Source organism: Salmo salar, chromosome ssa05 (assembly GCF_905237065.1).
Source record: "Salmo salar chromosome ssa05, Ssal_v3.1, whole genome shotgun sequence".
Taxonomy (NCBI): Eukaryota; Metazoa; Chordata; class Actinopteri; order Salmoniformes; family Salmonidae; genus Salmo; species Salmo salar.
The window spans coordinates 8495198-8607720 of NC_059446.1; the positions used below are offsets into that span (position 1 = coordinate 8495198).

General features: G+C 42.4%; 6 protein-coding genes and 1 long non-coding RNA gene across 12 annotated transcripts; 5 read left to right on the plus strand and 2 right to left on the minus strand.

The window, feature by feature from the left end:
- Nucleotides 1–7931: 7931 nt before the first annotated feature.
- Nucleotides 7932–23544, minus strand: LOC106604140 (matrin-3). Of its 2 annotated transcripts, none has more exons than XM_014198544.2 (19): nt 21512–23544; nt 21069–21130; nt 20791–20829; nt 18955–19064; nt 18408–18472; nt 18130–18246; nt 13914–14039; nt 13538–13720; nt 13245–13369; nt 12472–13138; nt 10875–11001; nt 10570–10712; nt 10336–10464; nt 10134–10256; nt 9871–10001; nt 9373–9685; nt 8975–9134; nt 8646–8761; nt 7932–8297 (listed from the first exon to the last, which is right to left on the minus strand). In XM_014198544.2, exons 1-19 carry the CDS (start codon nt 22301–22303, stop codon nt 8235–8237), a joined length of 3591 nt encoding a protein of 1196 aa, XP_014054019.1. In that variant the 5' UTR covers nt 22304–23544; the 3' UTR covers nt 7932–8234. The 2 variants fall into 2 exon arrangements, with proteins under 2 accessions (XP_014054019.1, XP_014054018.1); XM_014198543.2 differs by having other exon boundaries at nt 13245–13384.
- An 82-nt stretch (nt 23545–23626) lies between these two features.
- Nucleotides 23627–26056, plus strand: LOC106604141 (polyadenylate-binding protein-interacting protein 2). 2 transcript variants are annotated; one of them, XM_014198545.2, is made up of 4 exons: nt 23627–23739; nt 24011–24179; nt 24358–24534; nt 25272–26056. In XM_014198545.2, exons 2-4 carry the CDS (start codon nt 24042–24044, stop codon nt 25326–25328), a joined length of 372 nt encoding a protein of 123 aa, XP_014054020.1. In that variant the 5' UTR covers nt 23627–23739; nt 24011–24041; the 3' UTR covers nt 25329–26056. The 2 variants fall into 2 exon arrangements, with proteins under 2 accessions (XP_014054020.1, XP_014054021.1); XM_014198546.2 differs by having other exon boundaries at nt 23633–23739; nt 24037–24179.
- A 57-nt stretch (nt 26057–26113) lies between these two features.
- On the plus strand, nt 26114–38060 carry LOC106604139 (matrin-3). Of its 4 annotated transcripts, XM_045717855.1 has the most exons (19): nt 26114–26198; nt 26742–27759; nt 27985–28046; nt 28281–28319; nt 28407–28483; nt 30743–30801; nt 30891–31007; nt 31248–31373; nt 31515–31640; nt 31725–31849; nt 32059–32853; nt 32920–33610; nt 35262–35337; nt 35458–35501; nt 35764–35907; nt 36024–36154; nt 36368–36792; nt 37206–37327; nt 37623–38060. In XM_045717855.1, the coding sequence occupies exons 2-19, from the start codon at nt 26767–26769 to the stop codon at nt 37653–37655; spliced, it is 4185 nt and encodes a 1394-aa protein (XP_045573811.1). In that variant the 5' UTR covers nt 26114–26198; nt 26742–26766; the 3' UTR covers nt 37656–38060. The 4 variants fall into 4 exon arrangements, with proteins under 4 accessions (XP_045573811.1, XP_014054017.2, XP_045573812.1 ...); XM_014198542.2 differs by having other exon boundaries at nt 32059–33610; XM_045717854.1 differs by lacking the exon at nt 26114–26198 and adding an exon at nt 26236–26290 and having other exon boundaries at nt 32059–33610.
- A 4710-nt stretch (nt 38061–42770) lies between these two features.
- On the plus strand, nt 42771–48985 carry LOC106604173 (transmembrane protein 216). Its single transcript, XM_014198592.2, has 6 exons — nt 42771–42869; nt 43234–43247; nt 45874–45967; nt 46110–46202; nt 46456–46657; nt 48606–48985. Exons 1-6 carry the CDS (start codon nt 42857–42859, stop codon nt 48619–48621), a joined length of 432 nt encoding a protein of 143 aa, XP_014054067.1. The 5' UTR covers nt 42771–42856; the 3' UTR covers nt 48622–48985.
- Nucleotides 48986–49352: 367 nt separating this feature from the next.
- On the plus strand, nt 49353–86106 carry LOC106604134 (shootin-1). The gene is given in 19 exon segments (XM_045717858.1): nt 49353–49655; nt 60930–60990; nt 69232–69326; nt 70089–70251; nt 71694–71791; nt 73677–73758; nt 75119–75213; nt 78548–78694; nt 79162–79315; nt 79498–79584; nt 79587–79604; nt 79607–79655; nt 79765–79838; nt 80009–80121; nt 80291–80305; nt 80822–80887; nt 81028–81160; nt 83875–84190; nt 84611–86106. Coding segments are annotated over 19 exon segments (2019 nt in total). The 5' UTR covers nt 49353–49577; the 3' UTR covers nt 84786–86106.
- Nucleotides 79925–87160, minus strand: LOC123743074 (uncharacterized). The gene is made up of 4 exons (XR_006769814.1): nt 87062–87160; nt 85117–85167; nt 84590–84839; nt 79925–80098 (listed from the first exon to the last, which is right to left on the minus strand). It is a non-coding gene; the product is annotated as an uncharacterized lncRNA (long non-coding RNA).
- LOC106604138 (THO complex subunit 3) lies at nt 86747–91004 on the plus strand. The gene is made up of 6 exons (XM_014198541.2): nt 86747–87164; nt 87504–87660; nt 87858–88062; nt 88363–88524; nt 88725–88825; nt 89040–91004. Exons 1-6 carry the CDS (start codon nt 86985–86987, stop codon nt 89201–89203), a joined length of 969 nt encoding a protein of 322 aa, XP_014054016.1. The 5' UTR covers nt 86747–86984; the 3' UTR covers nt 89204–91004.
- Nucleotides 91005–112523: the final 21519 nt, after the last annotated feature.

A 112523-nucleotide genomic window follows, 5' to 3' on the forward strand; every position in this document is an offset into this window, starting at 1 on the left:
CTCATCAATACAGCCAGAGAGCCCTCAGAGCTGCTGCCTCATCAATAGACTGAGACACTGGATCCTTCTCTCTGCACTAATCTGGAGGTGTCTTCGCCTTCTCAAGCACATCTCTCCCAAGAGAGACACCTCTCATCGGACCAGCTAGACAGACACCTCTCAAGTGTGAGACACTACTAAACTGGATTCAAAGGGATGTAAGGCTGTGAGGTCCCCATCCAACTCAAAGTACTCAGTGACAACAACATCAATGAAGAGACCAAGGCCAGCTCAGTTCACAGAGCCTCTCTGGTCCCTACAGCTTTCTATGGTCTTAATTAATCCTTGTGGGATCCTTTCACAGAGCCACTCTCCTAGTCAGTCAGATTTAACAAGCCCTGTGTCTCTGTTTACTCACCAGGGAGGTTCCCAAAGTTCCAAAGGCCTGTATTTTAGTTCAGGAGGTCCTGTATTTTAGCTCAGGAGGTCCTGTATTTTAGCTCTGGAGGTCCTGTATTTTAGCTCAGGAGGTCCTGTATTTTAGTTCAGGAGGTCCTGTATTTTAGCTCAGGAGGTCCTGTATTTTAGTTCAGGAGGTCCTGTATTTTAGCTCAGGAGGTCCTGTATTTTAGTTCAGGAGGTCCTGTATTTTAGCTCAAGAGGTCCTGTATTTTAGCTCAGGAGGTCCTGTATTTTAGTTCAGGAGGTCCTGTATTTTAGTTCAGGAGGTCCTGTATTTTAGTTCAGGAGGTCCTGTATTTTAGTTCTGGAGGTCCTGTATTTTAGTTCAGGAGGTCCTGTATTTTAGTTCAGGAGGTCCTGCATTTTAGTTCAGGAGGTCCTGTATCTTAGTTCTGGAGGTCCTGTATTTTAGTTCAGGAGGTCCTGTATTTTAGTTCAGGAGGTCCTGTATTTTAGCTCAGGAGGTCCTGTATTTTAGTTCAAGAGGTCCTGTATTTTAGCTCTGGAGGTCCTGTATTTTAGTTCAGGAGGTCCTGTATTTTAGTTCAGGAGGTCCTGTATTTTAGCTCAGGAGGTCCTGTATTTTAGTTCAAGAGGTCCTGTATTTTAGCTCTGGAGGTCCTGTATTTTAGTTCAGGAGGTCCTGTATTTTAGTTCTGGAGGTCCTGTATTTTAGTTCAAGAGGTCCTGTATTTTAGTTCTGGAAGTCCTGTATTTTAGTTCTGGAGGTCCTGTATTGTAGTTCTGAAGGTCCTGTATTGTAGTTCTGGAGGTCCTGTATTGTATTTCTGGAGGTCCTGTGTTGTAGTTCTGGGGGTCCTGTATTGTAGTTCTGAAGGTCCTGTATTGTATTTCTGGAGGTCCGGTATTGTAGTTCTGAAGGTCCTGTATTGTAGTTCTGGAGGTCCTGTATTTTAGTTCTGGTGGTCCTGTATTATATTTCTGGTGGTCCTGTATTGTAGTTCTGGAGGTCCTGTATTGTATTTCTGGTTGTCCTGTATTGTAGTTCTGGAGGTCCTGTATTGTATTTCTGGTGGTCCTGTATTGTAGTTCTGGAGGTCCGGTATTGTATTTCTGGTGGTCCTGTATTGTAGTTCTGGAGGTCCTGTATTGTATTTCTGGTGGTCCTGTATTGTAGTTCTGGAGGTCCGGTATTGTATTTCTGGTGGTCCTGTATTTTAGTTCTGGAAGTCCTGTATTTTAGTTCAGGAGGTCCTGTATTTTAGTTCTGGAGGTCCTGTATTTTAGTTCAAGAGGTCCTGTATTTTAGTTCTGGAAGTCCTGTATTTTAGTTCTGGAGGTCCTGTATTGTAGTTCTGAAGGTCCTGTATTGTAGTTCTGGAGGTCCTGTATTGTAGTTCTGGAGGTCCTGTGTTGTAGTTCTGGGGGTCCTGTATTGTAGTTCTGAAGGTCCTGTATTGTATTTCTGGAGGTCCGGTATTGTAGTTCTGAAGGTCCTGTATTGTAGTTCTGGAGGTCCTGTATTTTAGTTCTGGTGGTCCTGTATTATATTTCTGGTGGTCCTGTATTGTAGTTCTGGAGGTCCTGTATTGTATTTCTGGTTGTCCTGTATTGTAGTTCTGGAGGTCCTGTATTGTATTTCTGGTGGTCCTGTATTGTAGTTCTGGAGGTCCGGTATTGTATTTCTGGTGGTCCTGTATTGTAGTTCTGGAGGTCCTGTATTGTATTTCTGGAGGTACGGTGTTGTTGTTCTGGAAGTCCTGTATTCTGCCCTACCAATCAAAAAGTCAGTAACTGCTCATAGCGTAGAACTGAGAAAAATGGCTTTTATTTACATTAGTTTCACAGTGACTTTATGCAGTTACTGCTAACATGACCCCCATTTCCTCCAAAATACAATACAATAGAGGCAGGATACTTGTCCACATGATTAAGCATGTATTTAGTGTAGCAAAAATGACATTAACAAATTTTCGACCAAATAAGCAGTTACTGCCATTTTTCTTGGTAGGGCCGTATTGTAGTTCAGGAGGTCCTGTGTTGTAGTTCAGGAGGTCCTGTATTGTAGTTCAGAAGGCCTGCATTGTAGTTCAGAAGGCCTGCATTGTAGTTCTGGAGGTATTGTATTTTAGTTCTGGAGGTCCTGTATTGTAGTTGTAGTTCTGGCGGTCTTGCATTGTAGTTCTGGAGGTAATTGTAGTTCTGGCGGTCTTGTATTGTAGTTCTGGAGGTATTGTAGTTCTGGAGGTTCTGTATTGTAGTTCTGAGCACCCTCTGTTGTAATTCTGGAGGCCCTGTATTGTGGATCCTGAGACCCTGTATTGTAGTTCTGGAGGTCCTGTATTGTAGTTCTGGAGGCCCTGTATTCTAGTTCTGGAGGTCCTGTATTGTGGATTCAGAAGCCTTAGTTGTAGTTCTGGAGGCCCTGTATTCTAGTTCTGGAGGCCCTGTATTGTAGTTCTGGAGGTCCTGTATTGTAGTTCTGGAGTGTATTGTGGATTCAGAGGCCCTAGTTTTTAGTTCTGGAGGCCCTGTATTGTAGTTCTGGAGGTCCTGTAGTGTGGATTCAGGGGCCCTAGTTGTATTGTGTATCATCAACCAACCACTGACCATCTCAACATGGACCTCTGAGGAGATAATACGAAGGACAAACACGGGAAAGAAGAGCTTGATTTGAAATGAAGAACTCTTAACAAGATCAGGCTACTCCATAGAGCTTGGATGTATCACAAGTACCCGGTGTTAAAAAAAAAGGGAGTCTGAACAACGACTTTAGGAACAAAGATAGACTTGATGACCGAAGAGTTTGAACAGTTACAGTGTATAAGAGCAACTTGCTCACTGATTTAACACTTGAATGGGCTGATCTTAGACCAATGTTTTTTAAATCTTCTATAAAAGTCTCCTATACAGGTCATAGACATTTCAGATTGTCAAATGTTCAGTCTAGGATGGATGTCTGACATCAACCAGAACATTTCCTTGGTTGCTAATCCATACTTGTCCATGCAAGACTCTTAGAATCAAGCAATGGTTGTGAGAAAATGTAACATAACATCGCATATGCCACCTATGTCGGCCACCAAGTGCATCTATGTGGGAACAAGGCCTGTGCAACTTGAACTAAGTTTGAATAGGAAGCTACTCCTAGCCTGGGGATATTTTCTCTGGAGTCACTGATCCTTCTTATTATTGTTCAGTGGACTGGATCGGCCAATCACAAAACACGGTAGCACATTGAGAAGGCTGCATGGTGGAGGGCATCGGTTAGGTGACGAACGGACTGGCAGTGAGAATGAACTTAATCCCTTAAGCCTCGTGTTGGGGCTTGTCTGTTCTCTCTCTCCCTCCCTTCCTCCATCCATCGACAGAGCAGAACACAGACAGAAAGCAACAAGAGCACCTCAATCTACTTGTTCCCAAGAAATAAATTTTTTCACACTTTTCATAAATGCATTTCACAAACTTGCTCATGCAGATTTTTATTGCGAGTATAAAACATTGCCTTCAGAACTTTTTTAAATGTTTATTATGACATTTTTTTTGGACCTCAAAGTGTATTTGAGGGTGCCTACAGTAATATCTAAACAGAAGCCTTTAAATGGTAATCATAAACAAGATAATGATTTATTTGGAAGAGTATTTTTTGTCAGTCATTGCATTGGAATTTGAAAATAAAGGAAGATCTCTCTTCATTAGCCACGGGATCACATTCAGATTTATGTCTGGCAGGTGACACCTGGAGATAAAGTGTCACTTAAGGGATAGAGGCAACATCACTTTACGGTGATCACTTTACCTTGAAAAGGTATCCTGCTAAAAGCTAGGATAATACGATTATTACTTAAAGGTGATTTAGTGGCCAGGATGGTTTGGAGTGACTGATTTCAGGAGGATTTGGGGGGCAAATGCTTTTAATCTACCGTCTTTGTTTCCAAGGACCTTATGATAGTTTACAGGAAGGTCAGCAAGAGTCTAATTCTACTGTAACTTCTCTCTCTGTCACACAACATGTCCATTAACGAATGAATAACCTTTTTTTCCTTGATTTTTCCTTGTTTTTTACTTACAACCAATATTCTGTAGATTCTGTAAACCTGCAAAACCCATGAACAGCCACTGAACATGCATTATAATGCTGGTACCACTACGCTGCAGTCCCAACAGGTCAATCAAGAAAGAAGCATTAGATTTGGGCAACAGTACACACGTAGGTCCTATACTAATATCACACAGGGTTGTAGCCAAAGCCTGATAATGAGATGCAACAAGGGTGTGCCTGCAACACACCAGGGTCATGAACTTGTGACTCTGCTGGGACATCTGTACACATTCTCCCACTGCGACTCCAGCACTCTCCTTGATATCAAGCCTAATGGTATAAAACCTTGCTTGGTCCTCTCCTCTGAAAGAATTTGGCACCCAGACAGAATAGGAAGTCCCCAAGGAGAGGAACCTCCTCGGGTTAGGCACGGACAACCCTTTTTGTTCGGGGACTCCCCGCAACAAACCCCAAAAATATTTGTGGACATCTGCCCTGGGCTCATCTACATGCATAGTCCCAGCCTGGGGGTTGGTGACCTGCCCGGGAGACAATGGTGCTGCAGTCTGATCTATCACCACTACTGATACTGCTTTTCTATCCCAGCTCAAAGAACAGACTCTAAAAACTGGAAAGAGAGAAAAGAGTAAGTGAATGTCAGGACCTCTTTTCAGGGAGGATAGATACAACTTACACTTTGGTTTCTCCTCCCTTCAAGCCTCCCACGAATTATAATTTTTCACTGTGCAGGCAACCAGACCTTTGTCCATAGGCTGCCATTCAAAGGGAAATTGGTGTAATAAAGGGAACTGGATGAAAAAAATAGGATGTATCCATCCGGATGAAAGGTGGATTTGGTGGTCCCTAAATTGTCCTCCAAATAGCTATGCAAGTAGATTTTTTGATACCACTTAAATGAATGTCAAATAAAAAGTTGATAGATTTACACATATATTGGTTTGTTTTTGTGAAATGCAGCATTTCAATTAACATTGCTTTGTGAAGTCACTGGGAAAAGTAATAATCACAAGTAAATCCTTAGAAAAACAATCATCCTTAGGCCTGTTGAACAATACCACCATCTCCTGGTCACAACATGAACTGTATGTATAAAGTGCATGCTTACCAATAGAGGGGGCTCTCAACATTCCTTTGTACCCATTCTCCTCCAGTAACATGGTGCAAACATAAACTGGAAAAATAAATAAACGCACATTTCTAAAAACCTTTTTTTGCTTTGTCATTATGGGGTATTTTACTGAGTTACCGTTTAAATACAGTGCATTTGGAAAGTATGCAGACCCATTCACTTTGTCACATTACAGCCTTATTCTAAACACAATACTGTATAATTACAAAGCAAAAAGAGGTTTTTAGAAATGTTTGCTAATGTATAAAATAAAATATGAAATATCACATTTACATAAGTATTCAGACCCTTTACTCAGTACTTTGTTAAAGCACCTTTGGCAGCGATTACAGCCTCAAGTCTTCTTGGGTATGACGCTACAAGCTTGGCACACCTGTATTTGCGGAGTTTCTCCCATTCTTCTCTGCATATCCTCTCAAGCTCTGTCAGGTTGGATGGGGAGCCTCAATGCACAGCTATTTTCAAGTCTCACCAGAGATGTTCACTTGGGTTCAGGTCTGGGTTCTGGCTGGGCCACTCAAGGACATTCAGAGACTTGTCCCGAAGCCACTCCTGCGTTGTCTTGGCTATGTGCTTAGTGTCGTTGTCCTGTTGGATCCTTCAACCCAGTCTGAGGACCTGAGTGCTCTGGAGTAGGTTTTGATCTATATCTCTCTATACTATCATCAAGGATCTCTTTGTACTTTGCTCTGTTCATCTTTCCCTTGATACTGACTAGTCTCCCAGTCCCTGCCGCTGAAAAACATCCCCACAGCATGATGCTGCCACCACCGTGCTTCACCGTAGCGATGGTATTGGCCAGGTGATGAGCGGTGCCTGGATTCCTCCAGACGTGAAGCATGGCATTCAGGCCAAAGAGATCCTTCTTGGTTTCATCAAACCAGAGAATCTTGTTTCTCATGGTCGGAGTCCTTTTGGTACCTTTTGGCAAACTCCCAAGTACGCTGTCATGTGTCTTTTACTGAAGAGTGGCTTCTGTCTGGCCACTCTACCATAAAGGCCTGATTGGTGGAGTGCTGCAGAGATGGTTGTCATTCTGGAAGGTTCTCCCATCTCCACAGATGAACTCCGGAGCTCTGTCAGAGTGACCATCGGGTTCTTGGTCACCTCCAAGGCCCTTCTCCCGCGATTGGTCAGTTTGGCCGGGCTGCCAGCTCTAGGAAGTCTTGGTGGCTCCAAACTTCTTCCATTTAAGAATGATGGAGGCCACTGTGTTCTTGGGGACCTTCAATGACGCAGACAATTTTTGGTACGCTTCCCCAGATCTGTGCCTCGACACAATCCTGTCTCTGAGCTCTACGGACAATTCCTTCAACCTCATGGCTTGGTTTTTGCTCTGACATTCACTGTCAACTGTGGGACCTTATTTAGACAGCTGTGTGCCTTTCCAAATCATGTCCAATCAATTGAATTTACTGGATGCACCTGAGCTCAAATTCAAAGCTCATAGCAAACGGTCTGAATACTTATTTAAATAAGCTATGTTTTTTATTTTTAATCAATTTGCAAACATTTCTTAAAACCTGAAGTCTGTTACAACGCCAAACTGCAGTCAGGTCAAGACCCTGGTGATGCAGATGAGCTTCCCTGAGACGGTTTCTGCAGAATTTCTTCAGTTGTGCAAACCCAGTTTTATCAGCTGTTCGAGTTCATCCCGCAGGTTAAGAAGCCAGATATGGAGTTTCTGGGCTGGCGTGGTTACACGCGGTCTGCGGTTGTGAGGCCGGTTGGACGTAATGCCAAATTCTCTGAAATGACGTTGGAGGTGGCTTATGGTAGAGAAATTAACATTCAATTCTCTGGCAACAGTTCTGGTGGACTTTCATGCCAATTTCACACTCCCTCAAAACTTGAGACATCTGTGGCATTGTGTTGTGTGACAAAACTGCACATTTTAGAGTGGCCTTTTATTGTCCACAGCACAAGATGCACCTGTGTAATGATCATGCCGTTTAATCAGCTTTTTGATATGACACACCTGTCAGCTGGATGGATTATCTTGGCAAAGGAGAAATGCTCACTAACAGGGATGTAAACAAATTTGTGCACAACATTTGAGAGAAATAAGCTTTTTGTGGGTATGGAAAATGTCTGGGATCTTTTATTTCAGCTCATGAAACATGGGACCAACACTTTACATGTTACGTTTATATTTTTGATCAGTATACTTCCTCAACCAAGCAATGCAATTATCTGAACGTCTGCATGGGAGGCATCTATAAGTTCAAATGATCAACCAAGCTCCTTTTTTTTTAGACTCTAACCCTAAAATAACTGGTTACATTGTTTCTCATCTCTGCATCACAACAGTTGGTGAACATTCAAAAGACCAGCATCTGAGAGGGATGTAGTCCTACGACTTTAATATAAATCAAAAAATGCATCTTGCACTTACATTTATAGCAAGATGAGTTGTCAGAAAACATTAAACAAAACCAGGCATACAAAACTCAATACATTCTCCAGATCGCTTCATAGTTGGTTCCTCCTGGTACAGCGCATTGGTTAAAATTAAAACTTAAAGCTCTATAGCTAAACATGAAAGCCTAAAAAAAAACTGCCGAAACATCCACTCTAGGGTTACAAACTAACTCTATCCATGCATGAACACTTGATCAACAGTTCGACACGTGTAATATCCTACACAGGAGTCTTCATCCCTGTGCTACTTTGAGCTTTGGCCTTCTCTTTTTCCAGATGTTTCTGAAAAAAAAAAAAAAAAGGAATTCATTCAGGTTTCAGAGGATATAATTGTTCTTAAGCTGAACACTGTTTGATACCAAGTGAGAGACGTATTGGTGTGTTCTGTGTCAGAGCTTTAAATGACTGCTTAGATATTTTTGGTATATCTGATAATTGACTAAAACATTGTATATCCCGTGTGGCTCAGTTGGTAGAGCATGGTGTTTGCAACGCCAGGGTTGTGGGTTCGATTCCCACGAGGGACCAGTACGGAGAAAAAAAATGTATGAAATGTATGCATTCACTACTGTAAGTCGCTCTGGATAAGAGCGTCTGCTAAATGACTAAAATGTAAATGTATACGTTTACCTTGAGTTTTTGGTAGTGAGATTGACTGCTGCAGTGAACCTTCTTGGCTGTCTCCTCATTGGAATAGAACAGGAAACAGACTCTACAGTAGTACCCCATCTTCACATATTCAACACCTGCAATCAGACATCAGAGTCACTATGATGTTAGGATGTAACGTGTGAAATATACAGTACATATATATATAGTTCTAATGTTTACGTTTTAGACAAGATAAGAAGTTGCCTCACAGAAAAAGATGGTTATTCTATATGTTATTAAAAAAGGTCGTACTAAACACACAGAAATCCCTTTCCCTCTAAAGAGTATTAATCTCAGCATGTCCTTACCCACTGGGTTGTTAGGCTCATAAGGCCCCAGAGGAACCGGGCTGGTTGATGAAAGCTTCCCCTCGGCCTGGGATGGTGTGCTAGCAGTCTCTCCATTCTCCTCAACGCTTCTCACACTCACTATGGAAATGGGCGCCTCGTTTTCCTCCGTTTTTATGTTCTACAGCGTAGAGCAATAGATCGTCAGTTCCTTAAGTTACTACTTTTGGTTGACAAACTAAAACTGCCTCGGGTTACATCCCAAAATGGTGTCAACTTCCCCATCAGATCATCATTGAGGGATTGCTGATGATAACAGCAAACTACGTTTGACCAAAGCCCCATAGGACTGTGAGCCGTATTAACACACTATGTGAATATGGTGCCATTTCAGAACAACCTACACCAGATAAACTTACCATGTCAGTGTCTATTTCGTGTACAGCTGAGTTCTCAGAGGGTTGACCGTATTCCCCCTGGACCACCTCCTCCTCCTTCCTAACCTCTACCTCACTCTGCTCAGTGGGCGCCTCCACCATCTTCTCCTTGTCAGGCTCGTCTGCTGATGAAGATGCCGTCTCCTCTCTGGACTTCTTGACTGGAGGTTCTTCATCCTGTTTGGCTGAGCTTTTGGCTGCTGAGCTCCTATGGGAGCTTGTTTCACTGCCTGATCGCTCCCTCTTCGACGGCCTCTTCTCCTTCTCCTCGGAGTCAGGAGCTGGTGGTCGGTGTCTAGTGTGGGAAAGAGCATTTCATTTCAATTCAACTTTATTGTCCCAGAAGGGCAATTTGGTTTAAGCACATTACATATGTTACATTACATACAGTACAAAGAGAAGTATTTAGTAGTGACAAAAATAACAAGATGAAGTGTACAACGCTCACAGCAAATACACCAACTGTTTAGTTTGACTCACCCGTATTTGAGTTGTTTGTACTTCCTGCTCACGTACACCGTTAGCCGCTTGCCTTCCAATTTAGGGGGCGTGTCCTTGTAGGTTTCAGCCATTCTCTCAGCGTCCTCTCCACGTTCCATCTCAATGAAACACTAGAAATTAAAGAATCAACATACAAAATAAACATGTGATTTATACCGTATCCCACTCATTCACCCCTGAGGCATTCCAAAAAAGCTCTGTAGCTGAAGAGAAAACAAAATATTGAATTAATATTCAATTACCTCGTTGCGAGATCTGTTCAGAAAATAGCGTCTGACTTTGCCGAACGGTTCAGCAATTTTCAGGAGGGAGGCATCAGAGGATTTGAAGTGTGGAATCTGTCCCACGTATACCACTCTCCCACTCTGCAAGAAGAACAGGAACATTACAAAGAAGTTCTACAGTAGAAGGCTGGCAAACGGAATCTTCATGTACGGAGCTCACCTGAATGGTAGCGTATGTCTGTGAATGGTAGATTTTCACAGATTTCCCACACACAGTTGGTGTTACATTCCCACTGTAGAAATTGACCATTGCTTTCGCCTCTTCTTCCGAAGTGAGTTGCAGAAAGGCCTAGATTCACCAACAAAAAACGATGGTTAGATGTTGACGTCCATCATTCTGTTTTTGCTTCACTGTCAAATAAATTAACTAATCAAATCAACCAACTAACTTTACCTCAGGTCTCACGTCAAGCACCAGGTGCTGAACTACTGTACCGAAGGGTTTGGCCAGGGCCAAGATCTCGTTCAGAAAACCATAGGCTCGTTTAAATCCCACAACGTTGACCACTCTCAATCCCCCAATTTTCTTAGAGCTTCCTGCAAAGAGAGAATTACACAACTGTTTACTTTTCCTACAATAGTCGCTGTAGCCTATTTTATGTGGGCCGACACTGTACCAATGGTTTTCAATTCCACAGACGCTGTCATCAATCATCCTAAATTAAATATCATGCTAGAGGTGAAGTTAATGTTGTTTACCTGAAGATGAGTATTTTTCTTTGGATGAGGAGTCCTGTCTCTCCAAGTCCTCGTCCTCTGCCAGCTCATCCAGAGTCACAAAGTCATCCATGTTCTCTGGGAAATCCTGCTCCATGCTGCCCTCCTCCTGTCGGAAAGGAACAACATGTCAACATATAAGTTACATATTCACTACCATTCAAAAGTTTGGGGTCACTTAGAAATGTTCTTGTTTTTGAAAGAAAAGCACATTTTTTACCCATTTAAAATAACATCAAATTGATCAGAAATACAGTGTAGACATTGTTAATGTTGTAAATGACTATCCTAGCTGGAAACGGCTGATTTTTTATGGATTATGTACATAGGCGTACAGAGGCCCATCATTAGCAACCATCACTCCTGTGTTCCAATGGCATGTTGTGTTAGCTAATCCATGTTTATCATTATAAAAGGCTAATTGATCATTAGAAAACCCTTTTGCAATTATGTTAGCACAGCTGAAAACTGTTGTTCTGATTAAAGAAGCAATAAAACTGTCCTTCTTTAGACTAGTTGAGTATCTGGAGCATCAGCATTTGTGGGTTCGATTACAGGCTCAAAATGGCCAGAAACAAAGACCTTTCTTCTGAAACTCGTCAGTCTATTCTTGTTCTGAGAAATGAAGGCTATTCCATGCGAGAAATTGCCAAATTGGCCAGCCTGAGATATGGCTTTTTCTTTGCAACTCTGCCTAGAAGGCCAGCATCCCGGAGTCGCCTCTCCACTGTTGACTTTGAGACTGGTGTTTTGCAGGTACTATTTAATAAAGCTGCACGTTGAGGACTTGTGAGGCGTCTGTTTCTCAAACTAGACATGAATGTACTTGTCCTCTTGCTCAGTTGTGCACCGGGGCCTCCCACTCCTCTTTCTATTCTGGTTAGAGCCAGTTTGCGCTGTTCTGTGAAAGGAGTAGTACACAGCGTTGTACGAGATCTTCAGTTTCTTGGCCAGTTTTATTGCTTCTTTAATCAGCATAACAGTTTTCAGCTGGGCTGACATAATTGCAAAAGGGTTTTCTAATGCTCAATTAGCCTTTTAAAATGCTAAACTTGGATTAGCTAACACAACGTGCCATTGGAACACAGGCGTGATGGTTGCTGATAATGGGCCTCTGTACGCCTATGTAGATATTCCATAAAAAATCTGCTGTTTCCAGCTACAATCGTCATTTACAACATTAACAATGTCTACACTGTATTTCTGATCAATTTGATGTTATTTTAAATGGACCAAAAATGTGCTTTTCTTTCAAAAACAAGGACATTTCTAAGTGACCCCAAACTTTTAAACGGTAGTGTATATCAACATATTAGTTACATATACAACATATATGTCAACATATTAGTTACAGATTCTATATATATCTTGAGAAATTGGTTACATATTCTAAATATATGTGGACATATTAGTTAAATATATGTTTACAATATGGACAACAATCAGAAAAGGCAGATAAGTAATTGTGCTCAACAGAACTTAGTCTCAAACTGAACAAAACACAAGAGTAGCGCCAACTTGTAAGAAAGACAAATATAATATTTTCTTGAACTATAAAAGTTTTCTGTTGTTGACCTACCTGATCTGCAGGTAACTGTTCTTCATGCATCTCTGAGCTCTCTGCTGGCCCTGCCGACGGCGAGTCATCCTTGTCCTCGGTCTCTGGCTCATCTGTAGTGGCTTCAGTTTCCATCTGTTCACTCTCAGGCTCTCCCTCTGCTTTCTCCTCTGGACCAGGCACAGTCCCTTCCTCCGAGACCTCTGACCCCTCAGCCTTCTCTGTGACATCACTACTGCTCAGAACCTTGGCAGTGCTCGGAACGTCATCCGAGTCCGGAGCAGGTTCCTTATCCTCCTGCGATTCCAGACTGGTGTTGGCAGCAGTTTCTGGGTCTTCCGTCACGGCTTCAGCATTGTCCGCTGACGGCCCAACATCATGTGAACCCTGGTCTCCCTCCCCTTCGTACTCCTCAGCTTTATCTCCCTCTATCACACCAGCCACCACATCCCCTGATCCCACTCCCTCACCCTCTCTCCCTGACCCCTCTCCCTGTCTCCCTGACCCCTCTCTCCCTGCACCGCCATCCTCTCCTTTTGGTGGTTCCTTCTTGTCCTCTTTGGCTTTGCTGCTAGAAGAAGAGGACGATTTGGTGCTCTTGGAGGAGGAAGATTTGTCTTTGGGCCCAGTACTACTGCTCCTTCTCCTTCTCTTGTCATCCATCATTTTGTTGGAGCGATTACTCACACTGTTACAGACAGACAACAATCAGTCCAGAAAGCTCTGTGAAAAAAAAGGACAACTAAGTCCTCTAACATGATAATGAAGTACTGAATCAATCTTGGAATTCTTACTTTAAGGTCTTGTACTTGGTACAGATGTTTAAGCGGACACTCTTTCCCTGGATGGTCAGCGGATTCAGAGTGTAGTACTTCACCAACATCTCAGCATCCTCTGCAGACCCCAGCTGAACAAAAGCCTTGGAAGACGAATACTAACGATACATTTTAAGCATTCATGACACATCCAGAAATAAATTTAAAAAATACTGAGACTAATATAATACAATTAACATGTGCAATTTAGCAGACGCTTTCATCCATACATTAGTATGATTTTTATACAAACAGAAGAGTAAGACTTTTACCTCTTCAGTTAGAAACAAGTGTTTCTTCACGATGCCGAAGCGCCGCGCGATGGTGAGGAGTTCCTGCTTCTTCTCATTCTCACGCGGCAAGTTGGAGAAGAAGACAACCTGCGATTGGTTCGCTGCCGCTGGCTCTTTGCCTTGTTTCGCCTCCCGGTTGATTCTCTCAGTTCTGCTGTCTTTCTGTATTAAGAAAGAGGACAATATTACGTCTACTGATCTGCATGCATGATCACTGCTTGAATTGAATGGGGGTAGTTAACGGTCAGCGAAGTTAGAAACGCAGCTGAGTGATTTGAAGTATTTCAAATCTACACAGCAGATAGATACAGGCAAAACTAATGAAAATAGATGAATAACGGCATTCCAATATTACCTGAATCACCATGAGTTCTTTGGACAGATAAAAGGTGATTTGTTTCCCATTCAACACCGCTGGGTTCTGCTGGTAGTAGCTCACCACATCCCTAGCTTCCTTATGAGTCTCCATTTCTAAAAAGGCCTGTGGAGTAGGAATTGACACCATGAACCCTACAGGACCAGTCAGCAGGTGCTCTAATACAATGCCATGTGTTTACTTCTGTTAAATGAGGCAATAAGTACAAGTCAAGTTTTAGGTTATTATTTCTTTTAAACCTAAATCTTCACAGACAGTTACTCTGTTATTCAAAGTAGAGTTCACGTTGATTTCCGTTGTACTGCAATACGTTACTGGTTTATTCCCACCAGGGATGCACGATATATCGGTGAACATATCGGAATCGGCCGGTATTAGATAAAAATGCAAACACCAGTATCGGCCCGATGTCTAGTTTAACGACGATGTGAAAAAACGTTATTAAAGCTGACGTGCATACCTATATAACGTAGGTACATGATGTAATGACGCCACATAAAATTTTGCGCTGTACGTGCAACACAGCATTCCTAACCTAGCCCACAATGTCTGCTGTGTGGATCGAGCAGTCAACACGTCGAACAGTCATTTGAAAGAGTAAGAACATTTCAGCGAGACAACTCAAAGGGGAAATCCATTAACGCCAAGATAATGGAATTCATTGCCCTTGACAATCAACCATTCTCTGTCGTGGTTGATGTTGGCTTTCGCTACTGGTCGAGCACCGGTACACAGTAACGTTACCAAGTGCGTTATTGTTCAGATGTTTCCCTACCGGAGTTAAACAGTAATAGCGTCACTGCTATTAGCTTCACGACATACTATGGAACGCCGGTTGGGTCTTTGCGTGTCAAAAAAGATACGTCAAATAACACTATTTGACAATAACACTATTTGACACGTTAAATAAGCTTTTAATTTGACACGTCAAATAACACAGTTCTATTATAGAATGTTGTGTGTTCTGAATTTGCACGTGCAAGCCAAGTGCCACCACTACTATCAGTAGCACTGACAAAGCTGTACAAAAAAGTCTGCAAACAAGCAAACACCGGCCACGAACGATGTGTTTACAATACCGCGTTAGTAATAAAGCATTATTTTTTTCGACCGCAACTTTTGGGGTAGCTAGCTAGCACCAATACAACCAGCCTGAAAACAATGACCAGTAGAAACTGCAGTCATTTTCCCAATTCTTAGCAATGATTTAGGAATCCTTGTGAGGAAGTTTTAGCTAGGTAGCCACTTGTTGTTTGCCTATTGAAATTGAACTTCAGTTCATGAAAATAAATAGCTAGCCAGCTACATAACCATGCTGCCCAAAGCTAACAATATAGACAGCCAGCGAGCTTCATCTGGCTAGTGAGGCTCGACCGGACCGGGTTCTGTGTTGTGAAGCTAGCCACAATAAGGATTAGGCACAATAGTGGAATTTGCGGTTTGCCTTCAAAAGAAAAGTACCTCTTTGAAAGTGATGCAGAAGGTTACATTTGGTGGAATCATGTCATATTTAGACTAGATAATGTTAAGGTTGGAATGTGAAGCAATGAAATGGGGTATCAGTATACTCTGTGACACCCACAGAACACAATGGTGAAGAGTTTATGCAAATATTAGCGTTGTAGCTCTTATCTCGGGACTGAGACTGTGTGAAATCACCTCCCCAGTCAGCCTATTGTGTGTATTGACATTCATATTGCACTGTATAGCTTTACCTAAGGATTGGGGATCAATAAAATGGGGGTAACAGTCTATTTAATACCCAATATATATTTTCCCAACGTCCTCCTCAGAGTTATCAGACTCCAAAACATCCAAGCAGTGTTGTTTTTCCTCGGGAATAGTGTTCAATACACATAGGTTGACAATAAATGTGGCTCAATTCACAGTTGTTTCAGAGTCCCACAATAAGAGCTACGATGCTAATGTTCTCTGGTTGTCACTGAGTAGACTGATACCCCATGTCATTGATCCGCAATCCATAGGTAAGGCTGTACAGTGAAATAAGTATGTCCCCAATGCAATTCTAAAGTATAATACATCCAGTGTGATTTCAACAGATTTTTGTCAAATTAACAAATTAATGTATTTTGTTGATTTTATATAACATTCCAACCTCGTTTAGCATGATCTATTAAATTATGGCATAATTCTACTATTTGTATTCCCTTGCATCACTGTCAATTACATTATTTTGAAGTCCACTACTGTGGCTAATCCTTATTGTGGCTAGCTTCACATAGATCCGACCACCATTAATCAAATAAGAACTGTCTTATAAATTAGGGTTATTTAAGATGACACCTAGCTATATTGTTAGCTAGCTAACTATATAGCTACTGAAACAGATGTCATTTTGCTATGTTTTTGGGGAAGAACATCCATGAGCTAGCTAGCTTTTTTTTTTACGACCAGCACTGTAGATGCGCCAGACAACTTTACCAGCATCATAGCACATGTATCGATGAATCATTATGACATGAAATACGAGTGATAGTGTAATTAATGTGTAATAACTACATAAAAAAATGAATGAACGAGTTAAATTATTATTGTGACGTACAGTTATTCAGGTCCTGATTGGTCAACGAGCTTATTTGACACGCTATTTGACGTGTATCTGTTTTGATACACAAAGACCCAAACGGCGTTTCATAGAAATCCTGGTTGAGAATGAAACGACTGAACAAATGAACAACCAAACAGCACAGCAAGTAAGTTAAATAAATAGGTTTTGATGATGTTTTACTGGTAAGGGGGACATACGTAAATGCCAGTGTGGTGTGTGTAACCTTTAACTAGGCAAGTCAGTTAAGAACAAATTGTTATTTGCAATGATAGCCTACCCCGGGTAAACACGGGTGGGTCAATTGTGCGCCGCCCTATGGGACTCCCAATCACGGCCGGATGTGATACAGCCAGGATTCGAACCAGGGACTGTAGTGATGCCACTTGCACTGAGATGCAGTGCCTTAGACCGCTGCGTCCATGTGTGTGTTAACTATTTAACTAGAATGATTAAAAGGCCGCTAAAATGTTAAATATGGGTTATCGATATCGTTTTTTTGTTGGCAAGGAAAATATCAGGTATCAGTATCAGCCAAAAATGTCATATCGGTGCATCACTAATTCCGGCTACACAATAAATATTAGGCTACCATTTAGCCATCGCTCATTCAATAGCCAACCATGCTACCATTTAGCCATCGCTCATTCAATAGCCAACCATGCTACCATTTAGCCATCGCTCATTCAATAGCCAACCATGCTACCATTTAGCCATCGCTCATTCAATAGCCAACCATGCTACCATTTAGCCATCGCTCATTCAATAGCCAACCATGCTACCATTTAGCCATCGCTCATTCAATAGCCAACCATGCTCTTAAGTAAATAGACGGGTAGGCTACAGTATTGCTGTGCGATAGGTGTGACATCGTCAAGGCAGGAGACAGAAAAACAACGTATTGATAAAGTAAATATTGAACAACAATTCATATTTTTGTATAGAAGTGTTGGCTGTAGCATTTACTTTAAAATTGTTCAATAGGCCAATAACTCTTACAGAATGCGCAGCCAGTGTTTGGCACCCTCTATAGGCAGCATGCATTTAAGTTTCAAAGCCACTGCAAAACATTCTAAACATTCTGCCCACACCTCTACAGAAATGTGATAATTTGCTATTGCGCTTTAGAAACTGTCATGGTCTTGTTCCAAATTATAGAGCAAACGAGGGCGTTTTTGGTTACCATTAAAAGGTGAATGGAGGTCGTTTTTGTTACCATTAAAAGGAGAATGGAGGGTGTTTTTGTTACCATTAAAAGGTGAATGGAGGGCGTTTCTAGGCAAGGTTGTAACGCTTGATCACGAGTGCAGAACTATAGTATGGCTCTGACATATCAATGGAAAACATGTGTATATGTTGAAATATAGTATGGCTCTGATATATCAATGGAAAACATGTGTATATGTTGAAATATAGTATGGCTCTGATATATCAATGGAAAACATGTGTATATGTTGAAATATAGTATGTCTCTGACATATCAATGGAAAGCATATGTATATGTTGCGTGCGACAGTTTGATAAATCGCAATAATTTGTTGCGCACGCAAATCCTAGAATCTCCACGTACGCCAGAATTTAGTGAGAAATGTATAAATGAGACCTCAGGCACAAAGTGTCGTGCTTTACCTTGTTCTTCAGAACCAGGTGTTCACAGAGAGTTCCAAAGGGTTCGGCCAGGGCTAACAAGGCTTTGTTAGACAGAGGACTCTTCTCATATTTGGCCACCACTACTTTGCTTCTGATCTGATGAGGAGAACAGTTACAAAACAGGTTGAATCCATCACTTTCACACCAAAGACACACCAGTAAATACATTTTGATTTGTGGAGGAGTTACTTGGTCACTGCATTACAGTAAAGAGAATTGTATTTTATCAAGATAATATGACAAATTAAACACATTACCTGCTTAGGTGCCATAGAGTGTTGATGTGGCTTGCCTGATCCAATGTTAGATCCAGCACCACCGCCTAAACGAAATGATAATAACACAGGGCTTTTATATATACGGCTTTTCAAGGACACACAGTCACTTAAATTACAACAGTGGCCAGCTAAACAAAAGCAAACATGGATTGCTAGCTTATTTGGTCTATAGAGTGATTACAGGGTCAGGAAGCCAATATATAATTTGGGTGAACTAGGCCTAGCCCTTCAATGATAATGATAACATGGTAATGAATACAAAAAAAATCACCAGTAAGTGAAAGCAATAAGCATACCTTGGTTGCGTGTGAAAATGCACCCTATTCCCTATATAGTGCACTACTTTTGGCCAGAACCCATTAATAAGGAAGTAGTGCACTACTTTTGGCCAGAACCCATTAATAAGGAAGTAGAGCACTACTTTTGGCCAGAGCCCTATGGGACCCTAATCAAAAGTAGTGCACTAAAAAGGAATAGGGTGCCATTTCAGACACAGACGTAATCTTTCACACAAACACAGCATTACCCCAGCCGGAGCTCATGCGGCCTCCTCCAGCCTGCTGCCCACCGCCCATGGGGATTGGCCCCAGGAGACCGGCTGATTGATTGGTGGTCTCCAGTAGATGAGACCCACCGCTGAAAAGGGACAAACATGAGATTCAGTCTACTATTATTATACAAGACTGATTCATCCACGTATTTAAACGTGCAACTGCACTTCCTGATTTAGCCTCATTTTAGATTTGGTTAATTAAGAAATGGTAGTGGCCATTACTGAATTCAAACGCTAGTTGGTTTCAGGGTGTGGTTTGATGTGGGTGTCTCGTGTGTGTGTGTGTGTGTGTGTGTGTGTGTGTGTGTGTGTGTGTGTGTGTGTGTGTGTGTGTGTGTGTGTGTGTGTGTGTGTTCACAGATGGGAAGAGTTAGACAAATTATTTCCACAATTAACTTTAGCAGTCTGGTGTGCGACCGTGGTAAATTTGCTTTGACTTTGGATAGCCTATCTCCATGGCTAGTTATAGACCGTCAATAAATGACACAATGTAAATGAGACAATACTTTCATGTTGCATACCTTTTAGTTCTCATTAAATGCTTTCAATATTTGAGGTTTTTAAGTCATTGAAATTTGGATTTTAACATATAGTCCCATGTACATTGTGTAATTTACTGATGGTCCCCAACTAGCCCATAGGGATATCCAAAGTCAACCCTGATTTACCACAGGCATTAATGATCAGGTGGCGTGCAGCTGCACTCCGAATTGATGATTACTAGTGTGCTGCCAGCTGTGGGCAGGATTAAAACAAAGCCAACTTTCATTTATGTTGTGATGCAGTCACGACTGCAAGTCTCACAAAACTCTGTTTTGGACAAGACTGACTTAATGACCAAAATTATTCTATTTACACTTTGTAGTAAATTTTGACATTCGAATAAATGTTTCACAGTCATATTGATGCCACACAGCCTGTTTTCAAAATGAGAAGTCGTTTTTTTAGGGTAGTTGCTCTTTAACATCAAACCACCTGAAAGGTTCTGGTTTACTGTGTTCTTATGTTCTTTAACCACCTGAAAGGTTCTGGTTTACTGTGTTCTTATGTTCTTTAACCACCTGAAAGGTTCTGGTTTACTGTGTTCTTATGTTCTTTAACCACCTGAAAGGTTCTGGTTTACTGTGTTCTTATGTTCTTTAACCACCTGAAAGGTTCTGGTTTACTGTGTTCTTATGTTCTTTAACCACCTGAAAGGTTCTGGTTTACTGTGTTCTTATGTTCTTTAACCACCTGAAAGGTTCTGGTTTACTGTGTTCTTATGTTCTTTAACCACCTGAAAGGTTCTGGTTTACTGTGTTCTTATGTTCTTTAACCACCTGAAAGGTTCTGGCTTACTGTGTTCTTATGTTCTTTAACCACCTGAAAGGTTCTGGTTTACTGTGTTCTTATGTTCTTTAACCACCTGAAAGGTTCTCGTTTACTGTGTTCTTATGTTCTTTAGAAACTGTTGGGACTAATATTTGCAAACATGTTATAACAACCGGCGTGTGTGTGTGTGAGAATTTTTTATTTAACTAGGCAAGTCAGTTAAGCACAAATTCTTATCTAGAATGACGGCCTACACCGGCCAAACCAGGACGAAGCTGGGCCAATTGTGCGTCGCCCTATAGGACTCCCAATCACGGCCGGTTGTGATACAGCCTGGATTCGAACCAGGGTGTATGTAGTGACGCCTCTAGCACTGAGATGCAGTGCCTTAGACCGCTGCGCCACTCGGGAGCCCAAGAAAGAGAAAGTCAGAAAGAGAGAGCGAGAGTCTGTGTGTGTGTGTGTGTGTGTGTGTGCGCGTGCGGGAGACACACATACCCTCTGCTTGTGGCCATGTGTGGATCCCATTCTGGGTACCTAAAGATCATGGCAGAATATTGGTTAAAAAAAATGGCTGGTGGTAGCACACATTTTTATTATAAGACAAAACTCCAAAAAAGTTCCTTTCTTTTTACAACAGGCACGGGAAAAGATGTACACAGACGTTTCAGTGTGTATCACCTTCTTCGGTGTTTATCTGAACATTAGTGAAAATAACCTCATTGCTAAAAGGCCTATACATAACATAGTGTGTTTGAATAGAACGAGTAACTTACATTTGCAGGAGGAGCCTCTGGTTTTCTGCATGGCGTAATCCATCCGTGTGCTGGTTCCACTCCTGCAGACCAAGACAACCACTGGATGAGTGACTGATTTACTGAATACATACACTGTATACATGAATTGGCTCCCACACCAATTAGAAAGCAAAGGGTGATTAAACTATGGCTCTTCAAAAGGAGAAAGAAGCTGAATAAGTGGAGATATGATGCTAATATAAACTTGTTGAACCATTACTTTTTGTGTACAGTAGGATTGGCTTTCGTCACTTGATAATAAAAAGATAAAATATTTGATCATAAATTCTGGTCTTGAATTGAAAAAGTGTCCGTGTGTGCATGACAGCAGCAATCAAACTGAGATCAGAGTAGACAGTGTGTGTGTGTGGATGGATGAAACAGACAGGTAAAGTGGAAAAGGAATTGGAGTTACTACTCACCATGGTAGAATGCACGTCAAAATCACAAAGCGAGCACACATGGGGAAACATGTGAGGTATAACTCCTAAGAAGTCCTGCACTTTGCCTTGGGACGGGGAACCCATTCGCCTGGTCAAAAAGACACTGTCTGCCGCTGAGGTGGGACCCATGCCCATACCGCTGTAGCGATCATGGGAAAGATCTGAATACCAGCCTGGATCTCTTCCACCACTGCCGTGGCCATAGTCAAGTTCATACCTTCCAGCTGGAGTGTCTTGAATGGAATTGTAGCCCAAGTCTCCTTGCTGAGCGTGGGCCGAAGCTTGGCCCATGGAACCACCCAGTCTTCCAACACGCATGTCATCCCAGTTGTCTCTGCTGGCTCTGTATGGGGGCTCAGAGGAGAGCCCGGACAGGTCCCCTCTAGAGTTGCCTGCCATGCGTCTGTCAGAATCCACCTTCCGGTTCTTAAGCTGCATTATAAGCTGAGGCAAGGACTCCACACTAATGTTTTCTTCTGGGATCTGTGCCAGCACGTCTAGGTCAGCGGGCGACAGGCCCAAGCTGGCAAACAGCTTCATGGAGTTGCCAATGTGGCTGCCACCACGACGGGACAGCTGCGGGTCATGGTCGCCCTCACCACCACCCATACCTGAGGACATGCTGTGCAACTGTCTGGAGGTTGAGCCATGATGGAGGCTGTCTGAACGCTGTTCATTCATGCTGAAGTTGAGGGTCTCAGCAGCAGCCAGGAGCCCGCGTCCCACAGCAAAGCCTTTCTGAGAGGTATCAGATGGAATCTTCTGGGACATGGCCACTCTCAAAATGGCTGACGTGCTCTAAACTAACTCAACGTGAGACTTCACGGTACAAGAACAGAATAAGGAAGCAGTTAAGGGAGGGCCAATTTAAGTCTTTGATCGAAGGGAAGATTCAGTCAATTCAAAAAGAGACAACGACGTGGCAACAAGTCAATGTGGATGAGGAAAAGGAAAACTCTCCTCTTCATCTGATGGAATATTTCTGCAGAAACATAATGGTGAAAGTGTAGGGTGTAAGTTCTTGTCTGCCACCCTACTCCACAGTTAGCATGGGGACATGGAGGTGCAAACAACACTGTCCGCAGCCAGGTTCAGTTAGCCTACAATGTACAGATAGCAAGTGTAGAGAGGAGGGCCCAATTCAAATAGTAGTCAATTGAACTGTGTTCAGAATCAGACTGTTAGGTTTATATGAAAGAAACAGGAAGAATCATTTACAAAGCATTGAAGAGAGACAACTCACAGAAAAGGAGGGAAAAGTACAGCAAAGATTCAGACGTGAATTGACCTCATACGAAAGTAGAGGAAGATACTGTATATCATGAACTGTATGTCATAGCCAGAAGAGAAGATTGATTAACCCAAGTATGATCTTCATAAAACAAGGACAATGCTCACACTTTATCAGATGGCCAACAATAGGCCGAATAGGCCGAGTGGACACAACTTCACATGAATTGAAGAGCTAAAATTTGTAGCTACTAGGTTACAATGAGCAGTGGGGGTTGTGATAAAAAATGAATTTGGATCCAGTCTCTGATCAGGAAAGACTTGGATCAAGCTATAGCAAAGACAAGAGTATAGAGAATGTATCGCAACATTTGCTATCCATCTTAAAAAAACAAGTTGCTAGCTAACACGAGATGCAGCTAACCGCAACAGCTTTCGTCTGTACTGCAGCTGTGCAGCCAAAAACATCTGCACTCAGTGTGTGAATATTTGCTGAATTCTGTCCGTATTAGATATAAAAACGTTGTTTTGAAGATGATAGCAACTAACTAAATGTTAATATGCAACAACAGAACCAACATATTTGATCTGAAAGGCCTCTGGCCTAGTTAGCTTGCTAAGCTAATTTAATGGCGGCATTTAGCTGCATGTTTTCACGATGAGATGTACATTATATGCTACAACAACAACAAAAATTGGAGTTCTATGAAAACAATATATAGTTGTAATTTTGTAACGTTTGTTATTTTCTATTGAAAATGACGTTTTTTCCGTAGTTAAGGAGCTCAGTGTTTATTGTCCTTACCTGCGCGGGGGGGGGGGGGTGGTGACGCTGTAGCGAGCCAGGGAGTCTGCGCACTAATCACGTGGGAGGGTCACATGATACCTTCAGCATGTAAACAAACATCCCCAGCAGCCATTCTTTACACGATCTGAGGACAGTTCAACTTACACCTCCAGCTTTGAAACTTCACCGGGTAATTTCACCGTTGTGAAATATCGTAGAGATATATGACATTGCTGTGGTCCGTATAAAACAGAAATGAGTGTCCCTACTTGCTGCTTTTAGACTTTATATCGAGTCGTCTTAATAACAAAGGCAGACAACACGTGTCTATAGATAGCTACGCTGTGGTCATACTTAGCATTTTGAACTGTACTGTGTGTTTTCCCCTAGTCGTTGGTTGTTTATTTCTGTGTCTTATTATTACTATGTTCTGAAATATTGTCTTATTCCTGTTTTTGCAGATATAACTAACTTGTCTTGGTTACAGCCAAAATGAAAGACCCAAGTCGCATCAACAACACACCAAGCCTCAGCAACATAGAATTGATCCTACATGGACAGTTCATCAATGATGACAATCCCTTTGCTGAATACATGTGGATGGAGAACGAGGAGGAATTCAACAGACAGGTCCTCTACTTATTCTGTCTATTGATGATGTACTAGATTAGGTAGCTAGTTGATGTAATTTCTCATGCCTACACCACACACAAAGAAATACCTATTTTTGTAATGTATCGTTATTTATTTAATTGATAGTGTTACGAAGAGTTGGGTGTCTAAAGTATTTTGAATGCTTTTTCCACAGATTGAGGAGGAACTGTGGGAGGAGGAGTTTATTGAGCAGTGTTTCCAGGAGATGTTGGAGGAAGAGGAGAACGAATGGTTCATCCCAGCCAGAGATCTCCCTCCAACCCTCGGTCAGCTCCAGGACCAACTAAACCTACTGGTCCTCAGTGACACAGGCATCGCCGACGACCTGGCGGTAAATGTTTCAGAGTTGTTTTGTTTGTCCAGGTTTTATGAAGGTTAAGTCTGTGGAAAGTAGCCATTTTAGTTGGCCTAGTCCCAGTTTCGTGTTAGCCTCGTAAATACCAGACTGATTACCACTGCGTGTATGGAACCATTCATGTAAACGTGCAAGATCAGGTGGCTTGCTAGGCTAGTCTCGTGTGGCCATCCTTCCAAATCTGTTCTCATCAACTCATCAAAAGGCTTTAATATATATATATATAACTAGGCAAGTCAGTTAAGAACAAATTCTTATTTACAATGACGGCCTACCCCGGCCAAACCCGGATGACACTGGGCCAATTGTGCGCCGCCCTATGGGACTCCCAATCACGGCCGGATGTAATACAGACTGAGGCTTGCCTAGTCCCAGATATATATGTGCTATCTTGTTCTAGTTTCAAGTTTTATTAGTCGTATGTACGGGATACACAAGGGAAACACCATCCAATGAAATGCTTACTTGCAGGTTCCTTGTCGACAATGCAACAACAATAAGAAATAATAAAAGATAAGAATACGAACAGAAAGTAAATGGCTCAGTAGAATAGAATAAACATTTTAGCATAAGTATAAAGTATGATTTTTGTCAAGATGGCACAGGCTGGAACACACTGTACAAATAGTCGGCCTATGACATCGCCATTTGTTTGGATTGAATAATCTCTGTAAGCTTTGATGACATTTTCCCTCATGTTTTTTTCTCTTTAGGTTAACAGCAATTTGAACCCTGAAGCGCAAGAATTCGTACCAGGATTGAAGCACTGAGACTAGTCCTCTGATGAACAAGTCATCTGTCCACACTGAAGCCAGCGTAGGAAGATCTGTTTGAGTTTTGTTAATCTGTTGCACTTAATGTGTTGCCAAAGTTTTCCAGCTAGCCCTGCATGTTTAACGTTTTGAATAATGTTGTGTATATAAATCATGTTTTTTTTGTAACTCTTCTGAATGTAAAAACAGCCAGAAGACCTTTTTACTTTTATTTCCTTTTTGAATATTATAGGCCTGTGTTATGTAAGTAGTTCTAACATACCTGCTTTATCAAATAATAATTTTCTGTTCAATCAAAATTAGTGGTTCATTTAAAAATCAAAATACATTTTTCATTAGATCTTGGTTTGCATTATGAATTCCTTTTATTGAAATGCAGATTGTAAATAGTCCGGGTGGCCATTCGATTAATTGTTCAGCAGTCTAATGGCTTGTGGGTAGAAGCTGTTAAGGAGCCTTTTATTTTCATTGCTCCTCTACTTCCTGCCATTATCGTTCAGAGCCTGGTGCTTGATATCCTACTGCCATGTAGATGTTGACCTTAGATTTTTTTTAAATGCACATAAAAAGGAAAACTACTGTATAAAAATGTACCAAAAGTATTGCACAAACATACAAAAAAACCATATATTTTTTTCTTAAAGTATTTGAAAATAAATATTGATGGATGGACTATATATTTGTGATTTCACAAAAAAAATAAACATGGCTCCCTCATAAATGTATACTCTTGAATACCCTGTTTTCATATAGTAAACAAACAGCAATCGACTTTTACTTTGTACAAAAATATTGTAGTTTACCTTTCACTTCCGGTTCCGGTTTAGACGCCTATGAAGCGCGCTATCTCCTTCGCTACAGGTTACGGTAAGATACTTAATGAATAAAGTTGTATACTGATATTTACGTCAGGTCTTTATATGTCTTCACTAATTATCTTCATCTTTTAAAAATTGCTGGTTTGTATGATGGCTAGTTATCGAGTTAACGTGAGAGGAAGTTAGCTTGCTTACGTTAACGTTAGCTTTGCAGTTCAGCCAGTGTCATTCGTTTTAGTAAATTCATGCTATTTTACATTTTTTGGTATTTAGATGGTCTACAATATCTATCTAGCTTTCTATGTAATTTTTATCACTTGCATGAGCAACCCTTTCAGGCCTATGGTTTGGCTCCATGTCAGAACGAACTAACGTTCAGCCAGCATTTGCCAGATAACGTTAGCTATCTAGCTAACGTCATCTGCATGACGGTTCGGGCTAGGCCTGCCGGTTATCGCCAGCATGTCACACCTACAAGGAATCAGCTAAAGTCAAGATAGACCCCGCCCCCAAGTTTCCTGATATTGAATCCATATAACCCCTAGATTGCTTCTTTGACCCCTCATCTCTTCACTGGCAACTTTCTCTACAGAGATTTGATACGTTTACGTTCCAGCATGTCTCACAACTACTCCTACAGACGACCACCACCAGCTAAAGATCTAAGAGCCAGGGCTTTCGACTCTCCAGATCACCTGCACCCTGGAGACCACGGTCACAATGTTTACAGATCGTCCCAGGAGCCACCGTCTCATTCCACAATACCATCCTACCCATCCTCCTCATCCAGAGCCTCTGCTGCCACCGAGTCCCCTTACTCCTTCTCACTAAGCCAGTCAGACCCTTACTCCTCCCTAAGCCGGTCAGACCCTTACTCTTCCTCTCTGAGCCGGTCAGACCAAACTCTGACCCTCCTGAGCAGCTGTGGGCTCGAGCCCAAAGATTTGTCTCTACTAGCCGAGATGCCTGAGGAGCTCATCACTGTGGAGAACCTACCACGTCTGCTCCTGGAGATCAGAAAGAAGAGGGCGACACAGCAGCCACCATATCCAGCCATGACCTCTTACCCCCCTGCTGCCACATCTCGCCCCCCCACTGCTACCCCTCCTCCAGGCCGTGCGTGGGAGCAGGGTGACCGGAGTCATTCTCAGACATTAGACTACCCATTGGACCCCCACCCCGCTCTTCCCCCTTCCCAACTCCTTCCCACAGAACAGGCTGAGCCCTGGCAACTAGATCGTCATGGCAACCCGATGCAGTACACACGCTCTCGCCTAGAACCTGTGCCTGTCCGAGTTGTGGACTACCACTATGGTAAAGAAACTCCCAGAAGTTACCAAACTCCTAGGTCCACTTACAGCACGGCCCAAGGAGGAAGCAGCAACAGCTGGAAACCCCCCAACTCATCCCAACCAGCAGTAGATTACAGGTACCCACCAGCTACAAACTACAGACCACGCCCAGACCAAGATGTCCCAGTTGTCGCAATCAAGATGGCCACCTCTGGCAAAACTCCCACCAAGAAGGCTGCTCTTGACTTCCACGGAGATATCCCCCAAACGTTTCCTTATTCGTGCTCTCTCTGCGATATTACTGTGCTCTCTGAAAAGGTAAGTAGCTTACTCCTCTTATTTCTGTTGAATCTGCATTATCTGGGTCTCAGGTAGGTTCATGTGTGTGTGAAAGGGTCCAAAGTGTATGAATCCTAAGCCTATTTGTGCCACTAATAATATACAGTTACTGCTACGTATGTTAGAAGACAGCCTATGCATTATCTTAAATATGAACAATCAGTGAGAACTTTTTTGTTGTTGTCCTTTTTGTTGTTGTTACAGTGCTGGTTCACACACGTCAATGGAACTCAACATGCAGACGGACAGCTCACACTTCTTCAAATGTGAGTAATCACATACTCAATGTGTTTTTCCAGTTCTCCACTCAACAGCATGACACAAGCATTTTGCTATATCTGCTAAATATGTGTATGTGACCAATACATTTGATGAAGTTTCAAACTCTTACTGTCAGTATTGATATTGTAATAGGCCTAGCTTAAATCGATATAGGTGCCTAAGTTGTCCAGCTTTTAAAAAAATCATTCCATCTCTTCTTCTTGTGCCTACGTTTTTAGGTATCCTGAATGGGATTGCCGGATGCAGACCGCCAGAAGGTAAGTGCATATCTCTCTGTCTGTGTGTGTGTGTGCTTGGTATTAATGTAGAATAGATCCTAACTACAGGCCTTTTAATCCCTTTAGTGGTGACGACCACACAGAGAGACCAAGGGTTGACGAGAAGACTGGTGGACCTTCCCATAGGTCTATTAACTACTTAGGTAAACTAACTGCATTAGCTTGCCTATACATAATACAGTGCCCTTCAGAAAGTATTCATACCCCTTGACTTATTATACATTTTGTTGTTACAGCCTGAATTTAAAATGGATTAAATATATTTTGTTCTCTCTCTCCCATCTACACACAATACCCCATAATGACAAAGTGAAAACATGTTTTTTGAAATTGTTGCACATGTATTGAAAATGAAATACAGAAATCAAATTTACATAAGTATTCACACCCCTGAGTCAATGCATGTTAGAATCACCTTTGGCAGTGATTACAGCTGTTGAGTCTTTCTGGCTATGTCTCGAGGAGCTTTGCACACCTGAATTGTACACTATTTGCACATTATTGTTTTTTAAATTCTTCATTCTCTGTCAAGTTGGTTGTTGATCATTGCAAAACAGCCATTTAAGTCTTGCCATAGATTTTCAAGCGGATTTAAGTCAACTGTAACTAGGCCACTCAGGAAAATTCGATGTCATCTTGGTAAGCAACTCCAGTGTATATTTGGCCTTGAGTTGTAGGTTATTGTCTTGCTGAAAGGTGAATTTGTTTCCCAGTGTCTGTTGGAAAACAGACTGAACCAGGTTTTCCTCTAGGATTTTGCCTGCGCTTTGCTCTATTCCATTTTTTTTATCCTAAAAAACTCCCTAGTACTTGTCGATGACGAGCATACCCATAACATGATGCAGCCACCACCATGCTTGAAAATATTAAGAGTGGTACTCAGTGATGTGTTGTGTTGGAGATGCCCCAAACATAATGCTTTGTATTCAGGACATAAAGTAAATTTTTTGGCCACCTTTTTAGCAGTTTTATTTTATTGTAAACAGGATGCATGTTTGGAATATTTTTATTCTGTACAAGCTTCCTTCTTTTCACTTTGTCATTTAGGTTAGTAGGTAGCCTAGTGGTTAGAGCATTGGGCCAGTAACTGAAAGGTTGCTGGATCGAATTCCTGAGCTGACAAGGTTCAAGTCTGTCATTCTGCCCCTGAGCAAGGCAGTTAACCCACTGTTCCCCGGGCACCGAAGACATGGATGTTGATTTAAGGCAGCCCCCCGTACCTCTCTGATTCAGAGGGGTTGGGTTAAATGCGGAAGACACATTTCCGTTGAAGGCATTCAGTTGTGCAACTGACTAGGTATCCCCCTTTTCCCTTTAGTATTGTGGCTTAACTACAAAGTTGTTGATCCTCAGTTTTCTCCAATCACAGCCATTAAACTCTGTAACTGTTTAAAGTTACCATTTGCCTCATGGTGAAATCCCTAAGTGGTTTCCTTCCTCTCCGGCAACTGAGTTAGGAAGGACACCTGTATCTTTGTAATGACTGGGTGTATTGATACACAATCCAAAGTGTAATTAATAACTTCACCATGCTCAAAGGGATATTCAATGTCTGCTTTATTTAATTTTTACCCATCTACCAATACGTGCCCTTCTTTGTGAGTCATTGGAAAACCTCCCTGGTCTTTCTGGTTGAATCTGCTTGAAATTCACTGCTCGACTGAGGGACCTTACAGATCATTGTATGTGTGGGGTACAGAAGTGAGGTAGTCGTTCAAAAATCATATTAAACACTAGTATTGAACACAGAATGAGTTCTTGTGACTTATTAAAGACATTTTTAATCCTGAACTTATTTAGGCTTGCCATAACGAAGTGGTTGAATACATATTGGCATTTCAGCTTTTCATTTTTCATTCATTTGTTAACATTTCTCAGAACTTAATTCCACTTTTACATTATGGGGTATTGTGTGCAGGCCAGTGACACAATCTCAATTTAATCAATTTTATATTCAGGCTGAAACACAACAATGTGGAGTAAGTCAAGGGGTGTGAATACTTCCTGTATATACCATTTTATCAGACACTTTTATCAAGCATACATGTTCGTATTTCGAATTGTAATTTTTTATTTATTTTACCTTTATTTAACTAGGCAAGTCAGTTAAGAACAAATTCTTCTTTTCAATGACGGCCTAGGAACAGTGGGTTAACTGCCTTGTTCAGGGGCAGAACAACAGATTTTTACCTTGTCAGCTCGGGGATTCGATCTTGCATCCTTTTGGTTGCAAGTCCAAAACTCTAACCGTTAGGCTACCTGCCGCCCCACAACTCTGGTGTTGGTAGCACCATGTTCTACAAACTGAGCCACACAGGACCATTTGCTTTGACGGTATATGTCTGATATATTCATATAACATATTAACGTGCCAGTAACTTACCTTTTATATTGTCCTGTAGGTAAACCGTCAAGTAGCGGCTCTAGAAAAAACATAGACACTACGACAAAGGTTACAAAGGTATTGTTCTTCCTGCTCTTCTGTTTTATTACTATCTAGTCTTCCCCTTTTTTTTTCACCTTGTCTGTTTACTTTCCCTAATTTTCTAGGGGAGTGGCAAAGTGGTTTGTGCCAAATTTACCGCCCGGTGTCTCAACGAAGATGGTTTGAAGGACCTGATTAAACCATTTGGGGAAGTAGTGAAAGTCATCATGTTTCCTGCTTTGGTAAGAAGACTAGTAACCTATTCATCCTGCCATCTATTCAAATACCTAATATATGTCTTTTGAATTCCTATGAAATGGGTCAGAAGTCTTGTATTGACTGAATAATAATTGAGAATCTTATAGTCATCATGTTGTAAGTATAGAAATAGAATCGCCACCCATCATGGCCTCATTGACTACAATAGGGATATCCATTCTAGTAATAATGTTTTTATGGTTCTTGTAACGCTGCATCTTCAGGCGTTTGTGGAGTTGGGCTCAACGGACCAGGCCGCCGATATTGTGACATACTACCTCAGTAACCCGGTGATGGTGAAAGGAGGACAAGTCACCTTCTCTGTCTCGTCAACATTTAATTTCCTACAGGTACATTTTTACAAGATTCATTCATTTATACCATTTTTGTTAAATTTGGTTGAAGGGGTAATTGAGGATTTTCCCTAAAACAACCACACACGCACACAGTATTATTCAATGAGTTAAATAAATCCATTTATGTCCGTATAGAGTTCCCGGGTGTTGAGTTTTTCCCCTGTGCCTCCTGGTAAAGAGTCTGCCGCGTGGAAAAGAGAGTTACTGGCTGTAGCTGAAGGATTTGGACCTGTGGAGCACTCTCTATTCTTACCTACGCAGGTATTAAACAGCATATTGCTTTGAACTTTTTGGTCTTTGTTATAGTATACTACAATTTGCTTACAGTGTATCCTGTCCTCTTAGGCATTTGTGGAAATGTCTAATGCACTGGATGCACAGAAGCTTGTACGACACCATACGTCCAAACACCTGAAAATAGATGAGATACATATTAAAGTGGCCTTCTCATCAGAGTATAATACACTTCGGTAAGTTGATGCGTCCCCTGTTGTTCTATTAGCTTTTGTTTCGCATGCAAACATGCATTAATTATGGCTTCTGAATTCAGATTGTCAGACACTGTCACTGTTATAACCACTGTATTAAAGGAGAAATAGTTAATTTAGACTCTGTAAAAGCCAGAAAACATGGAAATTAAAGTGTTGTCTGTAAACCTTTTTTCCATCACATCATGCAGGACCATGTCTGAGAGGAAGTCTTCAGACAGAAAGTCTTCAGACAGGAGCAGGAAGTCTGAAGACAGATCTAAGAGAAAGAGAACCCCAAGCCCCAGAAGGTGGTCCCTAAGCCCCAGGAGAGATTCCCCAATCTCCTCAAAGAGGAGGAGGAGTAGAGAGAGGGATAGCGACCGTCACAAAGAACGAGTGAAATCAAATTGTGGGGGTAAAAGCAGGCCAAGGTCCCCCAGCAAACAGAGCTCCAATCGGTCCTCCAGAAGCCCCCGCAGGCCAAGGTCCCCCAGCAAACAGAGCTCCAGTCGGTCCTCCAGAAGCCCCCGCAGGCCAAGGTCCCCCAGCAAACAGAGCTCCAGTCGGTCCTCCAGAAGCCCTCGCTCCCATACTAAAGAGCGGGTGTCCAGTGAGAAGGTATCCCCCATTTCCACATCCACTTGCTCACAACCTCCCACCAAGAATAAGACCCCATCCCAGTCCTCCACTGTGATGGAGAAGTCCGAAAAGGCTGTCGACACGATTGACCAGAGCAAGCAAGAAACTGAGACGCAGGACAGCCACGAGGATGGAGCCATGGAAGCCTGTGATATGGACAGTGACATCGAGGGGATGGCCGTGTATGGGGAGGATGGGGAGGAGAACTCTGACATGGGAGAGGAGGGAGGGGAGGGAGAGGAAGAGGAACCGCAGGAGAGTGCTGAGGACTTGATCCAGGAGTTTAAAGACCTATGTGAGCCCAGGCAGAAAGCAACCTCTGAGACTGTAGATGATGCTCCTACAGAAGAGCTCTCAGCTACCGGGTCAGAACAGGGGAAAGAGCTCTCAGCTGCCGAGTCAGAACAGGGGAAAGAGCTCTCAGCTGCCGGGTCAGAACAGGGGAAAGAGCTCTCAGCTGCTGAGTCAGAACAGGGGAAAAAGCTCTCAGCTGCCGGGTCAGAACAGGGGAAAGGGCTCTCAGCTGCCGGGTCAGAACAGGGGAAAGAGCTCTCTGCTACCGGGTCAGAACAGGGGAAAGAGCTCTCTGCTACCGGGTCAGAACAGGGGAAAGAGCTCTCTGCTACCGGGTCAGAACAGGGGAAAGAGCTCTCAGCTACCGGGTCAGAACAGGGGAAAGAGCTCTCTGCTACCGGGTCAGAACAGGGGAAAGAGCTCTCTGCTACCGGGTCAGAACAGGGGAAAGAGCTCTCAGCTACCGGGTCAGAACAGGGGAAAGAGCTCTCAGCTGCCGGGTCAGAACAGGGGAAAGAGCTCTCTGCTACCGGGTCAGAACAGGGGAAAGAGCTCTCAGCTGCCGGGTCAGAACAGGGGAAAGAGCTCTCTGCTACCGGGTCAGAACAGGGGAAAGAGCTCTCAGCTGCCGGGTCAGAACAGGGGAAAGAGCTCTCAGCTGCCGGGTCAGAACAGGGGAAAGAGCTCTCAGCTACCGGGTCAGAACAGGGGAAAGAGCTCTCAGCTGCCGGGTCAGAACAGGGGAAAGAGCTCTCAGCTACCGGGTCAGAACAGGGGAAAGAGAGAGATGGTGAAGACCAGAAAGGAGATATTTCATACGTTGATGAGGTAAAGTACACGCCGGTCTTTAACATGTAGTTCATCTATACATGCTCTGTCAGGTCTTTAACATGTAGTTCATCTATACATGCTCTGTCAGGTCTTTAACATGTAGTTCATCTATACATGCTCTGTCAGGTCTTTAACATGTAGTTCATCTATACATGCTCTGTCAGGTCTTTAACATGTAGTTCACCTATACATGCTCTGTCAGGTCTTTAACATGTAGTTCATCTATACATGCTCTGTCAGGTCTTTAACATGTAGTTCATCTATACATGCTCTGTCAGGTCTTTAACATGTAGTTCATCTATACATGCTCTGTCAGGTCTTTAACATGTAGTTCATCTATACATGCTCTGTCAGGTCTTTAACATGTAGTTCATCTATACATGCTCTGTCAGGTCTTTAACATGTAGTTCATCTATACATGCTCTGTCAGGTCTTTAACATGTAGTTCATCTATACATGCTCTGTCAGGTCTTTAACATGTAGTTCATCTATACATGCTCTGTCAGGTCTTTAACATGTAGTTCATCTATACATGCTCTGTCAGGTCTTTAACATGTAGTTCATCTATACATGCTCTGTCAGGTCTTTAACATGTAGTTCATCTATACATGCTCTGTCAGGTCTTTAACATGTAGTTCATCTATACATGCTCTGTCAGGTCTTTAACATGTAGTTCATCTATACATGCTCTGTCAGGTCTTTAACATGTAGTTCATCTATACATGCTCTGTCAGGTCTTTAACATGTAGTTCATCTATACATGCTCTGTCAGGTCTTTAACATGTAGTTCATCTATACATGCTCTGTCAGGTCTTTAACATGTAGTTCATCTATACATGCTCTGTCAGGTCTTTAACATGTAGTTCATCTATACATGCTCTGTCAGGTCTTTAACATGTAGTTCATCTATACATGCTCTGTCAGGTCTTTAACATGTAGTTCATCTATACATGCTCTGTCAGGTCTTTAACATGTAGTTCATCTATACATGCTCTGTCAGGTCTTTAACATGTAGTTCACCTATACATGCTCTGTCAGGTCTTTAACATGTAGTTCATCTATACATGCTCTGTCAGGTCTTTAACATGTAGTTCATATATACATGCTCTGTCAGGTCTTTAACATGTAGTTCACCTATACATGCTCTGTCAGGTCTTTAACATGTAGTTCACCTATACATGCTCTGTCAGGTCTTTAACATGTAGTTCATCTATACATGCTCTGTCAGGTCTTTAACATGTAGTTCATCTATACATGCTCTGTCAGGTCTTTAACATGTAGTTCACCTATACATGCTCTGTCAGGTCTTTAACATGTAGTTCATCTATACATGCTCTGTCAGGTCTTTAACATGTAGTTCATCTATACATGCTCTGTCAGGTCTTTAACATGTAGTTCACCTATACATGCTCTGTCAGGTCTTTAACATGTAGTTCATCTATACATGCTCTGTCAGGTCTTTAACATGTAGTTCATCTATACATGCTCTGTCAGGTCTTTAACATGTAGTTCACCTATTTAATAAGTCAAATTGAAAAAAGACAAGTGAACATAGTTCCAATATGTAAAATACAAGGTGTCATGTTTAATACATGTTGTCTGTTTCAGTAAATCCTAAATGTTATGTTTTGATGTTTGTTCCCCTCAGCCTGATTTCCCAGAGGACCTTGAGAATCTTATCACGTTGGATGAGCTGGAGGAGGATTCCTCAGGCGATAACCAAGGTGACTTATTACTCAACACCTAGCAACTGGACCATAGATTCCATTCAAACTTCAGCACTTTTAAAGAAAGAGTAACATTGTTATGAAGGTCATTGATTGTATGTTTATCTTACATTGCAGATAACCAATCAATAGATGAGACCAAGAGCAGATCTAAGAGCAAGGTGAGTAAATGTGTGTGTGTATATATATATATATATATATATCGTTTTTTTATTATTGTTTCTGATGTGTTCTGTGAGTCAGTACTGGTCATCTGTTTAGAATTGTTCATTCAACCTTCTAACTGGGGGATATTGGTTTTAAGCAATATATCAGTCTAACACCATATATATACGATCTGGGTTGAGTGGGTTCATTGCAGCTTTAGTTAACTATTGTCAATAAGGTTGTTACAAACACACCTGTAAAATATTTTCATTTCAGCCCTCAGGACGTGATCAGACACCTGGTAGAGTGATCTACGTCAAAAACCTTCCCAGAGGCTTCTATACAGATAGTGACTTCCTGAAGATTGTTAAAGGCTTTGGGAGAGTGCACCGCTATTTCCTCCTTCGCAATGGTGAAGAGGTATTTTCCCAACAGAAGGAAATCTAAAATGGAGTCGATCCTAATGATGTACTACAAGTCTGGTCACATTTGTTGTTTCAGTAACCATGGTCTCTCTCCTCTCATCTATCTCTCAGGGCTTCATTGAGATGGAGAGGTCTTCTGATGCGACAAAGGCTTTAAGAGAGCTGCGTTATAACGGCTGTAAATTATACGGCCAGAAGTTGATCATCCTGCGGTCTCAGAAATACAAAAGACTAACAACAGGGTTGGTGCTGCTCTGCTAAACAGACGTATAACGCACTCAGTCCCATCCCGTGTGGGAGCCACTGATAATTGATGTTCCTCTGTCTGTTCTGATACAAAATATCCCTGTCTGATCATATTTTATGTCCAGTGATTTCTGCCTATCTATTTTAAGGTTTAACGTTTCTAAAGTTATATAATTCTGGACTAAAAAGAAATGATCTTATTTTGTCAGGTGGAAACCTGAATCTGATTCTAAAAGTGATCGAAAGAAAGATCACAGGAGTACTAGAAGCAGTAGCAGAATAAGGAGTGGACGGACCCGCAGTCACTCAAAGTCAGCGGCTAAGGAAGAGGAGACAAAAGAGAAGGAAGAGGAGACAAAAGAGAAGGAAGAGGAGACAAAAGAGAAGACATCACGACAAGTACGCTCCGAGCCAGCCCAACACTGTGACAAGGAGGACAGAGGAGTGTCTGAAGGGAATATTGACAAATCCTCCAACAGTGAAGACCAAAAGGATGCCCCTGCTGCTGAGGAAGAGAAGCAGGCCTGTAGCAATGAGGATAATGTGGAAACCAAGATGGAGGATGATGTGGAAAAGGGACCAGATTCCATGAAGACTGGTATGGAGTCATCGTTCCAGGCCAACAACCCAGTGGGTAAGTGTTTGGATGGGATTTATAGCCTCACTGCACTCACGGTAGCTTGGTCTCAGATCTGTTGTCTTCTTCTATAGCCTGGTCTCAGATCTGTTGTCTTTTTATAGCCTGGTCCCAGATCTGTTGTCTCTTTCTATAGCCTGGCCCCAGATCTGTTTGTGCTCTTGTCAACTCCATGGCATGACAATTCTATTAGCAGTAGGAAAGAGAGCACAATAAGACTGGCACCCAGGCTACTGCCATGTCTCCTTTCAAGAAAAATAACACAATTACCTTTTTAGACTTCATCACTGAAACAACTATTTTAATTTGTTTGCTTTGAAAACACTACCAAGTTGTGCAGCAATGAACTGTAGTAAGAGGCATTGTCTTTATGAAGTACAGTACTATGTTTTCTAATGTGTTTGTTACAGGAAGAGAATTCATTAAACCTGTCATGGGCTACTTCTGCGACCTGTGTCAAGTCATCTATGTCAATGAGGACGAAGCAAAGAACCAACACTGCAGCAGCCTCGGTCACTATCTGAAGTTTATGGTAAAGCACCAGAATCCTGTTGAATCTCATCAGAATCATCTCACTTGAGTTTTTTTATGCTTCTTTATCGTAAGTGTAGAAACAATGATTGGCCGACTGCTCTTCTATAGTCCCTATTACCAAATAATGTAAGTCACAGGTGCGTAGGTTTGAAAAAGTAGGATCATGGAGGAGATGGGTCGCGGGTATCTATTCTTTACATTATTCAACCACCATTTCTGTGCAGTTATTTGCTGTGTACATTACATGTTTACCTGGACGATTACTGAGCTGTATGATTTGTGTTGTCTCACAGGAACATTCAGGTAAAGACACAGCCTCTAGCTAAAAGATGTCCATCTCTGGAGGAAGTTGACAAGATGACAGTTTTAGGCCCAATTTGACGGGAAGTGTACAAGTGCACACTTCCGGAGGAGGGTGGAGAATCTGGATTTTTCTTTATATTGCACTCAAGAAGAACGGCGCAGGTTTACCTAATCCACGAGAGGCTCTTTGTGAAACTCATCCTAGAACAATAAATGAGATTGCAGATTACGTTAATCTGTATTGCTTTATATGAACAAATGTTCAGCACCAACCTACATATATTGTTATGTTTGTGTTTATAATAGCTCAGATCTACTTTCTGTAACGTGAATTGTTTGTTCAGTTTTCCTATGTTATTTGTTTTCAAGATTTGTTTGAAATTGAAATTCATTCTAAAAGATTGTTAATAAACATGCTTAATTATTAATGTTGTAATTGAACATTCTTCAAGCAAGATAACATCACCGCCTTTTAGTTTGCTCTAGGTTCAGGATTATAACCAATGATGTATATAAACCCTGGATGACTGACGCTATGTATTGGCCAATGAAAGGCTTTGAAGCCACTGGTCGGCCATATTGGCACTCCTCAGTAGGAGCAGTCCTCCATAGGAATGAATGGAATTCTACAGTATTTAAATTAAATTCATGTATTATATAGGTATATATATTTTGTAGTAACATTAGTACTTTCTACAAATTATACTTAAAAGGAAAATGGTTATTTTATTATGTTTAGTTCACATAATTTAAGTATGCATTAAGATGTTTGTAATAGAATAAATGTGGCAAAAACAAATGTAGACATTTAAAGGAATTTCTATATCTTCCAAAATGTTTTGTTACAATAGTGGCTTCAAAACAGTGCCCCATGTCAGTCATCTATTTGTCAACAGCTAGTGAGCGATGTCTAATATTAAAGAAGTCTCAAGGTATTGCTTGCCTGAGGTAGAGTACCTTATGATAAGCTGTAGACCACACTATCTACCGAGAGAATAGACACCTGTAGACCACACTATCTACCGAGAGAGTATTCGATATTATTTGTAGCCGTCTATTTACCACCACAAAACGGTGCTGGCACTAAGACCGCACTCAACCAGCTGTATAAGGCCATAAGCAAACAAGAAAATGCTCATCCAGAAACGGTGCTCCTAGTGGCTGCAAACTTAAATCCGTTTTACCTCATTTCTACCAGCATGTCACGCACAACCAGAGGGAAATCCACACACAGAGACGCATACAAAGCTCTGCCTCGCCCTCCATTTGTCAAATCTGAACAGAATTCTATCCTGATTCCTGCTTACAAGCAAAAACTAAAGCAGGAAGTACCAGTGACTCTCAATACAGAAGGGGTCAGATGACGCGGATGCTACGCTACAGGACTGTTTTGCTAGCACAGACTGGAATATGTTCCGGGATTCATCGAATGGCACTGAGGATTATACAACCTCAGTCATTGGCTTCATCAATAAGTGCATTGACCACGTCGTCCCCACAGTTGACCGTACGTACATATCCCAACCAGAAGCCATGGATTACAGGCAACATCCGCATCGAGCTAAAGGAGCTGCCGCTTTCAAGGAGTGGGACAGTAATCCGGACGCTTTTAAGAAATCCCGCTACGCCCTCAGAAGAACCATCAAACAAGCAAAGCGTCAATACAGACAGGATTAAGATTGAATCCTACTACACTGGCTCTGATGCTCGTCGGATGTGGCAGGGCTTGAAAACTATTACAGACAACAAAGGGAAATCCAGCCGCGAGCTGCCCAGTGACACGAGCCTACCAGATGAGCTAAATGCCTTTTATGCTCGCTTCGAGTATTTTACACTGCTGCTACTCACTGTTTATTATCTATGCATAGTCACTTTACCCCTACCTACATGTACAAATTACCAACTAACCTGTACCCCGGCACACTGACTCAGTACCGGTATACCCTGTATATGCACTCAGACTATCCGGAAGGCCAAAGTTTGTTTCTTTAAGGAGCAGTTCTCTCTCTGTGGGTCTAACCCCAAGAAGTTCTGGAAGCATTAAAGACCTGGAGAATAAACCCTCCTCCTCACAGCTGCCCATGTTCCTTAATGTTGATGATGTGGTTGTTACTGACAAGAAGCACATGGCTGAGCTCTTTAATTACCACTTCTTTAAGTCAGGATTCCTATTTGACTCAGCCACCTTGCTCATCCAACATTTCCTCATCTCCCACCCCTTCCAATGCAACTATCCCCGATGCCTCTCCCTCTTTTTCCCCTGCTACAAAGTTTCTCCCTGCAGACAGTCACTGAGTCCGAGGTGCTAAAGGGGCTCCTTAAACTTGACCCCCCAAAAAAATCTGGGTCAGATGGTTTAGACCCTTTCTTCTTTAAGGTTGCTGCCCCTATAATCGCCAAACTGATCTCCAACCTTTTTAACCTCTCTCTCCTTTCTGGGGAGGTTCCCATTGCTTGGAAGGCAGCCACGGTTCGTCCGTTATTTAAAGGGGGAGATCAAGCTGATCCTAAGCTGATCCTAAGGCCTATTTCTATTTTGCCCTGTTTATCAAATGTGTTAGAAAAACTTGTCAATAATCAACTGACTGGCTTTCTTGATGTCTATAGTATTCTCTTGGGTATGCAATCTGGTTTTCGCTCAGGTTATGGATGTGTCACTGCGACCTTAAAGGTCCTCAATGGTGTCACCATTGCCATTGATTCTAAGCAATATTGTGCTGCTATTTTTATTGACTTGGCCAAAGCTTTTGATATGGTAGACCATTCCCTTCTTGTGGGCCGGCTAAGGAGTATTGGTGTCTCCGAGGGGTCTTTCGGCTGGTTTGCTAACTCCCTCTCTCAAAGAGTGCAGTGTATAAAGTCAGTAAATCTGCTGTCTCAGCCACTCCCTGTCACCAAGGGAGTACCCCAAGACTCGATTCTACGCCCCACGCTCTTCTCAATTTACATCAAAAACATAGCTCAGGCAGTAGGAAGCTCTCTCATCCATTTATATGTTGATGATACAGTCTTATACTCAGCTGGCCCCTCCCCGGATTTTGGGTTAAATGCTCTACAACAAAGCTTTCTTAGTGTCCAACGAGCTTTCTCTACCCGTAACCTTGTTCTGAACACCTCCAAAACAAAGGTCATGTGGTTTGGTAAGAAGAATGCCCCTCCTCCCACAGGTGTTATTACTACCTCTGAGGGTTTAGAGCATGAGGTAGTCACCTCATACAAGTCCTTGGGAGTATGGCTAGACGGTACACTGTTCTTCTCTCAGCAAATATCAAAGCTGCAGGCTAAAGTTAAACCTAGACTTGGTTTCCTCTATCGTAATCGCTCCTCTTTCACCCCAGCTGCCAAACTAACCCTGCTTCAGATGACCATCCTACCCATGCTAGATTACGGAGACATAATTTATAGATCGGCAGGTAGATGTTCTTTACCATTTGGCCATCATATTTGCCACCAATGCTCCTTATAGGACACATCACTGCACTCTATACTCCTATGTAAACTGGTCATCTCTGTATACCCGTCGCAAGACCCACTGGTTGATGCTTATTTATAAAACCCTCTTAGGCCTCACTCCCCCATATCTGATATCTACAGCCCTCATCCTCCACATACAACACCCGTTCTGCCAGTCACATTCTGTTAAAGGTCCCCAAAGCACACACATCCCTGGGTCGCTCCTCTTTTCAGTTTGTTGCAGCTAGCGACTGGAACAAGCTGCAACAAACACTCAAACTGGACAGTTTTATCTCAATCTCTAAATTCAAAGACTCAATCATGGACACTCTTACTGACAGTTGTGGCTGCTTTGTGTGATGTATTGTTGTCTCTACCTTCTTGCCCTTTGAGATGTCTGTGCCCAATAATGTTTGTACCATGTTTTGTGCTGCTACCATGTTGTTGTTATGTTGCTGCCTTGCTATGTTGTTATCTTAGGTGTCTCTTTATGTAGTGTTGTCACTCTGTTGTGATGTGTGTTTTGTCCTGTATTTATATTGTATTTATTTTAAAAATGTAATTCCAGGCCCCTGTCCCCGCAGGAGGCCTTCTGGTAGGCCGTCATTGAATTTGTTCTTAACTGACTTGCCTAGTTAAATAAAATAAATATTATTATTGTTATTTTATTGTGTTACTGTGTTACTGGTTGTTTTTAGGCAGAACAGTGCCGTAATATCTAACAATACACACATTTTGTTATGTTACAGCCTTATTCTAAAATTGGTTAAAAAAATAAGAATACATCAATCTACACACAATATCCAATAATTACAAAGCCAAAAGAGAAATGTTTGCAAATGTATACAAACGAAAACAACAGAAATATCACATTTACATAAGTATTCATTCCCTTTTCTCAGTACTTTGTTGAAGCACCTTCAGTCTTGGGTAAGACGCAACAAGCTTGGCACACCTGTATTTGGGGAGTTTCTCCCATTATTCTCTGCAGATCCTCTCAAGCTCTGATAGCTATTGTTCCACTAACTACCTGACAGGAGTGCTAGCTAGCTACATTAGCTTGCTAGGTACATCAACAGCTTTAGGTACGTTGTTTTTAGGCTCAACTTCCAAGATTTTCACCAAGAACGTTGCCTCTCCGTCGCTTAGGCAAGGGACATTTAAGGTACACTCAGATGTGAGGATGTAAAACATAATTCGAGGGTTGAGAGCAGTCTACTTCACATTTGGACCGCAACCGATATTCACGTAATAATAATGAATTTACCTCGTCCACAAATTGGTGAAAACTAACAATCTTTCCCCGATGTGTGGGCCGGTGTCCAAGTAGGCTACACGTAGCTATGTGTGTGGAAAACATTTAATCACAGGAAATACGTTTAACTTGTTTAGGATCCTCCGTTTGTAACTCAACTCACTAAGTGTAGCTGTACAGTCCGTGTGTTTGTTGTTGGTCTTGGCTATCTTAATGTTCTGGTTGGTAGCTAGCTATCATTGACGTGGCTGCTAGCGCACCATATAATATAATATATTATATATAATATATTATAATATTACGCTTTTCTAAGTAGTGAGAACGCTCAAGAGCAGGCAATGTTGAAAAGTAATTTAGACATGTACTTTTCTTAAATATAGTTGTGTAATCGACTAAAACAAAAAGACAACAAGAACATTGCGTTTGGAAAATATATTTTAGTTGTTGCTGTGAGCCAAATGGGGTAACCTAGGTAACCACCGTATTTTGCGGCGTCTGTCTCCATGGTAAATAAACATGGCGGTATCTGGTGAGTGGGAAAATAGTTTTCATAAATGTGCAGACAACTTGTGAACGATAAATGTCTCTGGTTATTAATCGCATGTCATAATGTGGATATGTGTTGCGCTTTCAGTTTCAAGATACTTTACTTTAGTAGGCTTAGCATGGGAGAAGTAACGTGACCTACTAACTGGCTAGCCACTTAGTTAGCTAGAGAACGTTAGCTACCTAGCATTCTATCACGAACAGCACAGCAACAGCATGTTAAATGTTTAAGCAGGCGTGACAATCAGACATTTTGGAAATACATCACTGTAAGCATGTACATAATTGATATGAAATGGGAGGATTTAGAAGACTTGTTTAACTGCTCATTTGTCTCATTCTTGCAGGAAAACATCCAATTGTATCCTTTGTTTTTTGTTGTAATGTAGAATCTGCATCAGCTGCATTTAATAGCTAGTTAACGTCAGCTATTTCATTAGCTACTGTGACAGCTAACGTTAGTCTGCATCTTTAATCCTTATATAGTGCACTACTTCTGACCAGAGCCCTATGGGTACCGATTTGGGACATAACGTTAGGGTTTAGGCTGCTTCACACTCCTATGGAAGCTCTAGTCTAGAGCAGGGGTTCTCAAACGTTTCTCATAACCCGAGTGACATCAAAATAAAATTCAATGAGTTATACAATGACGTCGGCAGTGCATGGCTGGCTGATCCAAGTCTCGGGCTCTGGGAAGAAACATTTTTAAAGCCCACCACTTGGCTAATATCCTGCAATTCTACACAGTAAGCCATGAGGCAGCGAGAAAACGTAGCAGTTTTAAAGCTGGAGTCCTTAATTGAAACAATAACAAAGCGGACACCCCCGCCTCCGTTTTGGTAAAAAGCTGAGGGATTGTCCTGGAGAAATGTAACCAGTGTTTTGAGGCTATACAGTGTTTGTTTACATTGATATTGTTTACAAACAGAGTATTTTTTTTTAAAAGGAGAAATTTTAGGTTCTGATGGGGTACAACAGTTGAAGCATTTCTAAGTTTTATTCTTCAAGATTCGATTAGTATATCATGGTATTCCATACCAGAAATGCATTTAGCAACTAAGGATTACATTTTTAAATTACAGTGCATTTATTCTCAACTAGTCTAAAGAAGGCCAGTTTTATTGCTTAAATCAGCACAACAGTTTTCAGCTGTGCTAACATAATTGCAAAAGGGTTTTCTAATGATCAATTAGCCTTTTAAAATGCTAAACTTGGATTAGCTAACACAACATGCCATTGGAACACAGGAGTGATGGTTGCTGATAATGGGCCTCTGTACGCCTATGTAGATATTACATTTTAAAAAAATCAGCCGTTTCCAGCTATAATAGTAATTTACAAAGATTAACAATGTCTACACTGTATTTCGGATCAATTTGATGTTATTTTAATGGACAAAAAAAGGCGTTTTTCTTTCAAAAACAAGGACATTTCTAAGTGACCCTAAACTTTTGAACAGTAGTGTATATCTTTTTATTTTTTATCATGCCCTTGCAGTACCTCTGCATCCCCCACTTTGAGAACTACTAGTCTGGAGAGCACAGTAAACATTTGCTTAGGAGTATTTTTAAACTCTCCATGGTTAAGTAGGAAGACATGGATGTCATTGTTGTAAAAAAAACTGTGCGTGTGCTTGGTTTATCATCATCCTAAATTTAAGTATTGAATTATTTTATTGTATTTTTTTATTTGACTTTATTACAATTTCCCCAAGGTTTGTGTTACTACATTACACAAGCTCACATTTTCAACACGTAACATTTTGTTGAGATACAAGATCCTTTTTTCTTCAGATTGGTGATGCTAAATATAAAAGTTCACTCTCATCACGAATAGATTTAAATCGATTGCTTTAAACAGATTAATATATGTGGGTTGGTACCATTCATTTTGTTATATGCGTCTGTATGTTGCAGGACTTAGAACACTTATCATTTTTAAAGGTCCAATGCAGCCCTTTTAATCTCAATATCAAATCAGTTCTGGGTAACAGATAAGTACCTTACTCTGATTGTTTTCAATTAAAATTGTAATCTCCCTCCTGACATTCTAGAATTTTGATGACTGTCTTCAACAAATTCTCTTCTTGCCAATGATGTGAAAATTATTCTCAGATTCCGTGTGGCCTAAAAAAATGAACAATTCCATTATGCTTACCGTGTTGTCGACCCACTTGAATCAAAATGCAACACTTCAGAATGTAGCTAGGTGTCTTCTACAAATTGTCCTGTAACCAGTGATGTACACATTATTCCCAGATTCCGTGTGGTTTTTGAGCTGTTAGTTTTAACAGGACGTGCAACCTCATCTCCCCCCTCTAAAACTATTGATTTCAACGTGATAATCGATAGGAGGGACTGACAAGTGTTGCGTTTCTTTCTGTTGGTGTCCCCCGTATCAAAATGCAACATTCCAAAATGTAGCTGACTGTCTTCTGCAGGTTGTTCTCTAACCAGTGAGTAAAACGATGTGGTTTTTACATTATTCCCCCCCCCTAATCGATATGAGTGATTTATTGTTAAAACAACAGGGTGCTGTTTCTAAGGTGCTCATTTAAAAAATACAAGTAATATGATTAGTATTGTTACACATTTATGTGTAGACAGCACATTTTATGTTTAGGTTTTCAACATATTACAAACTGTTTCTGCATGTTGGTTATTGATTTGGACACGTTAACTGTGTTTTTACATTGAGCTATTGATCTAAATGTTTTGTCAACAGCGACAGCATCATTTTCAACTTAAGTTTTAGGAATCTAAATTGAACTTTCAACATTTTAATTTCCAATGGTATTGGACTTACTCAGGGGAAAACTGCTCAGTGGGTCCAAAAATGTGCTGTGATTTATTTTTGATGATATAGGCTACCAGAAATCACCAAAATGGGTTTGCCCTGCCTACTCATATCATAGATCCTTGGTTATATCATCTGCCAGTGGGCTACCATTTGCAAGTCTTAGATATGACCTTAACGACACATCTCAGTTGTCCTCCACACCACTGCAGGTCCTGTTCTACCTCAACAGATGGTATTTTGCTGCCTACTTCCTTGCTGAGGGTCTGATGTTTGTTTACAAAGGTTTGTAGTCTACTCAAATGGTCACACAAGAGACATTAAACTAATGTTTAATCAATCACTCACTGCCTGATGTTTTGCAAACCCAGTGTCAAGGCTAAAAGCTAAATGATTGATTTGTAAATATGCCTTTGTATTTCCACAGGATTGTTGTTACCATACCCACCAGCTAGTCTCACGCTGGACGTTGGGCTACTCCTTGTTTTCCTTGGCTTGGAGTCCCTCCGAATATTTTACGGTTTGTGTTTTGTTAAGCTGTATTCTGGGCTACAGGTATGTCTCTGCATCATCACATGGTGTAGAATAATACATGTGTTCATTAAAGCAAGAATATTCACATTATGTAGCCTACATTGTGTGCTTATTACTTGTCATATTTATTGCCATAATGGCATCTGATAGTTCTATTTGGCACCTACTGTAGGACTATGCTATATATCCTTCCTTATGATCATGTGCTAATGGGTTTTTTCCGTCCACACTTGTTCCAGGTTGGAAGGGGAACTTAACAGAGCGTTCTCTGGCCATGTCAGTGAGTTTGCTGGTCCTGGTGCCGTGCACAGTGCTGTCTGTATACTACCTGATGCTGCAGACCTTCGTCCTGCGCCTGGAGTTCATCCTTAATGCTGTGTTGCTCTGCTTCTACAGTCTGGAGATGCTGCTGGGAATCATGTCCATATCTGCTTTCTCCAGGTAGGAGAAACATGACATAAACTGGTACCCAGGCTTTCTCCAGCAAGAATAAACATGACATGACATAGCCTGGTTACCAGTCTCTTTCTCCAGGTAGGAGAAACATGACATAGCCTGGTTACCAGTCTCTTTCTCCAGTAGGAGAAACATGACATGACATAGCCTGGTTACCAGTCTCTTTCTCCAGGTAGGAGAAACATGACATAGCCTGGGTACCAGTCTCTTTCTCCAGTAGGAGAAACATGACATGACATAGCCTGGTTACCAGTCTCTTTCTCCAGGTAGGAGAAACATGACATAGCCTGGTTACCAGTCTCTTTCTCCAGTAGGAGAAACATGACATGACATAGCCTGGTTACCAATCTCTTTCTTTTGGTAGGTTGGGTACCAGTCTCTTTCTCCAGGTAGGAGAAACATGACATAGCCTGGTTACCAGTCTCTTTCTCCAGTAGGAGAAACATGACATGGCATATCCTGGGTACCAGTCTGTTTATACTCTCTTGCCAACTCCTTATGGAATTTACATTTAAAGGGTTGCAAGAGAGCAGAAAAAAAACGGGTACCCAGGCTAGGCATGACATGTTTCTCCTACTGGAGAAAGACACTGGCACCCAGGCTAGGCATGACATGCCTGGGTAGATTCCTTGGTTTTAGGCCTCATTGATTATTGATCAATGAATGTGTTATGCTTTGCGCTTTAGCTGTGACCTTGCATAATGTTTCACTGTAAAGGTCCTATATCAGTGATGCTGGATGTGACCTTGCATAATGTTTCACTGTAAAGGTCCTATATCAGTGATGCTGGATGTGACCTTGCGTAGCATTTCACTGTAAAGGTCCTATATCAGTGATGCTGGATGTGACCTTGCATAATGTTTCACTGTAAAGGTCCTATATCAGTGATGCTGGATGTGACCTTGCGTAGTGTTTCACTGTAAAGGTGATGCTGGATGTGATGCTGGATGTGACCTTGCATAATGTTTCACTGTAAAGGTCCTATATCAGTGATGCTGGATGTGACCTTGCGTAGCGTTTCACTGTAAAGGTCCTATATCAGTGATGTTGGATGTGACCTTGCATAATGTTTCACTGTAAAGGTCCTATATCAGTGATGCTGGATGTGACCTTGCATAACGTTTCACTGTAAAGGTCCTATATCAGTGATGCTGGATGTGACCTTGCATAACGTTTCACTGTAAAGGTCCTATATCAGTGATGCTGGATGTGACCTTGCGTAGTGTTTCACTGTAAAGGTGATGCTGGATGTGACCTTGCATAATGTTTCACTGTAAAGGGCCTATATCAGTGATGCTGGATGTGACCTTGCGTAGCGTTTCACTGTAAAGGTCCTATATCAGTGATGTTGGATGTGACCTTGCATAATGTTTCACTGTAAAGGTCCTATAACAGTGATGCTGGATGTGACCTTGCATAACGTTTCACTGTAAAGGTCCTATATCAGTGATGCTGGATGTGACCTTGCATAACGTTTCACTGTAAAGGTCCTATATCAGTGATGCTGGATGTGACCTTGCATAACGTTTCACTGTAAAGGTCCTATATCAGTGATGCTGGATGTGACCTTGCATAACGTTTCACTGTAAAGGTCCTATATCAGTGATGCTGGATGTGACCTTGCATAACGTTTCACTGTAAAGGTCCTATATCAGTGATGCTGGATGTGACCTTGCATAACGTTTCACTGTAAAGGTCCTATAACAGTGATGCTGGATGTGACCTTGCATAACGTTTCACTGTAAAGGTCCTATATCAGTGATGCTGGATGTGACCTTGCATAACGTTTCACTGTAAAGGTCCTATAACAGTGATGCTGGATGTGACCTTGCATAACGTTTCACTGTAAAGGTCCTATATCAGTGATGCTGGATGTGACCTGATCTGCTCAGTGTTTCATTCTCATCAGTTTTTCCTCCATTTTGCCTGTCAGGTCAAAGGTGTACTAAGGAAGACGAATGCTGTAATGTTCCACATCGTTTCAAGAGGAATGAAGAAAGGGTTTTCACCAGGATTGTTATGTGAACATATTTAAATCCCACATGTTGTATTTTTTCTGTTTTTATATTGACTGTTAATAACCGAATATTTATATTTTTGTAACGATGAAATGTCATCTATTTTTTATTTATTTTTACCTGTTTTTGTATCAACTGTCAATCTTGTATGGTACTAGCAACACTAATGGAATTGTCTTATGAGGTTATTCCATCTGCTGTGCCTGATGATGGAATGTATTTGTACGATTTTGCTGATGTTGATTCAGAGCACTATATTTCATTATTTACTTTAATAAATACAATTCCTCATTCATTCATTCACCAGAGGACTTTTTTCCTTGAGTAATTTATATTCCTGATTTGCTGAATCCCCCCAGCAGCCTGTGGTTAAACCCAGATCCTAATTGCATAGAACAGGGATATTGACCAAATATGTGATGTTGAGCATTCTGAAGCAACGTTGATACATTTTTATCGGTCTCTCTAGAGATGGGCAGTTATTATTATTATTATTATTATTATTATTACATTTAACAGTTGAAGACATTTAATAAAACGTTTATCCCTAATTACAATGCACAATCAATCTGATGGGGTGGAGCTTTTATGTTCATCAGCAAATGTAGACGAATACGAAATGAGGATGCATGCGCAATAAACCCTGGATGGGGGGGCACCGGGGGGCACGGGGGGCACCGGGGCAGGCTATGCTGTCAGCGAAAGGATCCAGTGTGCCTGAATAGCGGTAGCAGTCATCCATCCCATATAGACATAAAATGCTATTTATTTCTAAGGCGTATCAGCGGACTTGCCAGTTGTTGTTAGAAGTAGCCTAGTTATTTTCTTTCTATAATAGGATATTATACAGGACAAGATATTAGTTTAGTTATCGGCCGGGGTGAATAATGCTACAGTCTTCATCATCCGGGCTGGTGCAGATGGAGGGATTTGGGGAAGAGGCGAGGGATACGCAGAAAATTCAGGTAATAGATGCTTTTCTGTTACATGTATTTTAGACCTTTTTTTCAAAGATTACAGAAGTAGCATAGTAGACAGAACGAGATCAAGGTGACACGTTCTTATTTTTCCATGCAAATGTTTGTGCCGGCCGGCTTCTTCGTTGTACGTAAACTATGCTGAGGGAAATCAAAAGGGCCGACCCCTCCCAAAATCTCGCTGTTCTAGGAAAACCCGGTGTCGGCAAGATTTGGTAGCTAGATTTGTTTGAGATCCTTAGCTGGACACACTAAAATTATGATTGGATCTCAGTTGAACAAACCAGATTAGATGCTTGGTAATTGGGAGCATCACATTATATTTTCTAGGTCATTTTATCACCGTGATTTTTTATATTTCTATACTACCTAATTTGTTGTTTCTACAAATGCAATCCTATGCACTGTAAATTAATTACATCAGGCATTGACTAAAAGGTCCCACTAAGTAGACTTATCCTAATTCTTATTTAAACCTTAGCATTTCTTTAAATATCAATAAAGACAATTTTAATTCAAGCATGATTACACAATGGGCTATTTAAAACAGGGGTGATACTACTGTACAAATAATAATAATAAAAGTATCAAATCTTTGGGCCACATGCTTTAACAGTATGCTAGTCAACACCATTTCTGATCAGAACATCCCTGGCAGAGCTAGGGGCCTGGCAGAGCTAGGGGCCTGGCAGAGCTAGGGGCCTGGCAGAAATACACAGATGGTAGGTATGAGCTTCCTGTGGCTGTTACAGAATAATTGGTAAGAAAATGGAAAATATAAGTCTATCCTACCTTAACTGATAATGACCCAATATAGGCTACATCAAGGGCGCAACTTTGGTTTTAGAAGTGGGGGGAGACATTTTTTTTGTGTAAAAAAATTCTGGTAGATAAACTCTCCAAACAGCCCCCCCTACCGCTTGGAGGTGTCCGCCTGGTCCTAAAGCAGATCATTGCCTCGTTTGTATCACATTCCAATGAAAAAACAGTGGGGGGAGGGGGGCAAAAATGCAATTTCATAATGTCCCCAGTGAAAGTTGTGCCCCCTGGGCCACATACTACCTACTAAATGTACACTGAATTGTAGAAGAACCGTTGTTTTCCATGTACTCTATTACCAACATCTCAGAGGAACTCTGCATACTCTAACTACCCATTACTGTGGCATATATATATATATATATAGAGTGAACCATGTAGTAGAAGCTGCTCCCTTGTCTGTCCGACAAACTGAACCTATAGGGAGGTAGTTCTGCAGTACATCATAGGAGTCCAGTGTCAAATCAAAGCACATGTTATTGGTGGCAGATGTTATTGTGGGTGTAGCGAAATGCTTGTGTTCCTAGCTCCAACAGAGCAGTAGTATGTAACAATACACACAACTCTAAAAGTAAAAGAATTGAATTAAGAAATATAGAAATATTAGATGGAGCAATGTTGGCATCCAGAGTATGTATATATATATATATATATATATATATATATATACAGTTGAAGTTGGAAGTTTACATACACTTAGGTTGGAGTCATTAAAACTCGTTTTTCAACCACTCCACAAATCTCTTGTTAACAAACTATAGTTTTGGCAAGTTGGTTAGGACATCTACTTTGTGCATGACACAAGTAATTTCTCCAACAATTGTTTACAGACAGATTATTTCACGTATAATTCACTGTATCACAATTCCAGTGGGTCAGAAGTTTACATACACTAAGTTGACTGTGCCTTTAAACAGCTTGGAAAATTCCAGAAAATGATGTCATGGCTTTAGAAGCTTCTGATAGGCTAGTTGACATCATTTGTGTCAATTGGAGGTGTACCTGTGGATGTATTTCAAGGCCTACCTTCAAACTTAATGTCCCTTTGCTTGAAATCATGGGAAAATCAAAAGAAATCAGCCAAGACCTCAGAAATAAAATTGCGGACCTCCACAAGTCTGGTTCATCCTTGGGAGCAATTTCCAAACGCCTGAATGTACCACGTTTATCTGTACAAACAATAGTACGCAAGTATAAACACCATGGGACCACGCAGCCGTCATACCACTCAGGAAGGAGACGCGTTCTGTCTTCTAGAGATGAACGTACCTTGGCGCGAAAAGTGCAAATCAATCCCAGAACAACAGCAAAGGACCTTGTGAAGATACTGGAGGAAACGGGTACAAAGTATCTATATCCACAGTAAAACAAGTCCTATATCGACATAACCTGAAAGGCCGTTCAGCAAGGAAGAAGCCACTTCTCCAAAACCGCCATAAAAAAGCAAGACTACAGTTTGCAACTGCACATGAGGACAAAGATCGTACTTTTTGGAGAAATGTCCTCAGGTCTGATGAAAACAAAAATAGAACTGTTTGGCCATAATGACCTTACTTATGTTTGGAGGAAAAAGGGGGAGGCTTGCAAGCCGAAGAACACCATCCCAACCATGAAGCACGGGGGTGGCAGCATCATGTTGTGGGGGTGCTTTGCTGCAGCAGGGACTGGTGCACTTCACAAAATAGATGGCATCATGAGGAAGAACAATTATGTGGATATATTGAAGCAACATCTCAAGACATCAGTCAGGAAGTTAAAGCTTGGTCGCAAATGGGTCTTCCAAATGGACAATGACCCCAAGCATACTTCCAAAGTTGTGGCAAAATGGCTTAAGGACAACAAAGTCAAGGTATTGGAGTGGCCATCACAAAGCCCTGACCTCAATCCTATAGAACATTTGTGGGCAGAACTGAAAAAGCATGAGCGAGCAAGGAGGCCTACAAACCTGATTCAGTTACAGGAGCTCTGTCAGGAGGAATGGGCCAAAATTCACCCAACTTATTGTGGGAAGCTTGTGGAAGGCTACGCGAAACGTTTGGCCGAAGTTAAACAATTTAAAGGCAATGCTACGAAATACCAATTGAGTGTATGTAAACTTCTGACCTACTGAGAATGTGATGAAAAAAATAAAAGCTCAAATAAATCATTCTCTCTACTATTATTCTGACATTTCACATTCTTAAAATAAAGTGGTGATCCTAAATGACTCAATACTTATGTAAATCTCAATACTTTTGTAAATTTGATATCAGTTTTTTATATTTAATACATTTGCAAACATTTCTGAAAACCTGTTGTTGCTTTGTGATTATGGGGTATTGTGTGTTGACAGGGAATTTTTACAGGGAATTTTTACAGGGAATTAAATGTCAGGAATAGTGAAAAACTGAGTTTAAATGTATTTGACTAAGCTGTATGTAAACTTCCGACTTCAACATTTTGTTACGTTACAGCCTTATTCTAAAATTGATTAAGAAAAATGTTTCCCTCATCAGTCAACACACAATACCCCATAATCACAAAGCAAAAACAGGTTTTCAGAAATGTTTGCAAATGTATTAAATATAAAAAACTGATATCAAATTTACATAAGTATTGAGATACTTTACTCAGTACTTTGTTGAAACACCTTCAGCAGCAATTAAAGCCTAGAGTCTTCTTGGATATGATGCTACAAGCTTGGCACACCTGTATTTGGGGAGTTTCTCCCATTCTTCTCTGCAGATCTTCTCTCAACCTCTGTCAGGTTGGATGGGGAGGATCTCTGTACAGCTATTTTCAGGTCGCTCCAGAGATGTTCGATCAGGTTCAAGTCCGAGCTCTGGCTGGGCCACTCAAGGACATTCAGATACTTTTACCAAAGCCACTCCCGTGTTGTCTTGGCTGTGTGCTTAGGGTTGTTGTCCTGTTGGAAGGTGAACCTTCGCCACAGTCTGAGGTCCTGAAGGTCTGGAGCAGGTTTTCATCAATGATCTCACCGTACTTTGCTCCGTTCATCTTTCCTTCGACCCTGACTAGTCTCCCAGTCCCTGCCTCTGAAAAACATCCCCACAGCATTATGCTGCCACCACCATGCTTCACCGTAGGGATGATGCCAGGTTTCCTCCAGACGTGATGCTTGGCATTCATGCCAAGGTGTACAATCTTGGTTTCATCAGATCAGAGAATCTGGTTTCTCATGGTCTGAGAGTCCTTTCGGTGCCTTTTGGCAAACTCCAAGCCGGCTGTCATGTGCCTTTTACTGAGGAGTGGCTTCCGTCTGGCCACTCTACTATAAAGAACTGATTGGTGGAGTGCTGCAGAGATGGTTGTTCTTCTGGAAGATTGTCCCATCTCCACAGAGGAACTTTGAACAGGTCAGGGTTCCATAGCCGCAGGCAGAACAGTTGAAACTGGAGCAGCAGCACGGCCAGGTGGACTGGGGACAGCAAGGAGTCATCATACCAGGTAGTCCTGAGGCATGGTCCTAGGGCTCAGGTCCTCCGAGAGAAAGACAGAAAGAGAGAAAGAGAGAATTAGAGAGAGCATATTTAAATACACACAGGACACCGGATAAGACAAGAGAAATACTCCAGATGTAACAGACTGACCCTAGCCCCCCCGACACATAAACTACTGCAGCATAAATACTGGAGGCTGAGACAGGAGGGATCAGAAGACACTGTGGCCCCATCCGATGATACCCCCCGGACAGGGCCAAACAGGCAGGATATAACCCCACCCACTTTGCCAAAGCACAGCCCCCACACCACTAGAGGGATGTCTCCAACCACCAACTTACCGTCCTAAGACAAGGCCGAGTATAGCCCACAACGATCTCCGCCAAGGCACAACCCAAGGGGAGGGCGCCAACCCAGACAGGAAGACCACGTCAGTGACTCAACCCACTCAAGTGACGCACCCCTCCCATGGACGGCATGGAAGAACACCAGTAGGCCAGTGACTCAGCCCCTGTAAAAGGGTTAGAGGCAGAGAATCCCAGTGGAAAGAGGGGAACCGGCAAGGCAGAGACAGCAAGGGCGGTTCGTTGCTCCAGCCTTTCCGTTCACCTTCACACACCTGGGCCAGACTATACTTAATCATAGGACCAACTGAAGAGATAAGTCTTCAGTAAAGACTTAAAGGTTGAGACTGAGTCTGCGTCTCTCACATTGGTAGGCAGACCATTCCATAAAAATGGAGCTCTATAGGAGAAAGCCCTACCTCCAGCCGTTTGCTTAGAAATTCTAGGGACAATTAGGAGGCCTGCGTCTTGTGACCGTAGCGTACGTGTAGGTATGTACGGCAGGACCAAATCGGAAAGATAGGTAGGAGCAAGCCCATGTAATGCTTTGTAGGTTAGCAGTAAAACCTGGAAATCAGCCCTTGCCTTAACAGGAAGCCAGTGTAGGGAGGCTAGCACTGGAGTAATATGATCACATTTTTTGGTTCTAGTCAGGATTCTAGCAGCCGTATTTAGCACTAACTGAAGTTTATTTAGTGCTTTATCCGGGTAGCCGGAAAGTAGAGCATTGCAGTAGTCCAGCCTAGAAGTAACAAAAGCATGGATTAATTTTTCTGCGTCATTTTTGGACAGAAAATTTCTGATTTTTGCAATGTTACGTAGATGGAAAAAAGCTGTCCTTGAAACAGTCTTGATATGTTCTTCAAAAGAGAGATCAGGGTCCAGAGTAACGCCGAGGTCCTTCACAGTTTTATTTGAGACGACTGTACAACCATCCAGATTAATTGTCAGATTCAACAGAAGATCTCTTTGTTTCTTGGGACCTAGAACAAGCATCTCTGTTTTGTCCGAGTTTAAAAGTAGAAAGTTTGCAGCCATCCACTTCTTTATGTCTGAAACACAGGCTTCTAGCGAGGGCAATTTTGGGGCTTCACCATGTTTCATTGAAATGTACAGCTGTGTGTCGTCCGCATAGCAGTGAAATTTAACATTATGTTTTCGAATGACATCCCCAAGAGGTAAAATATATAGTGAAAACAATAGTGGTCCTAAAACAGAACCTTGAGGAACACCGAAATTTACAATTGATTTGTCAGAGGACAAACCATTCACAGAGACAAACTGATATCTTTCCAACAGATAAGATCTAAACCAGGCCAGAACTTGTCCATGTAGACCAATTTGGGTTTCCAATCTCTCCAAAAGAATGTGGTGATCGATGGTATCAAAAGCGGCACTAAGATCTAGGAGCACGAGGACAGATGCAGAGCCTCGGTCTGACGTCATTAAAAGGTCATTTACCACCTTCACAAGTGCAGTCTCAGTGCTATGATGTGGTCTAAAACCAGACTGAAGCGTTTCGTATACATTGTTTGTCTTCAGGAAGGCAGTGAGTTGCTGTGCAACAGCTTTTTCTAAAATTTTTGAGAGGAATGGAAGATTCGATATAGGCCGATAGTTTTTTATAATTTCTGGATCAAGATTCGGCTTTTTCAAGAGAGGCTTTATTACTGCCACTTTTAGTGAGCTTGGTACACATCCGGTGGATAGAGAGCCGTTTATTATGTTCAACATAGGAGGGCCAAGCACAGGCAGCAGCTCTTTCAGTAGTTTAGTTGGAATAGGGTCCAGTATGCAGCTTGAGGGTTTGGAGGCCATGATTATTTTCATCATTGCGTCAAGAGATATAGTACTAAAACACTTTAGTATCTCCCTTGATCCTAGGTCCTGGTAGAGTTGTGTAGACTCAGGACAATGGAGCTTTGGAGGAATACCCAGATTTAAAGAGGAGTCTGTAATTTGCTTTCTAATGATCATGATCTTTTCCTCAAAGAAGTTCATAAAATTATTACTGCTGAAGTGAAAGCCATCCTCCATTTGCGAAGGCTGCTTTTTAGTTAGCTTTGCGACACTATCAAAAATAAATTTCGGATTGTTCTTATTTTCCTCAATTAAGTTGGAAAAATAGGATGATCGAGCAGCAGTGAGGGCTCTTCGATACTGCACGGTACTGTCTTTCCAAGCTAGTCGGAAGACTTCCAGTTTGGTGTGGCGCCATTTCCGTTCCAATTTTCTGGAAGCTTGCTTCAGAGCTCGTGTATTTTCTGTATACCAGGGAGCTAGTTTCTTATGACAGATGTTTGTAGTTTTTAGGGGTGCAACTGCATCTAGGGTATTGCGCAAGGTTAAATTGAGTTCCTCGGTTAGGTGGTTAACTGATTTTTGTCCTCTGATGTCCTTGGGTAGGCAGAGGCAGTCTGGAAGGGCATCAAGGAATCTTTGGGTTGTCTGAGAATTTATAGCACGACTTTTAATGCTCCTTGGTTGGGGTCTGAGCAGATTATTTGTTGCAATTGCAAACGTAATAAAATGGTGGTCCGATAGTCCAGGATTATGAGGAAAAACATTTAGATCCACAACATTTATTCCATGGGACAAAACTAGGTCCAGAGTATGACTGTGGCAGTGAGTAGGTCCAGAGACATGTTGGACAAAACCCACTGAGTCGATGATGGCTCCGAAAGCCTTTTGGAGTGGGTCTGTGGACTTTTCCATGTAAATGTTAAAGTCACCAAAAATTAGAATATTATCTGCTATGACTACAAGATCCGATGGGAACTCAGTGAGGAACACTGCATATGGCCCAGGAGGCCTGTAAACAGTAGCTATAAAAAGTGATTGAGTAGGCTGCATAGATTTCATGACTAGAAGCTCAAAAGACGAAAACGTCATTGTTTTTTTTTTGTAAATTGAAATTTGCTATCGTAAATGTTAGCAACACCTCCGCCTTTGCCGGATGCACGGGGGGTATGGTCACTAATGTAACCAGGGGGTGAGGCCTCATTTAACACAGTAAATTCATCAGGCTTAAGCCATGTTTCAGTCAGGCCAATCACATCAAGATTATTATCAGTGATTAGTTCATTGACTATAACTGCCTTGGAAGTGAGGGATCTAACATTAAGTAACCCAATTTTGAGATGTGAGGTATCACAATCTCTTTCAATAATGGCAGGAATGGAGGAGGTCTTTATACTAGTGAGATTGCTAAAGCGAACACCGCCATTTTAAATTTTGCCCAACCTAGATCGAGGCACAGACACGGTCTCAATGGGGAAAGCTGAGCTGACTACGCTGACTGTGCTAGTGGCAGACTCCACTAAGCTGGCAGGCTGGCTAACAGCCTGCTGCCTGGCCTGCACCCTATTTCATTGTGGAGCTAGAGGAGTTAGAGCCCTGTCTATGTTCGTAGATAAGATGAGAGCACCCCTCCAGCTAGGATGGAGTCCGTCACTCCTTAACAGGCCAGGCTTGGTCCTGTTTGTGGGTGAGTCCCAGAAAGAGGGCCAATTATCTACAAATTCTATCTTTTGGGAGGGGCAGAAAACAGTTTTCAACCAGCGATTGAGTTGTGAGACTCTGCTGTAGAGCTCATCACTCCCCCTAACTGGGAGGGGGCCAGAGACAATTAATCGATGCCGACACATCTTTCTAGCTGATTTACACGCTGAAGCTATGTTGCGCTTGGTGACCTCTGACTGTTTCATCCTAACATCGTTGGTGCCGACGTGGATAACAATATCTCTATACTCTCTACACTCGCCAGTTTTGGCTTTAGCCAGCACCGTCTTTAGATTAGCCTTAACGTTGGTAGCCCTGCCCCCTGGTAAACAGTGTATGATCGCTGGATGATTCGTTTTAAGTCTAATACTGCAGGTAATGGAGTCGCCAATGACTAGGGTTTTCAATTTGTCAGAGCTAATGGTGGGAGCCGTCGGCGTCTCAGACCCCACAACGGGAGGAGTAGAGACCAGAGAAGTCTCGGCCTCCGACTCCGACTCGCTTAATGGGGAGAACCGGTTGAAAGTTTCTGTCGGCTGAATAAGCGACACCGGTTGAGCATTCCTACAGCGTTTCCCTCCAGAAGCCATGAGAAAGATGTCCGGCCGCGGGGACCGTGCGAGGGGGTTTATACTAACGTTACTATCTGTACTTACTGGTGGCACAGACGCTGTTTCATCCTTTCCTACACTGAAATTACCCTTGCCTAACGATCGCGTCTGAAGCTGGGCTTGCAGCACAGCTATCCTTGCCGTAAGGCGATCGTTCTCCTGTATATTATAAGTACAACGACTGCAATTAGAAGGCATCATGTTAATGTTACTTAGCTTCGGCTGTTTGAAGTCCTGACGAACCATGTCCAGATAAAACCTCCGGGGTGAAAAAGTTGAATGAAAAAAGTTGAGTGAGGGAAAAAGTAAAAATATACGGTAATGAAAAAGTAAAAAACCGTCAGGTAGCAAAGTAAGATCGGCAACAAAACGCACAGCAGCGTAAACAAGTCTGCAAGTTGTGACCGCAAACAGGAAAGAGTTGTGTGTGTAGATTGATGAGGGAAAAAAATAATTCAATCAATTTTAGAATAAGGCAGTAATGTAACAACGTGGAAAAGGTCAAGGGGTCTGAATACTTTCCGAATGCACTGTGTGTGTATATATATATATATATACAGTACCAGTTAAAAGTTTGGACACACCTACTCATTCAAGTGTTTTTCTTTATTTTTACTATTTTCTACATTGTAGAATGAAAGTGAAGACATCAAAACTATGAAATAACACATATGGAATCATGTAGCAACTGAAAAAGTGTTAAACAAATCAAAATATTTTATTTTAGAGATTCTTCAAAGTAGCCACCCTTTGCCTTGATGACACACTCTTTGCATTCTCTCAACCAGCTTCACCTGGAATGCTATTCCAACAGTATTGAAGGAGTTCCCACGTATGCTGAGCACTTGTTGGCTCCTTTTTCTTCACTCTGCGTTTCAACTCATCCCAAACCATCTCAATTGGGTTGAGATCGGGTGATTGTGGAGGCCAGGTCATCTGATGCAGCACTCCATCACTCTCCTTGGTCAAATAGCCCTTACACAGCCTGGAGGTGTGTTTTTGGTCATTGTCCTTTTGAAAAACAAATGATAGTCCCACTAAGCACAAACCAGATAAAATGGAGTATCGCTGCAGAATGCTGTTGTAGACATGCTGGTTAAGTGTGCCTTGAATTCTAAATAAATCACAGACAGTGTCACCAGCAAAGCACCCCCATACCATCACACCTCCTCCTCCATGCTTCACGGTGGGAACCACACATGTGGAGATCATTCGTTCACCTGCTCTGTGTCTCACAAAGACACGGCGGTTGGAACAAAAAATCTCAAATTTGGACTCATCAGACCAAAGGACAGATTTCCTCCAGCCTAAAATCCATTACTCGTGTTTCTTGGCCCAAGCAAGTCTCTTCTTATTATTGGTGTCCTTTAGTAGTGGTTTCTTTGCAGCAATTCAACCATGAAGGCCTGATTCACGCAGTCTCTTCTGAACAGTTGATGTTGCGATGTCTGTTACTTGAACTCTGTGAAGCATTTATTTGGGCTGCAATTTCTGAGGCTGGTAACTCTAATGAGCTTATCCTCTGCAGCAGAGGTAACTCTGGGTCTTCCTTTCCTGTGGCTGTCCTCATGAGTGCCAGTTTCATCATAGCACTTGATGGTTTTTGCGACTGCACTTGAAGAAACCTTCACTGACTGGTATTGTGTATATATATATATATATATATAATGGGATGCATAGACATCATGGACAGTATATGGATAGAATATGTAGTATATAGAATACATAGGATAGAATAGTATATGTACAGCAATAGCTAAATAGGAAACATTATCAAAATGACCAGTGTTCCTTTATTAAAATGTCCAGTGTTCCTTTATTAAAATGACCAGTGTTTCTGGTCTATGTGCATAAGCAGCAGCCTCTAAGGTGCTGGGTTGAGTAACCTGGTGGTAGCCGGCTAGTGACAGTGGCTAAAGTTTAGGGTAGGTTACTTGGGAGAGGTTGGCTAGTGGTGACTATTTAACAGTCTGATGGCCTTGAGATAGAAGCTGTTTTTCAGTCTCTCGGTCCCAGCTTTGATGCACCTGCACTGACCTCGCCTTCTGGAGGATAGCGGGATGAACAGGCCGTGGCTCGGGTGGCTGAGGTCCTTGAGGATCTTCTTGGCCTTTCTGTGACACCGGGTGCTGTAGACGGCCTGAAGGGCAGGAGGTATGCCCTCGGTGATGCGTTGGGCTGACCGCACCACCCTCTGGAGAGCCCTGCGGTTGCGGACAGGGCATTTGCTGTACCAGACGGTAATACAGCCTGACAGGATGCTCTCAATGGTGCATCTGTAAAACTTTGTGAGGGTCTGTCACAGACTGAAATTCTGTGACAGATAGAGACAGTGTGTTGACAGAAGGTCAGTGTTGTGAGTCCAGTGTCCTATACTTCATACCCTATAACAATGAACGCCAATGGGATTACTGTAGTCAATTAACTACACTTAAATGAATTGTGAATGGAGATCTATTTGTGTTTCTTAATTGGTGACTGTGACCTGCATATGATCGTATTGTAGAACATGACTTTCTTGTGACCCCATTAATTCCTGTTCCTCAGTGCAAGAGACTGACTGAAGAGAGAGATGAAGCAGAGAGCCAGCTGAAACACATCAAGAGAGGTGAGTTCCAGACACTGACACACACACATTTTACACTACTGTTACCCAGATTACCCTTCCTCACAGCTCTCTACACACCCCTCTGGTGATGACCGCCGCTCCAAACTGGCTCCTGAATGGGTGTGTGTAAGAAGGTATCCCAGTTTCCATCACTACTTGGAGCCTCAGCCAACCAAAGTCATGGATTTGTGTTTTGGCAACCCTGCCCAGTTCTTACTAGCAACATGTAATAAAATACTACAGGAGCTCCATTAACAATTGATTTGGTAAGGAACAAGGTTACAGGGTTGAGTGCTGGAGTCTGATATCATTATGCGAGGTAAGAAAGACAATAATCATTCAATATTCAACATTGACAGCTACAGTATAGTGTAGGTTTTAAAGTCCAGTGTAGCATTAGTGTGACAGTGTTGTTGTGCTACTTTCTCACAGCTTTCAGCTAGCTGTCTTTGGGAATGTTGTGTTATAGGCTACGTCATCAGCATTTCGTTCAGATGGTTGGCTGTATCGTTACAAGTCAAGTTTCTGAAATGCTTCTGCTTGACACTTTTGTAGGATCGGTGAATCGTGTAAGAAGTGTTTACACCTTTTGAAGTGGAGCATGAAATCATTTTTGTAGTTCTTACGTAACCTAATAAAGTTAGATGTGTGTCTCTCTCCTCAACAAAGCTGGAACCAATCCTGCTGACCAGTTTCAGCTTCCCAGACAGACAATCTTTAAACAGAGAGGTAGCCTATTTTGTTTGCTGGCCTTTAACCTAAACAATAGATAGTTAAAGACAGGTTGCTCTGAATTATGACTGTAGACTCCTAGACTCCATAGGAGTCTTCAGCTAGGGCAAAATAACGTGTTATTACCAGGTCTTATTATAATCAGGGGACTGTGTCTCTCCTCTGTCCCCTGCTGTGGTCGGCATTCATTCATCTCGCTGATCTGAACCACAGTCACCACGCCAACGCCTCGTGCTATTTCACTGCATTATTCAAGTCCTCAATTATGAATGATTCATGACTAGAGAAAGAGAGGGGCTGTTCCTGTGTTCCAGTCTGGCATCTATTGTGTCCTTTCACTCAGAGTGGTACTGGTTATATTATAGGTACATTATACTCTAGTCAATATGGGGAAATAAGCTTTTAAAATATCATTTCAAGTTGACATGCACTTAAAACAAGAGATATTAGTATGTATGACCAACTACCATTTATCATACAATTACCATTAGCTATATAATCTCTGAAAATGAAGATTGCTTATTTTCAATATTACTGAAATCCTGAAATTATAGGCTATAAGCTATTTGCTTTGCTAGGACCAGAAGATGGCTGATTACATTCAACCAACAATAGTACTTCCAAGACCACATCGCTGACTCAGGCCTGCAGCATTTGACGCAGCGAGCCAGCATGATGCTGCAAATGTCCCTGCTGATTGGCCTAGCTTAGCTCCTCTCCCTCCTGACAGCGGTAAATGCTTGGTGTCTAGGATAATATTCTGCTGCCTCTGTAGAGGAGCTCTGAGTAAGTCACTGTCTGTGTCCCAAATGACACCCTATTCCCATAGGCTCTGGTGAAACGTAGTGCGCTATGTAAGGAATAGGGTGCCATTTGGTACACAGCCACTGCCTGTAGTTATTGACCTAGAATCTCTACCACAATACAGACACACAGCCTCTCCAGCTCTGCTCTTCCACTAGTCTCATGTGGAGATCCCCTATCCAGGGAGTCGGAGAGGAGTAGTTTAACTGTGGGACAGCTATAGAGATCAGCCTGTCATCATGTGTGTGTGCTGCAGAACTTTCCTACTGCTCCTAAGCGTGATAACAAGCATAATCACCTATCCCCTTTCCCAGAATTCTCAGGGACTCATGCATGCTCAGTGTTAGACACCAGGGTTAGGATCGACCTACTGCTTTGTAAAAATGGTGTAATCAAGCTGGGGATAATATGCAGAGGCATGTGTGTTCAGAAGGCATTAAAGCAAGTGAATGAATAAGCATTAACATGTTGAATATTGCATTAAAATTTAGTGTTTTTTTTTGCAACGGAACAATATAGCACATGAATAAACACAGCGGCTGCTTCTGCAGAACATAGAGGACAGGGGGAGTTTAGCAGACTAGGTAGGCTGTTGTACCCTTAGTTGGATTGGTGTCACGGTGAAACAGGTGAAACCAGATTCTCCCTTGAGGGGCCAGATGTACTGTAGTAGTATACACTCTATCAACTAAGATGTGTAGGGAGCAATGTTTCCTCTCATTTTTTTCAACACTGAGCAAATTTCAGGTCTGCTGAGCACAAACTTGAACGTTATTGAAAATTCTGTGCAATTTTTTGGCGCTGTACCCTTTTTGAAGTTACAGTTATGACAGTGGTCAAGTAGGCTAATGTGGCTATTTGATCATAATGTAGTTCTTCCATCAAAAACAATGGAGAAAATGCATCCCATAACATTTGAACATGGAAATAGTTGTTCTATCATTCAGCCTGCCCAGGCACGACCCATACTCTACCAGACCGGTGCGTCATATCCAATCAGAGCTGCATTATCCGTATACTGTATGCAAATAGATCATTTCCATATATGAATCTGTGCCATTCACTTTGAACTGCACAATGTTAAGGCTACAGCATAAGCGGTTGTGAGAAGATGCGCTTGTTTTGAGATCAAAGTGAGAGTTGCATTTAGCCACGTGTGTACATTTTGTTCATATCTTTTGCTTGTTAGTGAGTTATTAGCCCAATTATAGCTCATTTCTAGTCGGCAATGGGGGAGTGGTTGCTTCCTACAAGAGCACAAAACGTATTTCTAGCCGTCTTTGAAAAACCAGTCAGGTAAAGAGCTTTGTTTTCTGTTTTAAAGGGGGAGTGTTGTATTTTCAGACGAGTAGCCAATAGGCAGAGGGTAGCAGAATATGTCTGATTCTCTGTAGTAATGGTATGGGAATAATTCTATTTTGTTTCTTGCATCAAACCAACACAACATTTTCAGTCACCTCCTTGACTGAAGGACAAGCAGATAAGCCCTGCATGTTTTATTCAGATGTCTCATGGAATGTAGGCCTACATTGAACACCACACATTGGCTGCTACTGCAGGCTGTAAACTGCTCGTGTGCAGGACTGCAGTGCAGAGTAAAAATCAGCCAGAGCAGAGAAGCACGAGATGGAGGTTCACTCAACTTTCTACAGTTTCCCCCTTTAGTTAACACTATTGACGTTTCCCTCTACTGTGGGAATTGTGATCGAATCAACGCAGTGTTAAGCCACTTTAAATGCAACATTCCGAAACAGAGAGCATCGGAGTAGGATTCTCTGCTCTGGCTGATATTTACTCTGCACTGCAGTCCTGCACACAAGCAGTTTACAGGGAACATTGGTCGGGTAGCATTTCAATAATTAACAAATGATGGCTATCTGGGTGTTGGGGGTGTTGGGGCTGTTGGGGATGTAGTGGGTGTTGGGGGTGTTGTGGGTGTTGTGGGTGTTGTGGCTATAGTGGGTGTTGGGGGTGTTGTGGGTGTAGTGGGTGTTGTGGGTGTAGTGGGTGTTGTGGGTGTTGTGACTGTAGTGGGTGTTGGGGGTGAAGTGGGTGTTGGGGGTCTTGGGGGTGTAGTGGGTGTTGGGGGTGAAGTGGGTGTTGTGGGTGTTGGGTGTGTTGTGGCTGTTGGGGTGTTGTGGGTGTAGTGGGTGTAGTGGGTGTTGGGGGTGTTGTGGGGTGTAGTGGGTGTTGGTGGTGTTGGGGGTGTAGTGGGTGTTGTGGGTGTAGTGGGTGTTGGGGGTGTTGTGGGTGTTCTAGGTGTAGTGAGTGTAGTGGGTGTTGTGGGTGTTGCAGTTGTAGTGGGTGTAGTGGGTGTAGTGGGTGTTTTAGGTGTAGTGAGTGTAGTGGGTGTTGTGGGTGTTGTGGGTGTAGTGAGTGTTGGGGGTGTTGTGGGTGTTGGGGGTGTAGTGGGTGTTGTGGGTGTTGGGGGTGTTGTGGGTGTAGTGGGTGTTGTGGGTGTTCTAGGTGTAGTGAGTGTTGGGGGTGTTGTGGGTGTAGTGGGTGTTGGGGGTGTAGTGGGTGTAGTGGCTGTAGTGGCTGTAGGGGGTGTAGTGGGTGCTGTGGGTGTTGGGGGTGTTGTAGGTGTAGTGGGTGTTGGGGGTGTTGTGGGGGTTGTGGGTGTAGTGGGTGTTGCAGGTGTAGTGGGTGTTCTAGGTGTAGTGAGTGTAGTGGGTGTTGGGGGTGTAGGGGTGTAGTGGGTGTAGTGGGTGTAGGGGGTGTTGGGGGTGTAGTGGGTGTAGGGGGTGTAGTGCTGTAGTGGGTGTAGTGGGTGTAGCGGGTGTAGTGGGTGTTGTGGGTGTTCTAGGTGTAGTGAGTGTAGTGGGTGTAGTGGGTGTTCTAGGTGTAGTGAGTGTAGTGGGTGTTGGGGTGTTGTGGGTGTAGCGGGTGTAGTGGGTGTAGTGAGTGTAGTGGATGTAGTGGGTGTTGTAGGTGTAGTGGGTGTAGTGGGTGTTCTAGGTGTAGTGGGTGATGGGGATGTAGTGAGTGTTCTAGGGGTAGTGAGTGTTCTAGGTGTAGTGGGTGTTCTAGGTGTAGTGAGTGTTCTAGGTGTAGTGGGTGTTCTAGGTGTAGTGAGTGTAGTGGGTGTTCTAGGTGTAGTGGGTGTTCTAGGTGTAGTGGGTGTTCTAGGTGTAGTGAGTGTTCTAGGTGTAGTGGGTGTTCTAGGTGTAGTGAGTGTAGTGGGTGTTCTAGGTGTAGTGGGTGTTCTAGGTGTAGTGAGTGTAGTGGGTGTTCTAGGTGTAGTGAGTGTTCTAGGTGTAGTGAGTGTAGTGGGTGTTCTAGGTGTAGTGGGTGTTCTAGGTGTAGTGAGTGTAGTGGGTGTTCTAGGTGTAGTGAGTGTTCTAGGTGTAGTGGGTGTTCTAGGTGTAGTGAGTGTAGTGGGTGTTCTAGGTGTAGTGGGTGTTCTAGGTGTAGTGGGTGTTCTAGGTGTAGTGAGTGTTCTAGGTGTAGTGGGTGTTCTAGGTGTAGTGAGTGTAGTGGGTGTTCTAGGTGTAGTGGGTGTTCTAGGTGTAGTGAGTGTAGTGGGTGTTCTAGGTGTAGTGAGTGTAGTGGGTGTAGTGGGTGTTGGGGGTGTAGTGGGTGTAGGGGGTGTAGTGGCTGTAGTGGGTGTAGTGGGTGTAGCGGGTGTAGTGGGTGTTGCGGGTGTAGTGGGTGTTTTGGGTGTAGTGGGTGTTCTAGGTGTAGTGAGTGTAGTGGGTGTAGTGGGTGTTCTAGGTGTAGTGAGTGTAGTGGGTGTTGGGGTGTTGTTGGTGTAGTGGGTGTAGCGGGTGTAGTGGGTGTAGTGAGTGTAGTGGATGTAGTGGGTGTTGTAGGTGTAGTGGGTGTAGTGGGTGTAGTGGGTGTTCTAGGTGTAGTGAGTGTTGTAGGTGTAGTGGGTGTTCTAGGTGTAGTGAGTGTTCTAGGTGTAGTGGGTGTTCTAGGTGTAGTGAGTGTAGTGGGTGTTCTAGGTGTAGTGGGTGTTCTAGGTGTAGTGGGTGTTCTAGGTGTAGTGAGTGTTCTAGGTGTAGTGGGTGTTCTAGGTGTAGTGAGTGTAGTGGGTGTTCTAGGTGTAGTGGGTGTTCTAGGTGTAGTGAGTGTAGTGGGTGTTCTAGGTGTAGTGAGTGTTCTAGGTGTAGTGAGTGTAGTGGGTGTTCTAGGTGTAGTGGGTGTTCTTGGTGTAGTGAGTGTTCTAGGTGTAGTGAGTGTAGTGGGTGTTCTAGGTGTAGTGGGTGTTCTAGGTGTAGTGAGTGTTCTAGGTGTAGTGGGTGTTCTAGGTGTAGTGAGTGTAGTGGGTGTTCTAGGTGTAGTGGGTGTTCTAGGTGTAGTGGGTGTTCTAGGTGTAGTGAGTGTTCTAGGTGTAGTGGGTGTTCTAGGTGTAGTGAGTGTTCTAGGTGTAGTGAGTGTAGTGGGTGTTCTAGGTGTAGTGGGTGTTCTAGGTGTAGTGAGTGTTCTAGGTGTAGTGGGTGTTCTAGGTGTAGTGAGTGTAGTGGGTGTTCTAGGTGTAGTGGGTGTTCTAGGTGTAGTGGGTGTTCTAGGTGTAGTGAGTGTTCTAGGTGTAGTGGGTGTTCTAGGTGTAGTGAGTGTAGTGGGTGTTCTAGGTGTAGTGGGTGTTCTAGGTGTAGTGAGTGTAGTGGGTGTTCTAGGTGTAGTGAGTGTTCTAGGTGTAGTGAGTGTAGTGGGTGTTCTAGGTGTAGTGGGTGTTCTAGGTGTAGTGAGTGTAGTGGGTGTTCTAGGTGTAGTGAGTGTTCTAGGTGTAGTGGGTGTTCTAGGTGTAGTGAGTGTTCTAGGTGTAGTGAGTGTAGTGAGTGTTCTAGGTGTAGTGAGTGTTCTAGGTGTAGTGGGTGTTCTGGGTGTAGTGAGTGTAGTGGGTGTTCTAGGTTTAGTGAGTGTTCTAGGTGTAGTGAGTGTAGTGAGTGTTCTAGGTGTAGTGGGTGTTCTAGGTGTAGTGAGTGTAGTGAGTGTTCTAGGTGTAGTGAGTGTAGTGAGTGTTCTAGGTGTAGTGAGTGTAGTGGGTGTTCTAGGTGTAGTGAGTGTTCTAGGTGTAGTGGGTGTTCTAGGTGTAGTGAGTGTAGTGGGTGTTCTAGGTGTAGTGAGTGTTCTAGGTGTAGTGAGTGTAGTGAGTGTTCTAGGTGTAGTGAGTGTAGTGAGTGTTCTAGGTGTAGTGACTGTAGTGAGTGTTCTAGGTGTAGTGAGTGTTCTAGGTGTAGTGAGTGTAGTGACTGTTCTAGGTGTAGTGACTGTAGTGAGTGTTCTAGGTGTAGTGAGTGTAGTGGGTGTTCTAGGTGTAGTGAGTGTAGTGAGTGTTCTAGGTGTAGTGACTGTAGTGAGTGTTCTAGGTGTAGTGAGTGTTCTAGGTGTAGTGAGTGTAGTGACTGTTCTAGGTGTAGTGACTGTAGTGAGTGTTCTAGGTGTAGTGAGTGTAGTGGGTGTTCTAGGTGTAGTGAGTGTAGTGAGTGTTCTAGGTGTAGTGACTGTAGTGAGTGTTCTAGGTGTAGTGAGTGTAGTGGGTGTTCTAGGTGTAGTGAGTGTGCCAATATGCAATGGTTATGTGCAAATGGGAGAATGATTGTACCTCTTTGCCTTTCAACAGCAGCAGCCAATCTAATTTTCCCGTTAAATATTTTAAGAACCTTTTAAGTACTGTAGCCTTATGTTTTGAAACAAAAATAACCACAAATTCAGAATAAGGTGAAATGTTCAGTGGAACCAAATGGACCTTAGTTAATGTGATTGTAGAGTATTTAGTAGCTAGAGTAAATAGTAATAAATGAGCCTTCCTGGTCTCCAATACAACAAGATCTGGTTACATCAGAATGTCACATGGACCCTGCTACAGTTCTGTCTGTCGCCAGAGGGAAACTGAATCGTTCAATAGGGAGAAATAGAGGGAAACTGAATCGTTCAATATGGAGAAATAGAGGGAAACTGAATAGATCAATATGGAGAAATAGAGGGGAACTGAATAGCTCAATAGGGAGAAGGGGAAATAGAGGGAAACTGAATCGTTCAATAGGGAGAAGGGGAAATAGAGGGGAACTGAATAGCTCAATAGGGAGAAGGGGAAATAGAGGGAAACTGAATAGATCAATATGGAGAAATAGAGGGGAACTGAATAGCTCAATAGGGAGAAGGGGAAATAGAGGGAAACTGAATAGATCAATATGGAGAAATAGAGGGAAACTGAATAGATCAATATGGAGAAATAGAGGGGAACTGAATAGCTCAATAGGGAGAAGGGGAAATAGAGGGAAACTGAATAGATCAATATGGAGAAATAGAGGGAAACTGAATAGATCAATATGGAGAAATAGAGGGGAACTGAATAGCTCAATAAGGAGAAGGGGAAATAGAGGGAAACTGAATCGTTCAATAGGGAGAAGGGGAAATAGAGGGGAACTGATTAACTCAATAAGGAGAAGGGGAAATAGAGGGGAACTGATTAGCTCAATAAGGAGAAGGGGAAATAGAGGGGAACTGATTAGCTCAATAGGGAGAAGGGGAAATAGAGGGGAACTGATTAGCTCAATAAGGAGAAGGGGAAATAGAGGGGAACTGATTAGCTCAATAGGGAGAAGGGGAAATAGAGGGAAACTGAATAGCTCAAAGGGGAAATACAGTATCACAATAGACATATTGCCCCCCCATTCAGCCATTCATTCATTATTTAAAATAGGAGTCAAATCGTACCATAAAACAAACTGCAATGCAATGTTTTTTGTATTCCAGTTTCCCAAATGGTGATTGAGGAGGTGAGCGTTCTGCAGACGCAGCTGGCGATAGAAAAATCCTGCAGAGAAAATGCTGAGGCCCTTGCCACCAAGGTAAGAGACTGATACTGCTTGACTTAGTAGTGGAGGCCCTTGCCACCAAGGTAAGAGACTGATACTGCTTGACTTAGTAGTTGAGGCCCTTACCACCAAGGTAAGAGATTGACACTGCTTGATTTAGTCGTTGAGGCCCTTGCCACTAAGGTAAGAGACTGATACTGCTTGACTTAGTAGTTGAGGCCCTTGCCACCAAGGTAAGAGACTGATACTGCTTGACTTAGTAGTTGAGGCCCTTGCCACTAAGGTAAGAGACTGATACTGCTTGACTTAGTAGTTGAGGCCCTTGCCACCAAGGTAAGAGACTGATACTGCTTGACTTAGTAGTTGAGGCCCTTGCCACCAAGGTAAGAGACTGATACTGCTTGACTTAGTAGTTGAGGCCCTTGCCACTAAGGTAAGAGACTGATACTGCTTGACTTAGTAGTTGAGGCCCTTACCACCAAGGTAAGAGACTGATACTGCTTGACTTAGTAGTTGAGGCCCTTACCACCAAGGTAAGAGATTGACACTGCGAGGTGATTAAATGGATTTAGACTAGAGATCATTAGAATGTTGGTTATTTGTATAGGCTTGTGTGCATAATGTTTATTTCCACAAGCCTCTGATGTGTAAGCTACAGTACATACATATTTTACAATATCACAAACAATCAACATGCCAAATCAGTGTATTTTGATGTGTGCTATCGACCTCTTATCAGCTTTATATAATTTGTCTTTATCACATATAATCCAGTGTGTGTTGTTTGTCCCCCAGTTGAACAGTGAGAACAGGAAGCTGAAGTATCTGAGCCTGTCGTCTCGACCCTGTCTGGATGAGATGCTACCTAGTATCACAGACTGCATGCCTCTGGAAGAGGAGACGGACACACAGGACACCAGCCCAGACCCGTACAGACAGTACCAACAGCAGGTTAAAGGTACCTACCAGACCAGTACACAGACAGTACCAGGTAGCTACCAGACCCATACACAGGCAGTACCAGGTAGCTACCAGACCCGAACATAGGCAGTACCAGGTACCTACCAGGTACCTACCAGACCAGTACACAGAAAGTACCAGGTAGCTACCAGACCAGTACACAGACAATACCAGGTAGCTACCAGACCCGTACACAGGCAGTACCAGGTAGCTACCAGACCAGTACACAGACAGTACCAGGTAGCTACCAGACCCATACACAGGCAGTACCAGGTAGCTACCAGACCCGAACATAGGCAGTACCAGGTACCTACCAGGTACCTACCAGACCAGTACACAGAAAGTACCAGGTAGCTACCAGACCAGTACACAGACAGTACCAGGTAGCTACCAGACCCGTACACAGGCAGTACCAGGTAGCTACCAGACCAGTACACAGAAAGTACCAGGTAGCTACCAGACCAGTACACAGACAGTACCAGGTAGCTACCAGACCCGTACACAGGCAGTACCAGGTAGCTACCAGACCAGTACACAGACAGTACCAGGTACCTACCAGACCCGTACACAGACAGTACCAGGTAGCTACCAGACCCGTACACAGACAGTACCAGGTAGCTACCAGACCCGTACACAGACAGTACCAGGTAGCTACCAGACCCGTACACAGACAGTACCAGGTACCTACCAGACCCATACAGCCAGTACCAGGTAGCTACCAGACCCGTACACAGACAGTACCAGGTACCTACCAGACACGTACACAGACAGTACCAGGTAGCTACCAGACCCGTACACAGGCAGTACCAGGTACCTACCAGACCCGAACATAGGCAGTACCAGGTACCTACCAGACCCGTACACAGGCAGTACCAGGTAGCTACCAGACCCGAACATAGGCAGTACCAGGTACCTACCAGACCCGTACACAGGCAGTACCAGGTAGCTACCAGACCCGAACATAGGCAGTACCAGGTACCTACCAGACCCGTACACAGACAGTACCAGGTACCTACCAGACCAGTACACAGGCAGTACCTGGTAGCTACCAGACCAGTACACAGACAGTACCAGGTAGCTACCAGACCAGTACACAGACAGTACCAGGTAGCTACCAGACCCGTACACAGCCAGTACCAACAGCAGGCTAAAGGTACCTACCAGACCCGTAAAGCCAGTACCAACAGCAGGTTAACGCTATATCAGACCCTTTGTCTAGATTTGTCTTGACGGGGTAATGGACTGACTGCAATGAAATGATGTTGTGCCTGTACAGCATGTTAGGATTCACCTTTCTGTAGTTTTTTTTTCTAATGGTATTTCCAGTAACAAGATAAACCATGTTAAAATGTCAGAGTAGTAGAGCTATATGTTAGAATCTTAGGAGTGAAGAGATGTCATCACGTAGTGTCACCCAAGAACCTCTTTCTTCCCCTCCAGAACTTCAGGAGACAGTGAGCACTCTGCTGGAGGAGAAGAAGAGGCTTGCCTGTCAGCTTCAGGAGCAGCAGAGACAGATTGAAGAGCTAACCATCCTGGTGGGTACTACCAACTACCAGGCCTGGTAATCAATACCTCTCACAGGAGGTCTGTCTCAGACAGGCACAGAACTTTTCTCTGTCTGTTTGGGGTGGGATTCTGAGGGCTGGTGAGAGGACTTGTATTCTATTATATGAGCGTGAATGCAGAATATCACTGTTCAGATAGTCTCATCTTTTTTCCAGTGCATTCGGAATGTATTCAGACCACTTGACGTTTTCCACATTTTGTTATGTTACAGCCTTATTCTACAATGGAATAAATAGTTTTTTCCCCTCACAATACCCCATAATGACAAAGAAAAAACATGGTTGTAGAAATGTTTACTAATTTATAAAAAATACAAAACTGAAATATCACATTTACATAAGTATTCAGACCCTTTACTCAGTATTTCGTTGAAGCACCTTTGGCAGCGATTACAGCGTTGAGTCTTCTCAGGTATGACGCTACAAGCTTGGCACACCAGTATTTTAGTTTCTCCCATTCTTCTCTGCAGATCCTCTCCAGCTCTGTCAGGTTGGATGGGGAGCGTCGCTGCACAGCTGTTTTCAGGTCTCTCCAGAGATGTTAGATCGGGTTCAAGTCCAGGCTCTGGCTGGGCCACTCAAGGACACTCAGAGATGGGTCCCGAAGCCACTCCTGCATTGACTTGGCCACTTTGTTTAGGGTCGTTGTCCCATTGGAACATGAACCTTCGCCCCAGTCTGAGGTCCTGAGCACTCTGGAACAGGTTTTCATCAAGGATCTCTCTGTACTTTGCTCCATTCATCTATCCCTCGAACCTGACAAGTCTCCCAGTCCCTTTCGCTGAAAAACATCCCCACAGCATTATGCTGCCACCACTATGCTTCACCGTAGGGATGTTGCCAGGTTTCCTCCAGACATGACGCTTGGCATTCAGGCCAAAGAGTTCAATCTTGGTTTTATCAGACCAAAGAATCTTATTTCTCATCGTCTGAGAGTCTTTAGGTGCCCTTTGACAAACTCCAAGCAGGGTGTCATGTGGCTTTTACTGAGGAGTGGCTTCTGTCTGGCCACTCTACCATAAAGAACTGATTGGTGGAATGCTGCAGAGATGGTTGTCTTTCTAGAAGGTTCTCCCATCTCAACAGTGAAACTCTAGACCTCTGTCAGAGTGACCATCGGGTTCTTGATCATCTCCCTGACCAAGGTCCTTCTCCCCAGATTTCTCAGTTTGGCCAGGCGGCCAGCTCTAGGAAGAGTCTTGGTTGTTCCAAACTTCTACCATTTAAGAATGATGGAGACCACTGTGTTCTTGGAGACCTTCAACGCTGCAGAAATGTTTTGGTACCCTTCCCCAGATCTGTGCCTCGACACAATCCTGTCTCTGGGCTCTATGGACAATTCCTTTGACCTCATGGCTTGGTTTTTGCTCTGACATACACTGCCAACTGTGGGACCTTATATAGACAGGTGTGTGCCTTTCCAAATCATGTCCAATCAATTGAATTGACCACAGGTGGACTCCAATCAAGTTGTAGAAACATCTCAAGGATGATCAATGGAAACAGGATACACCTGAACCAAATTTCGAGTCTCATAGCAAAGGGTCTGAATAATTTTGTAAACAAACTATTTCTGTTTTTTAATTTTAATAAATGTGCAAAAATCTCTAAAAACCTGTTTTTGCTTTGTCATTATGGGATATTGTGTTTAGATTGTTGAGGGGGAAAAAAAGATTCAATCCATTTTAGAATAAGGCTGTAACGTAACAAAATGTGAAAAAAGTCAAGGGGTCTGAATACTTTCCCAATGCACTGTGTATACAGTATATTATATTCTCAGTCATGTTGAAACACCATAAACCTTGATTGTTCATGTTTTACCAGCCTTTCTGCTCTGTTTGAAATGTTTTTGTAGGCTGAGAAGGAGCAGGCTGAAATGAAGGAGCTTCACAAAACCATTGAGCAGCAAAGCAAGACCATCAAGAGGTTCAATAGAGGTGAGTGACATGATACGCCCATCTCACCATCCTTAATCAACTGTCAAGGCTACTGCTACACAATCTTCCTATTCCCTTCAGAGACATCATTATGGTAGAGAGACATCATTATGATAGAGAGACATCATCGTGGTAGAGAGACATCATCGTGGTAGAGAGACATCATCGTGGTAGAGAGACATCATCATGGTAGAGACATCATCGTGGTAGAGAGACATCATCGTGGTAGAGAGACATCATCATGGTAGAGACATCATCGTGGTAGAGAGACATCATCGTGGTAGAGACATCATCATGGTAGAGAGACATCATCATGGTAGAGAGACATCATCATGGTAGAGACATCATCGTGGTAGAGAGACATCATCATGGTAGAGACATCATCGTGGTAGTGAGACATCATCGTGGTAGAGAGACATCATCATGGTAGAGAGACATCATCATGGTAGAGAGACATCATCGTGGTAGAGAGACATCATCGTGGTAGAGAGACATCATCATGGTAGAGACATCATCGTGGTAGTGAGACATCATCGTGGTAGAGAGACATCATCGTGGTAGAGAGACATCATCGTGGTAGAGAGACATCATCGTGGTAGAGAGACATCATCGTGGTAGAGAGACATCATCGTGGATGTCGTGGTAGAGAGACATCATCGTGGTAGTGAGACATCATCGTGGTAGAGACATCATCGTGGTAGAGAGACATCATCGTGGTAGAGAGACATCATCGTGGTAGAGAGACATCATCATGGTAGAGACATCATCGTGGTAGAGAGACATCATCGTGGTAGAGAGACATCATCGTGGTAGAGAGACATCATCGTGGTAGAGACATCATCATGGTAGAGAGACATCATCGTGGTAGAGAGACATCATCGTGGTAGAGAGACATCATCGTGGTAGAGAGACATCATCGTGGTAGAGAGACATCATCGTGGTAGAGAGACATCATCATGGTAGAGACATCATCGTGGTAGAGAGACATCATCATGGTAGAGAGACATCATCGTGGTAGAGAGACATCATCGTGGTAGAGAGACATCATCGTGGTAGAGAGACATCATCGTGGTAGAGAGACATCATCGTGGTAGAGAGACATCATCATGGTAGAGACATCATCGTGGTACAGTGGTCTGTAAACAGGTTGAGGCTTTATGCGCTAGATAATTCAATTAGACCCATCCTTCTCAAGTGTCTGTGTTTTACTGTTTTACTGTTACTGTTATGCCTCAATTCCCCTCTCTCTCTCTCTCTCTCTCTCTCTCTCTCTCTCTCTCTCTCTCTCTCCCCTGTCTGACTGTCTGTCTGTCTCTCTCTCTCTCTGTCTCTCTATCTCTCTTTCTCTCTCTCCCTTCAGTGTCTGTGATGGCTACTACAGAGTATGAGGAGATGAAGGAGCAGCTGGATTTGGAGCAGAGCCTGAGGGTGAAGGCTGAGACCTACGCCCATGAGGTAGACAGGCAGGCAGACAGACAGGCAGGCAGGCAGGCAGGCAGGCAGGCAGGCAGGCAGGCAGACAGACAGACAGGCAGGCAGGCAGGCAGGCAGGCAGACAGACAGGCAGGCAGGCAGGCAGGCAGGCAGGCAGGCAGACAGACAGACAGGCAGGCAGGCAGGCAGACAGACAGACAGGCAGGCAGGCAGGCAGGCAGGCAGACAGACAGACAGGCAGGCAGGCAGGCAGGCAGGCAGGCAGGCAGGCAGACAGACAGACAGACAGACAGGCAGGCAGGCAGGCAGGCAGGCAGGCAGGCAGGCAGACAGACAGACAGACAGACAGGCAGGCAGGCAGGCAGGCAGGCAGGCAGGCAGGCAGGCAGGCAGGCAGAGGAAGACTCATATCAGACATGATGACTGGGATAATGGCACTATACTGTATGAAAACTTAAAGCACCATGTTAATTAATCACTTGTACAAATGTTTGTTGTCTCTTAGTGTGACATCTCCACATGTCTGTTGTCGTTCTCTAAGTGTGATAACTAACATCTCCACATGTTTGTTGTCGTTCTCTAAGTGTGATAACTAACATCTCCACATGTCTGTTGTCGTTCTCTAAGTGTGATAACTAACATCTCCACATGTTTGTTGTCGTTCTCTAAGTGTGATAACTAACATCTCCACATGTCTGTTGTCGTTCTCTAAGTGTGATAACTAACATCTCCACATGTCTGTTGTCGTTCTCTAAGTGTGATAACTAACATCTCCACATGTTTGTTGTCGTTCTCTAAGTGTGATAACTAACATCTCCACATGTCTGTTGTCGTTCTCTAAGTGTGATAACTAACATCTCCACATGTTTGTTGTCGTTCTGTTAGTGTGATAGCTGACATCTTCAAATGTTTTCTGAGAATATGGTTATTTTATTACCTTACAATTGTTGTATTACTAATGTTTAAATTAGTGTTAGATAAACAGTTAGTTATAGTCTCACTGCTAATTCATTTGAGTATTCATTATTTTGTGTTGAGGAATTGATATTAGATTTGTCTGAATGCATGTTTACTGACATCCAATAGCAGAAACCCTCCAGATCTAGTCTGGGGACTGAGCAGCAGTACTAGTCCTAGTCTGGGGACTGAGCAGCAGTACTAGTCCTATTCTGGGGACTGAGCAGCAGTACTAGTCCTAGTCTGGGGACTGAGCAGCAGTACTAGTCCTAATCTGGAGACTGAGCAGCAGTACTAGTCCTAATCTGGAGACTGAGCAGCAGTACTAGTCCTAATCCGGAGACTGAGCAGCAGTACTAGTCCTAATCTGGAGACTGAGCAGCAGTACTAGTCCTAGTCTGGGGACTGAGCAGCAGTACTTGTCCTATTCTGGGGACTGAGCAGCAGCAGCAGTACTAGTCCTAGTCTGGGGACTGAGCAGCAGCAGCAGTACTAGTCCTCGTCTGGGGACTGAGCAGCAGTACTAGGCCTAGTCTGGAGACTGAGCAGCAGTACTGGTCCTAATCTGGAGACTGAGCAGCAGTACTAGTCCTAATCTGGAGACTGAGCAGCAGTACTAGTCCTAGTCTGGGGACTGAGCAGCAGTACTAGTCCTAATCTGGAGACTGAGCAGCAGTACTAGTCCTAATCTGGAGACTGAGCAGCAGTACTAGTCCTAATCTGGAGACTGAGCAGCAGTACTAGTCCTAGTCTGGGGACTGAGCAGCAGTACTAGTCCTCGTCTGGGGACTGAGCAGCAGTACTAGTCCTAATCTGGAGACTGAGCAGCAGTACTAGTCCTAATCTGGAGACTGAGCAGCAGTACTAGTCCTATTCTGGGGACTGAGCAGCAGTACTAGTTCTATTCTGGGGACTGAGCAGCAGTACTAGTCCTAATCTGGGGACTGAGCAGCAGTACTAGTTCTATTCTGGGGACTGAGCAGCAGTACTAGTCCTAGTCTGGGGACTGTGCAGCATCAGTACTAGTCCTAATCTGGGGACTGAGCAGCAGTACTAGTCCTAATCTGGGGGCTGAGCAGAAGTACTAGTCCTAATCTGGAGACTGAGCAGCAGTACTAGTCCTAATCTGGAGACTGAGCAGCAGTACTAGTCCTAATCTGGAGACTGAGCAGCAGTACTAGTCCTAATCTGGAGACTGAGCAGCAGTACTAGTCCTAATCTGGAGACTGAGCAGCAGCAGCAGCAGTACTAGTTCTATTCTGGGGACTGAGCAGCAGTACTAGTCCTAGTCTGGGGACTGAGGAGCAGCAGTACTAATTCTATTCTGGGGACTGAGCAGCAGTACTAGTCCTAGTCTGGGGCTGAGCAGCAGTACTAGTCCTAGTCTGGGGACTAAGCAGCAGTACTAGTCCTATTCTGGGGACTGAGCAGCAGTACTAGTCCTAGTCTGGGGACTGAGCAGCAGTACTAGTTCTATTCTGGGGACTGAGCAGCAGCAGCAGTACTAGTCCTAGTCTGGGGACTGAGCAGCAGTACTAGTCCTATTCTGGGGACTGAGCAGCAGTACTAGTCCTAGTCTGGGGACTGAGGAGCAGCAGCAGTACTAGTTCTATTCTGGGGACTGAGCAGCAGTACTAGTCCTAGTCTGGAGACTGAGCAGCAGTACTAGTCCTAGTCTGGGGACTGAGGAGCAGCAGCACAGACTCAGCACTGCTTTGAAGGGCACACATATGCTTGGGGGAACCACAGCTACAGTAGTGTGGTGTACTATTATCTGTATCGCTGCTTGGCAAGAGGCTGGAGAGGGAGAGGGGGTTCTCTGGAGAATGCTTCATGCTATAGTCTAATGCTTCCATATCCTGCTTCATGCTACAGTCTAATGCTTCCACATCCTGCTTCATGCTACAGCCTAATGCTTCTATATCCTGCTTCATGCTACAGTCTAATGCTTCCATATACTGCTTCATGCTACAGTCTAATGCTTCCATATCCTGCTTCATGCTACAGTCTAATGCTTCCATATACTGCTTCATGCTACAGTCTAATGCTTCCATATCCTGCTTCATGCTACAGCCTAATGCTTCCATATCCTGCTTCATGCTACAGCCTAATGCTTCCACATACTGCTTCATGCTACAGTCTAATGCTTCCATATCCTGCTTCATGCTACAGTCTAATGCTTCCATATCCTGCTTCATGCTACAGTCTAATGCTTCCATATACTGCTTCATGCTACAGTCTAATGCTTCCATATCTGGAAAACCTGTCTCTTTTCTTTGAAAAAAACCCGCTCATTCTCTCACTCCCTCCTCTACTTCTCTCCTGTTCTCTTTCCCTCCTTCCCTCCCCTCCCTCCCTCCCTCCTTCCTTCCCTCCTTCCTTCTCTCTCCTCCTACAGATGTTGGTGAAGCAGAAAGAGGCTAACAGACAGAGTATGATCCTGCTGCAGAACGCAGACCCCAGCCTGCAGCTGATCAAGGCTCTGGAGGACGTGGCTAATGTTACCAAGACTCTGGAGCAGGAGAGACTGCAGCATCACCAGAAGGTAGGTATGTCTGAGACTGTCTGTTTAGTGTGCTGCAGAGCTCTGTTCTAAAATGCCCATCCTTGGCAAGGGAGAGGAGAGGGTGTGTTGTCAGAAGAACAAGGAGGATACAACTGAAGGGCTTTAGTGAAATCAATACATGTTTAATCACAAGGCTCAAGTCTTCTCTTACACAGCACTTCAAAATGTTCTTGGTCAAAATGCCAGGTGTTGTAGAGTGAACATTAACACACACTCCTATATGGTCTCTCCTTGTGGTGCTTGGAATTAAAAACTCTGAAGGTCTTTAGCGACCAAAACGTAGAGTTTCAACAAGTCAAAAAGCAGAATTGCTCATCTTGATCACATAATGAGTAGTTATTTGGGGTGGAAAATGTTTTATAGATCAGTGATTATGTGCAGTCCAACTAAAATATAGTCAATCTGGATCTCAAACACACTGGTTGTCTCCATTCATCTCCATGTAGGTGAAGGCTCTGGAGGTTGAGCTACAGGAGTACTCTCTGAAACAGCAGATAGCAGAGCTGCAGAGCCAGCTGGAACTGATGGAGGAGGAGAAGAGAGAGACAGAGGGACGTCTGCAGGAGGTGGAGAAGAAGAACCGTGACCTAGAGAAAAGAGGTGAGGAGGACACCTACTGGCTGTCAATCACATCACACTGTGGGTAACAGCTTTTATTCCTGGAGCTTTGTGAAAGAATACATCTCCAGCAGTACCAGTAGAATAGATAGTTGTCCATCTTCTCGTGTTAAAAGACTGGTGGCCCAGGCTTCATCTAACACATCTGTCTTTTATATCTTTAGTGCAAGAGCTGCTGCAGGTCCAGAAGAGCACTGAGCCCTCACCAGGCCCTGAACCAGGGATCGCCCCACCCCCCGCCCCTGTTCCCCAGCCCCTCCACCCCCACCACCACCCCTCCCCCTCCTCCACCCCCTCCCCCATCGCGATGCAACCCCCTCAGGTAAGACAATAGTCTGTTATTTTGTTGTGTACAGGCTTGCATGGAGAAATTAATGCTCTAACCACCGATCTGTCTAAACATACTTTAATTTACACTCTTCATTCAATAGCTCACTGATTGCAATCATGAGGAAATCATCCAAGGGTTCAAAGGGGAGATCCCCGAAGTTGGAGCAAGCTCCTGGTACGTTTGAAATCACTTAGAATCAAATTTGCACCTGTCAGAATAATATACAATTTCAAGAATATGATTGAAATAATCCTTCATAATTGAGGAATTTTATTTTTATTTTAAAATCACACATCTTTACAATATTGTCCATGTAACCCTCTGTCTCTCTCCTTGTCCTGTAGAGGGAGGTGCAGAAGGAGGTACAGATGACGTCAAAGTGAAGGCAGTAAATGAGATGATGGAGAGGATTAAACATGGAGTGGTTCTGAGGCCTGTCAAGGGAGGAGACACTAAGGTGAAGAGGTCAACAGTTCATGTTTTGTTTAAATAATTGTCTTGGGAAATTGTGGAAATATAGACTCTACTTAATGTTCTCAAACTGTGGAAATATAGACTCAAACTGATTACTCCCTTATTTTTCCAACCATGCCATGTTTTCTAATCAACTGACTGTCTCCCCAAAGAGAGTTGTCGTAAAAGTGAGTATATTGACTTTTACATCAATTTTGTGATAGTGAAGTCTCTCTGGATCCTAAAATCACCAACAAAAAACCCGACATGCTAAACCCCATATCACAGGGATAATCCACATCATATGGTACTAGAGTGAAATGGATTATAGCAGTTCTGTTATTAATCTCTTACTAAAACCGGTCTTCAGTTTGTCTTTTGGAATGGGCTCTTTCTCCTTGTGTAACATTGCCCATGGATTACCTCACAGTGTAGACTGACAGACACCACATGGCTGTTGCTTTCATTTCATTTATTTTATATTGATTGACACCATCACCATGACAATTTACAGGCTCCGAGGAGAAAAATCTATAAAATGGCCTCCAGCTTTACCTTTATTCTCTCTAATATAGACCAGCTATGTGATAAAAGCTAACACTAGCTGCCAGGCCCGATGTGTGCGTAAGCACATAAGTAAAATATGTGTTATGTCCTGTTTATTAACTTAGTTGATGTATTAATACCATTCTCTCAACCCCTAGAAACCTCCAGTAATGGAAGAAAAGCTGCCACAGGAGAGTGCCATGGAAGAACTGAAAGGCATTCTGGTATGAAGTGTTTTATTTTATTAGTCTTATTATAAAAGCTCATATATGCTTTTAAGAAATGATGAAACATATATGTTATATAATTATATCTGTTACCAACTGTAAAGCATGTTGTCTGTATTTTTGGACCCCCCCCCCAGGAGACGGTGAAGAAGAGTCCCAGTCGGGGGTCTCAGGAGTCGGCCCCGTCCCCCCCAGGGAAGAGCCCTGTCAGCAGTGAGCTGGAGGTCATCCTTAGGAGGAGACGTAAACAGGCCTGCGACTCTGGAGGAGGTAGCAAAACCATTTGTTTGTTTGGCTTTCTTCATTCTCCTAAAATGGGTATCAGTAGAGTCTCCTCAGAGGAGGACCATCCTCCTCAGTGAATTTCATAAAAATATAAATAGTGAAACAAAGATGAAACTATACTAAATATATTTACATCACCAATGAATTGATTAAAACACACTGTTTTGCAGTGAAGGTCTACAGTAGGTCAACAGCACTCTGCAGGGTAGCACCAGGGTGTAGCCGGAGGACAGCTAGCTTCCATCCTCCTCTGGGTACATTGACTTCAATAAAAAACCTAGGAGGCTCGTGGTTCTCACCCCCTTCCATAGACTTACACAGTAATTAGGACAACTTCCGGAGGACGTCCTCCAACCTATAGGAGCTCTTGCAGCATGAACTGACATATTTTCCACCCAATCAAAGGATCAGAGAATTAATTTAGTAATGAAAGCGTAAGCTACAGCTAGCTAGCACAGCAGTGCATAAAATGCGGTGATCTGTTTGAGATGGGTGTTTGAGTAGGCTAAACTAGCTAGCTGCATTCGATGCTAGCTAAGTAAGTGAAAGTGAAATATATATACTACGAAATATAGCTAGCTCTCTCTCTTGCTTCTCCTTAATTTTTGGAAGAAATGAATTTGTTCAAAACTATTGTCTTTCTCTGTCTGAGTCAACTAGTCACCACATTTTATGCACTGCTGTGCTAGCTAGCTGTATCTTATGCTTTCAGTACTAAATTCATTCTCTGATCCTTTGATTGGGTGGACAACATGTTAGCTAGCTGGCTATCTAACACTGGAATTCTTCCAAGTCAATGTAAGCTTTTGATTTCACTAATTTATTGCCCTCCGGTGTATCTGCTAAACTGCTTGCTGCTGACTGTACTGCATGATTATAGCAGGTTTACTAACGCGTTAGTTCTAGTAGCTATGGTGATTGTCTATGACGTGACAACAATGTAGGCTGTGTGTAGCGTTTAGCGGTCATGATATGAAGGTTTGGCTTGGAATTTCTTTTTGCCCGGTCACAGACAGCTGATGTGTTGTGCACTGAAGTCCACAAGTGAAGGGAATAGGTGAGAGGAGGCGAGCTCGTAGATAGTTGCGAGAAGGAATTATATATACAATGAGCAAAGTGATCATGCTGTTTGTATGTGGGTTGCTATGAAAGTGAACTGTGTTTGATCAGGGGTGTATTCATTCCGCCGAGTCTGTTGAAAAAACATTTCTTAAACGGAAGCAAACGTAACAAAACGGGGATAAACATACCTGAATTTGTCCAATAGAAACTCTCATTTGCAACTGTTGGACTAATGAATACACCCTGGATAACTTAGATGCAGGCAAGAATGTGCAAGGCGTTATTGAACGTGTCACTGTCTGTCACCTTGAAAACTCAAAAATGATCTCGACCTGTGCACCTACGTTGTAAACTTTCATTCATAGGCTAGGTTGGAGCTACCTCATGACGGGTTTAGGGGACATTCTAGTATCATGCAGTAGCCTGAACCTATTGATGTGAATATGATTGACAGAAATAGTCAAATAAGGCCATGCTCATAAAACATTTAAAAGACATCAACCATCACTGATGGGTATATACAGACTATTTGAGTGTCCTGCTGAAAAAGAGATGCACATTCTAGCCTTGACTATTCTACATTTCCCACCAGAGGGCTCAATAGACCCTGTCATGATCATTTGCATACAGTACTCTAATCATTAAACTATAGACCAGGGCATGCAGGATGTCACTATTCATTAGTGGTGAGCCACATTCACAGTGTTGTGAATTCAATAAGAATGATGCAGTGCAGTCTTTGTATCCAGTTCCTAAAATATCTTTGCCTTTGAATATGTCCTGGGACAACCGAGTGTACTGGATGGTTAGATGTTAGGCCTACAGTGTACTGGATGGTTAGATGTTAGGCCTACAGTGTACTGGATGGTTAGATGTTAGGCCTACAGTGTACTGGATGGTTAGATGTTAGGCCTACAGTGTACTGAACCTATGGTTAGATGTTAGGCCTACAGTGTACTGGATGGTTAGATGTTAGGCCTACAGTGTACTGAACCTATGGTTAGATGTTAGGCCTACAGTGTACTGAACCTATGGTTAGATGTTAGGCCTACTGTGTACTGAACCTATGGTTAGATGTTAGGCCTACAGTGTACTGGATGTTTAGATGTTAGGCCTACAGTGTACTGAACCTATGGTTAGATGTTAGGCCTACAGTGTACTGAACCTATGGTTAGATGTTAGGCCTACTCTGTACTGAACCTATGGTTAGATGTTAGGCCTACAGTGTACTGAACCTATGGTTAGATGTTAGGTCTACAGTGTACTGGATGGTTAGATGTTAGGCCTACAGTGTACTGGACCTATGGTTAGATGTTAGGCCTACAGTGTACTGAACCTATGGTTAGATGTTAGGCCTACAGTGTACTGAACCTATGGTTAGATGTTGGGTCTACAGTGTACTGGATGGTTAGATGTTAGGCCTACAGTGTACTGAACCTATGGTTAGATGTTAGGCCTACAGTGTGGCTAGTAAACGCTTGCATTACTGTTTACTTTGTGAAATGCCCATCAAATATGTGATTGTTTATGCTCTTAGATCATATAGTAATCTACTGGAGATAATAACCCACAGAGAGAGTGAACATGCTGTTCTCTTACATCATGTCCCTACAAACCCCTTTGTCTCGCTCCCTCAGATGAGAGCAGGGACGGACAAATAAGCAAGGTCTCGTCCTCTGACAGCCTGAATGGGAGGCACAGCCAGAGTTCCCACAGCTCCGACAGCTCTGGCAAAGAGCCAGAGGGGCCCACAGGGCCAGGGCCTGGGCAGAGCCCCAGAGAGCCAGCCTCCCCCAGCGGAAGGGGGCCCGGCCCAGCTGTAGCAGCCAGGCGCAGGTCAGACTCTTGCCAAGAGCCCCAAGCAGGGTCCTGGCAGGACAGGAGGTCCCGTACTTCTTTGTCTGAGAAAGAGGTCTACTCTGAGGCACCGGTCATCAATGGATGCATTGTCAGGTAATGTACATCTATTATGGTGACCATCCTCATGTCAATTATTTCAGCTAAATTGGCCCAGATATGATAGGCACAACTACGTTGGGTCAGTAACCGAAAGGTCGCTGGTTTGAATACCTGAGCCGACATGGTGAAAAATCGGTCAATGTGCCCTTGAGCAAGGCACTTAACCCTAATTTGCTCCAGGGGCGCCCTACTACTATGGCTGACCCTGTAAAACAAAACATTTCACTGCACCTATTCGGTGTGTGACAATAAAACATTTATTTGTGTTTTTTACCATAAGAATCAAAGTTGGCAATTTGCTTATTTTCAAACAAAAGGATTCTTTCAAAGACTTTGTTGGTGCAAAATACATGTAGGAAAATGTGAAGGACTTTTGAAGGAGAACTTGCTCACCCTTGTTGTGTGTTCCAACAGTGGGGAGGAGCCTGAGAAGCAGAAGCCTGAGAAATGGGCACCACAACCCAACGGAATCAGCCATCTTAACCCTAGCCTGAGTGTGGAGTTGGACACGCATGCCACACACTCTCCCAGCCTCTCCGCAGGGCCCAACCCACTCAACGGGAACAGGAACACGGATGCAGAGTGTTGAAGGTCGGCTCCAGAGGTCCCTGGGCAACCAGGAAGGCAGGCAGGCTGAGGAAAGCTGCACAATTTGCACAGAATCTCAGTTATCTGCAGTTAGAGACACTTAATTATAAAAGCTTTAGGTTATTTTATTTTATGCACAAACTCTCTCGATCTGATGTGGCTTTGTGTCATCATCTAATGCACTGTTTTAGAATACAACCTTTTTATTTGACCAGTCTCTCTCTTCCTCTAACAGGAGCTGAATGATACTTCTAATATATGGCACAAACGTATTTAATTCTAGTTCTGCTTCTTCCTTGCTCTTCCTGAACCTAAAGAAGACAATAACCTACCGTAAGACTTTCAGTAAAGTCACTGCTTACTTTTTGCAGCAGAAGCACCACCTAAACATCGATAAAGAACAATGTTTAAGATCTGGGTCATCATAAGCAAATAGGATACAGATATTGCACATTATTAAGGCACTTTTGCTATTTCAAAACTGGAGCTCTGTTTCGGTTTGTGAACTATCTATCTTTAATGTGTAATCAATGCAAATACAGCGTAGGGATGCAAATGAAAGCCATGCACGTGTTTCAATCAAAATAGCCTACCATCCTTGAGGATTAGGTGCTTGTGTACTCAGTCTACCTCGTATTAGACACACTTGCCTCTTGACTATCCTAAATTGTATTTAATGGGAAAAACATGATATAGTAGCATCTTCATGCAATGGGACAACATTTGTAAATGTCTTCCACCTACATTCCCAAGCTGTATAAGGTGCTTTGTTCATATTTGCTGGTATACTCCCATTGTTTCTTTACTGCTGTAACCTGATTTCATCCTATGTGTATTCCCCACCTGCATTATGTTAGTAGGTAACGCTTTCAGATATCTAGTACAACCTAAAACAACTGGATTAAACAGTATGCAAATTTAACTGATACAGCAACTAAATCTAAGAAATAAATACATTTGAAGGCTCATAGGGCATTCATTCACACACCCATCATGACATTGTAAATGTTTCTTAAAAACATAGAAACAACATTGAGAGCATTGACTCTATTGTAAGTAATTTCTATAAAGCCTTCTTTCATCAAATTGAAAGGAAATCTTGTTTTCCAGATGCAATGATTTACTAAGTCTTAAACCTATCACCATTTTCTCAATTCCATCTTTATCAGGCAAGCAGCTGATGGAAAAGGAAATAACTGGACTGAGTTTGTGTGAATCTTGATTTTGTGTGTGTTTGGGATTTTAAAAGTGTATTTTTTTTTTTTACATTTACATTGATGTTCATTCATCACTTGTCTGAAATAAAATTACTATTCAAATGACAAGACTTGTACTTGAATCTATTTCTCCATCTTTATGTCTAATATATTACTAATATTATAATATTTAAGGGCTGTGTTTCATGTAGGCTTACCCTGGCGTGACGTTTTGATAACCATGTAAATCTCTCTAGGACAAGGTGATTTATCAATATATTCACTTGTATTTACCCCCCCCCCCAAAAAAATATTTTGAAATGCTAATTAGCTACTCATGTGGCTATCATAAAGAACTTCAAATGCCATAATGATCTGGACGAGACTGATGAATCGACTCAAAGGTAAAAATCTCTGGATTTACTACCTAATGTTAGCTAAATGTAGTAATGAATAAATTGGCTACATTTCTTTAAATGGTCAATTCTGTGAACTGTTTTAAATGGACACAATACCAGTTAGCAAAAGCATAATCTAGGGATCACGGGCAGGAGCTTGCAGGGATTTGTAGATTTGCAAGATGTCTACTTTGATGCTAATTAGCATTTTCAAATCTGACAGAAAATAGAGCCGAATATATTGTTAAAAGTCATCTTGTCATCGTTATCAAAACATCACACCAGGGTACGCCTACACGAAACACGGACCTTTGTTTTAAGTGTTTCTAAAATCCCCTATGGGAAAAATGTATGGCGCAAAAACGATTGGAAACATTTCCCTGATTGACCGCTAGGTGTTATGGGTATTGTGATGCCTCCTCTGTGGGGCTCTATTTCGTATTTGTTTTCACTGTTTAATCAAAACCATTTAACTTTTTAGACAATGGTGACATATTCGTTTATAATTCACGAATTAGCCACGATAATCCAAAAACATAAGAAATGACTGTATCTAGATCAAACAGCCCCTGTGGCGTCATAACGTGGTAGCTAGCGTCTTCCAAAATGGCGTCCAGATATTATCAAGAGATGCAAGAGAGTTTCAGAAATAACAACAAAAGCAGGGAATTCCCTGCGCATACCGCTAAAGTTCATTCCGTAGCATGGAGTTGCGACGGCAGGAGGTTGGCATCTGGGTCTTTTGATAAAACAGCAAGCGTATTTGTCTTGGAAAAAGACCGTTTGGTAAGTTGCTAGCTAGCTTGGTAGTAGTATGCTATCGACGCTAGTGGACATGGAATGAATGAACCACGCAAACAACACACCTCCCCAGTGGTATCTTGTAACATTCAGCCTCCCAAAATTATACACGCACTTTGTTATCTAGCAGATATCGATTCATTTGCTAACTGTATGATCAGACCGCGAATGGAAGAACATGCGAACTAGATGCTATGTTTTGGTGCTGATCCAGCGAGCCTAGTTAATTTTTAGTAGTTACAGTTACTTTAGGTGGTAGCTAGCTCCCTCGTAGCACCATCCTGTTGATTGCTAACTGTTTTTGCCTATATCAAACCCTTGCAGGTGAAAGAGAACAACTACAGAGGCCATGGAGACAGTGTTGATCAGCTGTGTTGGCATCCTACCAACCCAGACGTGTTTGTCACTGCATCAGGGGACAAGACCATACGCATCTGGGACGTCAGAACAACAAAGTGCACGGCTACTGTCAACACTAAAGGTACCCTCCAGTTTCAGTCCTTGTTTTGGACAGTGATGCAAATGATTCATCTGCTGTGTCTTCAGCCAAAAACAACCCTTCAGTCTTGTACTTTAGTTTTGACTCTACAGTAGTTTTTCATTTTTGGCCATTTGTAACATTCGGTTCTTTCTGATCTGAGCGGACAACAGTGCTTGATCTGTTTTGTTTGTTTGCAGGGGAAAACATCAATATCTGCTGGAGTCCTGACGGCCAAACGATAGCCGTTGGGAACAAGGATGATGTGGTTACCTTCATCGACGTCAAATCACACCGGTCACGGGCTGAGGAGCAGTTTAAGTTTGAAGTCAACGAGATCTCATGGAATAATGACAACGACATGTTCTTTCTCACCAATGGAAACGGGTGCATCAACATCTTGAGGTAAGACATTGGTTCCATCCAAAATGACATCCGAGGTTATTCCCTATATAGTGCACTACTTTTTGGCCAGGACTCATATGGTGCTGGTATAAACCAGTGCACTATTTAGGGAATAGGGTGCTATTTCCCCACACACCCTGTTACTCTAGTATTCACAATCCTGTCTAAACTAGAATGTGTTGCTTATGTCCTGTGATGTAACTTATGCCTATTGCTGCTGCACATGAACATGGATATGACTTAAAGTAATAGATGCATTCATAAGTTACGGGCTCCCTGACTTTGACTTGTTGTTTTCAGTTACCCTGAGCTGAAGCCCATCCAGTCGATCAACGCCCATCCCTCCAACTGCATCTGCATCAAGTTTGACCCCACGGGGAAGTACTTTGCCACAGGAAGTGCAGATGCTCTGGTCAGTCTGTGGACCGTTGAAGAACTGGTCTGTGTTCGCTGTTTTTCCAGGTGAGTGAGTCAACATTAAAACAAGTAAATATGGACTGATATCGATCTACAACAAATGGTGCAATGGCAAAACCGTCATCAACTAACCCAAGTAGCCCGTGTAAGCATCCAAAACATGATCAGTATTTGTATCACTTGACATGGATGCTTTTGCAATGCATCCATATGTTGAGTCTGATTGTCTTATGAATGTGTTTCAGGTTGGACTGGCCAGTGAGGACATTGAGTTTCAGCCATGATGGGAAGATGTTGGCTTCAGCCTCAGAGGACCACTTCATAGACATAGCAGAGGTTGAAACAGGTTAGTTGAAGAAAGTCAATACAACTTTCTGTGGATACATAAAGAAACCAAAATAGAATTGGATGTGCAAGAATAATCCCCTCGCTCCCTGTGGAATGTACGATACACACAACAAGCCCACACTATGCCACATAGTCCTTGGCAAGAATCAAGTCCTTTTTAATTTGATTTCATCCTTCCTCAGTATCCTCTTCTTTGTTTTGTGTTTATGCAGGAGAGAAGCTGTGGGAGGTCCAGTGTGAGTCTCCTACATTCACAGTAGCCTGGCATCCTAAGAGACCGCTGTTGGCCTACGCATGTGATGACAAGGAAGGGAAGTACGACAACAATAGAGAGGCAGGCACTGTCAAACTGTTTGGATTACCTAATGATTCCTGAGTGGGATAGTGAGGCAGGCGCTGTCAAACTGTTTGGATTACCTAATGATTCCTGAGTGGGATAGTGAGGCAGGCACTGTCAAACTGTTTGGATTACCTACTGATTCCTGAGTGGGATAGTGAGGCAGGCGCTGTCAAACTGTTTGGATTACCTAATGATTCCTGAGTGGGATAGTGAGGCAGGCGCAGTCAAACTGTTTGGATTACCTAATGATTCCTGAGTGGGATAGTGAGGCAGGCGCTGTCAAACTGTTTGGATTACCTAATGATTCCTGAGTGGGATAGTGAGGCAGGCACTGTCAAACTGTTTGGATTACCTAATGATTCCTGAGTGGGATAGTGAGGCAGGCGCTGTCAAACTGTTTGGATTACCTAATGATTCCTGAGTGGGATCAAACGCACACGTCTCTTGATTCACTCTTTAAACTGAGTTTATGCAGATGATTGGCCCTACTTTGTGGAGGCATGTTACCTATCCCTGTGCTGTAAGACTTATTCTTTATATGTTCAATACAACATCCTTGACTTTTGTTCCTTTTAAATACAGCCAGAAGGGATGTCTGTATAAATACCTCCGTCATGTAAACTGATATTTCTCCATAAGTCAAATCCTCAATGTTCTTCTGTTTTTTTTATTTCTAGAAAGAGTGCCATCTTAGATGTAAAATGAACAGATAATTACAGCGATTCTGCAAAGGAAAGAGGGTCTCGAGTTGCCCTTAAGGGAAGAGTTAAAACATCATTTACTCTCTGTAGTGAGGGGGAAAACACTAGTGTTCTCTTTGAAACCACCAGATGGCAGTGCATCCCAATGATGAAATAGTTGTTTGTTTGTGTAGAGTTTTCTACATGACTGTTTCTCCATACAGTTTGCAATTACACACAGTGCTGTATCACATTTTGTTGAAACAGTAAATATATATTTTTATATATTAAAACAACAGTCTTGTATACTTGTCTTTGTTGAACATATCAAGGTATAAAACTAATATGGTGCATTGTATGTCTGCTGTCTAGATTTAGTGGGTTATTTCACTAAGAGGGGACTGTATCTCAGCCAGGAAATGGTGATTCATTGCAGGCTATGGCATGAAGATGTTGTGTAACTAAATGCATTTATGTAATGTACACAGAGATGGTGGGTGTGAGGTCTTGGACTTGATATGTTAGCCTACCCTCTGTATCACAGCTCCCACACATCAACCAGCACAAGACCATATTATCTTAACTGGGTGAATATGATGCCCTGCCAACTAAGTACAGTATACAGTCCGGTCCAAAGATGTACCAAAGAGACTTTCAAATAAATCATACAAGGTCTGGGTTATATAGCATTTTCCTGTCCAATGATGCAAAAAAAATATATATAATTAAAATATTTTATACTAATACAACTGCTCAGAGAAATATATTTTGTTTAACAAGTAATACTTTTTCCCCCTCAGATGTTTTCAATACCTCACCTTTTGAGTATAATGGCACTGAGCCTTTTTTTCTAAAATGTATCAGATTGGAGAACACGTTGGGAGGGATCATAGACCATTGATATCCTTCATCTGCGCTTAGGGACGGCCCTCATCAAGTTCCGGAGAATGAGATGGCTATTGCAATATGTTTGTTTTATTTTGTGGTCGATTTAACATTTCTTTGTGTATTTTGATGTGCGCTTGGGGTTATTGTCTTGCTAGAAGATCCACTATCTTTTTGAGAAAAAAATGTATTTGTTTTACAAAATGTCTTTTATTTTTCTTAATTTGTATTAGTATAAAATAATAAAATGTCCCAACTTTTTGAACAATCTATCCCAGTATTTGTGTTATTTATTTGATAGTCTTCTTTGCTGATCTTTAAATGGTGTCATTAATGTTGGACCTGACTACTTGGCTGTAAGTATTCCGTATGTAATGTGCACTTGTGTTTTCAGTCATGTCATAGTGAGTATGAGACGAGTGGTAAGCGTATAAATTCAAACTAAGCAGTTATCATGATGGGTGATTTGTTGTATGAGACAACAGTGGTAACAGGTTTGAATAAATGTGGGTTTTGATACTTATGTAGGTGTCATAACCTGCCATGAAATAACACTGTCACAGCAGGTGTACTGTAAATAAGTAGGTCATGGGTGTTATGACCATGTTATGTCAGCTGTTATGACGCTGGATGTCAAGTAAAGTGTTACCACAACAGCTTATGTAGCTTGCCTCTGTGGCCTGCTGCCATAGTTGAGGTGGGAGAACACACCGCTTGTTTAGATGGAAGCACAGCCTGTTCTTTCATACTGTTCTAAGAACATGCTGATGCTTCCAGAATGGAGCAGTTCCTCGTGTCTGATGCTTCCAGAATGGAACAGTTCCTCGTGTCTGATGCTTCCAGAATGGAACAGTTCCTCGTGTCTGATGCTTCCAGAATGGAACAGTTCCTCGTGTCTGATGCTTCCAGAATGGAACAGTTCCTCGTGTCTGATGCTTCCAGAATGGAACAGTTCCTCGTGTCTGATGCTTCCAGAATGGAACAGTTCCTCGTGTCTGATGCTTCCAGAATGGAACAGTTCCTCGTGTCTGATGCTTCCAGAATGGAACAGTTCCTCGTGTCTGATGCTTCCAGAATGGAACAGTTCCTCGTGTCTGATGCTTCCAGAATGGAACAGTTCCTCGTGTCTGATGCTTCCAGAATGGAACAGTTCCTCGTGTCTGATGCTTCCAGAATGGAACAGTTCCTCGTGTCTGATGCTTCCAGAATGGAACAGTTCCTCGTGTCTGATGCTTCCAGAATGGAACAGTTTCTCGTGTCTGATGCTTCCAGAATGGAACAGTTCCTCGTGTCTGATGCTTCCAGAATGGAACAGTTCCTCGTGTCTGATGCTTCCAGAATGGAACAGTTCCTCGTGTCTGATGCTTCCAGAATGGAACAGTTCCTCGTGTCTGATGCTTCCAGAATGGAACAGTTCCTCGTGTCTGATGCTTCCAGAATGGAACAGTTTCTCGTGTCTGATGCTTCCAGAATGGAACAGTTCCTCGTGTCTGATGCTTCCAGAATGGAACAGTTCCTCGTGTCTGATGCTTCCAGAATGGAACAGTTCCTCGTGTCTGATGCTTCCAGAATGGAACAGTTTCTCGTGTCTGATGCTTCCAGAATGGAACAGTTCCTCGTGTCTGATGCTTCCAGAATGGAACAGTTCCTCGTGTCTGATGCTTCCAGAATGGAACAGTTCCTCGTGTCTGATGCTTCCAGAATGGAACAGTTCCTCGTGTCTGATGCTTCCAGAATGGAACAGTTCCTCGTGTCTGATGCTTCCAGAATGGAACAGTTCCTCGTGTCTGATGCTTCCAGAATGGAACAGTTCCTCGTGTCTGATGCTTCCAGAATGGAACAGTTCCTCGTGTCTGATGCTTCCAGAATGGAACAGTTCCTCGTGTCTGATGCTTCCAGAATGGAACAGTTTCTCGTGTCTGATGCTTCCAGAATGGAACAGTTTCTCGTGTCTGATGCTTCCAGAATGGAACAGTTTCTCGTGTCTGATGCTTCCAGAATGGAACAGTTCCTCGTGTCTGATGCTTCCAGAATGGAACAGTTCCTCGTGTCTGATGCTTCCAGAATGGAACAGTTTCTCGTGTCTGATGCTTCCAGAATGGAACAGTTTCTCGTATCTGATAACAAAGGAGAAGGTCATCCCTGTGGCTCAGTTGGTAGAGCATGGTGTTTGCAACGCCAGCATGGTGTGTGCAACGCCAGGGTTGTGGGTTCGATCCCCACGGGGGGCCAGTAGAAATAAAAACAAAAATTAATACATGAAATGAAATGTATGCATTCACTACTGTAAGTCGCTCTGGATAAGAGCGTCTGCTAAATGACTAAAATGTAAAAATGTAAATGTAGAAGGTGAGCGATGGAGGGTTGGAAAGAAAAAACCCCCGAATGTCTTGACATTGGGTCTGTGTGAGGCCAGTTACACTTCCTCTAGGGAATCACCATCTGTGACTAGAGATTAGACATGGTGTCAATTCCTCGTTCATCTTCCTCAGCCAAGACAGACACTGCCCAGCGAGAGCCGTCTCAGTGCCCAGATCAGGATGCTTCGGACTTGGCTGGTGACAGCTGTCCACTCCCCTCTCTGGTGCTTCTGAGCAGCGGGCTCCAGGATGTTTTCATTTTGCAGCATCCTATTCCTAGCAGGGATGGAACAGGCTCCCCCTGGCCACTCCCTAATGTCATTTAGTTTGGGGTATCCTATATGTTGCTTGCCCCGGTCTGCTAACTGCTAGCTTGCCTGCCCCGGTCTGCTAATTGCTAGTCCCGGTCTGCTAACTGCTAATTGCCAGTCCCGGTCTGCTAACTGCTAGCTTGCCAGCCCCGGTCTGCTAACTGCTAGCTTGTTAGCATCGGCCTGCTAACTGTCTGAATCGCCGTGTCCCCAGTCAGCCCAACCACTCACTGGACACATATGTTCACTTGGCTACGCATGCCTCTCTCTAATATCAATATGCCTCGTCCATTACTGTCCTGGTTAGTGATTACTGTCTTATTTCACTGTAGAGCCTGCTCAATATGCCTTGTTCCACCTCCTACATATGCGATGACATCACCTGGTTTAAACGTCTCTAGAGGCTATATCTCTCTCATTACTCAATGCCTAGGTTTACCTCCAATGTACTCACATCCTACCTTACCTTTGTCTGTGCACTATGCCTTGAATCTATGCTATCGTGCCCAGAAACCTGCTCCTTTTACTCTCTGTTCCGAATGTGCTAGATGGCCCGTTCGTATAGCCTTTAGCCGTACCCTTATCCTATTTCTCCTCTGTTCCTCTGGTGATGTGGAGGTTAATCCAGGTCCTGCAGTGCCTGGCTCCACTCCCACTCCCCAGGTACTCTCATTTGTTGACTTCTGTAACCGTAAAAGCCTTGGTTTCATGCATGTTAACATTAGAAGCCTACTCCCTAAATTAGTTTTACTCACTGCTTTAGCACACTCTGCCAACCCGGATGTCTTAGCCGTGTCTGATTCCTGGCTTAGGAAAACCACCAAAAACCCTGAAATCTCCATCGCTAACTATAACATTTTCCGCCAAGATAAAACTGCCAAAGGGGGCGGTGTTGCAATCTACTGCAAAGATAGTAATAAAGAACTCTGCAGGCTAAGTCTGTACCCAAACAATTTGAGATTCTACTTCTAAAAATTCACCTTTCCAGAAACAAGTCTCTCACTGTTGCCGCCTGCTATAGACCTCCCTCTGCCCCCAGCTGTGCCCTCGATACCATATGTGAATTGATTGCCCCCCATCTATCTTCTGAGCTCGTGCTACTAGGTGACCTAAACTGGGACATGCTTAACACCCTGGCCATCCTACAATCTAAGCTTGATGCCCTCAATCTCACACAAATTATCAATGAACCTACCAGGTACAACCCCAAATCCGTAAACACGGGCACTGTCATAGATCTCATCCTAACTAACTCGCCCTCCAAATACACCTCTGCTGTTTTCAATCAAGATCTCAGCGATCACTGCCTCATTGCCTGCATCCGTAATGGGTCTGCGACCAAACGACCACCCCTCATCACTGTCAAACGCTCCCTAAAACACTTCTGCGAGCAGGCCTTTCTAATCGGCCTGGCCGGGGTATCCTGAAATGACATTGACCTCATCCCGTCACCAGATGATGCTTGGCTATTCTTTAAAAGTGCCTTGCTCACCATCTTAAATAAGCATGCCCCACTCCAAAAATGTAGAACTAGGAATAGATATAGTCCTTGGTTCACTCCAGATCTGTCTGCCCTTGACCAGCACAAAAACATCCTGTGGCATTCTACATTAGCATCGAATAGCCCCCGTGATATGCAACATTTCAGGGAAGTTAGGAACAAATATACAGAGGCAGTTAGAAAAGCTAAGGCTAGCTTTTTCAAACAGAAATTTGCATCCTGTGATACTAACTCAAAAAAGTTCTGGGACACTGTAAAGTCCATGGATAATAAGAGCACCTCCTCCCAGCTGCCCGCTGCTCTGAGGCTAGGAAACACTGTTACCACCGATAAATCCACTATAATTGAGAATTTCAATAAATATTTCTCTACGGCTGGCCATGCTTTCCACCTGGCTCCCCCTACCCCGGTCAACTGCCCGGCACCCTCCACAGCAACCCGCCAAAGCCCCCACCATTTCTCCTTCACCCAAATCCAGATAGCTGATGTTCTGAAAGAGCTGCAAAATCTGGACCCATACAAATCAGCCGGGCTAGACAATCTGGACCCGTTCTTTCTAAAATGATGTGCCGAAATTGTTGCAACCCCTATTACTAGCCTGTTCAACCTCTCTTTTGTATCGTCTGAGATTCCCAAAGATCGGAAAGCTGCCGCGGTCATCCCCCTCTTCAAAGGGGGTGACACTCTAGACCCAAACTGCTACAGACCTATATCTATCCTACCCTGTCTTTCTAAGGTCTTCGAAAGCCAAGTTAACAAACAGATTACCGACCATTTTGAATCCCACCGTACCTTCTCCGCTATGCAATCTGGTTTCAGAGCTGGTCATGGGTGCACCTCAGCCACGCTCAAGGTCCTAAACGACATCATAACCGCCATCGATAAGAGACATTACTGTGCCGCCTTATTCATCGACCTGGCCAAGGCTTTCGACTCTGTCAATCACCACATTCTTATTGGCAGACTCGACAGCCTTGGTTTCTCAAATGATTGCCTCGCCTGGTTTACCAACTACTTCTCTGATAGAGTTCAGTGTGTCAAATCGGAGGGCCTGTTTTCCGGACCTCTGGCAGTATCTATGGGTGTGCCACAGGGTTCAATTCTCGGACCGACTCTCTTCTCTGTATACATCAATGATGTTGCTCTTGCTGCTGGTGATTCTCTGACCCACCTCTACGCAGACGACACCATTCTGTATACCTCTGGCCCCTCTTTGGACACTGTGTTAACTAACCTCCAGACGAGCTTCAATGCCATACAACTCTCCTTCCCTGGCCTCCAACTGCTCTTAAACGCAAGTAAAACTAAATGCATGCTATTCAATCGATCACTGCCCGCTCCTGCTCGCCCGTCCAGCTCTGACTTAAAATACGTGGACAACTACAAATACATGGGTGTCTGGTTAGACTGTAAACTCTCCTTCCAGACTCACACTAAGCATCTCCAATCCAAAATGAATATCGCAACAAAGCATCCTTTACTCATGCTGCCAAACATACCCTCGTAAAACTGACCATCCTACCGATCCTCGACTTCGGTGATGTCATCTATAAAATAGCCTCCAACACTCTACTCAACAAACTGGATGCAGTCTATCACAGTGCCATCCGTTTTGTCACCAAAGCCTCATTCACTACCCACCATTGTGACCTGTACGCTCTTGTTGGTTGGCCCTCGCTTCATACTCGTCGCCAAACCCACTGGCTACAGGTTATCTACAAGTCTCTGCCTTATCTCAGCTCACTGGTCACCATAGCAGCACCCACTTGTTGCATGCGCTCCAGCAGGTATATCTCACTGGTCACCCCCAAAGCAAATTCCTCCTTTGGTCGTCTTTCCTTCCAGTTCTCTGCTGCCAATGACTGGAACGAACTGCAAAAATCTCTGAGGCTGGAGACTCATATCTCCCTCACTAGCTTTAAGCACCAGCTGTCAGAGCAGCTCACAGATCACTGCACCTGTCTACCTACCTCATCTACCTACCTATTTACTATCTACCTACCTCATCCCCATACTGTATTTATTTATCTTGCTCCTTTGCACCCCAGTATCTCTACTTGCACATTCATCTTCTGCACATCTACCATTCCAGTGTTCAATTGCTATATTGTAATTACTTCACCACCATGGCCTATTTATTGCCTTAACTTACCTTATTTGCACTCACTGTATATAGACTTTTTGTTTTCTTTTGTTCTACTGTATTATTGACTGTATGTTTTGTTTATTCCATGTGTAACTCTGTGTTGTTGAATTGCTATGCTTTATCTTGGCCTGGTCGCAGTTGCAAATGAGAACTTGTTCTCAACTAGCCTACCAGGTTAAATAAAGGTTCAATAAAAAAAGCTCTGTCACGTTGGTCAAAACAACAAAGGATCTAAAATCTGCACATCAAAACAATGTTAACAACTCTCAATCTCTTAATTCAAAGACTCAATCATGGACACTCTTACTGACAGTTGTGGCTGCTTTGTGTGATGTATTGTTGTCTCTACCTTCTTGCCCCTTGTGCTGTTGTCTGTGTCCAATAATGTTTGTACCATGTTTTGTGCTGCTACCATGTTGTTATGTTGTGTTGCTACCATGCTGTGTTGTTGTCTTAGGTCTCTCTTTATGTAGTGTTGTGTTGTCTCTCTTTTCATGATGCGTGTTTTGTCCTATATTTATATTGTCCCCGCAGGAGGCCTTTTGGTAGGGCCGTCATTGTAAATAAGAATTTGTTCTTAACTGACTTGCCTAGTTAAATAAAAAAAAACTCTCTCTCTCTCCTTCCTGTCATGACAAATGCTAATGTTTCCTATTGTACTTCTATTGTAAGATGTTTTTCCATTGTCAGCCATCATCAATCGAATGTTAATAAATTACTATTGTTGTTTTAATGGGCTGGACTTAAAGGGGAAAATGGAGAAAAAACAAGGTTGGAAAAAACCACTCCAAACCAATTTGCTGTGAAAGCCCCCTTAGAGGACAACAGGGTTGATGTCTTTCAACTGTTCTTCTAGGTAAATCACCATGCCACAATGAATCATTGTTGTAATGAAGGATTCATCTGTTTGAACGATGAGCTCAGATCACAGAACATGCCATCTGAATATGTATTACTTGTATTGATCTACCATCTACACCAATGTCCTATTGAAAAAAACTTGTTGAATTAATAACGTCTGATCAACATTGTATTGGTTTCATTATGTAGTTACTGTACACTTCATATTAGTGTTGCAGAGAGTATTATAAATACTGTTCTGTAAGATACCTGGTTAAATAAAAGGTGAAATAAATAAATAACTAGTAACCAAGCCCACATAACAGTTTGATAAACGACTAGACTAAATTTGAGACATCTTTATATACGTGGATGCTGTAATATCAAACTGTTAAAGATGAGCTGCCAGCGTAAATCATATCATTCCCTCCAGGTCCTATATCTGATGAACAGGGCCAGGTCCAGACTTCTAATGTGAACATCACTAGCAAGGTCAGCAGGAGAGGCCTGCTACCTACCTCCATGTCATCGTGATGGCCATAGATATGAATGCTGATCCGTCTATTACGAGGCTGTGCTGTCAGTCATGGTGTGTGTGTGTGTGTGTTTTGACAGTGAAGGGTGATAGTAATTAGACCCCCCCCCCCTGTCCATTTGCTGCCGTCCAAATGAGTTACTCTCTGGATCTATGAAGGACAAATTCTCCAGTCTAGATGGATTGGCGTTGGGTTGGTTCTCCAGTCTAGATGGATTGGCGTTGGGTTGGTTCTCCAGTCCAGATGGATTGGCGTTGGGTTGGTTCTCCAGTCTAGATGGATTGGCATTGGGTTGGTTCTCCAGTCTAGATGGATTGGCATTGGGTTGGTTCTCCAGTCTAGATGGATTGGCATTGGGTTGGTTCTCCAGTCTAGATGGATTGGCATTGGGTTGGTTCTCCAGTCTAGATGGATTGGCATTGGGTTGGTTCTCCAGTCTAGATGGATTGGCATTGGGTTGGTTCTCCAGTCTAGATGGATTGGCATTGGGTTGGTTCTCCAGTCTAGATGGATTGGCATTGGGTTGGTTCTCCAGTCTAGATGGATTGGCATTGGGTTGGTTCTCCAGTCTAGATGGATTGGCATTGGGTTGGTTCTCCAGTCCAGATGGATTGGCATTGGGTTGGTTCTCCAGTCTAGATGGATTGGCATTGGGTTGGTTCTCCAGTCTAGATGGATTGGCATTGGGTTGGTTCTCCAGTCTAGATGGATTGGCATTGGGTTGGTTCTCCAGTCTAGATGGATTGGCATTGGGTTGGTTCTCCAGTCTAGATGGATTGGCATTGGGTTGGTTCTCCAGTCTAGATGGATTGGCATTGGGTTGGTTCTCCAGTCTAGATGGATTGGCATTGGGTTGGTTCTCCAGTCTAGATGGATTGGCATTTGGTTGGTTCTTTAATTGATTCAGCACCTTTTCATTGTCAATTCCAGTCAATTCTGGAACTGGAATTCCAATTCTAAATATCTTCAATGCTTTTTAATTAGTAACATTTATTATTTGATTTTGGTTTAATTTCTGAATTGAACTCAACCCTGCAACCCACTATTACCCACTGATCACTGATAGTTAGGGTTATGTAATACCCCCAAGCTTAGCCTTGGACGCCATGCTCTTCACAAGACGAGATTTGGAAGGATAGTGTGACGATCGTCGTAAGGAGTAGACCAAGGTGCAGCGTGTTGAGTGCTCATGATTAATATTTATTATAACTCAGAACACTAAATCAAAACAACAAACAAAGGAAACCGAACGTCACGTTCTGCAGGCTTTACTGAGCTGTACAAAAACAAGATCCCACAACTGAAGGAGGGAAAAAGGGCTGCCTAAGTATGGTTCCCAATCAGAGACAACGATAAACAGCTGCCTCTGATTAGGAACCATACTCGGCTCAACACAAAGAAATAGAAAACATAGAAATGAACATAGAAATACAAAATCTAGAATGCCCACCCAAATCACACACTGACCTAACCAAAATAGAGAAAATAAACGGCAATCTAGGGTCAGGGCGTGACAGATAGCTCTGCGAGACGACCCTCACCCTGATTCTCCATTCTCCTACTAGCTACTAATCATGATAAAGGTTAGATGTGGAGGAAGAAAAACATCCTTTCTTCACTGAATTGAAATATAACTCATTGCCCTCAGCCTCCTCAACCTTTCCAAACACAAATGCTCTGCTCTCAAGATTGAAAATAATTGATTCCAGTAATATGATTGGAAGAAAAACAGAATGACGTTTATACATTCTAAATAGTTTTTGGGGGTTAGATAGATATTAATTTTGTTTATTTTGTGTATACATTTGAATGAATTGAATGTACCAGGTGGTCTGCATCAATCAGTACATCAGGTAGCAGGAATTCAACATGGTGTGCCAGAGATGTCTTTTATTGGATGGTGGTTGAGAATTTCTGTGTTTTGTACTTGAAACTGATGTTTTTACTGGTTTCTTGTTTGTCTTGAAGTTTTCAATGGAGATTCTCCATTGAGCGTCATGCTTTTCAGTCCGGGCGTAGGCCTAATCTGGAGTTGGAAAATCAACCCTATGCTTCTTTAACAGTAGTATTACAGACATATCAACTGTTCTGTATGTCTTTCTGTCAGTCCATTACACCAGTGAAAAGAAAATCTGCTGCCTGCGCTATAGTGGACTATGGATTTTTCAGGGGGTTCGGGTTATATCTGGAGGAGGTAGTGACACTACAGCACCTCTCTATACTGTATACCACTATTGTTGTTTTCCTGCAAGAAAATAGGCCTAAGGATTTCTTATTTATTTTGATGAAATATGAAGGCCCAAACAAATTACTATGCTAATGCATTGTATGTATGCTTTTACTATGAGAAATTAATTCATTAAGCCACTTTCAACTGTCCATCATTCAAAGCTGTAAAACAAGGAAGTATTATTATTTTATTTTTTTACGCAATACAGACACTAATCCATGTATAGGTTTCTAATGCTGGATTAGCTAGATGTTAAACTTCACAGCTTTTATTCCATCACATTACAGGGATTTTATATTTTATATAGAGAGTATTATGAGTATGACCTTATTTTCATGAGTAACTATTGGAAATTAAATGGAAATGATCTGGCTTGTGGTTTAATTAATCTCCATATTAACATTTCATTATTGCAGCACCTTATCTGACTACCAAATCATTTCTGGGTAACAATTAAGTACCTTAATGTGATTGTTTTCAATTAAATGGTCAAATAAAATAAAATAGCTTCTTAGCAAACAGCAATTTCTCAAGCAATAATATTTCTAGTACTGTCTGGGAGTGGTCTGAGTGGGGAGGGGAAAACTGAAAACAGGCTGTTATTGGCAGAGAGGTTTGGAACTCTCTTATATGCCGCCTTGATGACGTCATCAGGCAGGCCAGAACTCCTCCAACCAAAACAGGCTGAAATTTCAGGCGGTCTTTTCAAACAGCTCTAACACTAAAAGGGTATTATCATAATTTCCACAATTTCACAGTATTATTACAACCTCATAGTGTGGAAATATATATCTATATCTGAATGGAATGTAAAATACTGTAAGAACATTACATTAATACTGTACAAGTCTCTCTGAATCTCTCCTTTAAATCTCTCTTCAACTGATAAAGTACTTTTGTCCTCCTACATCAGACTCTAAGCAGGGGGGATAGGTGGCCAGTAAATAGGTAGAAGATACACTATACAGCTGGATAGAAATGAGTAATAAACATCTACAGTACATTACAAATACTGTTCGCTCATAATGAGAAGAATCTTCAAAATCATCCAAGAACAATTGAACAATTTTTTTATAAAATGTTTTATTTGTTATGCATTTTAATTTCCCAAAGTTCCATTGATGAGACAAGTCTACGGTGATTTGGTTCCACATAGATTATATGACATGCAGATAAGGAAACAAATATTATAATAACTCATATTTTACATTCTCAAACCCCGACACACTCTATTATTTACAAAAATCCTCAAACGGACATAATGAACAGGATTTTATTTCCCTTTTTATAACATTGATGCCCAGTCACATTGAAAAGTACAGCAACAGTGAGCCACATAGAGAATGTTCTGAAAGAAAGGTTGACACAATGATTGATCCCACAATATCTTCTCTCCATAGGGAACGATCAAAAGATATTTTAGTGCAAACATCAAAACATTGGAATGTATTGAAGGTTTAGCGTTCGTTTACCCTTTCACACTAGTGTTAGTTGAATATATGGCTGAAAAGGCACCCTATTCCCTATACACGCTCAGAAGAAAAGGTGCTAGAACCTAAAAGGGTTTTACGTTTGTCCCCATAGGAGAACCCTTTGAATAACCTTTTTTAGTTTCAGGTAGAACCCTTTTGGTTCCAGGTAAAACTCTTTAGGGTTCCATGTAGAACCCTTTTCACAGAGGGTTCTACCTGGAACCAAAAAGTGTTTTCCTACGGGGACAGCCAAAGAACCCTTTTGGAACCCTTTTTACTAAGAGTAGAGCCCTAATTTTGACCAGGAATAGGGTGCCATAGCACTAGCAGGCAGTGGCCATTTTCTTAAGACTGGACTGCATGCCCCACTGCATGGTGGGATTCTTTCTGTGCATAGTGCTTTGTTTCACACCTCTTTTCGTCAGGACAACAACGTGGCTAGTTATGAGCTTAAAAAATAGCTTAAAGGTGTTAGGCAACATGACAGAGATGTAACAGCAGTTCAGTCGTCCAAATAAAAGTCACACATCAATCTCAATAACGTCTACAGTTTGACAGACGATAAAGTTGAATGGAGTGAACTATTTGACAGGTTTAATCTGAAACAGGATGTGTGATCTAATCGTAAACCCTGACCACACTAGAAATCTCCCCATATCATTGCGTGAAAAAAAATGTATTTGAAGAAGTAAACATCTCTCTCAGACTAATTATACATTTTATTGTATTATTTTTTATTTAATGTATATATCATATAATAATGACTTATTTTAGAAATATCCCCATACCCATGTTGATCGTTTTGACATGAACATGATGTCTGGTAAAACAGTCATTCCGTCTTTGGACAAAGTATACCCGTGAATGTTAAGATGGAATGTAGGCGTTACATGTAAAGTTTTCCATGACAACAGAATAGTTTGTCTCTCCATGACAACAGAAACTGACTTAATAATCCAATATCAGACCTTTGTTTACATCTAAAACCTGATATCATTTGTCTTTTCCTTCAATTCTGAAGGAGTAATCCTGAACCATAATCCAAAGACTACTGTCAAAGTCCAAGTAATATACCGGAGAAAAGTTATAATTCTGTAGCTTTTCCACCTTTTCAAGTTAAATTAAAGTAATCGAACATTTCACCAGGGCTGGGCTCAATTCCATTTCAAATCAGTCAAAAATAGGAATGTTCTTGTGTAATACCAGAGGACAGATATCTACATTATTAAATCACACTATCTGAGAGTTTTATGAGCCTTGTGTTCTTGGCCTTGCTAATAGTATTGGTCCAAAGAACAGCAATAAATATTTAATGCAACCAAAATAACAAAATATCTAGTAAACATTACCAGAACAAGTATTGTTTGTGACAGATGTACTCATCTACTCTATGTGGAAATGATAATAGCCCTTTGCAAAAAGGCAGTTCACATCATGGTGTGGTGCCTTGAGAATTTTTCAGAGAGAGAGAGAGAGCGAGAGAGGAAAGAGAGAGAAGGAAAGAGAGAGAGAGAGCGAGAGAGAGGATAATAGACAGAAGAAATATGGCTGTTTTTCCTGTTTAACCATCCCTACTCTAAACAATTACAGGAGGAAAGTGTGAGTCTCCAAGTTGGAGTTTGGACACAGATTTATGCCCCTATCCCAGCCAGGGACAATCACCCAACCATCATATATCACTAATATGCTGCAACAAGGCATAGAGAAATATGCATTATTATTGTAAAGCCAAATTGGAACCACTCATACATGTTCCATACGTTAGTGTAATCACAAGAGTATGTTTACAACTGGGACAGAATATTTAAGTGTGATCTGTATGCTGATTGGAATACATGCTATTATCTTAGAGGACAATAATATACACAGATGTTTGATTTCATTGTTACTGCATATAGTATATCCCCAACAGTATATGTGGAGGAAGCATATCTGAACTACAGGGATTAGGAGGAAGACAAAAACCTCACCAGCTTCTTTGACCAAAATGGAAACATATTGTTCAAATGGTCTGTAATAAGGAGAGCAAATCTGTATTGCAACATATCCTGTCTGGACTTTACTTGGCAGTGGCACAATATCTCTGTGATGTGTGTTATGTAGTTTAGGATATAGGAGAAACTGATTAGAAACTCAATGCATACATATAGTTTGCCCAGTTTAGGGTTAACATAAGTGTTGTTGAATATGAATGATATACAGTTGAAGTCGGAAGTTTACATACACTTAGGTTGGAGTCATTAAAACTCGTTTTTCAACCACTCCACAAATTTCTTGTTAACAAACTTTGGTTTTGGCAAGTTGGTTAGGACATCTACTTTGTGCATGACACAAGTAATTTTTCCAACAATTGTTTACAGACAGATTATTTCACTTATAATTTACTGTATCACAATTCCAGTGGGTCAGAAGTTTACATACACTAAATTGACTGTGCCTTTAAACAGCTTGGAAAATTCCAGAAAATGATGTCATGGCTTTAGAAGCTTCTGATAGGCTAATTGACATCATTTGAGTCAATTGGAGGTGTACCTGTTGATGTATTTCAAGGCCTACCTTCAAACTTAGTGCCTCTTTGCTTGACATCATGGGAAAATGAAAAAAAATCAGCCAAGACCCCAGAACAAAATTGTAGACCTCCACAAGTCTGGTTCATCCTTGGGAGCAATTTCCAAACGCCTGAAGTTACCACACGTTCATCTGTACAAACAGTAGTACCCAAGTATAAACGCCATGGGACCACACAGCCATCATACCCGCTCAGGAAGGAGACGCGTTCTGTCTCCTAGAGACGAACGTACTTTGGTGCGAAAAGTGCAAATCAATCCCAGAACAACACCAAAGGACCTTGTGAAGATGCTGGAGGAATAGATGGAATTAGATGGTATCATGAGGCAGGACAATTATGTGGATATATTGAAGCAACATCTCAAGACATCAATCAGGAAGTTAAAGCTTGGTCGCAAATGGGTCTTCCAAATGGACAATGACCCCAAGCATACTTCCAAAGTTGTGGCAAAATGGCGTAAGGACAACAAAGTCAAGGTATTGGAGTGGCCATCACAAAGCCCTGACCTCAATACCATAGAAAGTTTGTGGGCAGAACTGAAAAAGCGTGTGCGAGCAAGGAGGCCTACAAACCTGATTCAGTTACACCATCTCTGTCAGGAGGAATGAGCCAAAATTCACCCAACTTATTGTGGGAAGCTTGTGGAAGTTAAACTATTTAAAGGCAATGCTTCCAAATACTATTTGAGTGTATGTAAACTTCTGACCCACTGGGAATGTGATGAAAGAAATAAAAGCTGAAATAAATCATTCTCTCTACTACTATTCTGACATTTCACATTCTTAAAATAAAGTGGTGATCCTAACTGACATAAAACAAGGATTTTTTACTAGGAATTAAATGTCAGGAATTGTGAAAAACTGAGTTTAAATGTATTTGGCTAAGGTGTATGCAAACTTCCGACTTCAACTGTAATTACGTAAAGGTCTCAATAAAGGTAGGGTTGAAGCCACCATTTGTAAAAAATGTTTGTCATGAAATAAATCACATTATCACATGAGAGCAGGTCTGGTTGAGCAAGCAAAATGAATAGCATCTGGGCATGATATAGCAGTAGGATGTTATAGGAGTAGGATGTTATAGGAGTAGGATGTTATAGGAGAAGGATGTTATAGCAGTAGGATGTTATAGGAGTATGATGTTATAGGAGAAGGATGTTATAGGGCCAGGTGTTATAGGAGAAGGATGTTATAGGGCCAGGTGTTATAGGAGTAGGATGTTATAGGAGTAGGATGTTATAGGAGTAGGATGTTATAGGAGAAGGATGTTATAGGAGTAGGATGTTGTAGGATGTTATAGGAGTAGGATGTTATAGGAGTAGGATGTTATAGGAGAAGGATGTTATAGGAGTAGGATGTTATAGGAGTAGGATGTTATAGGAGAAGGATGTTATAGCAGTAGGATGTTATAGGAGTATGATGTTATAGGCGAAGGATGTTATAGGGCCAGGTGTTATAGGAGAAGGATGTTATAGGGCCAGGTGTTATAGGAGTAGGATGTTATAGGAGTAGGATGTTATAGGAGTAGGATGTTATAGGAGAAGGATGTTATAGCAGTAGGATGTTATAGGAGTAGGATGTTTTAGGGCCAGGTGTTATAGGAGAAGGATGTTATAGGGCCAGGTGTTATAGGAGTATGATGTTATAGGGCCAGGTGTTATAGGAGTAAGATGTTACAGGAGAAGGATGTTCGAGGAGAAGGATGTTCTAGGGCCAGGTGTTATAGGAGTAGGATGTTATAGCAGTATGATGTTATAGGAGTAGGATGTTATAGGACCAGGTGTTATAGGAGTAGGATGTTATAGCAGTATGATGTTATAGGAGTAGGATGTTATAGGAGAAGGATGTTATAGGGCCAGGTGTTATAGGAGTAAGATGTTATAGCAGTATGATGTTATAGGAGTAGGATGTTATAGGAGTAGGATGTTATAGGACCAGGTGTTATAGGAGTAGGATGTTATAGCAGTATGATGTTATAGGAGTAGGATGTTATAGGACCAGGTGTTATAGGAGTAGGATGTTATAGGAGAAGGATGTTATAGGGCCATGTGTTATAGGAGTAATATGTTATTGGGCCAGGTATTTTAGGAATAGAAAGTTATAGGGCCAGGTGTTATAGGGCCAGGTGTTAAATGAGTAGGATTTTATAGGGCCAGGTGTTATAGGAGTAGGACGTTATAGGGCCAGGTGTTATAGGGCCAGGTGTTATAGGAATAGGGTGTTATAGGGCCAGGTGTTATAGGAGTAGGATGTTATAGGGCCACGTGTTATAGGAGTAGGATGTTATAGGGCCAGGTGTTATAGGAGTAGGATGTTATAGGGCCAGGTGCTATAGGAGTAGGATGTTATAGGGCCAGGTGATATAGGAGTAGGATGCTATAGGGCCAGGTGTTATAGGAGTAGGATGCTATAGGGCCAGGTGTTATAGGAGTAGGATGTTATAGGGCCAGGTGTTATAGGAGTAGGATGTTATAGGGCCAGCTGTTATAGGAGTAGGGTGTTATAGGAGTAGGATGTTATAGGGCCAGGTGTTATAGGGCCAGGTGTTATAGGAGTAGGATGTTATAGGGCCAGGTGTATAGGAGTAGGATGTTATAAGGCCAGGTGTTATAGGAGTAGGATGTTATAGGGCCAGGTGTTATAGGAGTAGGATGTTATAGGCCAGGCGTTATAGGGCCAGGTTTTATAGGAGTAGGATGTTATAGGGCCAGGTTTTATAGGAGTAGGATGTTATAGGAGTAGGATGTTCTAGGAGAAGGATGTTCTAGGGCCAGGTGTTATAGGAGTAGGATGTTATAGCAGTATGATGTTATAGGAGTAGGATGTTATAGGGCCAGGTGTTATAGGAGTAGGATGTTATAGCAGTATGATGTTATAGGAGTAGGATGTTATAGGAGAAGGATGTTATAGGGCCAGGTGTTATAGGAGTAAGATGTTATAGCAGTATGATGTTATAGGAGTAGGATGTTATAGGAGTAGGATGTTATAGGACCAGGTGTTATAGGAGTAGGATGTTATAGCAGTATGATGTTATAGGAGTAGGATGTTATAGGACCAGGTGTTATAGGAGTAGGATGTTATAGGAGAAGGATGTTATAGGGCCATGTGTTATAGGAGTAATATGTTATTGGGCCAGGTATTTTAGGAATAGAAAGTTATAGGGCCAGGTGTTATAGGGCCAGGTGTTAAATGAGTAGGATTTTATAGGGCCAGGTGTTATAGGAGTAGGACGTTATAGGGCCAGGTGTTATAGGGCCAGGTGTTATAGGAATAGGGTGTTATAGGGCCAGGTGTTATAGGAGTAGGATGTTATAGGGCCACGTGTTATAGGAGTAGGATGTTATAGGGCCAGGTGTTATAGGAGTAGGATGTTATAGGGCCAGGTGCTATAGGAGTAGGATGTTATAGGGCCAGGTGATATAGGAGTAGGATGCTATAGGGCCAGGTGTTATAGGAGTAGGATGCTATAGGGCCAGGTGTTATAGGAGTAGGATGTTATAGGGCCAGGTGTTATAGGAGTAGGATGTTATAGGGCCAGCTGTTATAGGAGTAGGGTGTTATAGGAGTAGGATGTTATAGGGCCAGGTGTTATAGGGCCAGGTGTTATAGGAGTAGGATGTTATAGGGCCAGGTGTATAGGAGTAGGATGTTATAAGGCCAGGTGTTATAGGAGTAGGATGTTATAGGGCCAGGTGTTATAGGAGTAGGATGTTATAGGCCAGGCGTTATAGGGCCAGGTTTTATAGGAGTAGGATGTTATAGGGCCAGGTTTTATAGGAGTAGGATGTTATAGGAGTAGGATGTTCTAGGAGAAGGATGTTCTAGGGCCAGGTGTTATAGGAGTAGGATGTTATAGCAGTATGATGTTATAGGAGTAGGATGTTATAGGGCCAGGTGTTATAGGAGTAGGATGTTATAGCAGTATGATGTTATAGGAGTAGGATGTTATAGGAGTAGGATGTTATAGGGCCAGGTGTTATAGGAGTAGGATGTTATAGGCCAGGTGTTATAGGGCCAGGTGTTATAGGGCCAGGTGTTATAGGAGTAGGATGTTATAGGGCCAGGTGTTATAGGAGTAGGATGTTATAGGAGAAGGATGTTCTAGGAGAAGGATGTTCTAGGGCCAGATGTTATAGGAGTAGGATGTTATAGGGCCAGGTGTTATAGGAGTAAGATGTTATAGGCCAGGTGTTATAGGGCCATGTGTTATAGGAGTAGGATGTTATAGGGCCAGGTGATATAGGAGTAGGATGCTATAGGGCCAGGTGTTATAGGAGTAGGATGCTATAGGGCCAGGTGTTATAGGGCCAGGTGTTATAGGAGTAGGATGTTATAGGGCCAGGTGAAATCGGAGTAGGATGTTATAGGGCCAGGTGTTATTGGAGTAGGATGTTATAGGGCCAGGTGTTATAGGAGTAGGATGTTATAAGGCCAGGTGTTATTGGAGTAGGATGTTATAGGAGTAGGATGTTATCGGAGTAGTATATAATAGGGCCAGGTGTTATATGAGTGAGATGTTATAGGGCCAGGTGTTATAGGGCCAGGTGTTATAGGAGTAGGATGTTATAGGGCCATGTTTAATAGCAGTAGGATGTTATAGGGCCAGGTAATATAGGAGTAGGATGTTATAGGGCCAGGTGTATAGGAGTAGGATGCTATAGGGCCAGGTGTTATAGGAGTAGGATGCTATAGGGCCAGGTGTTATAGGGCCAGGTATTATAGGAGTAGGATGTTATAGGGCCATGTGTTATAGGAGTAGGATGTTATAGGGCCAGGTGTTATTGGAGTAGGATGTTATAGGGCCAGGTGTTATTGGAGTAGGATGTTATAGGAGTAGGATGTTATCTGAGTAGTATATTATAGGGCCAGGTGTTATATGAGTGAGATGTTATAGGGCCAGGTGTTATAGGGCCAGGTGTTATAGGAGTAGGATGTTATAGGGCCATGTTTAATAGCAGTAGGATGTTATAGGGCCAGGTGTTATAGGAGTAAGATCTTATAGCAGTATGATGTTATAGGAGTAGGATGTTATAGGACCAGGTGTTAAAGGAGTAGGATGTTATAGGGCCAGGTGTTATAGGAGTAATATGTTATTGGGCCAGGTGCTTTAGGAGTAGGACGTTATAGGGCCAGGTGTTATAGGGCCAGGTGTTATAAAAGTAGGATGTTATAGGGCCAGGTGTTATAGTAGTAGGACGTTATAGGGCCAGGTTTTATAGGGCCAGGTGTTATAGGAATAGGGTGTTATAGGGCCAGGTGTTATAGGAGTAGGATGTTATAGGGCCACGTGTTATAGGGGTTGGATGTTATAGGGCCAGGTGCTATAGGAGTAGGATATTATAGGGCCAGGTGTTATAGGAGTAGGATGCTATAGGGCCAGGTGTTATAGTAGTAGGACGTTATAGGGCCAGGTGTTATAAAAGTAGGATGTTATAGGGCCAGGTGTTATAGTAGTAGGACGTTATAGGGCCAGGTTTTATAGGGCCAGGTGTTATAGGAATAGGGTGTTATAGGGCCAGGTGTTATAGGAGTAGGATGTTATAGGGCCACGTGTTATAGGAGTAGGATGTTATAGGGCCAGGTGCTATAGGAGTAGGATATTATAGGGCCAGGTGTTATAGGAGTAGGATGCTATAGGGCCAGGTGTTATAGGAGTAAGATGTTATAGGCCAGGTGTTATAGGGCCATGTGTTATAGGAGAAGGATGTTATAGGGCCAGGTGTTATAGGAGTAGGATGTTATAGGGCCAGGTGTTATAGGAGTAGGATGTTATAGGGCCAGGTGTTATAGGAGTAGGATGTTATAGGGCCAGGTGTAGGATGTTATAGGGCCAGGTGTTATAGGAGTAGGGTGTTCTAGGGCCACGTGTTATAGGAATACATTTTACAGCATTAGATATACATTTATGGACCGAGTTCGAAAATGATTCTTTATCTTTGGACATTTTTTAGGAGCTGAATGAAAGTACATGATGGAGTTACATGATGGAGATCGATACACAGACACATGTTCTAATACGACATGTAGCACTACATCCGAGGCCAATGCCAGAACCCTAATATTTCAGTCTATTTGTCATCAACAAACTATGTGGTCGACACAGGCCATCCACAGAGCTGAGAATCTACAACAACCCAAACCTCTGGATTCAGTAAACAGAGTCTGTTGCCGGGAGACTACTACTTAAACAGGCCATCTTTTGTATTGTAGTATTTGGTGTAATTTTCCCCCTATTTTCCTGTAGTTTTGTACGCTGGAGATGTGAAAGGAATGTGTTAAGTATTTTTTTTTGCGGGCATATGGTACAACTATTACAGTCTAGTTAGAGTTTGTGTACATAAGATTCAAAGACACTTATGAATCTACAACATGGCGTCACGTCACGATAGAAAGACACACACATAGTATAAACATACAATACAAGTAGTAGTACACAGACATCATTACAATGGCTTCATCATATTTCTCCTCGTCTTTTCTCTGCGTATACACTTGTATACACGTTAGGATACAGTTGGTGAGAAGGGTTTAGACACGTAGGTAGATAGCTTCACAAAACTGTACTTTTTTTTCTTTACAGAAAACAAACATAATTTTTTTGCAGTATAAACAATATGGCTTTACCTAGTGAAAAACCCTATCAGACCTAAAAAATACAAAATAAGTTAAGAATAATTTACTCATAACCTATGATTATTGAAATGTTTTTGTTTAGTTTTTGAATATATCAATCTTCAATGTCATGTAGCCATGTACGTTATTAGAAAGATATGAGAATTTCTTACAATAAAACTTCACAGGATTTGGTCTTTGGAAAGTGAAACCCAAAATGACAACAGTATTCATAACAACTGTATGTTGCCAGCCTATTCCTACTGCTATCAACAAGACCAAATCTGGACCACTTCCTTAGTTCTGGACCACTTCCTTAGATCTGGACAGTTTCCTTATTTACTGGTGACGAAAGAAATGATCATGTTTTTTTTCAGTATCTTTGGATTTGATATTAATGAATTCAAACAGTAATTAGTTAAACATGTACCTTGTGTAAAACAGACATGTGGTATGGGAGGTGAGTAGTGAAATAATGACATAGGCAGTAATGGCTTCCTTCAATGTAACACAGTGCTGATGTTTCCTTGTTTTTGGCACCAACCACCTGCTGCTAAACATGATGTTGACTAAATCATTTTTATAGAACTGTGCCTGTTTTTCTTCTTCTCTACACTGAATATGAATCGTGTGTATTCTATGGATAATCTGAGTGTATAATGTTGAATATGAATCGTGTGTATTCTATGGATAATCTGAGTGTATAATGTTGAATATGAATCGTGTGTATTCTATGGATAATCTGAGTATATAATGTTGAATATGAATCGTGTGTATTCTATGGATAATCTGAGTGTATAATGTTGAATATGAATCGTGTGTATTCTATGGATAATCTGAGTGTATAATGTTGAATATGAATCGTGTGTATTCTATGGATAATCTGAGTGTATAATGTTGAGTATGAATCGTGTGTATTCTATGGATAATCTGAGTATATAATGTTGAGTATGAATCGTGTGTATTCTATGGATAATCTGAGTATATAATGTTGAGTATGAATCGTGTGTATTCTATGGATAATCTGAGTATATAATGTTGAGTATGAATTGTGTGTATTCTCTGGATAATCTGAGTATATAATGTTGAGTATGAATCGTGTGTATTCTATGGATAATCTGAGTATATAATGTTGAGTATGAATCGTGTGTATTCTATGGATAATCTGAGTATATAATGTTGAGTATGAATCGTGTGTATTCTATGGATAATCTG

Coding starts and splice junctions, on each gene's coding strand:
- LOC106604140 (XM_014198543.2), bottom strand. CDS start 22,303: ATGTCCCAGAAGATTCCATCTGATACCTCTCAGAAAGGCTTTGCTGTG. Junction 18,473..18,954: donor CCGCATGAGCTCCGGCTGGG/GTAATGCTGTGT, acceptor CATTTCGTTTAG/GCGGTGGTGCTGGATCTAAC. Junction 10,257..10,335: donor AGACATACGCTACCATTCAG/GTGAGCTCCGTA, acceptor TTCTTCTTGCAG/AGTGGGAGAGTGGTATACGT.
- LOC106604141 (XM_014198545.2), top strand. CDS start 24,042: ATGAAAGACCCAAGTCGCATCAACAACACACCAAGCCTCAGCAACATA. Junction 24,180..24,357: donor AGGAGGAATTCAACAGACAG/GTCCTCTACTTA, acceptor CTTTTTCCACAG/ATTGAGGAGGAACTGTGGGA. Junction 24,535..25,271: donor GCATCGCCGACGACCTGGCG/GTAAATGTTTCA, acceptor TTTTCTCTTTAG/GTTAACAGCAATTTGAACCC.
- LOC106604139 (XM_014198542.2), top strand. CDS start 26,767: ATGTCTCACAACTACTCCTACAGACGACCACCACCAGCTAAAGATCTA. Junction 27,760..27,984: donor TTACTGTGCTCTCTGAAAAG/GTAAGTAGCTTA, acceptor TTGTTGTTACAG/TGCTGGTTCACACACGTCAA. Junction 35,502..35,763: donor AGAGCAGATCTAAGAGCAAG/GTGAGTAAATGT, acceptor TTTTCATTTCAG/CCCTCAGGACGTGATCAGAC.
- LOC106604173 (XM_014198592.2), top strand. Junction 45,968..46,109: donor TCTGATGTTTGTTTACAAAG/GTTTGTAGTCTA, acceptor GTATTTCCACAG/GATTGTTGTTACCATACCCA. Junction 46,203..46,455: donor GTCCCTCCGAATATTTTACG/GTTTGTGTTTTG, acceptor CACTTGTTCCAG/GTTGGAAGGGGAACTTAACA.
- LOC106604138 (XM_014198541.2), top strand. CDS start 86,985: ATGGCGTCCAGATATTATCAAGAGATGCAAGAGAGTTTCAGAAATAAC. Junction 88,525..88,724: donor TGTGTTCGCTGTTTTTCCAG/GTGAGTGAGTCA, acceptor AATGTGTTTCAG/GTTGGACTGGCCAGTGAGGA. Junction 88,826..89,039: donor CATAGCAGAGGTTGAAACAG/GTTAGTTGAAGA, acceptor GTGTTTATGCAG/GAGAGAAGCTGTGGGAGGTC.